The following is a 134,053-nucleotide window of genomic DNA, read 5'->3' on the forward strand; positions in this document are numbered from 1 at the left end:
CTGGCCCCTTAAAGCCCTGGGAGTGCCTGCCTGGGTTCCCCGATTTCCAGAGCTCTGCCTTGGGGATTCCCAAGCAGGGGAATCTCCTGGTGTATATTGCTCTGCTCAGCCCCAAGTCATGGTACATCTCTGCCAACAAGGAGACCTGGGGTTTCCCTGCTTGCAGAGGCACAAACAGAGAGTCCAGCAGGGGACACATCTCTGCAAACAGAGAAAGCCCATGTTTCCCTACTCACATAGGTGCAGCCAGGCATTCAGACTGAGGTCACATCTCTGCAAGCAGGGAACCCCATTTCCCCAGGCATAATGAAGATTATACCAAGTGTTTTTCTGTCATTTGTTCAGATATTAAGCTATATGTTATTCCTAAAAGCCTAATTAAAGTTTAAGATGTAGTAAGGCCTTGTATGAAGTAAGGACTAGTAAATTTAGCAAACCCTTGAAGTAGTAAAGCCCTGTGGTGTAGTTAAAATTAACCTTATCAAAAGAATGCAAGGTTTGTATTGCTATTGGTCAGTCTAAGGACAGCTGAAGTAAAAAGAATCTGAGTGGCTGTAAGTTATCAGCACAGCTCTGAAGTTATAAATTGGCTGGCACATCTGAAAATCATTCAAAAGGAAGATACAGCACTGTGAAAGGGACTACATAGCTTTTGACCTGGATCAGTGGTCCCATGGATCTCAAAGAGCCCAAAGACTAAATACCAGAGTCCTTCCCGGTACCCCTTGGACAGCACTGATCAGGGACATCTGACTTCACTGAGCTTTGGGGAAAGAAAAACTTGTCATACCTCAGGCATCAGAGGGGACTGCTGATAAGTTGCCGACATGAATTATTATTGTCCGTCATTATCTGTCTTAGTATACTATGCACAGTCATGTTTTTGTTAAGTCAATAAACCTTTCTTGCCTTTCTACCCTTGACCATATTCTCAATCCTGAACCCTCCACAGGTGGCTAGGACACGCTGCACTGCTGGGGTTCCCCTGTTTGCAGAAATATGCCCCACCTTTCATCCCACAGGATCAGGTCCCTGCCACTACCGGGAGCAGCAGAGTTTTGACCCTGCTGAATAATGAGCATCTGTTCCACTCAATGAGGCAAATCACCTGTGCCAGGATGCATCCCAACATCTGTTTACAGCCCATGAAAGCACACAGGGGCATTATAGCATGGGAGACTATAAAGGGTGGGGAAGTTCCTATCCTCTGCATGCAGCATTGAAGACGTCTTAAATTAAATTTCCACCCAAAACTCACACTTCATAAACATTTGGGCTGGAAGGATCCCCGGAGGATCATCGAGTCCAGCCCCCTGCCTCATGGTCAGGAAGTCAGCAAGGATCATAGGATCCCAGCAAGATAAGCATCCAAATGTGTCTTGGAGACATTCAGAGTGGGTGCTTAAACTGCCCTGGTGGCAATCTGTACAGACCTTGGAGGCTAGGACAGTAAAGAAGTTCTTCCTTATGTCCAGTCTGAATCAGTTGCGGCAGAGTTTGTGACCATTCGATCTTGTCATCCCTTGGGGCGCTCTGGTGAACAAATGTTCCCCTAGATCTTGATGAGCACCCCTGATAAACTTATATCCACCAGATCACCCCTGAGCCTGCACTTTTCTAGGCTGAAGAGTCTCATGGTGTGGCAGCTGAAAAGTATGTCTGTGTAATAGAAGTGCTTGCTGAAGGCTCTATAAAGATTAAACCAAGTATTTTTCTGTATTTGTTTAGATATTAAGCTATAAATTGTTGCTAAAAGCCTCATGATAGTTTAAAATGTAGTGAGGCCTTTTATAATGTAAGGCCTAGTAAATTTAGCAAAACCTAAAAGTAGTAATGCCCTGTGGCACAGTTAAAATTACCTTATCAAAGGAATGCAAGGCTTGTACTGCTATTGGTCAATCTAAGGACAATTGAAGAAAAAGAAATCTAAGTGGTCATACATTATCAGTGTCCTTCAGAAGCTATAAATTAGCTGAAATATTTGGACACCATTCAGAAGAAAGATGCAGCTCTGTGAAAAGGATTAGTTAGCTGTTGCCTGGATCAGTGGGCCCATGGACCTCAAGGAACCCAAAAACTGCATTCCAGGGTCCCTCCCATCACCCCTCAGACAGCATTGTTCGGGGACGCCTGAACTCGCTGAACTTTTTGGAAAGAGAAGCTTGCTGTGTTTCGGGCATCAGAAGGACTGCCGATAAGTTGTCAGCGTGAATTGCTTTTGTCTGTCATTATTTGTCTTGTTACTATGCATAGTTGTGTTTTTGTTAAGTCAATAAATCTTTCTTACCTTTCTACCCCCAAGCACACTCTCAGTTTAAACCCTCCACAGGCACCTGGAACACATGGGTCTCAGCCTCTCATCATAAGATGTGTTTTCCTGACCTCTGGTCATGTGTGTGGCTCTTCTCTGCACTCTCTCAAGCTTCTCCACGTCCTTTTTTGAATTGTGGAGCCTAAAACTGGATGCAGTACTCCAGCTGCAGCCTCACCAAGGCTGAGTACAATGAGAGAATGATGTCCCAGGATTTGCTTCAGAAGCATCTATGGATGCAAGCCAGCGTTTTCTTACTTTACTAGCTGCAGCATCACATTGAAGTCCCATGTTCATCTTGTGGTCAATCATGACCCCCAAGTCCCCTTCATCTGTAACGCTAACCAGCATAGCACTGCCAAGCCTATAAGCATGGTGCAGGTTTTTCCTCCCAAGGTGGAGAGCCTTGCATTTTTTGGTGTTGAACACCATCAGGTTCTCATCCACCCATTTCATGAGCCTGTCAAGATCTACCTGGATCACCCTCCTGTCCTCAGGTGTTGATGCTTTACCCCAGAATTTGGTGTCATAGGCAAATTTGGCCATTTCTGACACCAATGTCCACATCATTGATGAAGATGTTAAACAGTATAGGCTCTTACGACAGAGCCTTGAGGGCCCCCACTGGTGACCACACACCAAGAGGATTGGCTTCTATCAACCACCACCCTCTGGGTCCTACCATGGAGCCAATTCCCCAAACAGCAGATCATGGTGAGGTCAAGGCCACAGTTAGCCAGTTTTGCCAAGAGGTGATCATGGGATACCAGATCAAAGGCTTTTTTGAAGTCAAGATATACGACATCAATTTCTTCCCACTTGTCCAGATGATAGGTCAGCTGGTCATAAAAGGAAATGAGATTGGTCAAGACCTACCCACAACAAACCCATGCTGGGTATCCCTCAGTATATTGCCACCAGATAGTCTGTTAAGAATGGCCTCTTTGATAATATTTTCCAAGACCTTCCCCAGGATAGAGCTCAGGCTGATGGTTCTGTAGTTTGCCGGATCCACTTTCCTCCCTTCCTGGAAGATAGGTACCACATTGGCCTTCGTCCAACATTTGGGCACTTCAGAATGCCAAGAGCTCTCAAAGATCTGTGCCAGGGGCTGGGGTATGATGCTCACCAGCTCCCTGAGTACCCTTGGGTATAAACCTTCAGGAATAGCTGACTGAAGGTATCCAGCCTGTCAAGGTTTTCCTTCACGAGGTCAACTTCAATGGAAGGTAAGGAATTTCCCTCACCTGGGCCTCCCTGACCCACAGTGGGCAGGGGCGTCTCATGGGACTGGTGAAAAACTGACGCAAAGTACCCATTTAGCAAGTTTGTTTTTTCCTGGGCATCGGTTGTCAGTTTAGACATGTAGAAGGCTAATGAAACTAAGATTGTAGCAGGTCAATCTGTGCCAGAGGACACCATGGAACAAGCCATCAAGATGGAAGTAGAAAGCGGGGGGGCAAAAAGTCAATAATTTAACTTGAGAGAGAAAAGGATGTAGAGCACTACAGTTAGAGACATAGCCCAAAGTGAACAGGGCCTTAAATGCCAGGTTGGGAATCTGAATCAGATATTCAAGGGGTATCTGACTAGGAGGTTGTATACTGTGGTTGATGAACTTTCAGTGGCAGGTTTTTGCCTTGACTATAGGGAGGTGGCACGAGATTTAGAGAAGCTGGACAGGAAAGCATATCACTTGGATGAAGACTATAGTGCATTTTGCCCATTCAGGCAGAAAGAACAGACTTCTACTCTGCCATGTGAGGAAAAACAGTAGGATTTGGACATAACCTTGAGGCGAAGAAGGCAAAACAGCATCATCTGATACCCTGAACCCAAATAAAGGAAGAGATGTGGATGTTGTCCACAACCAAAGAGAATGAGGAAATCACTGAAGACGAGAAAAATCAGCTCTGTGTTAGCCATGCTGTTCTGACACCGGAGGTAGGATAGGCTCTCTCAAGAGTCCCACATGAACAGACACACTTCACTTGGGGCCGCAGGATTCACCCACCTGCTGCCTAAGTCCCCAGACAGAGGCAGCATTTCAGACATGCCTGTCAGGGGCCCTAACAGGCAGCTCAACCTGGGCCAGGCCTGCCTGGGGATCTCCAGGGCAGCACTGACCCAGCAAATGGTCTACATGACCACTGCCTGGGCCTCCTGATTGACTGCTGGGGAGAGCAGATCCCCATGCAGTTCCTCCCATGGCAGGTGCCCACTGGTCTTCTCCGTTCTTCTCAAGCTCTGCTGTGCTGATCCACTCTGATCCCTTACCCCAGCTCTCCAACTCCTGACCCTGCTCAGCTCTGTTCCTGGATGCTGGTTTTCTTGGATATGTCAACTCGGCCTCTGACTCTTGATTTAACCTAACTTTGGCTCTGACCTCCTGGCGTACCCTGGCTTCAACTGTCTCCCAGCTCACCCTGCCTCAGCCTAGGTTTCTAACGCCTGAAACTTCACTTGGTGATTTGGACTCTGCCCCTGGATTTCATTTTGGACCTGGTACCTTGGTCCCCGATTCCTGTGCTTTGTCTCCTGCCCTTTCCCAGAGGCCTAACTATTAAGCCAGACCACCCATGACCCATTCCTGACAATGCCTCCTATTCTGCACTTCCTGCTGGCCAGCCCTCCGGTCCCCCCACAGTATCAGCTGTTGTGAATCCTGAACCCAAGAGGTGTAATTCTCACCATTCAAGGCATAGAGATCTAGCGCACCTGCAAGCCTGAAAGCTGTCAGGGCATAACTGATGCAATTTTTTTCACTTAAATGGACACTGTGAGCTGCAAGTGAAATGTGCACAGCGGCAACCTAAACAAGTGCTGTAGGCAAAACCGAATGTAGACAGATGTAGAATGTAGGAGAACAAGAAGAGAGAAGTAAAACAAGCCCCAGGATAGTTTAGTCATGAAGAAGCAAGGTCAGAAGAAACATGCCAAGGGTGACAGGTGGATGAGGAGGAAAAAACATGCATAAGAGGCTAACTGGTGAGGATTTATATTGTGACCATATAGGGGATACACAGAAGAGGGCTCTAAAGGGATATAAAAGTCTAAGGCAACAACTTAAGCTTGGGGAGCTGTCACCAAGCCAGAGAAGACCACGCTGGACAAAACTGCAACCCTGGGTGACATGATGACACCCAATCAGCTGAGTCACCATGCCCTGTTTGGAAAGCCTGCATAGGGACACCTTTACACACTGTTTGGGATTCTGTTTGAGCAGTGGTATTGCTTGTGGGTCCAATCATCTTGGATCTGAGACTGGAATGGGATCATTGCTCATTTCATTCCATTCACACTGCCCCTCAGTCAAAATTAAGTGAAACACACCCAGCTCAAGTGTTCCGATTTTTCTCCTGGGAACATATTCAAGAAGGTTATAAGTGAGATCATACACAGCACTAACTCAACAAGGTCCCTTTCGGAGCAAGGACCATCTGCTCCACATCTGGAACCATGGAGCTAAATTTCCAAAGGATGTTCAGTGCTTTCAAAATCTGGGTAATTATTTTTAGATGCCTAAATATGGACCTTGGGATCTAAGCCCAGGATGGATAGCTCAGAAACCGTTATCCCGTGCTCAGAAAGACACCAAGAATTGTTGGGAGATTCACAGTTATGGGTCCAACAAAGCATCATCTATTAAACCGGACTTATAAGCTGATCCCTGAGAGAGGCAAAAACTGGTTCTTAGGTCAGAAATAGGGGATCCCGCTGCCCCCAACAGGGGAAGCCACAGTATCCATGGCATCATGGGGAGATTTCCAATAGTCATGAGACTAAGAACATTACATGTAAACTGGCATCCAGACATTGGTGACATCTGGAAACACTGCTCCCAGTCAAACATGAAATCTACTTGTCTTCAACCCATTTACATTTAGAAAATGCCATTTCAACATAAACTGTGGTACAAAGACCACATTTCTCCTCTGGACTTGACTAGCATCTACTACTGCACCAACTGAGAATGGCTACAAAGAAGCAAGCAGTAATAATAGCCTCAAAGCCCATTCCAGTGCAAAGGGAGGGAGGGAGGGGAGTGTGGCTGGCTCTGCCTGGTTGCACTCATCCGCCGATACCCCGGCCATCAGGTTCCTTCATGTTTAGATCAGAGGGGGGGGTTTCATATCTAACCTCAATTTGCATAGTTCACGCTCAAGTGACATCCCCCGTGCTGCTTAGAGCTGGTTTAAAACCTCCTGCATTACTCGTTACATCCTACTGATCAGCTTTGGACCTGTCACGCGTACCAAGATGATCTCGCAGGCTCCAATCCTCTGGCTATTCCTGCTCTGCATCCACGGTAAGGGCCACACCAAGGGGGACCTGGATTCATTGTCAGGGAAGTTCCCTCTCAGAAAGAAGGTAAAAATCTAGAGCCTCTGACTGCCAAATCCTTACTATTTCCAAGAGGGCTCCACTAACCTCGGGCTGCCTGTGTCTCTACTGGAGAGGACAGGTATTTGGGCCTGACACCAAGCCCACAGAGGTGGATGGGAGTCCATTGAGTGCAGTGGATTTTCAGAAATTCCCTGAATGAACACATGGGTGCCTTAAGCTGAAAATGTCAGGTGAAACTTCCCACAGAGCTTTTTATAAAAGAGTGCAGAACAATGCATCCGTGTAACTATATCCTGTTTTTCCCTTCAGGTCCAAGTAGGGACCATGTGATGACCCAGACTCCAGAGTCCCTGGCTGTGTCCCCTGGAGACACCGTCACCATCAAGTGCAAATGCAGCTCCCGCCTTACTTACTTGGGCAGAGAAGAATTAGCCTGGTACCAGCAGAAACCTGGGCAAGCTCCTAAACTCATCCTCACTTTTGCTTCCATGCGGCAACCTGGAGTCCCGGCCCAGTTCAGGGGCAGTGGGTCTGGAATGGATTTCACTCTCACCGTCAGCAGCGTAGAAGCTGAAGATGCCGGAGATTATTACTGTCAGCAGCAGTATGATACCTCTCTCACAGTAATACAAGCCAGTACAAAAACATCCCAGCACTCTTCAGACCAGCACTCAGGTGCCTCCTTAACAGTCATCTTCATAGTACATCTGCTGCACAGAGGGTGTATCTACATGAGATGTTTATTAACATCTCCCACATCTGCTTCCTCTGTGTGTGTGTGTACACATGCACACATGTGTATATATGTATATGCCTTGGCTGCCCGCTGAAGTTTGTCACCAAGATGACAAAGTTGGTCACTGGCTGTGCTGGACTCTTCCTGGGGGCATGGGCCCCCGGATCTGCATCTGGTATGACAGTAGGCTGCCACTGCTGGATGGGTCCAGTGCAAGCTCCCAAGTCTGCAGCCCAAGCCGAGTGCTGGGAAGAACCCAGTGCTGGCGTTGGCCCCAGCCGGCAGTGGTAGCCTGCTGTCATACCGTGAACAGATCCAGGAGACCTTGCCCCCCAGGAGGGCTGCAGGGCAGTGCCAGACTCCTTCTTGGGGTCATGGGCCCCTGGATCTGTGTGCAAGTTGACACCAGGCTGCCACTGCCTGCTAGAACTAGTGCCAGCGCCAGGAAACCTGGTGCTGCTGCTGGACCCAAACTTCCCTCTGCACTCTTCAGAGCAGCATGGCAGGTACTTCCTTAACAGCCACCTTTGTAGTATATCTGCTACACAGAGGGTGCATCTACATGAGATGTTTACTAATATCTCCCACATCTGCTTCCTCTGTGTGTGTGTGTACACTCATGCACACGTGTGTATATATGTATATGCTGAGAATCCTGCACGACAATATGACTGCCACCACCCTGAGTGGGAGATCTGAAACCAATGCCTTCCACATTCAGACCAGGGTCAAACAAGGTTGCATGATCACCCCAACCCTGTTCACCATCTACCTAACCATCATCTTCGACCTCATCCGAGATCATCTGCCATCTGGCTTCAGTATCCAGTATCAACTGGATGGGAAGCTTTTCAATCTTGGGCGCTTATGGGCAAAAATGAAACACAACACCAAGGACATCCACAACCTTCAGTTTGCAAACGATTGCTGTGTGATGGCTCACTTCTCACAGGATGTGCAAGCGACCCTAGATCTTTTCAACGCTTTGTATAAGAGACTTGGCCTGTCCTTGAACGTCACCAAGATGAAGGTTCTCCACCAACCCGCCACAGGCCAGCTGACCATCCCTCATGCTATGTGCATAGACAGGGAGGCTCTGGGGTATGAGAAGTACTTTCCATATCTCAGCAGCTGCCTCTCTCAATGGGCTATGATAGATGAAGAAGTCCACCACCCAGCCAACTGCACCAGTGCCACCTTCTTCAAGTTACAATGTGTCTTCAAAAATAGAGACCTTCAGAAGTCAACAAAGGTCTTGGTTTATAAGGCTGTCATGCTGACCACCCTCCTGTACTGCAGTGAAACCTGGACCGTCTACCAATGCCATGTTAAGACCCTTGAGAGCTTTCTCCAGCAGTGCTTGCGTCGAATCCTGAGGATCAAATGTGACCGCCGGACCAGCGTAAGTGTCCTCTGTGAAGCTGTGTACACCAGCATTAAAGCCTTGCTCTTGAGAAATCAACTCCGATGGATGGGCCAATGCATTCAGATGTCTGGGAACCACCCCCTCACCAGATTCTCTTCTCCCAGCTTTCCTTTGGCCAACGTTCGAAGGGCAGCCAAAGGAAATGGTACAAAGACACACTCAAAGTCACCCTCCAGCACAGAGGCATCAACTCCTATGGCTGGGAGGAGCAAGCTGCTGCCCGTTCAGCATGGCACCACCTGGTCCACCAAGGCACATGCACTTCGAAGCCCAATGACTCGATACCGAGGTGGAACAGCGGAAGCAGAGGAAAGAGAAAAACCAACATAGGGCTGCGAATCCCACTCCCTCATGCAACAACATGCCCCCATTGCTGAAGAACGTATGCATCCAGAACCAGGCTCCTCAGTCACCTAGTGACCCATCAAGCCTGATGGATGTCATCCTCGAATTCAAGGGACTGCTGACAATGACACACATACACATGGGCTCTGGCTTTCCTCCTTGCCTTGCCTTCTGATTCCTGCTCAGTCTGCTGCTCTGCTTTCTCCTCCCTGCCCTCTCTTGCTTAACTCCTTGTTCCCTCCCTGAATTGCTGTATGCAACACATTCAGGGTGCCTATCGGCCTTGTCATACACTCGCCACAGTTTGGCCACCCCCAAATGTGGATGCAGTCAGAGAAGGCAAATGCAGTAAAAGTTACAGCTTCTGTTACATAAATACATATGAACATACATACACATAAATATATACGCACACACATATAAACACACACAAACACAGATATATAATTTTAGACTGAGCACCATGATTTCTCTTCCAGCATTTCTTTTAACTGACTTTGCACTCAGAATTGCAGGTGCTGCAGGGTTGATTCCTGACATGCTGCTATAAAGTTCATTCTAATTACTTGTATCATATAAATGGGCCAAACATATTTCAAAGACACTGAGCTAAGAGGCTTTACATACATATGGCTGACTTCTCTTTCTCTGCAGCACTGAATAATTATGGAGACTCAATTTTCCTCTCTGGGCTTATTGATCAGCACTGGACAGCTCAGAAACATCAGAAAAATCTCATTGGCTCAGGAATCAGAACTCGTGGTAGAGGTGATTTCTTATTAGACCAACTAGATGTTTGCAAAAAAAAAAATCTTTATTTGCAAGCTTTTGGGCACGGGCACCCTTCTTGCTTGCAAATAATGATTTTTTTCTTTTGCAAACATCTAGTTGGTCTAATAAAAGATATCACCTCTGCCACAAGTCCTGATTTCTTTTGCTTCTATACCAAAATGACTACAACCTGGATCATTGGCTCAGTTCACTCGACTCAGTGCTCTGGATCCAGGGTATAAGTAAACAAGTAGGGGCCACAAGATAAACCTCTCCCCCTCCCTTGAGTGCCACTCCAATCTCCTTCCCCTGTTTTATCTGCTCTGCTTTTTTCCCTGCCCAATCTGCTTCCTGCCCTATCTGCACTGTGCTCCCTGCTCCCCCCTCCCATCTGCTGCATGTCACATACAGAGGCTGCCTGCGCACTTGTGGCATACAGGTAACAGATTGGCCACCCCTGAATTAAACTAAGGGAAGATGGGATGCAGCAAGTTATAGCTGCCACTGATAGTTTGAAAAACCTAGAAGAACAGTGGAGTAAAGGCCAAGCATGGCTTTAGGAGTGATGCAAACCTTGGAGCTCTCTACTTCAATGCAACATTAGTTCAGAGACTTGTGGGGCTGAGAAAAGTATGAATTTAGATCAGAACAAAATCCCTGCCTAAATCTCTGTGTTAGCACCACAGAAATAAAAAGAGGAAGGCACTGAAGGCCTGATCTAAAAAAAACTCACTGACCCTCATTAAAAAGAGTCTCATTCACTTCAGGGAACATGGGATGTGGCCTTAATCTGGATGGATGGGTGGAGGGAATATCATGGGTGAATAGTTTGCTCAACAAAAGTGTAGTTTGGGTTGGTCCTCAGCTGCTTTTTCATTCAGGCTGGATTTTCTGAACAGCTTTGTCCAACAGAGAAAGGAAAACAAAAGGGAAGTGTAAAACCCATGAGCAGGGCTGGTCCTGCCTCCTCCTACTCCGCACCCTAGGACAAGGCACTCTCTGGGGACACGGATGCTCTTGGCTGAAAGCCCTCGTCTGCTGCAGGGGACTTGAACCTGCACCTCTCACAACAGGCGTGCCACAATTTAGCCCTAACCCCCATCTAAGTGGCCCTCCAATCCATTTCCCCTCCTGGATGTGTTGCTATGCTTTCTCTGTCCTGCCCTGCTTCCTGGCCAATCTGCTGCTCTGCTTTCTGTTTCCCACCTGATCTGTGACCTTGCTTTCTGCTCTCTGTCCTATCTGCCACTTTGCTGGTTGTCCCCTCCCCAATCTGTCACATGCCACACACAGGGGCTGACCGTGGTACTTGTGGCACCCATGCCATAGGCTGGCCACCCCTGCTCTGTAGGGTGGTCTGTTTGGGTGCCTCTAAAACGATCTTTCTAATGCTGCTCCTGTTTGTAGAAAATATTTAAGCCATCAGTACAGCTGCCTTGTGGCAAATATAGGTTCAAATCCCCTGGAGCAAAGGGCGCCATAATTTCATAGCTGTTTGGAGCTGAAAAGGACCTTACCGATCATCAGGTCCAGCTCCCCTTGCACCTGGACAGGAAAAACTTCTGGGATCAAATGACCCCAGCAAGGTGGCCATCAAAACCAGCTGCGCTCTCACGAAGGCCAAGTACAGTGGGAGGATGACATCCTTAGCCTTGCTCAAGATGCAGTGGTAGATGCATGCTGGTGTTCGATAAGCTCTGCCAGCTAATCATCATCCTTCACTCTCCCACGTGCCCCAAACACTGATGTGTGGGATACAAGGGGGATATGGCTGTCAGCTCCTCCCTTCCTTCTGCTCACAGTGCCTAGTCCTAGCCCTGAACATCCATTTCTTCTGTTACAAAGTCCTAAAGTGAAATCTGTGGTACAATACTTGACGATTTAACCGGGACAGAGAGTTAAGCTAAGCGCAAAAAAATCAGTGTTTTGTATCAAAACTTAGTTTTCTTGTTGACGCTTAATTTCAGGAGCCAAAGGAAAAGGAATAAAAACCAAGTGGTTTTGCAGCCTGAAACTTGGTAAGAGTAAATCAGGCTTTTCCCTAATATGCTGAAGGCTTCAACACTGTCCAGACAGAAAAACAGACCTCTTCTAGCCACTCTGTTTCAAAAAGAAAGAAGTGCTGACACTGTTGTGGTGAGGAGAAATCTAATATAACACTGACACCAACCAGCCCCAGAGCAAAAACCGTCAGCTGCGAACCGTTACTCTGTCAGCCCTGGCACGTGCCCTGTGAGCCCATCCCCAGGGACTGAACTGGCCGCCTTCACGGGGCTCTCTCCCCATTGCCCATGACACGGCTCAGCAACGAATGTTCATCTCTAACCCAGATTTGCATAGTTCACAGTCACGGAGATCTCCTTGCTCCTGTCAGCTCTTATAAATGCTTCGGTTCAGTACTTCTGGGTGTCCAGACTGTGGACTAAACTCCTTCCAGTGGAGGTGCAATCACCTACCCTGGAGATCTTCAAAAGGAGACCGGACAATCTCCTCGCTGGGGTCACTTGACCCCAGCTGTCTTCCTGTCTAGTGCAGGGGGACTGGACCCGATGATCTTCAAAGTCCCTTCCAAAGTCCCTTTATAGCTACAACAGCAGGTATCGATCAGGCATATTAATGAATAAACCCCCACATTTTAATTAACACATCACTTTACCATGCCTGTTAGACTAGGTACATGTTTGAAGAGTTGGTTATTCTTAGTGTTAGTGTCACACCAGATGATAATGAACTTTGACACTGGCCAAGAGAGGGCGGCCTGTATTTAATTAACTGGAGCATTGGCAATTCTGTCCTGGGGTGTTATGCAGCTCTCACTTCAACAATGTTAATGAGTAAACAGAGATCGGACTTGAGTCTAGAGACTGTAATGTGCATTATTTAAATCTCTCCATAGAAAATACCCATTACGATGACAAATTCCTCATTGACATAATTTATTCATTTTTTCTTCCCTGGGCACTGGGGGATCACAATGGCTTCATTTTACTCTTTGCGCTCAGCACTGGACAGCCCATATGCTGGGGAATATTATTGGCACCACTATCATCGTGTATTGCTCACAGGGACAGAGCCATAAGGAAATGGGCCGACACTGCACAGTTCACTTTCTGAACAGTCATTTCCTCTGTGGAGCTGTTACACTCCATGTGTCGTGCCCTTCCTCGCACACTCACTTGGAGAGTCAGAGATCTCCCCTCATCCCACTATGCGCCAGTCAACAGTACAGTGAGCAGGTGCCCCAGATGGGTAACATGGTGGAGAAGTCTCTAGTACACTAATAAGGGAGTTTTTTGGGCAACTAGAGAAGGGTTGGTCTCTCTGTTCCTGTAACTGTATGCCCTGCATCTCAGATTTGATCTTACTACCTGCTCCACTCTGATTGTCTGAGTGGCTCCGGAAAATGCTGGCTCAGCCTTTTGGGGCCATGTGGTCAGGAATGGACAGGATTTTAGGTTCGCAACATGAATTACAAACTCCCTCCAGACAAGATGGGGAAGGTGGGATTCAGGAGATTCCCATGGAGAGAGGGCAGGACTGAAGGCATGCAGGAGTTACTGGGAACAATCCCGTGGCCTGAGTTATGCAGGACGTGAGGTTAGATGATCATAAGTGTCCCTTCTCATCTTAAAATCTCTGAATCCATGGGCATGGACTCATCAAGTGACTGCAAAATAAAACCAGGCAGCATGCCACTTCCCGTGTTACCCTGTGGTACACCCCACGAGCACACTCTTCCCCTGCAGAGCAAGAATGTCGGCCAGCTCCGCTTTCATTAATAGCACCTCCACGGGTATTCATGGGTCCAAACCCTCTCTGTTCTTCACACTGACCTTTGCTTCAGTGAAACAGCTGCTTTCTCTGCCTAGTAGGAGTGCCAGCATAAGAGACCTCCAGGTCAACAAGAAACTTGAGTTTGGAAGCCCTCGAACTTGTCAGCCCACAAGCCTGTTCTCTCCTCATGTCCAGATTTCCAGTGGGAGGTGGTGGTGACTGTACTCACGCCGGGACCTTGGCACTGGACCCTAAAGCCTTGTCTGCTCTCAATTATACCAGTGTCAACTCCATTGTGGTACAAGCCTGGAGCAGCACAGAGCAGGACCTGACCCTTCACCTGGACATAGGACAACATACTTGCTGTGAAGTACTGGGTGAAAAAAAAGCAATGCTAGCACCTTACAAGATGGCCTGAGGCACAAACAGCTGCGGGTTTGCCCCAAGACAGCGGCACATAAGATACAACCATGATACCCATGTGACAGCTGTCTCCCTCTCCTGCACTCCTCACAAAACCAAGATCAGCTGCGTGCCCCTGCGGGTAGTCCCACACGCCTTGCTGGGAGTCGCTGGGGTGCTGCGGAGACAACCAAATCCCCGGAGGAGCTCCTGAACTCGCACGCGGAGTCCATTTGTTGCACTGGAGCCCCAGCCTGGGCCGAGACAGTCCGTCTAGGGTGGATGCAGTGTTGCCTCTCCCAGTCAGTGGGAGGTGCTGCACACCGTTACAGTCAGGGCCAGTGACAGTGATAGGTATTAACTCGTCTTTACCTATTTGTTCACCTCTGCTTCCCTTGGATGGGCACAGGGAGGTGGTTCATTCAGCCTAAAGGGAGACACAGGTCTTTCCTCTGCTGGCTCTGCTAAGTCTGAGCACACAAGGCAAAGGACACATAAGTTTCCACTACTTACATTGAGTCCTCGATAGTTCAGGGTCGTTTTTCAGGCCCCTTCTCTGCAGGAGGGAAGTTGCACACTCTTAACCAGGGCTACTACATTGTCCAGATCACTAAACATACCCCCACCTCCTATACAGCATCCAGAGACTGTGTTTGGGCCATGTGCATGCACCAGCACCGAGACTGCTCTCACGTGAGCCTGGGAACTGGCTCTTGCTTTACTACAGGGGAAGGCAAAAATCCCACAACAATCCTGACTGGAGGAATCATGCTTTCTGACCCCGTGTGCACGAACACCAGCCAGGCACATACAAGGACTCTCAGGACCATGCTGAACACCAGCACACACGCACGAGCCTCAAAAGGTCATTTCCTCCAATCCCCTGGCTCAGGACATGATCATTCCTGTCTACATCATCTCATCCAAGTGTTTATCCAACCTGCTCTTAAAACCTGCCCAGGATGGAGATGCTACAACCCCTGTAGGCACACTGTTCCAGTACTTAACCACCCGCAGCGTGGTGAAGTTGTTCCTAATCCCCAACCTCAATTTCCATTAGTGCAAATTAGAAGTGTTACTTCTCATCCTGCATTCAAGAGGAGGGAGAAAGTTCGTTGCTTTTGACATTTCCTTTCACACAAACAGCTTCTTTCACTCCATCTCAACAAGGTCGATGGAAGGAGGAATCTTTTTTCCAGGCAACATCATCAGTACAAAAATCCTTCCTCCTTCCAGCCACATTACAGGACATTAAGTCATAGGAGGCAGCCAGGAACTCAGATCTACAAAGCACTGACTGTTATATCCTGTCGAGTGGAGATGCAGCTCTGCTGGAGAAGCTGTACAAGGACAGCTTGGGATTTCTTTTCATGTATCCCTGGTGGGGTGGGCAGGCTGGGCCTGAGAGGACTTAGCTGGGCCAGTGTATCCTGGTAAGCAGTACCTCCCATTTTCAAAACAGGAAAAAGGAAATCTATTTGAATTCCATGCTGAATTCATACGTGCTGAAATACATTTTGACAGCTCAGTTTTCTACTTCATTTACACACACGTTACTTGCAAATATGATTTTACTCACTACAGTTTAGTGCAGGGGTGGGCAAAATACAGCCTGCCAGGCCATGGTATCTGGCCTGGCTGGCTGTATTTTGCCCACCCCAGGCCTATCTAATGTGGCTGGAAAATGTACTAGCAGGCCAAAGTTTGGGATCTTGCTCTTTTCTTTATGTTGCACAACATTTCTAAGATGAGGAGTGATAAAAAAGGAGCAAGAAGAGAGGGAGTCACTTCCCCTATGGCTCCCCTAACACAGGGAGATCACAGCAGTGACAGTGTGTCCAGCAGGACTTCTCCAATATGGATTACACAAGTTGGCACCCAAACAAGTGCTAGTTCACAACCCTCTTCCCACCCACTTGTGACAAATACCAGCTCAGCAGGAACTGAAGGAGCTCCATGAACCGGCTGTGTCTGCCCCTTCAACACCACGTGCCTTTCACAGTTTATTTTTAGACCAGTTGCAAATCATCTCTGAGCCAAATTTGCATGTTTTACACCCAGTCAACGCCCTCCTGATGCTCGGAGCCAGTATAAGTGCTGCAGGGCACTTGGCCCAGACTGGTGATCAGTGCAGGCTAAGCACACGTACCAAGATGGTCTCACTGGCTCCTCTGCTCTGCCTCGTGGTGCTCTGGGTCCAGGGTAAGCAGCAAACTGGGAGCTTCATTATAGCAAAATCATCCTATTTTCAGAAATGAGCAGTCCTAGGAATTGGATTTATCAGGTGCTTAAAAATGCTCAGAGAAATGCACTCCCTTTGGATAGATGGAGAGTTACAGAGACAAAAGACTTACTTAATCCCTATGACCAGCATCCAAAGCCCACTGGAGTGAACAGAAGTTTTTCCGTGGATGTCCATGGGCTGAGGCTGTAACTGTAGATGAGCAATGAAGAAAGGACTAGAAGGGAAGAAGCACTTCCGGCTGCTCGTTAGTGTCTCAGCCAGGAGACCAACTCACTCAGTTCTGTAAGGAGGCACACAAGGAACATTGCTTAAGCTTCCCTGTTGCCTAGTCGGGTTACTTAGCCCAATGGAGACACTATGATAATTCAACTTTTGTTTTTACATCTAGGTTCCTCTGGGGAGATTGTGCTGACTCAGACCCCAGAGTCCCTGGCAGTGTCTCCAGGAGATCGAGTGACCATCAAGTGCAAAGCCAGCTCCAGCCTTACTTCTACTACTGGTAGCTATCAGCTCTTAGCCTGGTACCAGCAGAAACCTGGACAAGCTACAAAGCTCCTCATCTATGATGCTGTCAACCGGCAGTCGGGAGCCCCAGCCCGGTTCAGCGGCAGTGGCTCTGACACTGATTTCACTCTCACGATCAGCAGTGTTGAAGCTGAAGATGCTGCAGATTATTACTGTCACCAGTACCACAGCTCACCTCACACAGTGATACAAACCCATACAAAAACCTCCCCAGGCTGCCCAGCCCAGCACCACAGCTGCTTCCTGAAGAGACACGTGATCGGCACAACTGCTCCACTCAATGCCAGCTCAGGGGTTTCCCCAGGACATCACTGTCTGAGCCACAGGTACTGTCACATTGCCCCTGTGGCCCAGCCTGCAGGACAGACCAGCCCAGCAGCACAGTCCCGGGGAGTTTGCTCCCAAGTCTTAGAGATTTCACCCCACCTGAACTAGGGGCTCATTTCTTCTTCCAGTGGAACATTTATTTTCTTCCTGAACACCAAGCAATCCCTTTTCCTCCCCATGCCACAAACACTGTGGCAGGCAGGGCCAGCCAGGGGCTTCACAGGCAGCGCTGCTGCAGGAAGGCCTGGCTCTGGGATGGCTGCAGAGGCTGCAAAAAAAGTCCATGATGCTCTCATCACCCAACATAGCAGATGCAGTGAGTGCCACTAACAGGATGACGTGGAGCCATACGTGGCATTTCTCTGATACATACAAGAAGGAATAGGAGCATGGACCCTTTGGAGGAGGGGAAGGGTCAGAAGATGTGTATTGTCTATTCTCGAAGTGGCTGTGGTAGGAGTTGCTTTATCTGAGTTCCCCTTTTCCACTTCATGGGGGTGGTCTCTGCATCTCTTACCGTGCAATGAGTTTCCTCCAGCAGGCTAACTGCCATATATCATGGTCTGGAACTTGTGCTTGGCATGAATCTGCAAACACAATCAAAGAATGTCACTGGTCGCTAGTCCTATTACTGATTATTATATTCATGTGTTGAAGAAATGTATATGATTGTAAAGGCACACATCTAGCTGGCAAATGGAAAGTCAAGGGGTATTATTGCATCATTGTCCTTCTTTGATTATATCCAGTTTGCATCTCAGACTTTAGGTGGGACGTCTTTATGAATCAGGATCCAGTATTCGCGTTAGTCTCCCTACAGACTCAGATGCAAAGCCGGTTCCAGCACGGATTACTTAGATAGATGATTACCGAAATCTAGATCTGCTCAAAACCTGCTATTAACTGGGCTTTTAACCAGGCCAAGAGCAGTAGATCTGGAAGTGATTTCATCTCACAGTCAACAGCATGAAGGCTGAGTTTGTAGGAGATGAGTATTGCAAGTAGCATGATAGCTTCCTGAGACAGACCTGGACTAAATCCCCCTGTGCTGATCAATCCAATGTAAAAATGATTTCCTACCTAAAGTCACCTTTTCAAGCCAACTGCTGCCCTTGCTTTGGGACCCAGTACTGGTCAGCTTTTCAGCCCTCTGCTGGAGGCAGCCATCTCCCCGTGCTCCCACTGCTTCCTCTCAGATGAAGAGGAGCCACTTCCAAGCCCAGGCATATCTGTTAGCAACATCACACAGATGGGCTCTCTCCTGCTGCATGAGCAATGGGGACATTTTCAGTGTCCACATGTTCAGCTCCAAGACCTGTACTCTGGCCACTAGTCATGGATTATTTCATTACAACTAACGGTCAGGAATTCAGATCTACAAAGCATCAACATTGTATTAATAACAAGAAACCGGAGGGGAGACAAAGACTGCTGGAGAACCTTTACCAGGATAACTTTGAGCTTGACTTTTAGTGGGCAGGACGACATTAGAATAGCCCTGTAGATCCCCAGCTGTGGGCATCCCATACTTACAGTGAGATTTTGGGGATTGCCCATTTCTGGTACATTTCTTATACAGTAGTATACTTGGGAACTATTCTTATTATTTGTGACTCCTTCCCTCAGAAGCTTTAGAATAATTCTCTGCTGAGCTACCTTCCACTTTTACATTTAGGGAATCAAAGCATCCAGCACTCCTATAGGTATCCACAGAAAAAACAAACCACTCTAAAAAAAAAAAGATCATTTATGTTTTTGCCTTCAGAAGCATCCTGTGAACAGATCCTAAGTGGCCATAACGAGTAAAACTTATCCTCATGGAAAGCCAAAAATTAAGAATATTGTTGGAGAAGGTACTTAGTCAGCTCTCAGGAAATTCGGAGTTCAGGGTCTCACGGCACCAGGACTTAGCACAAGAATGAAAGAGGAGCAGGAGGTACAAAGGTGACCTGCAGCTGCAGCTCCCCAGCCACAGGGAGAGCAAAGCAGTGACATCAGGTTGAGAGATGCCATTATAATCTGAATGCAAGTATTGGTACCCAACAAATCACCAACTGAGCACACTTTTCTAGCCCACTCTGGTAAAGCTAGCTTTTAAACTTCTTATTTAATATGACAGCTCCCAGGGATCTGCTTCAGGGCTTCCCGTGTCTGCACCCAGGCAGGTCTGGGATCTAGGCTACACTCATGCCAAGAAATCAGAGGGTGGGAATATCAATACTGCTGGGAAACCTTTCCAGTAACAAGGGGGATTCATTTTTACTTATTCCAGGCAAAGGTGGGCAAGGCAAAGGCTAAAAGAGCCATGTAAACCAACTGCAGTGTAAGTTAGATGTGAACCAGAACACTCTGGGGGGATTGTAAGAGAATAGCAATGTAAATTATAACTTACATTACATGGTAATTTTTATGTGCCACTTTCCCTAAGGGCTAAAGGGTATTACCAGCTGATCTGTTAATTAGCTCCAAAAAGCCCTAAGTGGACACTGTCCTGTCTGCCCTACACAGACACCTCTCAGCATTAGCTAGCGTAACACATGCTGGCTACAGTCCGTGCTGGGGGAGAGGGGTCAGGCAGGTCTCTGCCAGAGCTCCAGCCAGGGAGCAGAGGGGTGCGACAGCCCTGCCCTGGAGCAGACAGTCCTGCCCAGAACTGCAAAGCTTCTTGGATCACTCCAACACTTTTTTTTTTAATGTCTGTCCCTAGCTTAAACGACTAACTGAAAACAGGGAAATGAAGGGGACATTTGAAGAATAGGAATTATATAAACAGGAACGAGGTAATGCTTATAAAGAATAAATCCCCTGGAATTTCTCTCTCATGCACACACACACACATACACACCCATTCACCGTTGACTTCTTTACCCATTCAGACTCAAATGGAAAGACTACCTGGGCTCAGACTCCATGCTGGATGGAGCACAGGTGTGGAGTCTGAGTCCAGATAGTCTTTTTAGAAGGACAGAGGCACCCAGCATGACAGAGGTGTACCAGTATACCAACTGGCACAAAAACGTGTTTGTGCTGTTCAGTCTGGTGTCACAGGTGTTTTGTGAACAGACTTCTGAGTCGCAACAAAGCTTGTTCTGTGTCCCCCTCCACGGCCTTCGTCTTAGGTTTTCTTTCCATCACAATAAAGAAGTAAAGTCTGGTGACATGATGCTGGCCATGATCGCAGCCAAGGTCCAATAAGAAGGGAAATAAGTGCAGCTGTAGAGAGAGTAATGACTCCGTTTTTAATTAAGCATGTTATCACACCTCATTTAACTCCAGCCATTAGCCAAGGGCATGTCTGAACACACTGTAGCTGGTTCTGGGTAAGTTTATGGGTGGACAATCACATGCAAACAGCCGATAGCATGAACTTCTGTGTTATGGCCAAGAGATGGCAGCCCATAACTCACAATCTGGACCCCCTCTCATTCTAGAAAATTAATGCAACAATAAGCAAAACCCCAGACTCACAGGGCTGAAAGGGACCTCAACAGGTCCCCTGCTCAGGACAGGAGCATCCATACCTAAATCCGATCACTCAAGTGTCTAACTTCGTCTTAAAAGCTCCTGAGGATGGAGAGGCCCTATCATCTCTAGATAGCCTTTTCCAGCACCTACCTGCCCTCATACTGAGAAAGTTCTTCCCAAGATCCAATTTCAAACCCCCTTGTTGCATTTTAGAGAACCACTGGGAACAAACTTTGCAAAAGAACAGAAATAAGTTGGTGTTAGGGAAAATAGTCTCTTTCTAGGATACAAGTGACAAACACTGGGTTGATTTAGCGTTCACTTCAACCAGTGTTAGCCCATGGTGTAAAACTGGTGCAATTCAGATGCCCAGTGACCTCAACAGAAATGGCTGCAGTCTTGCCATTCAGAAATTAGTTTTTGTTTCAGAGCAGTGAGATGAGAGGACTGATGCGCTCCCAATTGTGTGACTATTTTTTCCTGCTGTACTAAGTAATAGGTGCAGGCTGGTATTATGTCCCCAAGCTGCCTTGGACAGCACTGCAGCCCTCAGATGCTTCAAGGCAAGCTCACTGGCTCCGCTCACCTGGCTGTTTGCGCTTTGAATCCAGGGTAAAAATAAACCAAGAGAGAACTAGATGTAGTGAAAGGGAAGGCAGCTATTTTAAAAAAAAAACAACGTCTCTCACAAGGAGATAAAGCAGGAAATAAGACCACCTGGAGACTCCGCACTTTTCCCTATAACCCAACGGCTCTCAGTGACCCTGCTATGAGCACTGAGAGGTCCCAGTCTAGTTCCACTGGCACAAATCTGTGGTTACTAAGAGCAGAAACTGGCCCTTTGCCTCGACTAAAAAACCTGTTTCTGGTGGCAAAATGACCCCACACAGACATCCATGCCCCTTGTCACATCACAAATACCCAAAACCTGTGGCTGCAACAATGGCAATGCCTGCCCAGGTTCCCCCATTTGCAGAGCTCTGCCTTGGGGATTCCCAAGCGGGGGAATCTCCTGGTGTATATTGCTCTGCTCAGCCCCAACTCACAATACATCTCTGCCAACAAGGAGACCTGAGGTTTCCCTGCTTGCAGAGTCACAGAGTCCAACTGGGGGCACATCTCTGCAAACAGAGAAAACCCAGTTTCCCCAGACACACCACTGCACTGCTTGGGCTCCCCCATTTGCAGAAGCATGCTCCACATTTCATCCCATAGGATCCAATCCCTCCCACTACCGGCTCTTGACACTGCAGGATGGTGAGAATCTGTTCCACTCGCTAGAAGCAAATTGGCTATGCTAGGACACATCCCAACATGTTTACAGCCCATGAGAGCACATACGGGGGCATTATGGCATGGGAAACGATGCAGAGTGGGGAAGTTCCTATCCTCTGCATGCAGCATTGAAGATGTGAGTTTTGGGGAAAGATTTACATGAAGACAAGAGGAAAGCTAAAGAAACTGAGAATGTGGCAAGTCACTCTGTGTCAGGAAACACCATGGAAAAGCCATCAAGATGGAAGTAGAAAGGGGAAAATAAAGTCAAGATACTTTAACTGGAGAGGGAAAAGGATTTCAAGCATGCCATCACTTAAACAATATTAAGTATAGCACACCCAGGTGAGGTTTTCCTAGATTTTTTCCCTGTGAACACATACTAAGAGGTTGGTGAAGACCATTGGCTCCATGCTTCCAGATGTGGAGCAGAATTTCCACAGGATCCTCAGTGCTTTCAAAATCAATATCTGTTTTTATTATAATTATTTTAGATGCCTAAATATGGACTTTGGAGTTTAACCCCAGGCTGCAAAATTTAGAAAGCATTACCCCATGCCCAGGAAAAGACCGAGAATTGTTAGGAGATTCACAGTTATGGCTCCAACAAAGCATCCTCTATTAAACAGGGCTTCTAAGCTGATTCTTGAGGGAGACAAAAATGCTTCTTAAGTCAAAGACATGGGCTCCTGCTGCCCCCAAAAGAGAAAGTCACAGTACTGATGGCAGGGAGATTTCCAGTGCTGTTGTGAGATTAGGCACATTGATTGGAACTAGTATCCAGGCACTGTGGATGACCTGGAACCACTAATCCCAGCCAAACCCAACATCTATGCATCTTCAACATGTTGACGGTTGGCAAATGTTATTTCAACATAAAACGCAAGACAAAGACCACATGCCTCTATGGGCTTGACTGGCATCTACTACAGCGGGGTCCTGATCTTCACTGCACCAACTGGGCATGCCTACAAACAAGCAAGCAGCAATAATAGCACCAAAGCCCATTTCAGTGCAAGGGGAGGGAGTGGGGGGAGCGTGGCTGGCTCTGTCTGGTTGCACTTCTCCTCTGATACCCTGGCCATCTGGCCCCTGCATGTTTAGATCAGAGGGGGGTTCTCATATCTAACCTCAATTTGCATACTCCATGCTCAAGTGACACCCCCCGCGCTGCTTAGAGCTGGTTTAAAACCTCCTGCATCTCTCGTCACAGCCTGCTGACCAGCTTTGGACCTGTCACACGTACCAAGATGATCTCACAGGCTCCACTCCTCTGGCTATTCCTGCTCTGCATCCACGGTAAGAAGCACACCAAGAGGGACCTGCATTAATTGTCAGGAAAGCTTCCTCTCAGAAAGAAGCTATAGGCCTAGAGCCCCTGCCTGCCAAAACCCCAGGCTGCCTGTGCCTCCACTGGAGAGACAGACCTCCTTTCAGGTTTTTGGGTCTGATGCCAAGCCCATAGAGATGGGTGGGAATTTAGAAATTCCCTGAACAGTCGCACCGCTGCCTACATTAGAAGAGCCAGGTGAATGTACCCAGACCGCTTTTTATGAAGACAAGTATTGCTTGGTTTAACAAAGTGCATAGAAAAATGCAACAGTATAAATACCCTGTTTTTACCTTCAGGCTCAAGTGGGGACCGTGTGATGACTCAGACTCCAGAAGCCTTGGCCGTGTCTCCTGGTGACACAGTCACCATCAAATGCAAATGTAGCTCCAGTCTTACCTATTCGGGCAGAGAATACTTATCCTGGTACCAGCAGAAACCTGGACAAGCTCCTAAGCTCCTTGTCTATGATGGTGTCACCCGGAAACCCGGAGTCCCAGCCCGGTTCAGTGGCACTGGGACTGGCACTGATTTCACTCTCACTGTCAGCAGCATTGAAGCCACAGATGCTGGAGATTATTACTGTCAGCAGTATTACAACTTCCCTCTCACGGTGGTACAACCCAGTACAAAAACCTCCCTGTGCTCTTCAGACCAGCATTGCAGGTGTTTCCTTAACAGTCACCTTCACGGTACATCTGCTACACAGAGGGGCATATTTTCTTCCTTGATCAAATGACTGCACAACATCAGCCTCTAAATATGACCCTTAGCAGATAGCTCATCCACTCTCCCTTTCAGCAACAGAGAAGAAGATGGTTGGTGCAGTCAGCGACAGCACTGTGATTATGAGGATCAGACCAGCAAGACCCAAGTTCATCCTTTTAAGTTCATTTCCCCTTTTTGCCAGGCAAATGACCCTTAACCTTCTCTTTGATACGCTCAGTAAATTGAGCTTTCCCTGTATGGCATGCTCTCCAATCTAGCAACCATTTTCCTGGCTACGTCCTGAGCCCTCTGTAATTTTGTGACCGCCTTCCCAAATTGTAGACATCAAAACTGCATATGCAGTTTTCCAGTAGCCGTCACTCCAGCATCAAACAAATGGAGGGGTCTTCTCTACCTTACTCCAACTCAAGCTTCCCCCTTTATACAGTCAAGGAGCATGGTAGCCCTATAAGCCAGAGTCAAAACCAGAGTTTACTGTTAAGTCTTTAACCACCAGTCCTGCAGAAGGATACCCTTACATACATGCTGGGCTTCTTCTTGAGCAGTGGTATTGCTTGTGCGTTCAGTCAATTTGGATTTGAGACTGGAATGGGATCGCTGATTGTTTCATTCCATTCATGCCACCCCTTACTCAAAATTAAGTACAACACACCCAGCTGAGGCTTTCCAGTTTTGCTCCTGGCAACACATACTAGGAGGCTGTGAGAACATACACAGCACTGCTTCAACGAGATTTCTTTCTGAGCAAGGACCATCTGCTCCACATCTGGATGCACAGAGCTAAATTTCCATAGGATGCTCCGTGCTTTCAAAATCAGGGTAATTATTTTTAGATGACTAAATATGGACCTCGGGGGTCTAACCCCAGGCTGGAAAGCTCAGAAACCATTACCACATGCTCAGGAGAAGACCAAGCATTGTCAGGAGATTCACAGTTATGGGTCCAACAAAGCATCATCTATTAAACAGGGTTTCTAAGCTGATGCCCGAGAGAGGCAAAAACTGGTTCTTAGGTCAGACACTGGGGCTCCTGCTGCCCCAACAGGGGAAGTCACAGTACTGATGGCATCAGAGGGAGATTTCCAGTACTATCATGAGACTAAGAACATTACATTTAAACCGGCACCCAGGCGTTGGTGATCACCTGAGAACACTGCTCCCAGTCAAACCTGAAATCTATTCATATTCAACCCATTTACATTTGGGAAATGCCATTTCAACATAAAATGAGGTCCAAAGACCACATGCTCCTATGGGCTTGACTGACATCTACCACAATGGGGTCCCGATCCTCACTGCACCAACTGGGCATGACTACAAAGAAGCAAGCAGTAATAATAGCACCAAAGCCCATTCCAGTGCAAAGGGAGGGAGGGAGGGGAGTGTGGCTGGCTCTGCCTGGTTGCACTTGTCCTCTGATACCCCAGCCGTCAGGTCCCTTCCTATATGGATCAGAGGGGGGGTTCTCATATCAAACCCAAATTTGCATATGTCATGCTCAGGTGACGTCCCCCGTGCTGCCTAGAGCTGGTTTAAAGCCTCCCGCATCTCTCGTTATAGCCTGCCGATCAGCCTTGGACCTGTTACACGTACCAAGATGATATCGCAGGCTCCACTCCTCTGGCTATTCCTGCTCTGCATCCACGGTAAGGGCCACACCAAGGGGGACCTGGATTCATTAACAGCAAAGTTCCCTCTCAGAAAGAAGTGAGAGGTCTAGAGCCTCTGCCTGCAAAATCCTTGCTCTTCCCAAGAGGGCTCCACTAACCTCAGGCTGCCTGCGTCTCCACTGGAGAGAGACAGGCCTTCTTTCAGGTATTTGGGCCTGACGGCAAGCCCATGGAGGTGGATGGGAGTCCACTGAGTGCAGTGGATTTTCAGAAATTCCCTGAATGAATTCATGGGTGCCTTGAGCTGAAAATGTCAGGTCAAAATTCCCACAGAGCTTTTCATAAAAGAGTACAGAACAATGCATCCGTGTAACTATCTGTTCTTCCCTTCAGGCTCAAGTGGAGACCGGGTGATGAGCCTGGAGACACCGCCACCATCAAGTGCAAATGCAGCTCCAGCCTCACATCTGCAGGAAAGGAGTTCCTAGCCTGGTACCAGCAGAAACCTGGGCAAGCTCCTAAACTCATCATCACTTTTGCTTCCACGCGGCAACCTGGAGTCCCGGCCCGGTTCAGCGGCAGTGGGTCTGGAACGGATTTCACTCTCACCATCAGCAGGGTAGAAGCTGAAGACGCCGGAGATTATTACTGTCAGCAGCAGTATGGTGCCCCTCTCACAGTGATACAAACCAGTGCAAAAACCTTCCGGCACTCTTCAGACCGGCACGGCAGGTGCTTTCTTCATAACCACCTTCATAGTCCCTCTGCTACACAGAGGGCATGTCTACATGAGATGATTGCTGCCGAGATTCCTTACTAGCTCCACATTAAAGTCTCCACATCTACATATGTGGTGCTACTAGGCTGCAGTAAACTCATAAACACCAGCATAGGTTGTTTTTTGTAAATACAAGTACCATCCTGCAGTGCTGTTATTTACTGCACAGCAATGCATGTGTAGATGCTTACGTGGCTGGCTGGGGCACAAAATTGCTTCAATGTGGGGGCTGCCTGCCAGCTAGCCCCACACTGGAGCACCCTCATGCCCCATCCAGCCCTTCCATAGCACATTGAGATGGATAAGAGCAGCCCTAGACTGGCAAGCTGACCCCTGCCCCCTAGCCCACTGCCAGCCACAGTTGCTCTGACTCAGCCCAAAGTGCTGCAGTCCTCGGCACATGTGTAAACACAGTGCCCGGGAGCAATTAACTCCAGTGCAATATGCACCAGAGTGTATGCTTTGCATTAATTGCACATGTAGATTCACCCAGAAGGGTACTTTTTTCTTTGATGAAATGACTTTACTCCTTCAACTTCCTAAAGCGACTCTTGCCAGCTGCCTCATCCATTGTGACCATCAGCACCAATCTATGTATCCAGAGGCAGCATTGTGATGCTGGGGAACAGACCAGATAAACCCAAATAAACCCTTTTATGCCAGTTAAACCTCCCTTATCTGTTCTTCTAAAGAATTAAATAAATTGAGCTCTGTAAGTCTTTCCACATATGCCTCTTTTTCCAACCCTGTGATTATATTCATGGCTCTTCCCTGAGCTCTCCTCAGTTCTGCAACCTCTTTCTTGAATTCTGGACACCGGGTCTGTATGTGAAGGATTCAGGCGGCAATCATACCAGTGCTATACACAGGGGTTATCTCATATCCCTACCCCACTCAGTAGCCACAGTTATACAACAGTATATTAGCCCTGTAGGCCAAAGGGTCAAAACTGGAACTTACAATTAGCTATTTATTTGCCTGGTCTCATCCATTACCCATCACGATTATCCTCAGACTCTTTAAGCATCTGCCTCGTTTCATGCTATGCCCCTCATTCTTGTCTTGCTCGTGCTCAGCCTCGCACAGGAGCTAGACTAATGACCAGGATGGGACATCTGATAAAGAGTAGTTACCATTCCCCCATGGGTTAGTTGCAGACTTTGGGGTAATGACTTAATATTTTCATTCATGGCAGATTTGGGTTTGTTTGTTTTTTTACAGGGACCACTCAAGTCCAGTAAGGACAGTACTGGCATCCAAGCAATAACAGAAGGGAAAACACTTACACACTCACTTTCACCCAAGACACTCATCAAAATGAGGAAGATTACAAAAATCGGACAGCTTAACATTTATTTGCATCTTTCTGAATGTATTTTGGGATCAGTTTGCATCTTTCACACCAACTGACATCTTTCACTTCTGCAACAACAAGCATCGAGCTGCTCAGATGCACCAAGAAGACCTCATCATCTGCTCATATGTGCCAAAAGGATCTCTTACCTGTTCAGCTGCTCTGCCTTTTAGTGCTCTGGATCCAGGATAAAGAACAAACCAAGATGGCAGTGGCTTGATTTAAAGTCAAATAATGTTCTAGGATTACATTTAAAAAATATAAATTAATATAGTATCATTACAAACAGTCCACAGAGTATGACACTAACTTCCCTGCATGCTTCTGATATTTCAAAAGCAGTTAGGTTCTGATCCAATAAAAGATCGATTTAGTACGCTGGCCTTATGATCAAAACACTGTTAGCCCCACTGACTTCACTGGGAATAATTGCAGCCTTGCCATTCAGAAACGTGTCCTTCAGTATCTCAGATTATTAAGACAAGAGGCTTAGTGCGCTCACAACTGATTTATCTTTTCCTGCTGCGCTTAGTTATAGGCTGGCATTTTATTCCTCATACTTCACTGATCACCAAGGGACAGCTCAGATGCAGCAGGTCAAATCTCATAGGTGTAGCTCATCTGGCTGTTAATGCTCGAGTCCAGGGTAAAACTTAAATGAGAACTGAATGCATTAAAAGGGATGTCTACTATTTAAAAACTCCTCCACTGAGATATAGCAAAAATCAAAACCACTTGGGGAACTCAGCACTTCTCACTGAAGTCCAGCCTGCTCCAAGTCATACTGCTGTGAGTGTAGAGCAGGAGCACCCAGACATGTTGCCCTGTGGGTCAGATGGGCAGTGCCAGGTCCATCCGCAGGCCAGATCCAACTAGCGGACCCAGTCTGGCCCAGGGTCCAGGCATGGCAGAGGGAGCAATCCAGTGCAGGGAGTGGGTGTAGCCATGGCCTGATCCAGCTACTTAGCAGTGGCCCAGGTCCCAATCCAGTTGCATAGCAATGACCCAGGCATGATCCATCCCCATGGCAGCAACCTGGGCCGGATCCAACCACACAGGGCTTAGAAATTTAGTGGAGGGAAACAATGGCAGTACTAGTTGCTACCACTCCCCACTGCCACATTTCGCAACCTGTGGGTAGCCCTGAGGGCCAGATTTGGCCTGTGGGCCAGGGGTTGAGCAGAGAGTTCCCTTATAGTCATACTGGCACAAATTTAGAGTCACTGAGGGCAGAAACCAGCCCAACTAAAAAGGGTATTTTCTTTGAATGACTGAAAATAAACACACAGAAAGTCTCCACTCGGTTGAAAGAAAGAGCTCATGCCACATGTTGCAAGGAGAAAACTGGTGCAAGACTGACAGTAGCCAGCACCCAACACGTACAATGAACTGAAGACATTTATTCCCAGTCACCTTTGACAAGTGCCATTTGAGCCCAATGCAAGGAAGATGCTGGAGTTGAACTTGCCTTCTTCACTGGGCTCCTCCCCTGTTGTGGACACATGTACCGATGAGAAATGAATTTCCATCTCTAACCCAGATTTGCATGTTTTACATTCAAGTGGCATTTCTCTGCTGCTCTCAGCCATTATAAATTTCTCATTTCATTCGCTCTGAGTGTGTTGACCACACTGAGCCAGTCAAGATGATTTCCCCAGCTCTGCTCCTCTGGCTGCTAGTGATCTGGATCCAGGGTAAAAAGTAAAATGAAAATGAACTGATTTTGGTGTCTTACATATAATCCCTGTGCTGTAACACCTAGGGGGCTACACAAGAATTAGAGCCAGCTGTCTTCTGGGCATTGAGAAATCATGATGGGGGGGATACGAGGCATTGCAATGGCAGCCGGGGACAGGGTGGAAAGTAGGGCTGTGTGAAATTTCAATGGATGTCTCATTTCCAAGCTGTTTTGATGTGTGCTGAGGTTGAAACAAAACAAAAAACTTCGAAGCAGCTTTGAAATGAAACAAAGGCCCTCGAAACATTTCAAGTTTCAAAGCCGGGCTTGCTGCAGGGAAACAGAGACTAAGGAGAGGGAGGGGGAAGGACTGCTCTGCTAGTGACATCTAGCTCCCCGTTGGATTCCTCAGCTCCCTGATCAGTCCCCCAGATTTCCTGGGAGGCGCGGACCCCTGATCTGCGCACCGAGAAGAACTGGGGAAGCCATCAGAGAGCTGAGGAATCGAGCAAGGGGCTGGGGGGAAGCTCAGGTCCCTGAACGTTCCCCCCGTTCCCAGCTGGATTCCCCAGCCCCGGGATCTGTCCCCCAGCTCTCTGATTGCTTCCCCAGCTCTTCCTGGGTGGTGTGGGCCCCCAGATGATGCGGGATGACAGCAGGCTGCCACCGCCAGCTGGGACCAGCACTGAGTGCAGCCCATGCCAAGTGCCGGGAAGACTAGTGCTGGCCCCAGTCAGCAGTGGCAGCCTGCTGTTATCCCGCACGCAGATCCAGGGGCCCGTGCCCCCCAGGAGGGCTGCAGGGCTGTGCCAGACTCCTCCCAGGGGACATGGATCCCGGGATCTGCACACAGGATGACACCAGGCTGCCTTTCTTGGCTGGAACCAGCCCTGGGCGCAGCCTGTGCCGAGTGCTGGAAAGCATGGTGCCGGCTCCAGCCAGCAGTAGCAGCATACTATTATCCCGCGCACAGGTCTGGGGGCGCATAGGTCTGGCACAGCCCCGCAGCCCTCCCGGGGGGCACAGGCCCCTGGATCTGCACATGGGATGGCAGCAGGCTGGGGCCAACACCTGTCACTCGGCACAGGCTGTGCCAGGCAGACTCGGGCGCTGGCACTGGACCCAGCCAACAGCAGCAGTCTGCTGCCATCCCACGTACAGATCCTGGGGCCCACACCCCCCAGAGGACTCCAGTTCAGATCCACAGTCCTTCACGTGCTGTTTTGCACAGCCCTAATGGAAAGGGAGGAGTAGGAAGAGGATTCTTATACCTAGATGTGAATTGGGATTGAGTTGCCCAGAAGGCTTGCTTCTCATGGCTTATAGGCAGGGCAGTGGTACCTGGGGTGGAGTTTTCAACTTTTGGGATGTAATTTGGGAAATCTAGTGTTGTTTCTTATAGGGTGGATGGGGTGAGCTGTTTAAATCTAGAGAGGCTGTTCATGAAAATGTAAGAAATGTTGTCAGGGGCAATCACTAGCTTCTGAGAAAATTAGATTTATTTCACCCATCAAAGTAAAAATGAATGACTGTAAGAAAGGCTGAGTGATAGAGAAAAGAGTTTAGGGATGAGAGCCTAACGTACAGTACTAGTACCATGCGGTAGGCTGCAATAACTGCCTAACAGTGTCAGTGGTATATTTAAGCAAGCCTGGTATGGTTACATACATACTGGCTACACATCACATTATTAATTATTTCTCATTCATGAATTCAGATGCCAGAGGGGACATTGTGCTGGCTCAGACTCCAGAGTCCATATTGGCATTTCTGGGGGACACTGTCACCATTCTCTGCAAAGCCAACTCCAGCCTTGTAGGATTTAAAAAGCACAACTGCTTAGCCTAGTACCAGCAGAAACCTGGGCAAGTGCCTAAGCCCCTTGTCTATTTTCTGGGTTCCTCCCTTGAATCCAGAGTCCTAGACTGACTCCGTGGCAGCGGGTCTGAAACTCATTTCACCCTCACAATTAGCAACATCGAAGCTGAAGGTGCTGGAGATTATTACTCTCAGCAGCACCTCGCCGTCCCTCTCACAGTGCTAGACCAGCAGAAAAACCTCCCTGAGCAGTTCAGGTCACAATAGCAAATATTTCCTAAACCATCCTCTTTTTTAACACAGTGCACCACACACTGCACTCATGATCTCTATCTGTGTACTTATATACAGGCATTTTCCTGAAAACATTTTCTTCCTTATGAAAATATCTAATTTGCCTACATTTCCTCCCGGCTAAAATGACTTCATTCCCTCTGGTTCTGACATGATTTTCCAGCTCCTTCACGAACTCTGCTTGTCACCATCAAAAGAAGAAGTGTTTAATGGCAGCATTGTCATGTTGAGGGACAGGCCCCATGGCCTCAGGGCTAAGGAAACCAGGGCAGGGAGGACTCTAGATCTTGAATTTGAACTCAGGAGGGAAGGAACAACTGCACTTTCTGACAGATCCGGGTCCTACATCGCTGCATCCTCTTCTGCCAGAGGACCTTCAGCAGCCCTGCAAGGCATGAAGGCGAGGCACAAAGGTAAAGGCTACATAACACTTTGGCGGTCAGAAAAAGGTGGTTTTCATATTTCTTCCTTAAGTTACTTGATTTAGATGATAAAGGAACTGGAAGCCTGAGCACTGGATTTCTATAAATCTTGATTTTAAAGTTATTGGGTACGATCTCCTGCCTAACACAGGAATCCGCAGCCCAATGAAGCTCGCCGCATAGAGGAATTTTCTCTGACCAGCAACGGAGAAATCTAGCACATGAGCACCTGGGCTTGAACGAGATGAGACAAGCAGGAATCACAGGACAGCAATGACAACCCACATGATGGGGGCACCTCCATGGCAGAGGAGTGGGGAAACGCCTTCTTTCTTTGTGGTGCCTGTATTTTTACGTTTGAGGAGTGGGATTGGTTCTATCAAACTGAACTTCAAGATGGAAAGTCGCGACTGAAGTGAAGTAAAGATCTTTTCATGGATGCTGGGGGAGTTGTACCTACTAGCCAGAGCCAGACTGCCTACATCCCTGCCTAACTCCTGGTACTCAGACTCACTAGTAACTGTGACCCTTAGATCTTGGGCTTCCCAGCCTTGTGTCCTTACCCCTTAACCCTAACCCCACCCCCATACCTGGGTTGGGCCTAAGACAAGACATGAGTAGGACCTTGTCCTAGTCAATGCATGCAAGGGCAATGCATGAACCGGCTTTGCAAGGAATCCTCCAAGGGACTCTCAAACCCGATGGCCCCCCAGCTCAACCCTGAACATGCAAACTAAATGTCAGCAAGGATTTCCAGTGCACTTCTGTCAATGCAATAAGCCACACCGACTTTCCATTCACCGCCTTGACTTGTGTCTTTAAACAAAATCATATGCTTTGCAAAGTTAGTCACATAATTTTAATTGAATCTGCAACAGTATGATCAAAGTGTCACTCGTTTGGTGTTAAGCACAAGCTATAGGACCACGACATGTGATCCTCTGAAGTCAGTGCTTATTGACCTTGATTCTTGCCCTTGACACAGCCACCAGCTGTTTCTGCACTGCCCAGTGCTGATCAGTTAATCGGGGATTGCAACACACCATTTACAGTGACTGAAATCACGGAGAGAGATTGCTCTGCCACAACTGTAAAGAGAATTTGCTTCCAGTCGATCAACTTCCACCAGGCCAAGATCCTGCAGTTCCCATCCTGTGTCTATGGGACCAATTAAACTGGCTTAAAGTGCAAGATCTTGTCTCCTGGAAGTAAGTGGGGTTAAACAAATATGAGAGAGAAGAATCAAAGTCACTCAATGTTATTTGTTTCCTGTAAAAGGAGAATAGCAAATACAGGAATCATCTTTCTGTTGTTTCACATGTGCAATGATTTTTTTTTTATTGTTGTATGACTGGCGTGGAAGTTCAGACGGCCCCATTCAACGGGCTAGTGCTGCCATCTGTTGACCTCTGTTTGAAAGCTCATCTTTATTAGCCAAAGTGCCCTACTATCTTCTTAAGAATCATTTTGGAAATGCAGTTTCTAGTCCAGAGAATCCCAGCTCTGCAGGGTTTGTTTATATCAGGAGTAAAGCTAAAATGCTGAGATCCTGAAATTTTATATGGGAGACAATTAAAAAGTTTCGACATGGAAACAGGTATACAGGTGGTAACCACGTGCTCTACAGGCAAAAGTAATCAGTAAAAGTAAAAAGCTCTAATTACTTTTGGACATGGAAACACCCTCATCAAAATGAAACCGAGTTCGAAGTCCAAGTAAAACCTAATGGCAAAGAGAAGAAAGTTGCAGCGAGGGAGAACATGCATGTACATGCATGCACACATGGGCACATGGGAAAAATTTGAAATGCAAAGAATAAATTTTTTACAGCGATACTTTTGTCAAATTCTGCATGTGGAACTGCTAATTTGTGAACCTAATATTTTTGAAAGGGGAGACTGGCATCAAAATCTTTTTAATCTGTTCTAGCTATAACCATAGGCTTAATGTGAAGGACAAGAGAGCATGCTATCCTCACAGGAGAAAGGCTAGGAAGTATTGTACGAGAGCCATTTGGCTAGACAACAAGCTTTCCAATGACTTGAGACTTAAAACAGAATCTTATCAAATATGAAAGTTTGGCCATGTTGTTAAGGATGGGTGTGGTACATGCATGCAGGGAGGAAAATCAAGAGGGCCAGGTCACAAAGTGAGTTACAGATCACAAGAAACACAGGGCAAAAAAAACAAAGCACTCTATATATACATTACAAGAAGGCAAGAAAATCTTAGGCCTCCTACTAAGGGAAATAAAGCAAAAAGATAGATAAAGCAGAAAAGGCTGACTCATTCAATGCCTTTTTTTAGTTGAAAGTAGTAGGTATCGAGGATGGAAGGAGAGAGACCTAGCCAGCGTGATGTTCTTCTCTGAAAAGGTGGCAGGTTTTGTGGGTGGGGGAGAGCAGTGGACATAATGTACCATCTCTCAACTTTAAAAAGTTTTCAACTCTCTCTCATGACATTTTCAACACTCCCCCATTGCCAGACTTCCAGACCTGTAGGGAGCCCCATGGGCCACATAGCGCAGCCCTGTGCACTGGATCAGATACGCAGGGCAGTACAGGGCTTGCTATCAGTGCACAGGAGACAATATGGAGCCCAACCCGGCATGCAGGTGCCAGGCAGCTGTGGCGCAGGGCCCAGTCCTGGTACCTGGACCAGCCCCATGCCACTCTCTGGCCCATGGGGCCAAAAAGTTGAGCACTACTGCTTTAGATCAAAACCATCTCAGACATTTGTATATCTGCTGCTTAGTATTCCTCAGGGATCATCCAGCAAAAAATGAAAAGATTTACTTAAAGCACAGGTTCCCAATCCAAAATCCATTTAAGTGAAAGGGAACAGGTTAGAAAGGAAGCAGCACTTTTGGCTGAACACTGGCACGTTCATCAAGCAATAAACTGTCATAGCCATGTCAAGAAGGGCATGGAAATAGTGATAAGACACAATATTGTTTCATTTGTGTGATAGTTAAATTAGACAGACGAACCCTGTTAATTTTCTTTACATAATCAAGTGCCACGGGGGATAATCTCTTGATTCAAAACTCCACAATCCTTGGCATTATCTCCAGGAGACACAGTTGCTGTTTGATGCAAAGCCTGTGCAAGCTTTCCTTATTTTGTCTATTATAGTGATAGCAGTGAGAAGTCAGAAAGGCTCCCTAACAGGCAACTGAGGGAGTTGAGAATTGGGAGATGCAGATACAAACTGGAATGAGTCAATCAACTCAGAACTTTTCATTAAAGCTAAATCTACTCTCAGTTATACAGGTAGAAATCTTCTCTGATGCCCTTGGACTCTAATCTGGAGAAATTTGGGGCAGAACATCCTTCACCTTTCCCATGAACTGTGCTGTTGTGCAACTCTGGAAAGAAAGACGCAATCCTAGCACATCTGCGCATGGCCTCCCACCAGCTCCTGCAGTCCTTAGAAAGCAAGGATCAGTTATGAAGCTCTTTCTAACTGCCTCAAACATCCGAGTCCTGCAGAGATGTTCTGGTCACACAAATGCAGGAGATCCAGCTGCTGTGCTGCTTCCACCCAAAGTGGGGCTTTAGTCTAAGTCACAGCCAGCCTGCATGGGAATGAATACACCACTTTTGTCAACAATGCCAACACGGTACGTGTTCATGAAGTTATTGCAGCCAGGCATGGTGCCACAGACCAGTATAAACTCCTCCTCTTTAGTTTATTATTCTCTGCTAATAATTTGTCCATTATTAGTCCCGTCATGAATATGACCCCTGCGCTTCACCTATTAACCTGATAGGTATTAATCCTGCATGCTGCTCACTCCATTTTAAGCCCTTTTCTCATTCAAGCGCAGGAGAAAATGCTGCCAGGGGAAAGTCTACTCCCCTGTAACACCAAGAACAGACCTGACTCATCTCCAGAAGTGGCTGCACCTGTGCTGTCCCAGGGGTGTCAATAAGGAGGCACAGGAATTCATAGCGAGACAGTCACAGCAATGGGCTTTGGAGCATTAAGGAGGCTACTTGGTTTTTTACTGCTGTTAGCTGAAGTCTGGCCCTGTTTGAATCTGCCCTTCAAAAAGCAACCCCAGGTCAGCATCCCTGCCAGAAACAAGTCACATCATGCTGAGGTGCCAGCATCACTGGACTACAAGAGTGCTGAACACATCTATGGATAAGCTTGTGAGACCGGCTTCCCCCAGGAAACCCTGACCAGTGGATCCCTGGGGCTATATTTGCCTATTTCCCCTTGCCCCCTTTCTGCACATTTATGAATGGGATACACATTTTCATCTCCAACCCAAATTGGCATATTTCTGCTCTGAGCATTGTGTTCTGCACGTCATTAATTACAGTCCATAAACTAGCACTGGACCAGTCAGACATATCAAGATGACCTCTTGGATTCAGTTCCTCTGGCTGTCATTGCTCCTGATACAGGTTAAGGGTAAAACTAGGAGGCTGACGACTTCAAAAAACAAAGTCTCAACCTGCATAATTTGATGGTCATCTCACACCCATTCCATCCATTTCCTTGATCGTTCACAGTAATGAAATTATTCTTATGAACAAATACTATTGTTCAGAAAGGCGACAACAAGTAATGAGTGGAAGCATGTGATGATTTAGTTGATAACAACTGAGATTCACTTTTATTTCCATTTTGTTCATAACTTCAAACACCAGAGGGGACATTGTGCAGCCCCAGACACCAGAATCCCCACGAGTGTCTCCACTAGACAGAGTAACCATCAAATGCAAAGCCAGTTCCAGTGTTACTCATAGTATTTACGATCGCTTATCCTGGCACCAACAGAAACCTGGACAAGCTCCTAAGCTCTTCATTCATCATGCTTCCAACCAGCAATAGGGAGTACCAACCCAGTTCAGTGGCAGAGAGCCTGGAATTGATTTTAATCTCACAATCAGCAGTGTTAAAGCTGAAGATGCTGAAAGGTATTATTGTCAACCAAGTTACAGTTTACTGCACAGAGTTATATAAACCAATACAAACCCCCCTATGTGCACCTGAGTGCAACAGAGCTTCCATAGAGTCATGACTGCAACTGTTAGGTATTTATTGCCAGTTTGCTGGTCTCAGCAATGAGGGGCTGAACAACAGGCAATCTCTCTGTGCTGGTATGCTTCTTCTGTTCCAAAATAAGTATAAAATTACAACATAAAAAAAAATTGCTCCTAGGGATATTTCCCTCTGCACAGGAGAGTTTAAATTGTCTCAGTTAGGGATCATTGTCTCCTGTATCAAAAGATTTTATATCCTGAACCCCAAATATAAATTTTCACTGGCTGATCTGCAAATTCTGGGAACATTCCAGGGTTATTCACTGACAAGAGGTCAGACAGATGCAAGAGAGCAAAGCGATCGACCTTGGATAACCAGGAATTCCTCCTTTGCTATAGAAAGGACACAACTTAAGGGCTTCAAGATGTAGGAAGCAGCAAGATACAGCAGTGAGGAGAGACACCATCTCCCCTCCCAGGTAGATCAGAAGTATGAAAAAAGGATTTGATCCTTTTTCCAGGAGGGCATAAGTAAGATCCAGTGAACCCTCACAACTGTTTCACATGATTGAACCAAAGACACATTTCCTATCTCATTGATCCAGGCCTTTCTTCAACCCTGTGACTTCACCAGCAAACACAGACAAGCTTCTTTGGGTGAATCTGGTATCTTTTAGGAGACCGGCTGAAATAGTTGGGAAAATTTTTCTTAGCAAGTTTTCAGGTTTAAAAATCCTTCATCAGGCTAAGGAAGTCTCTGCAGTTGGTGTGCGCTCTTTCTGGAGGAAGTGAATAGTAAAGAAGCCAGAGGCTGGTGTGCATGCAAGAAAAGCTGTCGGTGAAGATGTAAACTGAGGACTCAGTGGGTGAGAGACAGGCAGGGGGGCACAGAAGAGAAGGGTGACGAATGTAGCAGATAAATAGTGGAGAGGTACCTGGGGAGTCATTTGTCAGGCAGGTTATAATGCATCATACATCCACTGTTTATAATTTAGTCCATGATTTTTTGTATACGGTAGATTTATGAAGAGAAGTTCGTAGGCTCATCTGTGAAAAGTGTTTTGTAAAGTTCCCCTTGAAGATTAGAACCCAGAAACTGGAGAGAGAGTGGTTTTCTTGTGAGAAACGTGCTCCCACCGGTAACTGAGTATTCTTGTCTTTGATAGATTTCCAGTGTGCGTTCATTCTGGTGCGCAGTTCTTGTTTCGTCTGTCCTACATAACTTCTAATCAGGGCTTTTGGTGCATTGGATGAGATATTGCATTTCTGGAATGGTAAGCCAAAGAGCACCTCTAGCATCACCTCTCTTCCCTATCAAGGCACTGCTAGACCACAGTCAAGGCCCCTCTCCACCCAACTTTCTGCAAGCTACACAGATTGAATCACTGAAAGCAACCCAAAGGTACAGGGGAATCTATGGGCTTAAAAAAAAAAAGAAGAAGAACCAATGGGTGCCTGGTTAATACATCTTGAGGGCACCCAGAAAACTAAATGTCATCTCACCACCCACTCTGCCACTTACAACAGCCAAATGAAAGAGTCCACAGGATCCTAGGGGCTGGGCCCTTAGGGGACAGCGGAGAACGGTATCACCTCACCATCCACCGAATGAGTCTCTTCACGCTGTACTGAACCAACAGGCTTTTACATCCCTTGGTCTAGAGCTCAAGTCTGCTCTTACTGATGTACCTGCTTATTTCCATTCACAGATGTCTCCCTTTAACTCATACACGATTCAAGGGCAAGGGCACCATTTGGAAGAGCTGGTTGCTTCTTCCCTGTGTTTCCAGATATGTTCAGCAACCTGGAGCAGCTCTGCCTGCGATTTCCCCATCTGCAGGGCGATGTTTCTGAGCTATGCTGTCCCTGAGCAGCTTTTTTTGCCTTTCCCCATCAATTAGCAAAATTGGGCAGAGGAGGCCTGTTGCACTTCACACAAGGCCAAACCGCTCTGCTGTGCATGACCTCAGTGCAGTCACATCAGTCTGAAGTGGTGCTACTACGTTTGCTGTGGTGCTTCACTTTTGACTTCACCCTTGAGCTTCTCTGCCCAAATCCGGTGGGAGGATCTCTATTCTCCTTTAAGGGTGCTTCCCCTTTAAGGCACCTGCCTTCAGAGCACTTACTGGGGCTTCTGCCATCCCAGCCTCGGCCCCCTTTCCTTCCAGCCAAGCTCTCAGCCCAGGCCCATTGCCTCAGACCTTTGCACCCCGTGTGCAGCAGGTCTTATTCTGCAGAGTCCACCTGGCTCATGGCTGCCAGACCAGAGCTACTACCCAAACCTCTGGTCAAACTTGGATACAAAACACCAACCCTGCAAACAGATCTAGCTCAAATATAAATTCCTCCTTGGGCCCCAGTTTCCTCCAGCCCTCCCACTTAGGCAGGCTTGCTTCCCCCAGCCCACCAGGTACCTCACCTGGGCCGGCCACACTCCAAAGCGCAGGCTTTTCAAAGCAAAAATCCTGCCCCTTTAGCGAAGTCAGGCTGTCCCCTCCATGGCTCGAAGCTGGGCTTATATGCCCCCAAGCCCACCCGCCTCACTTCTGGAGGAAGTGAATAGTAAAGAAGCCAGAGGCTGGTGTGCATGCAAGAAAAGCTGTCGGTGAAGATGTAAACTGAGGATTCAGTGGGTGAGAGACCAGCAGCTCAATTTACACATGCAGCTCACGCCTGCTGCCCTTTGCCATCTGGCTCTCTGCGGTCTGTCCTCGCTATGTTCCCCTTTCCTAGTAGAAGTGGTAGGGGTCCTCTGCAGTCACTTGATCTCTCTTGTTCCTGTGAGCTCTCCGAGACAGAGACTATCCCCTCTGATCTCCATTAGCTCAGTGCGCTGCACAGCCGTTTCCTGGTCCCTCAGTCAGGTCTACCCACTGCTGCAATAACAATAGCAGCAGTGACCACCGCCACTCTTGATGGGGTTGCCCTTAAAAAAGCACTGAGGTGTGCAAGCAGTGATGCAGATATCCACTGTGCATTGTGCTGAACCAGACAGGACTGTGCATGTCTGGGTGACTATTTGCCTGTTAGACATATGCCCCCCCCCCATGTTACAGGGTACAGCTGTTCACCAGTTGCACACCAGTCAGACAGACCAAGATGATCTCTTGGGCTTACCGGGCTGCCAGTGCTCTGGATCCAGGATATGAAGAACTGAAAAGCTCTGGGTTGTCAATATTTTGAGTCCAAACTATCCCCAAAGAGTTGCCATTGCCTGAATATCTTTGTCACATGCTGACAGGCAGAGAGAAAAATGTGCTTAAAGCATCTGGGCCTCATTCAAAGCCCACTGAGGCTGTAAGGAGGCTTTCCAGTTGCTTTCACTGCCTTTGTATCAGCCCCAAACAAGGAATTGAAAAAGCTGCCTGGATCTGTCTGTTATCACAGCTGTCAGGTAATGAGAAGCAGCTGCTGAGAGGCACATGGGCTTACAGGTATAGGCACAACACCGCTTCGTTTCCATGACCACAACCCCTGTACAAGCACACATTTGTTCATTCGGATTCAGGAGACCCCACAGCATGGCACCCCAGCCCGGAGACTTGCAATGAAGGCGGCACCTGCCTGCAGTGAGCACTGGATCCAATGCCGCGCCACGCCACCCATCACCCGTCTCCCTGGAGAACATCTGTCCAAACTTCCCTGGACACTTTCTTTGAAAAAGCAGACAAGGCTCCAGAAAAACCTGCAGCCAAGACCCCTGAGAAGACCCCAGCCAAGAGCCCTTCAAAAAGTCCAGCCAAGTCACCAGAATCAGCTTCTTGCTGATGTGACCATGAATCAATATAATCTTCATCATGACCAGTCTCTGAAGCAGAGCCCTGTCCTGAACTCCTGTAATGATGTTACCTGTGGACAGGAAGCTCTGCCTCTTCTGGTTCATGTGAAGAAAACCGAGATGAATTTCCTCATATTACCAGTGGATGGCAACACACACACACACACTCACAAGTACATTCAGCCTATTTATTTTTTACTTATTAGATGTACACGCCACCCTTCCCATCAAAAGCTAAAGGCAGTTTTGTTAAGAGAAGAAAATTAGCTTATAAAGCAAGGCAAGAGAATAAGGGACAAAACAAGTGGAGCATTAAAATAAAATATGGAAAAACCACCCCTGCACTAAGGAATACCCCATGAATCAGTATAATCCCATTTTAGCTTTCGTGCTAAACACCTGCCCAAATCAGAAGGTCTTACAGCACTTTCAGAAGATGTCCTAGGCCACAAGGAAGGGGGGTCTCTCGCTGAGGAGCTGCTACAGAGAACAACCTCCCGTGCACGTTCACCAAGCAAACCTCAAGGTGCTTGCAGAAGATCGTTTGCAGATGACCTTTGGTTTCACGATGGGGCACAAGGCAGATGGCCACCCCTTCTCTGAGAAGGCATTACGATTCATACCCTGCTGTTTTAATAAAGTTATAAGTTAGCAAGTATGTTGTCTATATAAAGACAAGGTATTCTCCACAGAGCTTGCCTCTTGCAAGAGTTTTTCCACTGTGTGGAATGATCTATCAGCATCAGCCTAGGGCTTGGTAAGAAAATCAGGTGTAATGTCCTGACTCCCGTTCACACACACACACAGACACATGTACGCACATGCACACACACCAGTTAGGCCCCCTTACACCTATGCTTCCTTCCAGCACTTCGGTCATAGTCCAGGCTAATGGCAGTGGGCCTAGCCCTGATTTGACTCTCAGTACTCTCACTGATTTTAACTGATGCTGTTGGTAGGAAGCATCTAAAAACGCTGGGGTTTGTTGCTGTCAGCCAGGATTCATTCTCTTTAAGTGACACAGACTTTTTCTCCATTATTCCCTCAAGTTTCTCAAGGAAAACAGCTGCTATTTATGCATAATCACAGTGTCCGTGCCTCAGGGTCCAGTGCATGAGTCCATCCCTATCTCTCCAGCCCCAGCTGGGTTAACATGGGTCCATCCCACTTCCCCAGCTAAAAGGCATGTGCTAGCAATGCAATCACTAGAGATACTCCACTCCCACCATGCTCCTGTGTGGCTCCTGGGGCTAGAGCAACTTTTCTTTGCTTCCCAAAATAGATGCATTTGCTGCCCATACTAAAGGATGACTACCTGGGGTGTGAGCAGCTGAAACTGTGGACAGTGGTTCTCAGTACGGTGCCTGATCACCCCAGTTGAGAAAATTAGCACTGTTAGGGGTGCAAACACGAGTCACAAGAAAAACACAGAGATTTCAAATAGGAACCCATCATGGTAAAATCATTCTGCCCTGTCGTGGGCTTTTGGAGTCCTTTGCAACAGCAGAACTGCTCTATTATTTTTCTGTAGTCAAAAATGAAGTGCAAATTAAGAGCTGCAGAGATGTAGGTTGTAGTCGTGTTGGTCTAAGGACATAGGCAGACAAGGTTCCTTTGCTGAATCTGATATATTTTATTAGACCAACATAAGTAGTTGGCAAAAATTTCTTAAGCAAGCTTTCGGGTTCAAAAACCCTTCATCAGGCTGAGGAAGTTACAGCAGGTGGTGTGTGCTCTTCCTGGAGGGAATGAAAAGTAAAGAAGCCAGAGACTGGGCTGGTATGCATGCAAGACAGGCAGTCAGTGAAAATGTAGACTGAGGAGTCTGTGGGTGAGAGAGAGATAAAATAATTTCTTTAATTACAAGCTTTCTTGTAGGATTGTCTACTTGTTAAGCTAGTTCAGTTCAGCGTTCCAGGATTTACTATCAAGCCATTCACCATACACTGTTGTTGAGCAGATTTTCATCAAGCCAAAAATAACGTTCACTGCAAGAATCGTTTTTCTGTAACATTAAAAACAACGCAAAACTATTCACATATTAAGTCATGCGCATGCTCTATTACCTGGCTGAATCAGGGATGAAGTGAAGTCCTACAAATCAGATGCGTTGCCACCAGAGGGTGTTGCAAGCTTTCTGTTCAAGATTCTTGCTGAGCTTTGTCAGAGAAGTCAATGCTGGGCCAGCCACAGACAGGTCCAATCTTCAGCTTTAAACACTAGACTCACAGTGCACAAGCCCAGCTTTGCATGGCTACACCCAAGCAATACACGCCTGCTTTTCTGAACAGTTTTAATTCATACAATTTGTCCTTTTTACTATTTACATGTATTTGTTTTTATCTAGTTTAACCAGTATAAGTTAATCAAGTTGATTTCACTTGTTTCATGAATCAGGTTTCTAGAGCGGATGACCCGAAACAAGAGCAGGAGGGAGGAATAGCTACATGTAGAAATTAAAATGAAAAATTCCTCAGCTGTAATTTAATATATTGTAATGCCTCTCTGTGCATAAAGAAATTATGTAAATATTATACAAAAACGAACTAGAGACAGAGAGGACCAGCTGCCCAAATGACTCAAATGGACAATGCTTCACTAAATTGCCAGTTTGACCTCGGTTTAAGTAGTTAATAGTTTATTCCGACTAACACAAAAGCTTTAATAGAGTAGACCAAGGTGATTCAGTTTATGGAAACCATGTCAGTGCATGCAAAAAATTCGGTTACCATGAAGCCGTAGAGCTGTAATTCTATATACAGTAAAAGCTTTGTTATCTGGTACCCATGGGGAGCGGAGGGTCCCAGATAAAATATGCCGGTTAACTGAAAGGTGATATAGCTATAAAGCTAAATTTTAGGCATTTGTTTCTTGATAATAATAGAGTAGACTCTAGTAGCTGAAAACGATTCTTTTTTCTAGACTTACTGACACAGACTCTAGAAACCAATTCAGCATCGTTTGTTCCCTGGAGACTGAATTTAAATCAAGTGCTAAGGAAAGAAAAATGTTCAAAATCATAGATTTTGCATTTTGCACTAATTCTTTGCTTATGATAAACAAGCATGGATGTGTTGTAAATATTTTTATAATTGTGGTATTTTAAATAGATGCATTAATATTTACACAAACATAACTGGAATTTAAATCAAACCATTAAAAATCATAGTAATTTTTATCTATTGTTTCCCTGAATCCAGGTCTTGAGCATGGGAAAACAGAAAAGCTGAGTCCCTGGCATCACCTTGCTATGCACTAGTTAGCCCTTGCTGATCAGTGAACTATAACAAGTCAAATGGTCCATTTTCAATTCATTACATAATTCTGCATCGTTCATGATGCCTCATTTGGATATAAATATGTAAAAAAACAGCGTGGGTTTTGGATGTACTGTTTTAAAATAAACAGCAGGTTATGTTGCTCTATGGAAGAATAAGTGTCAATGCTATAATCTTCAGCGATCGTCACGGTCAGTACTGTGTAGAGCATAAAGTATTAGACTATTCAGATCTCCCTCTGGTGGCAATAAGGAAGCTTTGCACAGCTTCTTGTTCTAAAATCTACTGAGGCTTGAAATACTGGACATCAATAACTAAGTAGAATTTAGGGAAATTAATAACAACAAGAAGTCAGGACAGTGTTATCTATATTAATTGAAAAAAGTCCTAACCCTAAAACACGCTAAATGTACGTGCATTATCAAGACTGGACATTCCTTATACAACAAATTTCCAAACTGAGCCAAAGCCACTTAAAATACCTAAACTCCTGCACTCCTAAAACAAAACTTCAAGAATCTCAAGAGAACATCTGTATAAGCATAAGGTAGGCGATTTCTGTATTTAACTGTTGTGCAGTTGTGGCAAGCAGAAGAGTTTGGGTCTTTTCACTGATTCATTGTTCACAGCTCTATGATAATGGCTGCCTTTGTTAATGCTGCATGTGTGTGTAAAGTATTTTCAATACCTCTTTGCAAATAACAGATAAAATATGCCAATACCCACCGATAACTGTGCAAGGTTCCAACCTTCCGGGTTTTTCTGTATAAGAAGCTGTGAAGTACTCTGGTCATCACTAGAGGGAGGCAGACTACAACTTATTCTGATTATGGTATCCATATAAACTGTAGCTGATGATAGATTAGGTACATTATTCTACAAACTACCGCAGGGTGCCCTGATTGCCACAAGAGGGACCCATAAGAATGCTGTACAATGGATGCACAGCGTATATTCTGTGTGCATGGTGAGGACTGTGGGTGGCACTGATAGGAAATAGCCAGTAGGGCTATGCAGAGCAGGTCATATTCAATTTGGCAGCCATGTCGAATATTAAACCGGGTCCCGCTTTGATTTGCCGTCCGCTTCGAGTGGAGGCGGGTCCGCTTCGAGTCGAGGTCGAAGCTCAGTTGAATATTGGAGCTGCTTCAACTTCCCCAGAGGCTGTAATGGGGAAAGTTGAAGCAGGCTATAACTTTGGCATTTCGTCTGATCTTGATGAAGCTTGCAAGAATGGTAGCTCCCACAACGCCTGCCAACGTTCAACAAAATAGGTGCAGGGGGGTTGGAGAAACAGCACCTCAAATTCTTGAGAGAAAACCTCCTCTGACTTCTGTGTGGAAAGCCACAGGGAGCTCAGAACTGCAGGAACCCACCAAGCCTGCCAACTTTCCCGGTGCTAGGTGCAGGGGTTTGGGGGAAACTGCGCCGTAGGCTGCTGACAGACAAAACTGGTGACACAGATGGAGTGAGGAGGGCGGCGTTCGCTCCATCTGCGCCTGGCACTTGGGGACCCCGGCAGCGGGAGGCTCACCTTGAGCAACACCAGCTGCTCCCCCAAACCAGGACCCAGGCAGGTGCGGTGGGTGTCACAACATCCGCAGATGTGCTGAACACCCTCTCGCTTGGCACACTGGTCCGTGGACAGGACAGGTATTCCCGGGCAACTGTGCCCAGATCCGGCCACATCGGGCTGCGGGGTGCCCAGCAGGCCAAGGGGTCGCAGGCCAGGGGCTCCGCAGGCTCGGCAAGATAGGCAGGCACCGCCGTGTGAGGGCTGTCTGCCTGACCCTGGGGTCTGGTGGGTCTGGACCCCCTAATGTTTGCCATGGCCTTAGCCCGTATTGGCAGCGCCTGTGGTGGAGGGGAAGACTGGCTCATGTACGGGGGGCTGGGTTCAGGCAGTGGATCCCCCTGTCCCGCTTCCCCCATCTCCACCACTCTGCCTCCGTCACTGTCTTCATAAGTACCTCCCTCCAGTGTCTCGCTGCCACATCTGGTGCCCTTCACCCTGGGGTCACAGATGGCGGCCAGCATATGCACTGTGTTGGACCCCAAGTGTTCAAGCCCTTTCCTAAGGCCTCCTTCAGCCGCCTCACCGGTGCCTGCACATCTGGTGACATCGGCCCCCAGGAGGCTCGCCATTTGGCTACAGAGCTCCTTCACTATGGGGACCACCTGGCTGAGGAAAGCATCAGCAGCACTGAGGGTCTCAGTGGCCTCGAGGAAGGGCTTGAGGACCAGCAAGATCTGGGAGATGGCATCCCACTCAGCTTGGGTCAGGGGGCTGCTGATCCCAATCTCCCCAAGCAAGGCCAGCTCATGGATGGCCTTCTGTCGCTCCCCCGGCCTCTCGAGCATCAGGTATGTGGAGTCCCACTGAGTCTCCGCGCCCTGGGTGATTCTGTGCTGCGGGACATTTAGCCTTGCTTGTTTGTCCCGCAGCATCTGGCCCCCCTTGATGCTCCAGTGGAGGTTGCCTGCCACCTTCCTGCATCTGGAAACGAGCCTGCTGGTGTGGCGCCATCACCGGCAGCCCTGTCCCCCTCCAAGGCATCCCTCATAATTGGATGTAAATTGTGTGCCACACAGCAAATACCAGCAAAGTTGGCATCACGGACTGCCTTGACCATATTGGCCCCATTGCCGGTGACCGTGAAGCCGCAGGTGAGCTCAGCCTGCCCGAGCCCAGCCACCCCTGCACCACGTGGTTCATGGCCCCCCTTATCTCTGCTGCTGTGTGGGACTCATCCATCACCTTGGCGTGAAGGAAAGCCCACTGACGGCCTGAATGGCCACACAAGTGCCCTATGCAGGAGAGGTACGCACCATCTCCACCCAGCTGCTCCAGATGTCTGAGGTGAAGTGTGCGGTCACCTGCAGACCTGCCTTGTGCAGCTCCTCCCTCAAGTGCCCCCTGCATGCTTCGTATAGGGAGGGCACCACTGTCCTGCTGAAGGTGGTGCGTGCGGGCACCTGGTAGGATGGAGCCAGCAGTGCCAGGAGCCGCCTGAACCCTGGCCGCTCCGCAAAGGTGAAGGGCTGGCCATCCAGAGCAAGCATCTCCCCAGTGGTCTGGGTGAGCTTGCTCGCATTTGCAACTGGTCCTTTTGCCCCCCATGTTGCAGGGTGCCCTGCCTCTGCTGTGGGGCGGGGGTGTGGAGTGAGCAGGGGCCGTTCCTGTAGCAAAGGGGTGGCACCTGCGGAGACAATTCAGCATCCCCGAGGTGGTCATGTGCTTTGTTCCCTTGCCCCGGCTGATTTTGGTTCGGCAGCGCACACAGATAGCAAACGCGGGATCATCTGCCAGCTCATAATGATCCCAGACCATGCTAGGACTAGGCCTTTCCCTCTGGCGTGCGGGTGCATCTGTGGGTGCTGCTGAACTCTCCCCTCTTCAGCAATCGGAGGCACAGCAAGAGAAAGAGCGGACTCAGCTGAGCCGCTTGCCTTCACCTGTACACAGGCACCTTCTGAAGTGCCTTCTGGGAAAGACCTCGTGGCTTGAAAGGAAAAAACCTGAGGGGTGTCGAGCACAAACTCGACTGATTCCCTCCCTTCCCCAGGACTTCCCTTGCCAGGGCACTGAGATCCAGGTCCAGCACCAGCTCTTCTCCTGGCGCGGGAAGCCTCAGCATCGGCAGTGCCACAGGGGTGGAGCGCGCTGCTGTGCTGGTTGCCGTTATGGTGGGAGCGGTTGTGGCTGCTGCGTCTGGACACGAGAGTCTCAGGCACAGGCAGTGGCTCTGGCGGCACCGCTGCTCCCCTCTCTTTACTGCTGGTAGCAGCCTCATCCCTTGTAGCGGGAGGAAAGAGGCTGCGTCTGAGTTCGGTGGAGGGAGAAACTGCAGCTCTCCCGCTTGCACCCCCCCTTGCTCCCCTTCGTGCAGGCTGGCCAGTGCGGCCACCTGCCTTTCCACCCTGCTTCATAATGTGCTCCTTCGAATGTAAACTGGAACCTCTACGTGTGCCGTGCGCCACGGGTTAGATTTCTGGGTGTTATGTAAAAGTGTTTGTGTGTGTAGATAATATATTGAGAAGCGTTGGTGTGGTGGGAAGAATGAGTGATGTATAAAAAAATATATATATAAACTAAATTCCTATATATAGAATAGATCCTAGGCTACTACTAACCCTATCCAATATAAGTGTAAACTAATATGAAAAGTAGTTATAAAATAAAAGCACCAAGTTCTCAGAAATCCCTGTTGCTAGCGTTGCAAGCAGGGAATCTGCTGAAGATCAGGGCTTCCAGCCGTCGTGGTCTGACGCAGAGGTGCTGGAGAGCACCAGCAGCTCAGAAACGGCCCCCACGGCAGAAAGCAGGCGAGCTGAAAAACTGCTGCCTTTTATGCATTTTCTCTGGCCCTCCCCCAGAGCACTGGGGTTGGACGGGACCTCCGAGAATGCTGACAGGTCACTGGCCAGCCACACATGTCAGTCATGAAAGCACTCCTTCCCCCCTCTCCCTCCCTCCCCTTACTTTCCTTTTTTTCCCCCCCCACAGGGAATCCAGTATAGGTAAGTCGAATATTCGACCCTTGTCAAATATTCAACTTGCACTGTTAATATTCAATTCACGCTGTTATTATTCGACTTCCAGCATTCAATTCGACACCTATTCGACCAGCTGCTATTCAACTCGACTTTCACTTTTCAAGGTCGAATATTTGTCAAATTGAATATTAAGTCGAAGCTTTGCACAGCCCTAATAGCCAGGTGTATCATTTTGATCCAATCTGTTCACACACCCCACCATGCACACACACACACACACACACACACACACACACAAAACCACACCCCCACCATAATATACAACAGTAGGACTTTATTTTTGAATTATTGTGCAATCCCCTCTCCATACACTATGCAAACACAAATCATGACAAACATTTTTAGTAATAAAACTAAAAAGTTTTATAGTAGGTGTTTGACTTGTGTATGATTTGATTGGATCTGTTCTATCGGCACAATCTCCAAGAAATTCTGTCATCTATCAAATTACATAAAGAAGAGACAAACAGAAGCTGCATTTCTCTCCCAGGCCACTACTGCAATCCGTTTTTCACTGCCTCCCCATCATCTGATTAAATGAAGGTGAACCATAAATCTACTGGAGGAAATGGAAACGAAAATCTATGAAAATCACTCCATGATTTAAATGTGCAGTTGCCTGTTGTGTACTGAAAGGGAGTTGGGTGACTATGAAAAGAATTAAATAGTAAAACTCTTTGAGCTTCTGATAGTCCTACAATATAAACCTCCTGCTATACACCAGCTTCTCCTGCCTTTCGTTGTTTCCACCAGAAGCTGAGATTGGGGCATCGTATTTCCGGTGCATAAGCAAGAACATCGCAGCCACCTACGTCACAACCGATGCTGCAGCCCCCAGGCCGGACTGACTCCTGGGCTGTGACAGCAGAACCCAGGTGTGGGGGGAGCAGAGCACAGTGCCATGAGTTGCCTGCCCCCCTCTCCGCTAGAGGGATCAGACCTTATCAGTGCAGCGCTGAAAGTGGTTGGGTGTGGACAGGAAGTGACCATTGTCCAGGAGATGCACAAAGACAATAAAGCGCCGGCCAGAGTTTCCAACTGTTGCCATCAGCAGACCCCTTGAGTGGAGAGACCAGTGCTGCTAGTCTGAAGGAACCAGGTGAGTCAAGTGTGTACCCAGGTACGTAGCCAAGTACATTACCTCTGCTGTGAGACAGCACACAAGCAGAAGCCATCCTCTCCAAAGCTTGAGATTAATGAGATTAGCTTGCCTCATTGAGGTTATTTTAAGTAACCAAGGTAGAAGAATGACCTCTACTATGAGAGGTAACATATAGTATCACGCTGCAGATGATCAGGCAGGCAGCAGTTACCCCTCTGAACGCACCACAAAGGCAGGTTGGAGTCAAAGACCCATGTGTCGCTCCTGTTGTGCAGCCAAGCCTGAAGGGCGAGCACAAGAGCCATAGGGAAACAGGTAGCTTACCTGCAATGCTGGTGCCATGATCATGAAGATCCACAGAACAGCCACGTTCTGCGGTCCAGGCAGTGTGCGCATGGCTGGCAGGAGTCCCACAGCCCGCCACACACACAAGGGCAGTGCTTGATTGCTCTGCTGGGCACCCTCGGGGCCCCTCAGGCATCCAGCTGTGGCTTCCTTCCTAATAGCCAGCTGGAAAGGAGAGGGAAGCCTGTGTACATGACTGTATGGGGGGGTGTCAGATGGCACTGCCGACTGACTCTATATGGGAAGCACAGCTTGTCCGTGTTGTATGTGGGGCTACCTGTCCCTGAGCAGGGACTGCTGCTGTGAAATAGTTCATATGAAATATGAAAATGCATATGTATTATACATATATGAAAGTGCACTGTTTGTACGTAAGGTCCTGACTGCATGTGCGTGAAATGGCACCCCTGTGGGTCACGGGCCGACTGTCCGGGAGGTGGCATAGACCCTGCGATGTGGCCTGGCCTGTGCGCGATGTGCTGGTTGCGCTGATGGACATGTCAGTGCGGGGGCACGGACTTGTGTACAAAAGGCTCGGTATATGTGAGGGAGTCAGCGGTGTGTGAGGGGCTGACTGCCTGAGCGGCAGGACAACGTGCGTGGGAGGAGACGGTGTACGAGAGGCTTGCTGTGTGTCCGGGGACACTGTAGAAAGGGCTCATTTTTGATCGGGGGAGACAGCCTGTGTGGAAGGAGCTGACTGTGTACAAAGCAACACTGCATGTACACTGCTTGTACAATTAAAGAGATGTTTTTGCAAAAATCTTCTTGGTCTAATAAAAGATACCATCTCTACTACAAGTCCTGATTGCTTGTACATGAGATGCTTAACATGTCTGAGGATTTATTGACTCCATGAGGTGGCCAGTAGCATAACTAGGGGTCAGTGGGAAGGGCACCAACCCCAGGTGCCAGCTCAGGACTGCAAGAATGGCAGCCACTGCCATTGCCAGTTCAGCCATTGCTGATCTGGTTTCTGCTGCCATTGCCACCAGGCTGACAACCACCACCCGTACTGACAAGCCTCTGGAGGTGACACTGGCCACATGTAATGGGTTGATTGTATTTGGGAGCCCATGTAGAGTCATAGATTGTAAGGGGCTGGAAGGGCCCTAGCAAGATCATCAGGTCCAGCCCCCCGCAAAAAACAACCTTCTAAGCACAGGCATATGCAACAAGGATGGGATTCAAACCCATGCATACAAAGCACAGTGGATTAGTAGTCCATCCGCTTAACTACCTTGTGAAAGACTACCAGCCAACAGAAAGACTTGAACTGGCAAGCTTCTAGCTACCAGCTCACAACTCAGGCCCTACAGGCACAGAAGATGCCATGCAATGCTGCCTGCATGGGAGGCGGAAATGCATGTGTGTGAGGGGCAGAGCCCGTGTGTGGTGGGATTGTTTTTGTAGGAGGTGCTGCCAGTCTGTAGGGAGGATTTCCTGGGCATAAACGGGGTTGGGTGGGGGCAGAGATTGTGAATCAAGGAGAGGTGGGGAGCTGTTTCAGTGAGAGATGCACAAGCAATATTTGTGGGAATAGAGGAAGACAGCTGTAGATATGTGAGTGGGGGAGCCTGTGCGTGTGAGAGAGAGAGAGGTAGACACATTTTTGTGGAGAAAATAAGGCCATGTGGAGATATGGGATCAGAAGTGGCGATAACTTGCATGGCGAAACAAAAGGGCCTGAGCCAGTGAGATTTTTGCAAAGTACTTAGCAGAGCATGTCTGTGTGGTATTTCTAAGCCCTGCAGGAGTATGAGATTTGGGAATGGGAAGCAGGAGAGTGCATGGAGCAAGGAAGAGTATACACAGGCTGCCTTTGCACCATTTTTCAGCATCCCTGCAGAAACTCCAGTACAGGTTTCCCTCGATTTATGTGGGTTCTTTATATGTGAATTCACTCTTATGCGATGAGCATATTTAGACCCATAATTCGTTATATGTGAGGTACACTCACTGTTATGCAATTAGCATAGAGGCACCTACCCGCCCCGCCGCCCAAGCAGGTGAGTCTGTGGTGAGGCAGGGAAAGGGCCATGGCCCCATTCACACCAGCCCCAGCTGCAGTGGCCCTCAGAGTGGCCGATGTCAGCTGTCTGCAGCCACTGGGATGCACTGTGCTCCACCTGTCCCCCCATGCCTGGGCACGGGCTGGGGTGAGTGTGGACAAGCAGAGCCCCAGGCAGTGCAAGGCACGGCACTCACCCCAGCCCTGGCTGCAGCAGCCCCAGGAACAGCCAACACCAGCTGCCTGCACCAGGGCACGGCGCAGCCCAGGAACAGAGGTGAGTGGGGACAGGCGGAGCACGATGCAGGCCAGCAGCCGCAGGCAGATGGCACTGGCTGCTCCCGAGGTTCCCTTTGCTTTGCTGCTTTGTGCAGCCCCAGGAGTGGCACCCCTTCCCCGCCCCTTCCCTAGTCCCAGCCTCCCTCCCTCCCTCCCTCACCGCCATGGGAACCTATCTCTATTTCTTACATTGTAAAGTGGATTCACTTCATGCGAATTTGATTTATGCGCTGTTATCTGGGAATGCATGTACAGCATAAATCAAGGAAAACCTGTACTAGCAATGGTGCATGCACTAGTGGATGTTAGTCTGGAAATAACTGATTATCTAATCTACATGCATTGGGGCATCAATGCAAAAAAAGCCTGAACTGATAGATTTGGTATTGTAGACAGTTGCAGAGTAAGAAAACAGAGGTGTGTTTGGCTAAAGGAGCAAGAAACTGACAGTACAGCTGAAGGAGAGAAAGGGCACAGCACAATGAGAAAGGAAGGAAAAAGAGGAAACAGTGACACTATTTAAAAAATAACATAAAGATGGAGGGAAACATAACCAAAGATTAAAAGAAAAGACGCAATGCAATGGCAGAGAAAAGGAACAAATATAAGCTTAAAAAGTTCTGAAAATATATCTTAGAGGTTTTTAGACAACCTAAGGGAGTGAGGAACCCAGACTCAATAAGCATTGGCACCTAACTCCCTCTAATGTCTTTGAAAATCACAGCCTAGGCACAGCAGCATGTCTGTCAAAAGGACCCATCGGAAGAGCGTTGGCCTCTTGCTCCATCAGTTCCTCATTTGCATTTTCCACGGTAACTTTTTCATGCTTGGACTATGTTTCTTCACTCACTGGTTTGCCACAATTCTCTGGAGGCTGGTGAAAATGTCAAGAATAGCCATCCCTAGAAATGACATTCCTGCCACGTCTGTTTTGGAAACTGTTATGTGATAACAACAGGTCAATGCGTTCCTCCACTTACCTGAAACAGGGAAATCATTGGTTCCACTAGAGGCATGGTGTACAGGGGGGGCCCAAAAGCCCTGGCCCCCCTCAGGAAGAGGGCTGTCACCTGAAATGCATAAAACTTTCCACATGTCCTTCATCATAGCCCCCTCCACCATGGCAAAAATAAAAATCAGTGCCTATGGGTCCCACTAATTGTCCTACAATATCATTACCTCGCTACATCCTTCTATGGTGATTTCAAATTATTTCTACTCTTTTGGCATTCGGGTCCTGATTTAGCAAGTTGCTTTTGAATGGGACTGACTTTATACATATGAGAAGCCAAGCAGGGTCAAATCCAGAGGGGGTGCAGTGCATCTGCACCCCTCTTTTGGACTTGACTGGACTGCTGGAGCTTCTGAGGGTCTTTAAAAGATCTCCCCTTCCATCCTGTGCTCACAAACATGTCTCCTCCCCTGCCTTTCCTCCATCCCCCATCTGCCATGGCTGCTTTCCCTGCTCTCCTGGGGATAGGGCAATCTTCAGAGCTGCTCCTGTCCATTCCAGCAGAGTGGGTTCAGCCGGGGCAGCAACAGTGGCAATGGCTTTCCTCATCTGCTCATGGGGGACCAAGCACTGTGGGGGAACCCACCCCTCCCTGTTGCTGCTGCCACTGTTCCCAGCTCAGCCCAGCCCCTGCACAGCTCTGCTGGAGCAAGCAGCTCTGAAGGTTTCCCCACCCCCAGGGGACAGTGGGGAAAGCAGCAGTGGCTGAAGAAGGAGAAGACAGAAGGGGAGAGGACATATCACCAAGGGAGGAGAAGATGGGGATGCCCACCAGCTTTGAAAACTTTAGCAAGTTCCCAAAGGCTTTTACAGTGCAGTCTGCCTGCACTGATGGGTTGGGAGCAGAAGACTGGGAGCAGGGTTGCAGCCATCCTTGCAGCACATGTGTCTGCTCCCACAACCTCCTTTGCCAAATCCTGGATCTGACCCTCGAGCCAGCTGTGTTACTTGGGTCCACCTACTTAAGGATTTTCTAAATTAGAGCCAGATCATATTACTTTAACCCCATGGCTCCCAACCTTTTTAGACTCAAGGCTCCCATTGGAAAATGTCAGTTTTTACCTTGCATTCATTTTTTGACTGCAGAAAATAATAGAGCAATTCTTCTTTTTCAAAGAACTCAGAAAGACCACAGCAGGTCAGAACATAGGATTCCTGTTTGAAGCCCACATTCAAGGGATACTAACACTAAGGATATTCCCCCCAGCAGAAGGTGAAAACCAACTATATTCCCTCCAGAGCTCAGTCTGTAGCACACGGTTTCCTGTAGGAAGGTCTGGTAGCTCCAGCTGCAGTCACTGAGTATCAGGGCTAATATATTCTCTAAACATTGTCACCCTCAACACGTAGAAATACAGCTTAGGGTGGAGCAAGCTGAGTTTGTCTATATTTATCTCTTGCCTTTAGCTATTGTCATTAGGTTCTTAAAATAAGCATAACATGAGGAAGAACATAAGAAGAGGAAGGCAGAGTTATCCTTAGGCACTGGCAAGTTACACTTGGTCTGGAGACACCTAGCATGCTGTGAGCGATGTCTCCCTTCCTGGCTGTGATGGAAATACAATCAGTGCTTATCTCTTTAGGGCACTGCATAACTTTTACCTGAGTCCTTGTTGGTTTTCAGCCTTGAGGAGAGGGTTTGAAGCATCCTGGTTATGACAGGAGGAAAGGTGGGCATATTTGGGTTGGAAGATAGTTACCTTTGGGCATGTCTACACAAGATGCTGCTGTACAAGTGGTTACTCTGAGTTTATTTAGTACTTGTATAATCAAGTATTAAATAAATGCACGGTAATTAGAGTTACTGTGTGGTAGTGCTGGCAAACTTCTTTTTAATGATGCTACTGCATAGTAATAACACAGTAATAACACAATAAAAACAGTAATAATAGTGTCCATGCTGTGACGTGCTACTGCGCAGTATTATTCTGCTACTGTGCAGTAAGCATCTCATGTAGACACAGCCTTTATGTTCTTTGTCCCCTTGAAAATTAGAAGTGCATCTAAAAAAGACCATACAGCTCATGAGACATATTAAACAATCAAGAGTATGACGGCAGTTTCTTGCTCAGAGACTGATGATGTACCAGCAGCACTGAAGCAGGCTGCATGGAGATCGTTGGTACAGGAAGCACCAGTGGTATTGATGTGATGGCTGGTGTTGAGTGCAATGAGGATACTATAACCGGCATAGTCCGAGCCCCTAACTCAAAGTCCTATTACACTATCTATCCTAGCTGCAGGTAAACAGTGCCTAACTTGGTAGCCTTTGGCCACTACTTTGCTAAACTTTGCTGCATCCATGTCCTGTGCACCACGAAAGCCTGACATCATCCCTTACCAAGACCCCAGGCTGAGTCCTTCGTTCTGGTCATGATTTCCATTCCTCCATTCTCGCTAGGGATTTCTAGGCCCTCTGTCTGTCCATGGTCTGATAGTGAAAATATCCAATACATTCCATTCTAAGTCAATGGCTTCTTTGTATGAAACATTTTCATAGATTTCATAGACATCAGGGCTGAAAGGGACCTCGGGAGATCATCGAGTCCAGCCCCCTGCCCAAAGGGCAGGAAGTCAGCGGGGGTCATAGGATCCCAGCAAGATAAGCATCCAATTTGCTCTTGAAGGTGTTCAATGTAGGTGCTTGAACCACCTCTGCTGGCAGACTGTTCCAGACCTTGGGGGCTTGGACAGTAAAGAAATTCTTCCTTATGTCCAGCCTGAAACGGTCTTGCAGGAGTTTGTGACCGTTCAACCTAGTCATCCCTTGGGGCGCTCTGGTGAACAAACGTTCCCCCAGATCCTGGTGGTCACCCCTGAGAAACTTATAGGTGGCCATCAGATCACCTCTGAGCCTATGCTTTTCCAGGCTAAAGAGTCCCATGTCTCTCAGCCTGTCATCGTAAGATCTGTTTTCCTGACCTCTGATCATGCGCGTGGCTCTCCTCTGGACTCTCTCAAGCTTCTCCACATCCTTTTTGAATTGTGGAGCCCAAAACTGGATGCAGTACTCCAGCTGCGGCCTCACCAAGGCCAAGTACAAGGGGAGAATGACGTCCTGGGATTTGCTCAAGAAGCATCTATGGATGCAAGCCAGCATTTTGGTTGCTTTATTAGCTGCAGCATCGCATTGCAGGCTCATGTTCATCTTGTGGTCAATGATGACCCCCAAGTCTCTTTCTTCTCTAGTGCTAGCCAGCGTACCACTGCCGAGCCTATAAGGATGCTGCAGGTTTTTCCTCCCAAGGTGGAGAACTTTGCATTTTTCGGTGTTAAACACCATCAGGTTCTCATCTGCCCATTTGCTGAGTTTGTCCAGGTCAGCCTGGATCAGCTGCCTATCTTCTGGCGTGGATGCTTTGCCCCAAAGTTTGGTGTCATCGGCGAACTTGGCCAGTCCACTCCTGACTCCAATGTCCACATCATTAATGAAGATGTTGAACAGTATGGGTCCAAGGACAGAGCCTTGAGGGACCCCACTGGTCACAGGGCACCACGATGAGTGACTGCCATCAATTACAACCCTCTGGGTCCGACCATGGAGCCAATTTCCCAGCCAGCGGATCATGGTGGAGCCAAGGCCACAACTGGGCAGTTTGGCCAAGAGGTGATCATGGGATACCAGATCAAAAGCTTTTTTGAAGTCAAGATATATGACATCAATCTCTTCTCCCTCGTCCAGGTGATAGGTCACCTGATCATAGAAGGAAATGAGATTGGTCAAACAAGACCTACCCGCAACAAACCCGTGCTGGCTATCCCTTAGGATGTTAGCCTGGGTCAGTCCCTCAAGGATGGCCTCCTTAATAAACTTTTCTAAGATCTTCCCCAGGATAGAAGTCAGGCTAATGGGCCTGTAGTTAGCCGGATCCACTCTCCTCCCTTTCTTGAAGATCGGCACCACATTGGCCTTCTTCCAGTCTTCGGGCACTACACCAGAGCGCCAGGAGTTTTCAAAGACCCGTGCCAGGGGCTGGGCTATGACGCTCGCCAGCTCCTTGAGTACCCTGGGGTGCAGATTGTCAGGGCCGGCTGACTTGAAGGTATCCAGCTTCTCAAGATGTTCCTTCACGAGGTCAGCATTTATGGAGGGTAGGGGATCCCCATCACCTGGATCTCCCTGTCCCATAGCAGGCATGGGCGTCCCATGGGACTGATGAAAGACTGACGCAAAGTACCTATTTAATAGGTTGGCTTTTTCCTGGGCGTCAGTTGTCAGTTGCCCCATCTGGTTTAGCAGGGGTCCAACATTGCCCTTGCTTTTCCTCCGGCTCCCCACATATCTGAAAAAGGACATTTTGTTGTCCTTGATGCTTGAAGCTAGTTGGAGTTCAGTTGCAGCCTTGGCTTTCCTGGTTTGCTCCCTGCAGGACCAGACCAGTGCAGAATAATCCTCCTTGGAGGTGAATCCTGTCCTCCATCCTTTGTAGGCTTTCCTTTTTAGCTGCAGGAGGTCCGCTAGGTCCCTGGAGAGCCAGGAGGGCTGCTGTGCCTTCTTGCTGCCTTTCCTCCGTGTTGGAATAGATTTAGCTTGTGCATTGAGGATTGCTTCCTTGAGAAGCAACCACTCTTCTTGAACTCCCATCTCCCTGGGGTCATGGTCCCTGAGGGCCTGACCGACAAGCCTCTTGAACTTGTCAAAGTTGGCTTGTCTGAAGTCAAGGACTTCTGTGCTGCTGACTGACTTGCCAGCTTTATGGCGGATGGTGAAGGTGATCAGCTCGTGGTCGCTGTCATCCAGCTTCCCATCGATCACTAGGTCGCTGATTAGGTCATTCCCCATAGCCAGTACCAGGTCAAGCAGCGCTTTGCCTCTCATTGGCCCATAGGCTTCTTGAGTCAGGTAGAGGTCATCCACGCACGAGAGAAAGCTTTGCGACTGCTCGGATTTAGCTGAGTGATCTTCCCACTCAGAGATGTCCGGGTAATTGAAGTCACCCATGACAACCAAGGTCCTGGAGCAAGCAGCCTCAGTCAGTTCCCAGGCGAACTCCTGGTCAAGCTCCGGACTTTGAGTGGGAGGTCTGTAGTAGACTCCTGTACCCTCCTGTACAGGGTATAGCCCTCTATACCCGTGGTCCAGTCATGGGTGGAGTCCCACCAGGTCAAAGCCACATCATTGGAAATGTCTCTACATGACATCTCTCCCTGCTGGACTTCGTTCTGATCTCACACCAGGTTCACCACGGTGAGACTCCAGTCATCCTGATGGAGTTATTCTCATAGTAGGCATAACATTAGGGAGAGCATGAGAAAGAACCTGAGAAGAAGGCATAGCAGAATTGTCATTAGGGACAAGCAAGTTAGACTCAAGAGATTTATAGCTCTGCAAAGGAGAGCAAAAGCAAAACCAGCCCCATTGTTCTTTCCCCACCTTGCATAATACTTTAGGTTAAATTAAAGCCAGCAAATTGCACAAAATCTGGGTCAGGTGCTCACTATTATGGCTACATTTTCTAGAGTTGGAGCTGAACCAAATATATACCCTGAACTTCGGAAAGTTTGGGCTTGGCTCTTAACTTGGCAGTTGGGCCCATCCCTAACAGCTTCAGAATTTATGTTTTCAAGGTAATACAGCCGATGGCTTCGGGTTCCACCTCTTGTAAATGAAACTGATGGGCAAGAGATCATGTAGGATGCCTCAACCCTAGCTTATCTACTTTCTAACCCTTTTTTGTTGCTGTGATTATGAAACCAAGGTCACTCAACCTAGCATTCAATTCTCAGTTTTGCACAATGGGAGGAAAAAAACATTTTTGTAAGGGAAGCAAGCCCCAGCTAGTGAACCAAACCTCCCTTCCCCTTCTGCTGTCAGGTTTTTGTACAGGGAGGTGATAGGAACTGATCGTTGTGGTGGACGTTCGGTGGAGGAACCAAGGTAGAAATTAAACGTAAGTATATCCTGATTTCTCTGTTTTCACGGTCTACTCTGCTTTTAAATCCGTATACGGGAACACTGAAATTTTCAAACAAAATGGAAGGAGTGTTGGACAATGTAAGTGAAAAATGTTGTGAAATGATTCCAAATGCAATAGAAAAGGGTGTGTGCGAGGAAAGCAGGACTTTGCATTTTATTTTGGACTGGAAAAACTACTCAGTAAAGATGAAAAATGGCCTGGTAAGGCCTTCAGCAGGTTTAAATGAGTATAGTCCTCTCCATTGTCAAATATTGAGGTGCCGATGCAGTTAACAAGTCTCTGGGCCAGTATTTCTGTGCAACACACACAGTAACGGACCTCATTTAGGGGAAGTGAGGTTTTTGTAAAATAGCCAGGTAGAAGGGAAGCACTGTGGTACAACTTCGGCAAGGGGACCCGGCTAGAGATCAAACGTAAGTACACTTTTTCACTGCTCTTCATTATTGTTTGCCACGTTTGTTCATTTTTGTGTTTGTTCTGTGTGTTATTGCAATTTATGTGATGGCCATGCTAAAAGAGTTCTTGGAGAAGGGTGATGTGAGTAAAATGTAGAATATAAACCAGTATGTAAGGGTAGAAACGCTGCTACCTCCTCGGGTGGATTTTTAGAGCTACCTTGTTATATCAGAGGTAAATGAATCCACCTAGCCAAGTGGGACTCACTTAGTTGCACAATAAATAAGTTTTTGAATGAGAGGAAGTTCATAGGCAACCACTGTGGGCCACTTTCGGCAAGGGGACCCGAGTGGAAATCAAACGTAAGTACCTTTCTTCCCTGCTCTTCATCCTTGCTTGTCGCATTTGTCCATTTTTGCAAGTTTTGTGTGTTTTGGTGGAATTGGTGGAATAATGGCAAAAGAATTACCGGAGAGGAGAAGAGTAAGGAAAGTGAAACGTGTAATATAAATCAATCTTCAAGGATAGAAAATACTGTCACCGCCTCGAGCAAAATTTGTAAAGCTAAATTGCTACATTTGAGGCAAATTAATCTACTTATCCAAGGGGGCTCATTTAGTTGCACAGAAAATAGGTTTCTGTATGAGAGGAAGTTCATAGGCAACCATTGTGGTACACTTTCAGCAAGGGGACCCGAGTGGAAATCAAACGTAAGTACCTTTCTTCCCTGCTTTTCATCCTTGCTTGTCGCGTTTGTCCATTTTTGCGAGTTTTGTGTGTTTTGGTGAAATAGGTGGAATAATGTCAAAAGAATTACTGGAGAGGAGAAGGGTAAGGAAAGTGAAACGTGTAATATAAATCAATCCTCAAGGATAGCTGTCACTTCCTAAAACAAAATTTGTAAAGCTAAATTGCTACATTTGAGGCAAATTAATCCAAGGGGGCTCATTTAGTTGCACAGAAAATAGGTTTCTGTAAGAGAGGAAGTTCATAGGCAACCACTGTGGTTCAGTTTCGGCAAGGGGACCAAGGTGGAGATAAAACGTAAGTGCATTTTTAAACTCTCTTCAGCTTCCCTCTATCAAATTTGTCCATTTCTGTGACTTTTTTCTGAGTTGGTACTTCTTGAAATGAGAGCGCTGAGAGGATGGCAGGCAATGTAGATACGTAAGGAATATACCTGTCCTCAGGAGTGGACGACTACCTCCACTGACCGCTATAGAATTTGGATTAAACTATTACATATTACATAAATGAGAGATCCCTTAGTTGTACAACAAAAAGGTTTCTGTATGAGAGGAAGTTCATAGGCAACCACTGTGACTCACTTTCGGCAAGGGGACCAAGGTGGAGATAAAACGTAAGTGCATTTTTTAACTGTCTTCGGCTTCTCTTTATCAAATTTGTCCATTTCCAAAATTATTTTGTGTGTGAGGACTGCATGAAATAGGAGCGCTAGCGGGATGGCAGACAGTGTAAGTGTGTACAAAGTATATCCACCTTCAGACGTGGAAAATACCGCCACTTCTCCGGCGAGAATTTGGATTAAACTATTATATTTGACATACAATATGTTTGAGCCCTTCTGTAGTTATACAGTAAAAAGGTTTCTGTTAAAGAGGAAAGTCATAGTTAGGCACTGTGGCTCACTTTCGGCAAAGGGACCAAGCTGGAAATAAAACGTAAGTGCATTTTATTTGCGGAAAATCCTCTCTCGCTTTGATTTTATCTAATTTAATGCACAGAATAGAAAAATGCTCTTCTTCCCTTTGTCCCTTTCTTTGCCCACCTGCCCCACTTCCAGTAACTAGTAGTAAAACTCTAACCTTTAATTGTGAGAAATAATAACTAACTGAAAATGTTTGTAGAAAAGGGTAATTTTATTAAAAAATGAGAATATGATGACTGAATTGTTGGTTAGTGAGAGTGTCAATCCTGGGTCTTCATCTGAGGACCCAGAACTGTTACTATTAGTAACAATTCAGTTCTTGCCTCTAATCTATACATTTTCAGTGAAAGACAAACCAACATTATTAACTAGGTCTTGATCTAGCACCAAATGAAGTCAATGGAAATACTTGCAATGAGTTCACAAGAATAGGATCAGTCCATACAGGATTATTTGTGTTTATTTCAGCATTTTACTAGTACATCCCATTAGGGGAAATTAGAAATTGCCTTTAAAATAATGTAAGTGGAGCACCAAGATGCCAAAGTGATTAGCATATTAAAAACTAATTTAATGGGCAAGACAGAACTTGATTGATAAAGTAGATTAGATGAGGTAGAAGCTATCAAATATCAAGTTTAAGAAAAGGAAAATACTAAAAACCTCCCTAATGAACAGACAAGCATTCATTTGAAAATAATAATTTTCCTGTAATAAACTAAGTTAAGTGTAAAACTCCATGACAAGCAGGCTATCAGGAGGAAAATGTAAGATACTCGGCAGTTAAAGTATGGCAGAGTCTGGCTGAATCTTCTTCATTTAGCAGCAAAACAGAGTAGACTGGAAATGCAATATACTTCATTGCATTTTGTCACAGGAGAAATCTGATATCTGCCCTAAAAATTCTGCTAACAAAAAAATGTGATGGGCTCATATATTTAAAACTTCGGCTTTATTGATTACCTTAGGCAAGACTTTTGCAGTTTTAATTGCAGTTAAAGCTGTACTTATTTTGAGCTGTTCTAGCGAACATTAAGAAAAAACAGTTCTCTCGTTACTTTGATAAAACTGGAGTAGGTGATAATCCAAAATGATTTTTTTTCTTTTAAAATGACTGCTTGCAAATGTTTGTAAATGCCCTTTAGTCCATATATTATTTTTAGCAGAAAATGTTTGCAAATCTGTTTTAGCTTCATATGTCGTATAGATGTGATAGCCTATTTTATATAGTGTATATATAAGACATATAGAGAAAATGCGATTCTCCTGTTTGACTGGTGTAAGTCACCGCACTTTACCTCTGACATTTATGGAGTTATATTAATGTGGCATTGGTTTAATGAAGAAAAGGTAATATATCTGCTAAATTAGGGGTCATACGTATTTTGTGTGTAAAAAGTTTTATTTCTGGTAGCGTAAGACATTTAAAAATATCTGAATGCTGAATGCTGATTCTGTGAGAATGTAGCACTTCAGACCGACGGCAGTTAGGCTGTATAGCAGAAGAGTAGGAGGATGAATTAAATAGTTTTATTCCAGGTTTCTTCAGCTCTTTACTGAGTTAGGACCCAAAGTTGCAAGATTTGTTCAGACAAAACTGCCTCCAAAATCAGTGGGGGTCTTGTCTAGATAAAGTCTTCAGGGCCAGGTCCTTACTCCCCAAGAGTCTCGGTATGGGTGCACTCAGCTAGGTTTCTTCCCATGGACTTCATTGTACCAAAATCCCAATTTGGCTCATGTAGTGATTACGTGGCATAAAGTGAGGTACAACAATACTCGAAGCAGCTAGACTAAGTGTGACCACGCTCTCAGTTGACATCTGTCCCTGATTGCAGACTGCTTCATTTTGCTATTTTTAAATAACAGGTTTCATGGCTTGATATGAGTGCTTCAACAGGAGAAAAGTTAATAAAATACTAAGGGTCTGAACCTGATTCTCCCCTCCCTTCCCCCAGCATAGTTTGGGAGTAACAGCCAAGATCACTGAATCCCACTGGTGAGGAGAGAGGAGGACTGGTCTCTAATTTTAAAAGCACCAAGCGCTTGCCTCTCCAATTGACTTCAGTTGGAGGGAAGCGTGCTCAGCACCCCTGGAAAGAGACTTTAAGGGATAGCACAGCTCAGGGGGCAGGCAGCATGTCTGGAGTGAAATCCTGTCCCAGTGACGTCAATGGCAAAACTCAGACCGACTTCAACGGGCCAAGATGTCACTCGTTGGTCACTAGAGTTCAATGAAGCGCTCAGTGGAAAGGGGCATTTGTGTTGCAATGTGCATGGCATCCGTTAGCACCCGTCTGGCAGTCTCAGGAGAGTGACTGGCAGTTGAATGTGAAGTACCGTCTTTCCTTCCTAAAGGCATCCTCTAGCTCAGAACAGAGAAACGGCTTGGGAGGAGATGGGGGGGGGGCTTGCACTGGTGTTGCTTTCTGAACTGTACCTTGTCCACGAATAAATGAAATGCCAGCACCCAGAGGTGTCCTGCTGGCATCTCGCAGTGGTGTCCTTTCCAGGCATTGCAGGACCCTTAAAGATAAGCGAGCTGGTACCTTTTACCAGGACTGGGTTCATCAGCTTCCTCTCATGCGGTGCCAACAAAATCACAGTGGAAATAAAGATGAGGCTGGATATTATGAGGCAGGTCCTCAGCTGTATAACATGATGCAGGCCAGGGAGCTAGGATGATTTATACTGCCTGAGGCTCTGGCCCTGTATTTACTTACAACAGAATTGATATATTGGGTGGTCTAAATTGATATATTTGGTGGTCTACATTGATTTTTGGGCGGTCTACAGAGGGTGACTGCCTCTGTAGCCTCTTGTGGGATCTCCCATTAACTTGCTCCATCTTTGGGCAGGTCTCTTCATCTTTCTGTGCCTTTGTATCCCCTTATCGAAAATGGAAATAAATAGGGGCATTTTGAAGGTGAATTAGTTGATGGACTGCACCTGTCTGGTCTCAGTGACTCATCAGGGAACTAATCTTATAAACAGATCACGAAGGATTTGACCTCTTGTGTGAAGTGCGGCAGGCACAGCACTACAGCCTATTCACGCATGGGCCGTCATCACTAATACCACACTATGTACTTCCCTTTTCTACAGGCAGAGAAAATGCTCAGCCTTCGGTATCCGTCTTTCCTCCGTCAACTGAGCAGCTTTCAGGGGGATCTGCCACCATTGTGTGCCTGGTCACTGGCTTCTATCCAAGTGCTGCGACCATCACCTGGAAGATAGACGGCAGCACCACTAGTGATCAAGTCCTCACCAGTGGGAAGCAACAGGATAGTACTGACAACACGTACAGCATGAGCAGCACCCTGACACGCACAGCCTCCGAATACAAGGCGCACGAAGTCTACACCTGTGAGGTGAAACACGAAACCTCGTCGTCACCTGTTGTGAAGAGTTTCAAGAGGTCCGAGTGTTCGCAGTAGGAGGACAGCAGGGGAGGGTCCCTGTTTCCTTCTGGCAGTCTTTCTTATGATTTCTTTATGAAACTATCCTTCTTTTCCATTTGTTTCCATCCCAGTATATGATGATGGAGATCTTCATGACCTCCCACCCTGCCTCGCCCCTTGCTAATTATACCATATAACTGGGCCACCCTGCCTCCTCTCGCCCTATAGCCTAATACTGTTTCCTGCTCTTATCATGTGTCAAGTATGAAAAATTCATAAATAAATGGTACGAGTGAAAAGGCATCTGTTTTCTCACTGTGTTTTTAATGTGATGATCAAAATAAAGTGAATTCAGGTGAAGTACATGAACTGAGTGTCATGCAGTTTACTATGGGGAGCTGGGCTAGGGGTACAGGATGAGTCACTGGCCTCCACTGAAGGGACACTAATATCCCATGGCACTTTTCAGACAACAGTTGTGGGGAGGAGGATCTTTGCCTAACATGTTCCCCATCCCCCAGTTCGCAGTCTGTTCTGCAGCCTTTTCCCCATGTTGACAGTCCCACTGACAATACTGGACCGGTTCACATGTGTGGGGGACTGCAGGACTGGTCTGGATCCAGCAGAATACAAGAAGCTGTGGGATATTATTATTCAGACCACTGCGTCAGAGTACCCTGGGTGTCGAGCAGTTTTTGGCCATATGCTGTCAGATCTGACAGCTTGTTCTTATGCTACATACAAAGGGTCTGATTTCAACTTCACTCACACCAGGATACAACCTGAGCAAATCCACCAGTCAGGGGGACTTGTGGGTCTCTCAGCATCTGTGAAAATCAAGTCCTTTTATTCAGCAGAGGCTTAAATGTGGATTTAGTCATCTTAGTGCAACGTGCTGCATTTAAAAATGCTGTCTGTGCTGTGGTTTCTAAGGAAAAATCAATGTAACATGAGTTCAGTGAAAAATATAACCTCATTATTATGAAACGTATAAGGGGTTAACCCCTCTTGGTGAAAAAAAAAAAGTTATTATTTTCTAATAATAATAAAAATTAATCCGAGGGTTGAAGGCCTTCTACCGCATGCAGTGACTCATACCTAAAGATTAAAGGCATCCAACGACCTTGTGCTGGCTGCCTGTATGGGAGTGAATGTTACCCACTGAAAGCTTTGATGCCTGCTCTACAGGATCAGCTGTAGAACCAGACGCTATGTTCCCCATCTGTCCACAGCTATTTGAAAAACAACTCTAGATCCTGCCTTTTTTACTCTGACTTTCTGATATTATCCATGGATTTAACATTAAAGACTGCTTCCTGGTGTTTTAAACAGGTCAGGTTCCATCAAGTCCGGGTTTCTGAAAGGCGCTTCAGGTATTCAAACCCCGTGTTGTTCAGTGGAAGTTGCTCATGCTCCTAACTCCCTGCAGTGAAAAATGCAGCTTTGCTGCTAAAGCAAGGCACTAGGAATCAATATACTGAAAGCACTAGTGCTGCACTCCCTAGCCTCATGCAGACACAAAGGAAAAACATGTGCAATAAATTTGGGTGCATCCATGTCTAAATTCCTGTCTTGAGACCATGGGGGCCTCATTTCTCTAAGGTGCTGAGCTGACTAACTCTGACTCCACTGGGAGCTAAAGATGCCTCGTAGTGGTGATCCCATCATTAAGGCACCTAAACTGAGTGCCTATGGTACAAATATTGGCCTTAATCTGTCTGGGTGTCTGGGTGGGTCTATATGAGATGCTTATTGCACAGAAGACTAATTCTACTGTGCATTAGCGAGGCGGGCAAAGCCTGTGTTAATGTGTTAATGCGCAGCAGATTTAGTGTAATGCACAGTAGCATGACAAAAAACCTGTTCATCTGCCCCAGTGCACAGTAGCACCAATTACAGTGCATTAAGTTAGGACCTGTCATTAAACTTAATGCACCATAATTACAGCACATTAATAAACATGTCAACATGCCCTCTGTTCCTCAATTTCCCCCTCAGTGGGCACGTCTACATGTGCATTAATGTGCCATAATTACAGTGCATTAAGTTGAGTACAGGTAACTTAATGTGCAGTAATTGATGCTGCTGCACATTAGTGCCGGCACGAGTCTTTTAAGTGATGCTAATTAGCACCGCTTTCACCGTGACACACTAATGCATGGTAGAATTAGCCTACTGTGCTTTTAGCACCTTGTGTAGATGCTCCCTGTAAAAAGAAAATTATAATCCCTATGTCTTTCATACAGGGACAAGTATCTTGAGCCTTAATTGATTAAGGCCAGATTCTGATCTGCCGTCCCCTTATTCACACACTAAATAGCACCACACTTCACAAGTAGGCACACTGAAATTTTTGAGGCTACCACAGAGCAAGGTGAACTTCTTTATGAGAAAGGGACCTTGGCTTTAATGCTTCAAAAGCCCTTTGAAGTCCTTGGCCTCTGGTGCTACATGGGCACATATTCAAACCCTATAGGCATCACCCTCTCTCCTCCAGATGATGAGAGGCATTGGCTTTCTTCCATAGCATGGGGATGATCCTTTTCCTATGATCTTCTGGGTGTATAATACCTAATTACTTCTCTGTTCCAGTGCAGGATGTTGGCCATACCCTCATCTCTCCTGCTTATACCTGTGGCTCTTAGTGTTTCAAGTATTGTTGCTTGTGGTTGTGAGTGGAGATTTAAAGGTGTGTTTAAGGGATTCCTTAGGTCAGTGATTCTCACCCAGGGCACAGCTGGATCCTTTAAAAGGTGTCACAAGGTGCAAGAAAATAACCAGGGTGTGAGGAGATAAGCAGATAAGATTTGCCCTTGCCTGGCCAGTCTCCCACCCCCACTGCCCAGCCCCTCTGCCAAGAGATAAGCATTGTAATGTAGAACTTAGTTTTTGAAACTGGGTGCCGCTCAATTCACAAAAGGCATGGAGGGGTGCTGCAAGCCCAGTGAGGGGTGCCTCAAGTGCAAAAAGATTGAGTACTTCTGTCTCAGGTGAGCGACTGGCTGTGAATGCCAGCGGCTGGACTCAAAGGCCCAGGAGGCTCCTGCCAGTCCTATATCCCTAACTCTGAACGACAGCAACAGACCACAGTTTTCCCCATTAACAAGCTTTGAGCACTTGAGGATATTATAGTGCAGCTTTGTCAGTTCTTGCAAAGGCCAGAATCTCCCATGTCCCCTGGTATCCCAGGGGTTTTCATTTAGGACGGTATTAGGGGTAAGAATTACACCCGTGCAGTATGTTCCATGTTTGGGTGGCACTGCAGCTCCTATTTTGCTGGCTACCATGAAATGTAAGTGCTGAGTAAACTACTGCTGCCCTCTGCCCACTGCACGTTTCACTTGGTATGAGCAGGCAAGGGAATCTCTGGAGAGAGGGTCATGGGGCTCCATAGAAAGCTTTGCAAAACAGGTTGTACCTATCCTTGAAAAATACTTTATTTGGGTGATAAGCAGAAAACTCTACAGACTTCAGGTGGTGATAATTAGGTCATGATCTCCTCTACCTCCCATCGGAGCAAGAGAAGAGCTCAAGGGATGTCACCAAACCAACAGAGAAGTCCTGAGGATCCCAAGCATCCCTGGAGGCCTTATGTATTCCTGACTACCTGGCTGGTTTAAGGCAAGCTAGAGTCCTACACCTAGCAAAAATATACTCCTTATACCAGCACCCTCTTATAGGGCCATTGCACCCACACTTAAGGAGACTTCATGGTCATAATGGTGGGCTGGAGCTGAGATATTATTATGTGATTTCCAGAACCAGGATCTGAGGCCAAGCACTAATATCCAACCCTGCCAATATTTGCAAATTCATGCCTCTGTTCACATCAGGGCTCCTTACCCATAGCTAGCTTGTACGAACCCATCTTCCAAAGGACCTGCAGGTACAGAGGCGGAACATGATGAATTTAGTGGAGTAATTCCTCTGGATTTCCATGTAAAATAAAATAGCAAATGATCTCCCTTACCTATAATGCTTTTTTATCAAGGACAACAGCCTGTAACATGCTTCATTGGTTCACCTCTGCAAAACAGATTTGCAATATATTGGGCTGTAATCAGTGATGTGCAAAGAAACAAACAGCTGTGGGTATTTGTAGTGTTGCCTACTGGTAAGAACAGGAGGATACCAGTTAGGACTCCCTGCCCAAAGTCTCAGAGCAAGCTGGGACAGAGTGAGCTATAGGACTCATTTCTCTAAATCCCAGAATCCATGTTCTCACAACCATTGCTCATTTGGGATTTATACTTATTAAGGCAAAAGTCCTATTGACTTCAGTGATGCAGGATCAGAGCATCAAGCCAAACCATTATTATTTTAGCCATTGCATCAACCAAGGAAAATTAAGGTCACTCCTTCCCAAATCAAACCCAAGCATCAGGCACTAGGATGTGATCTGCGGAGCGATCACAAAGTGCTGGTCCTTTGCAGCCACTAGAGAGGACTTGAAGGCTGTCCTCAGGGACAATCATAAAGGTTGGATGGTGTCTGTGGGAGGCCAGGTTACAACCTGCATGATGGCTGTGGGTGTCTCTCCCTCGCACTACACAATCAAAAGCCCTCTTGTTCCTCCAATGTGCAGAACGAGTACAGCAATCTGTTTAGGTGCTCCTCACTGTTGCAATCCCATCCTTTCTCTGTGGGGTCTTTGGATCACTAGCACCACATAATCGTGGATTCCAGTCCCAGCCTCCTAAAACGAGCCCTGTCCTGTTGATGGCTAGCAGAATAGAGGAGTTACAGAAACTCTTCTGCACAGCCATTCCACCCATACCCTTCCCTCAGTGACACTGCACAGCGTGGAGGTCTTTACATAGGTATAAAAACGTAAGGGGTGTTTGTACACATGCTCTGGGAGGTGGGGGGCATGGAACGAGCTTTAGTTAAAGCACCCCCACCACCATTTTTTAGCACAGGGATGCTGACACTTGTAATGCCGGAGTCTACTAGAGTGTGATAATTACCACGCTCCAGCAGACTCGATTAATTGAATCTGCTCTGGCGCAGTGTAATTACAGCACATCAGAGCAGCTTCAATGTTCGTGTGTAGGTGCCCAAGAAGTTCCAGACCGGATCAGACCAAAGGTCCATTTATCCCAGCACCCTGCCTCTCTCAGCGGTGGGCCTAGGCCTGTGTTTCTCTGGGCACAACAGATAGACCTCTCTCTCACAGTAGCAAAGAGTGGTTATGAAGGGCAAGGATATTTATGCAGAGCCTGCCCTGGTTGATCTATCCCCTGCTCCCTCCCCCTACAGCTTCCACCATTCGAAGCCTAAAAAGTCCTAATTTTGAGATTGTCCCACTATTACATATGATCATGTTTACTACCCACTGCTAGAGCTATCCTGCATGAATTTATCCAATCCTGTCTTGAACTGGATTAAATCAGCACAGCATCTTGTGGCAATGAGTTCCACAAGATAATCACATGTTGTGTGGAAAAAACCACTTCCTTCTGGTTGTTTCATTCCCTGGATAAGTAAATGAAACAGTGGCAGGTGCATGAAAGGTGAGATTAGACACAAAATAAAAGCCATCTCCAATTATGAATCCAGGAGATATGCTGATTTGTCATGGATCTGTTTATTAAGATATGCCCATGCTTAGGCATCATGGATGAGATCCTTCTCCACTGTGGTCTTAAGAGCTCTGCCATTAACATAAATGGGGTTAGCATTGTACCTCACTGATTCCCCTGATCCCAGGGAGAAAATCACAAGGTATAAATCACATTCACTTTTATTCTGCTCAGAGGGTAGTCAAAGATTTGTTTTGCTTAAAATGAGAGTACAAGTGCAAAGTCCTGCACTTAGGATGGAATAATTGTATGCACAAATACAGACTGAGGAATGACTGGCTAGGCTTCAGTACTGAATGTGGATGGTACAGCGAGCTACATGAACCAAAAGTGCTGCAAAAAAGCCAGCAGCATCCTGGGTTTAATTCAGGGAAATCCTGACTTCTGCCCAAAAGCCTGTACTATGCATTTTAGTATGTATAATGCCACAAAGGCAACCTGCCACAACCTGTATAATGCAACAGGTTGTATAATGCAGGTTGTATAATGCAAAGGCAACCTATATAATGCCACAAAGGCAACCTGCCACAAAGACAAGCTCTTTAAATAAACTATGTTTAAATTAAAGTAAAAACTAAATCCAATCTAAAGCATCGGGGGGAAGAGAGAATTAGATTTCAGTAATGATCACAGAGTCGTTGAAGCAACACAAGATTGTATCAACAGGAATGCAGATGAAGGGAAGTGCTTCATTTGGGGATTTTGAATGGGGTGTACCAACGATCCTGCTGGGACTTAAAGCCAAATCTTCTTGGTTAGAAGGTCTTGCCCCTCTGCTCAGGGTCAGATCAATCGCCTAATTTGGGGTCAGGAAAGAATTTTACTCCATGGTCAGCTGGGAGTGGACTGTGGGGGTTTTGTCTGCCTCTGTAGTGGAGGATAGAGTATTAATATACTCTGAAAGTGTATATTAATAACCTTTTACAGAAGCAGATTGAAAGATTGAAAAGATTATATATAGATTGCAAGGAGTCCAGCAGAGGACCACAAAAATGGTTAATTTTCAGGGGCTGGAGGGAACACGACTAGGAGCAGTGGCTTCAAACTGTATCAGAGGCAATGTAGGTTGGAAATTGGGAAGAACTTCCCGGTGGCTCTTCTGGGTGGTGAAGAATTGGAATCGACGGCCTGGAGAGACTGCAGAATCTCCATCATGGGAAATTTTCAAGAATAAGTTAGACAGATACTCGGCTGGGATAGCATAGCCCAGGGGTCAGCAACATTTTTGGGCAGAGTGCCAAAAACACCCACAACCTCGATTTGTAGGATGTTGGTGTGCCAGGGGCAGAAAGCAGGGTAGCTGCGAGGGGCCCAATCCTTGTTGTGCCAACACAGCCCTGGCCCTGAAGTGCACTTGCCAAGTAAAATGTCTTTGTGTGCCATGCTCTGGTACCTGTGCCAGGGGTTGCCTACCCCTGGTGTAGTCATTGATAGTCATGCCTCATGCGGTCCCCTCCAGCCCTACTCTCCTATGACCCTAAGAGCATAAACAATGCATGCTTCCATAGACTCCTGTGGATGAGACATAGTGGAAGTCTGCACAAGCCCAAAGCCAGATAAATCATTTGAACTTCAGTGGTGTCAGGTGGGGATCTATAGCACGGAACCTAACCAGAGGCTGAATAAAAGTAGCCCTTTTACAATTTCCATATGCATTTCCAAAGGGAACTCCTGTGGCACACAATATAGACTTTTAGAATATAGCAACAAGTGTGTTTCCTTTCACTACCTCTAACTAGCTACATGGCTGACATTTACCCTTGAAAAATCACCAGATTTGATCTGAAATGACATGCTGAAGAGAGATGTTCAGTGAATGTTGGTGCTAGTAAGAAATGCTGGGTTGAACGTTATGAAAAAATGCATTTCTCCAGAAAGCTACTCAGAAGTCAGCAATAACAATACTTTGCAAAGATCCTCACATTGGGGGTCCACATGACTTGTTAATAAGGCTGTAGATGAGGAATCAAAAGATGCATCTCTGTCTTTCAGGGTCCAGGTGCCCCCTTTCTCTGTTCCAGTTTCCTTATCTCTAAAGTGAGGATAATAATACTGATCTTGCTCTCAAAAGCACTGGCTAGATCTGATGTTGAAACGTGTTATATGACCTTCATCCAGAGCATGCAGAGGTGAATGGATGTTGTTCAGTCAACTTGAGTGAGCTTTAGATATGACCTTATAAAAGTGAGTTATGATGATCTTGAGAACTGCCAACACTCAGCACCCCTACTTCTCCTTTTCTTTCTCTCTGTCTTCTTTCAAGAAACTTTTGTGACTGTCCTTACCATGCTAGGATGTTGACCCTCAACCCCCTTGCTTTACCTGGCCCAAGTTAAGATGTATTCGATGGTTCAGGTATTGTGTCCAGTAGATGCATGAGAGTGTTCTTCCCAAAGTTTTTAGGAATAGCTTAGACAAATGCTCGCTTAGGATGGTAGATATAGGGCTGACCCTGCCTTGGGCAAGGGGGTGGACTAAATGACTTCCTGAGGCCCCTTCCAGCCCTGCTTTTTATGATTCTGTGCTTCTATAACTACAAGTCAAAAAACCACCCAGTGTCATGATAACTAGAGAGAGAAAAAGTCATTGTCATCCTGGTAAATAAACATGAATATCTCCACTACAAACAGAAGTTATTTGTCGAAACAGGAAGTATTTGATCCAGGAGCCTGCATTGCTCTTGCTAAATGTAAACCAATATAAATTCCTGCTGGAAAAGCAGCTATGTTCCACTGAACTGCTGAATAATAAAGTCTCTCTCTCCCAAGTAATGTCTTAATAACTTCTGTAAAGCTGGCCAAATTAAAGGGTCTTGTGGGGTGGGGAGTAGTTAGTTAGTTAGTTAATTGGTTAATTAATTAGTTTTTTGGGTTTTTTATTGTTGTTGAAGAATATTCAATCAGAAAGTTGGGGCATAAATAACCATTAGCCCAATGAATGCAATTCCTCCTTTTCAGTGTCTGAATGCAACGATAACCAGAGTCCAAGACCCGCCCCCCCCCAAAAGTCATGGGCATTACTTGACCAACCAAAATATTCCAAATGAGATACCTCAAATAAGCTCCTAAGTCCTTACTTAGGCACCTCAATAAAAGCAGCCTGATTTTCAGAGGTAACGAGCACCCCAAGCCTCTTCAAAAGGCAATGAGAGTTGAAGTTGTTTCAAATGTCCTCTTCAAACCTTCCCCTTCTTAATTTGTATTCATATGCCTCAGTCCCATTGTCATCCGTACACATCCCAAGTTCACTAGATGGCCTTCATGTGGATTTGTATCCCATTATTAAGTAATCCTCCTTAATCACACCATTTAACCAACAGGCTGTCAGGATCCTTCAGCAATAGCTTAGAGAAAATAAAAGAAAAAAATAAGAAAAAGGCTCACTCTTTAAATCAAAGGGAGACAAAATCATGATGGGGTCAGAGTCCTTTCCAATGAGGAGTCTAAAGGGACTTTTTTTCTGCTGAGTTGCAAACTCGTCTCAGGAGTTTTGTTTAGAGCACATAAGTAGGTTAGTCTTTTCCACAAGAAATTTTAAGCTGGACAATAATCGAAGAGTAAAATCTACCAGCTTGTGGAATACACACTGTCTATAAAAAGCCGGACAAACTTGGAGTGGGCAAAACTTTAAATGCACCTGGGGGAAAAGCACTGGGAAATACCTTACAGGGTCAGAGGAATAGGAACAATATCCTGATAAAACTTTCCAACTCCAGTTTCTATGGGTCAAACTCAGATAGCTTTTTTCACATCGCATCACTGATGAAATGGGACCACTTACAGAGTAATGCAAAAACTTACTGTAAATGTATCAGAATCTGGCCCAGTGGTGATTAAATGGGAAACATAGTTCTAAAAAGCCAGGCATAAGAAAGGCCGTGATGAAACACCATTTGCAGAAATAGAGATATTTAAAACCTACATGTTCACCCCCGGAAAATGAACGATACATTTGTGGCACTTCAGATGTGCCCATATGGCCTGCCACAAGGCCAGATCTATTTTTACAGGAACTCAAAGTTAAGTGAGTAGTATAACAAGGTGGGTGTTATCCAACCAGATAAATAAAATAGGAAGGTTTTAGGGTAGTATTCAATAAGATTTCCATTATAATACGTGGCCAAATGCTGCTGGCACCTTCCAGCTGTATGGTACTGAGAGTAAAGAAACCTTTTTTCTAACGTGTTTTCTAACTGATGGCACTTTCTGTTGTTGAATGTTTCATGCTGACTTGTTTTAAAAGCTATAAAAAGCAACTAGCACTTTAAAGGGAGAGCCCCATTGACCAAGATAGTTATTGCCTGGGCAACAGTATCAGTCCATGCTCCATTTTTGAGGAACTGAAACCAGAACCTGCCCTGCACCTGCAGGCGTCTCAAGTAGCAAACACGTCTGCTACACTAGTCTCCAGTAATAGTTTCCATCTGGGCAGGGTGAAAGACTGCAGCTGAACTACTGAGATTCAGCTTCCTGGCATTGCTAGTTTAATGCAGACGTGGCAATCGGCCTTGGAAACCAAGCCCCAGAGCTCAGTAAACCAGGGAGGCTAAAGTTCAGTCTTTACAATATCTGTATTAATACTTTATAACCTAAGCGGAAAGGATGGGACAGGGGATGGACTGGAAATTGCTCCAACTGCACCTGAGTATAAATGCACGAGGTGAAATCTTGGCCCCACTCAAGTCAATGGCAAAGCATCAACTTGAGCAGGGCCAAGATTTCACTGGGCCCAGAATTCAGCCATCCTTCAATGTGGGGGGGAGATTGGGCCAGACAAAGCTGAAAGATGCTTGAACTGATCAGTAATCACTCTCAGACAACCAAGACTCAGAGGGACTTATTGAATTAAAAACACCGATTTATATTCAGATTACAAAAACAAACCTTAGAAGGTGAATAATAAACTCTGTGCTACAAGATTGTCCCCAGAGTCTCACAGCTACCCAAGAGATATAGCTAAAGTAGGGCAAGGTTGACTAGTCTTACCACATGACAATGAAAACAATACAACATTGAAAAACAATACATTTTACCCTCAAATAGTAGCATGGCTTCCTTAAACACAAGTATTATGAGCTAAATTCTGCTTTCATTAGTGCCATGCAGCTTTTTTAACTATATTTCCAAATCACTTACTGGCTGTAACTACAACGTGAATGATGCTCTGCCTTGTTACATCTATTTACAAGTGCTAATAGTTTGTTAAAGAGGAAACCCAAAAGTGTTCCCTCCAGATCAAGGAGGGGATTTGAGGAGTGGCTGGTCAATAATGAAACATGTTATCCGCTCCCCCAACCTGAAAAATAAAAGGGCATTTATCTGCTTAAACTCCACAGACACACAACAGAGTTGGGGGTTTATGCAATAAAAGACCTTGTACCCACACAGAAGCTCTTTACAAAAACAATAGATAATTGTTTCCCAGTTCTTCCCCTAGTATCATCCTTAAGCCCCAAATTGAAGGCAATAGTGCTTCTGTCATTCCATTATATATATATATTTGTGTGTGTGTGTGTGTCTGCCAGTGCCAGGCAGTGTAATCCATCCCTTACTCCCTTTCAAGAGCCAGGTTGGAAAATGTAGCTCAAGTACCAATCGATAGCCCATGGTAAGGGAAGGAAACAGAGACTGCAATGCCTACAGCACCCAATGTCTTTGCAAACACTATGGACAAATACAGATTACCGTTGTCATGTGAGAAAGGGAAGATAGCACTCTAACCCTGGCACAAATCCAAAGAAACTCCATTGGTTTCAGTTGAGTTACTTGGAAATTATAGTCTGGAGTCTGAGTTCACTGCTGGAACCATTGGGAGGTGAATGGAAAGAAATTAGCCTTTGTTCTGCTTGATTCATCCATTGAAGATCCCAGTTTAGCCTCTGAGGCTATGCCTCAACAGAAAATGAATGGGGTGGTTGCAGCATGGGTTGACAAATCCACAGTAGCTGTAATCTAGCTGGTGAAGAAGCCCTACCATGGATTATAGTACAGGCCAGCATCAAGTCAGGGTCACTGGTGAGCTTGTACAACCCACAGTATAAGCTGTATGCCATGTTTTCATTGATGTTATGAGGAGAAACAGTATGAACTGTGGCCCGAGGAAAAATCCACAGGAAACCTAAAACTGTTAAAGAGTTCCACAGAGCAGTCCCCTCCAGGTCATTATAGAGGAGGGTATCTGAGGAGTGGTTGGTCAATAATGAAACACATTAGCTCTGATATCCTGAAAAAAAAATGGGCATTTATCTGCTTAAACTCCACAAACCCACAACAGGGTTGGGGGTTTACGCAATAAAAGACCTTGTACCCACACAGAAGCTCTTTACAACACTTGGTTCCAGCAATTTAGTGGCATAGTCCTAACAGAAATGCATTGTCAGCTACCCCCTGCCCAAGACAGCCCCCCAGAGGGAATTTCTACAGCAGAGAGGTGAGAGGAGGAATTAATGCAGGTGAAGGCCGAAGCAGCTGACTCCCACATTTTGCATGAACAGCTCCACACAAGGGCCTAGCATGGGAGTTAAACTGTCCCTCATGTTGATGGTCATGATTAAATTATGTGGTTGCCTACAATCCAGTCTATGAAATAGTAATAAGACTTATTTCTTCTTTCTAGATGAACACCTCAAAGCTCTTTACAACTGAGTATGCCTCACAACACTCCGGTGAAAGACACTCATGGGTATAACAATAGACAGATGGACCCACAGGTTCAGGCTAAGTTGCCACCTTGGCTGCCTATAATTACTCAAAGAACTTTGCCTGCCTTTAGTTAGGCATCTATCTAAATCCATATAGTCAAAAGTTTCAGTTTCTAGTTACTCCCAGCTCAGCACCTCTGCAAATCAGCCCCCTTATTCAGATCCTTTCATATATCTTTAGGTGCCTTAGGGTAATCACACACATTTGGAAACATTGGCCCAGATAACTTGTGTAGGGTCATGTAGCAAGCCAATGGTGTAGCTGTAAGTGGAACTCCAAAATGTGAGTTGCTGGCTAGGTAATCCTGACCCCATGCTGTAAGTAGAGTAGCTGAGTTAGTGCTTAGCCATTAAAGTGACTCAGTGCTTTAAAAGGATGAATACAGACAGAAAACATGTATCAAAACACACCAGAATGGAATGACCCTTAGCAAAACATTCAGTGAAGATCTCAAAAACATGATCATATTAAAGGGACGTATTGCTTGAGTTCTCAAGCAAGAAGGAAGAGGAGCTTTCAGGAACTGTCATGACCCCACGGTATAGCTGTGATGCACACATGTGAATTGGAGATAAGACTGCAAGTGATTTGGGGGTCAAATGTAAGTGGATCTTTTAGCAAAGAGATCAGTTCAAAGACTTTGATACAACACATACAATAAAGAATTAGACAAAATATGCTGACGCTATCCTAGAGCACTATCATGTGGTTCCCAAAGTAATGCTGTGAAAATTGGCTTATCTACAGAACAAGTCTGGGTAACACCAGTTTCTGCACAGTTACGTACCACTCTGTTTCAGCCATGATCTGAGGGAGTCATCTCTTAGATGTCCTCCATGCCCTCTCTGGTGGCTTACTTTGCGCCATTTGCAGCAATTGAGTTAATTGTGCAAAGCCCTATCTACTACCATAGATTAAGCTGAGACCACCAAATCATTTCACCCAACAGCCGTGACAACTCTTGGTCATTACTAACTTTTTTACATTTTTGAGGCTCAGTGAGAGGCAATGCGTCCACTATTGACATGCTAAGCAGAAAAGCACTATTAAGATGGCAGCACACTGCGAGAAGAAGCTGTGTTTTATACCTTGCTTAGAAATGACAGTTTCACAAGACTTCACCTTTAATAATATCACTACTTTGCAAAAAGATCACAATGGACTGCATAATGTCTATAAGCTTGGACGATGGACTGCATAAAGCCTATAAACTTTAGACAGAAAAGGGGATTCTGGATTTTGAATAGGAATCTTCCCACCAGCTACAGATAAAAAGGCAAATTTTTAATACATCCGATTTCAATAAATCCTATTAGTTCTATTATCTCAGTTGTAACAATATCTGGAGTCAACTACCAAAGGAAGTGAGGGATTTGCCCTCTCCTGATGTCTTCCAATCAAAATGGCAAGACATGCTTTAGTCAAGCACAAATTACTGCATTACACTTTGTACAAGAATTAACCAGATGGGATTCTTTAGTCTGTCAAACAGAAGACCCAACTACATGATCAAATGTTCTGCTCTGACCTTCAGAAACCTTAAGTTAGTAAAATCATATGAGGTATCCACCACCAGTATAACTCCGAGCAGAATCAGACCCTCCTCATATACTGCCTTTCTAAACTAATTGCTCAGCAATTGTAACTGCAGCCTGAACGCTTTCTCTGACGTGGCTTAGCAGCATAACCACCAAACCTGCTGAATGTAGGGCTTAACCCAAACCCGTTAAAGTAAACTGGCATCTGCCAGTCATTTTATCCCCTGTACTGCGTGTACAATGAAGTCTTAATAATGAACAAACATAACAGGGAGGGGGAAATATAAATACGATATGAAGGCATTGTAACTGCTTCAGTTTTACACATTAAAAATGATCACATACTAACAGACCAGCAGTAAGCAAAACCAAGTCACTGTTGCCACAGATGAGCTTGTTTTACTAGACTTAATTTCATATCATGAGTACCATTCCTTTTCATAGATTTCATAGACATCAGGGCTGGAAGGGACCTCGGGAGATCATCGAGTCCAGCCCCCTGCCCAAAGGGCAGGAAGTCAGCTGGGGTCATAGGATCCCAGCAAGATAAGCATCTTTTGGGGAACATAAAATCAAGACAATTTTGGACACCTGCTTATCTTGCAAACAAAATGAAGCAGATAAGCTATAAGCTTTAAGACTACTTAAATCCTTGTCTTATGTGTGATATAGTAGTGTTCGAAACAGTTTGACTGCTCTTCAGTCGTTCTGCAGATCTAGAAAATAGATTGTGGTTTTGCATTCATTTTGAGATTTAGAACCAACGTATTTTGATTTTAGATCAACTATCCTCTATGTCCATCAATGCATATCCCTTTAAAAGTGCTTCTTCTTAAGTTTCAGCCTTCTCAACTGTATTCATATTTTGTGTACCCCTAATAAAACCAATGGTTATTCATCCAGAAAGAATTTCTCCCATTCTTTTCAGACTTTTTTTAATGAGACCACTAAAGTGTGGCACTTACTGTAAAAAGTAATGAGAAAATTCAGTTTTATACAGTATCTCTCAATATTTTAGCTACAGTATGCTTAAAAATGAAAAGAGAATTAAAAATAGAGTTTCCGAGAAGGAAATTGGAAGATTTACAGTGAACATCTTCTACCAAAAAAGAACTTTGAATTAATATGATTTCTTTCCTACTTGGTGGCTGCTTATGCTGACGTGTACGATGTAGATATATCAGAGTTACCGCATACATCAGTAATTCTGAGGGTGAATAATTGAAAGAGAAATGTTACTCTGTCAATTTAAAAACATCCAACTTTATTCAGTGCTGTAAAGAATTAGATAGTTTAAGAATTAGTTATAAAGAAAATAACAGCAACAAAAAATTTCCATTCATAATGATTAAAAGCAGGACAGACTAATTTCACACAGAAGTGAGATTGGGAGAAAGGAGCAACTAATCCACTTGAAAACTGGACTGTTTAATCTATAGAAATACATAGAAGGGCTTCTCAAATTAATTTGTTACAGCTAAACATATTCAGTCAGGGCTGAAACGTACTGATTACTATTACTTCTGATTTGTATTGATTATTGCTTAGACAGAGCCAGTGTGAAAAGGAAATCAGCTATGTGCTCTTAAAATTTAAGCTTTGAAAATGATTGGGAAGAATTAAAGTTTCGCTTTTGGTTTATATTCTTTAAGGGCTCCCTTATGGGCTTGGTCGAGGTGATTGGAACCAGTTTGAATGATGTTGTTGTAAGCAGAAAAGATCGTAGCTAATCCTTGTTTAGCTATTTGCTATTAGAAGAACATATTTTAGCATTGGGAGGTTCCCACAAAGTCACGTTTTAAATTCAGGGCAATGTTTACAAAGGACACAATTCAGATATTGTGACAGTGTACTCAGCAAATTCATTCTAAAGAGGACTGAATATTTTTTAGCAGAATTTAACCCCAAAATGCACTTTGCGCTTATATGGTGACTAACCAGATTCCTGGTATAGATGTGAAAAGCTAAATCTGGGCGTTAAAGTATGGGGCATTTAGATAGCTAAAATTATTTTAGCTGCATTCAAAGCTGTTTCGTACAATCACAATGAAGTGCTGACCACTGTCCTCAGGACCCTTGAAGCTGTCTCCTGCTAGAAGCAACCAAAATTACTAGTCACTCTTCTCTTGCTCCAAGATTTCCATTTTATGTCCTGAATCCTGTAACTAAGATGCAGAATCACCAGCTGTAAAAGTTTGCAATTGACAAGATTTGTGTGAAAACAACAGTTTAAAAACGTATCTAACATTATTGCAAAGAAAATATTTTATAATATATTTTATATTCTTTTTAATAAAAAGTAATAACCTAATCTGACTCATAGTAAAAGCTGCCCAAGGAGTCACTGGTTGGCACGATGCTTAGTTTATTACATTGACTTTGGCATACTGAAAATGTTGATGCATGGTGGTAAGCGTAATTAAGGAAGTTTACTGTGTAGCTGCAAACATACAAAGAAAATGCAACTGAAGTGTAAGCACATTAAATCTTTTCTAATTATTTCACATTGTAGCTGAAGTTACACAGACTGGTCCAAAAAAAAAAAACCCAACAGGGACTTTACATGAATTTAGAATTTATTACAAGTTCACGACCTGAGATAACACATGTGGGATACGAGAGGTCTGTAAGAAGTTACCAGTGAAATGTTATCATCAAGCAGTGCCTGTTTATGAACAGATCCGATCTTGCTGGATTGAAAGACCAAATCCAAAGTCCACTGGAGTTAATAGGAAGACTCCCATTCACTTCAGTGGTCCTTGATTCAGGCCTTAGGGAAGATTTATGAAAGATGCTGTAGTTTTATGCACAAAATAGTGGCAAGTTATTTTTAATCTCTGTTAAAGAAAAGAATGTACATTAAACATAAGTACTTGGCAGGGGCTCTCAATTTATTATCTTGTATCTGCATATGCCAAATGAACTGTTCAATCACCAGATTCCAGATATCGTGTTGTGCAACACAAATCGTTTTATTCAACGTCCAAATGCAGATTCTTCTTTCATTCTACAGGGCACACGTCGATTCCCTTTGCACAGATACAGCATGTGAAGCAGGAAAGCACAGAAGCCCTAGAGGAATTCAGCAGCATGATGCTAGAAATATGAAAACAATTGCCTTGAAAATGAAGATTTGATTTCATTTCTCTCAAAATCACTTACAATTTTGAAATGTTAGCTCCTGTGCAGACTTCTTTACATGCTGGGGTTAATACTTTCTCTGGAGCACCCGGCAAAAATCTGGAATAACATTACTGATTTCACTACCAATTGCCTTTGGGGGTCAATACTGCAGTTCCTTTACCTTTACCAAGATTTACTGAGAAGAATTTAACCATTGATATGACTCTGATCCTACTCCTGTTAAAGTCACTGGAAAGACTTACATAGCCCCACATTGGAGTTGGATCAGACCTCACATTTTCAATAACACCAACTGAAGATAATTCTCTGAGGCAAGGACGTTTTTTCAGCAAGTGGCTAAGTTGTTCTGATTTGCTTCTAATCGTTTCGGTGAATGAAATGATATGATGTGCCAGCTAAATATAATCACTGCAGTCTGTTTGGTTATTTTCTTTCTTTTTATGCCAATTTTTTCAAAGGCACTCTGAGATAATAAAAATGAACTCTAAAATTGAAATACTACATAAGATATAGTGAAATACATTTCAACATACATGCTTTGGCTTACTAGGTTGCTGCTTTATTTTATCAAGATTTTTGCTCTGTTTTAATTCAGTCAAATGTTGCAACTAATGTTGATCGGATTCATTTATGTCTTTGGTTAAGGCTAATTCATTGCACTTCACTGAATTTTATTTATTTTACAGGAACAGGTGTTTTACTTTATTTTTCTCGATTGCTAATCTGAGTATCGCTATTGACCTTTCTTGTATTGTTTGTATTTACTCCGAAGCAACGTTAATTTGTGATTTGATGCTAATTATACAGCTGTCACTTGTTATGTTGTGCACAAGATTAAAAAAAGTTACCCAGAGTTTATGTGCAGGAGGAGGGTTATACTTGCTCACTGTGGTAAACATCAGGTAATAAGGACCTACTGGACCAGAAAATCCTGAATCATACTATATGCGCCATGTTAGAAAATCCCAAATATATCTGTTATGTATCTATTATATACATCCATTCCTTGCTTCATTATTTGGACTGACATTTTGCAATTCTTTTCAATCCCCTCTTTCTTCTAAGAATGTGTTCAGAGTGTTTTATGCTTTAATGGAGTAGCCTGGAAGAGAAACAGCAGCTCCATTTCTCAAGGAGGTTTGAAGAAGACTGACAGACAACAGCAAATCCTACATCCCAAGCTGACCATGCTGTTCAAATCAGGATTTGACTTCCAGAATGAAAAGTGATAAGCCAGAAGTCCAAAAAGACTGGAGAAGTTAATTGTGGAAGATGTTATTTGGTGGTTAAAGATGAACCCTCCTTAGATACAGAAGTTACACTATTTATAGGGAATGTTCTTACTTGCAGTGTAACTCTCATGTGTTTAGTAACAGAGAATAATTACCTTTTAAGATGAGCCCTGCAGCTAGAGCCTACACAGGAGTTGGGGACTGACCTCTTGAAATCAGCTAGACAGATCCTTGTAGGCATCAAAAACTGATTCATCTTTGCTGCGTTCAGGTCGGCATAGCTAACTCTCGCCCTTCTCTAAAACGCGGCAAAACAGCACTTTCGGCTACCACAAAAACTGGGTCATGGTACTGAAAAGAGTTAACAACTTAGTAATGCGGAGGGAGATGGAAAAAACCAGTTCTTCCCAGGTGCTGGTTTTGATTTCACACATGCATCAATTTTGGGTAACGCCACACACACGTCGAAGTGCTAGCTGCTTCCTCCTCTTTCCCCTTAGAGATGGAGCCAAGAAGCAGTGGGGGAGCAGGAAGCTAGGACAAGGTTCATAGAGGGATCGAGGGTGAAGACTCAAGTTAAGGACTCCCACTCTTCAACAGGGGAAGGTAAGGGCTGCGTGGGCAGACTTGAGTGGCCAAGATACACTATTCTGGAGCACCCCCTGATGGCCTCTGTGAAAACAGGCAGTGATTGAAAGGGACCTGTTGATGGACAGGACATGACAAAGTTTTGGCTCCACTGGCACAAAACTGGAACAATTCCACCCAAGTCGGAGGATCTGCTTGCTCTATATTCCCATTCAGGTGACAGGACTGAGGCTGCTGCTTCCCCTCCCTGAGGGAAGGAGTGTGGGCTAGTGAACAAAATAAAGAGGAGTGGGAAGGAATTTAGCAAGATCTGACTGATCCCACCTGAAAACACACCACCGCATCCTCCCTTCAAGTCACTTCAAACAGATGCAAGTTGTAGAAGATACCATCTAAAGCAGAGATGTCCAACATCCAGCCTGCAGGCCAGGTCCAGCTTGTGAAGCCATTCCCTCCAGCCTGCTGGCCTCCTGGCAGGCCAGGAAATTTTGGAGCAGGACTAGTGGAGGGGCTCGCTGAACACGGTCATTGGTAGCAGGGTCTGTGCCATGACTGCGTGCCCTACTGCTGCCAACCGAGCCACAGCCACAGCCATTTGCCCTGACACCACTTGCCCTATGGATGTGGCCTGCAAAGGGCCCCGTGGTCCAGATCCAGCCTAGGGCTTGAGTTGAATTTGACACCCCTGATCTAAAACCATCAACTATATCCAGGGCAGGCAAGTTTTCAGGTCAGTATTAGATCTTCTGCCAGCTGAGATGCTGTGAAAACCCTTTGGAACAAAGCTCTTGTCACTTATATTGCAAGCCAAGCTCGCACAGCATCTTCCTGCCGGGACAGTTTATCCAGATTTCACTCCAGCATTGACAGCAGTTTTCAGCTGTGCTGCCGCTAGCAAAGTGCATGTCCAAACAGTGGTAATACTGCATAGTGCTACGCAAGAGGCCACCCTGAGCTGCTATGCTTATGCCATCACTCCCCAGCCACCTGCCCCCTTGGGGAGAAGGATGTGCTCTATGTGGAAGTCCAAGCCCCTGCAGCACAGGAGGCTGCCTGGCGTTGCAACTCTGCGGCAGCAAGCTTCATCCACCAAGGAAGGACGCTCAGTCACACACATCAGTTTTAGCAGCTCTTGAACATTACTTTGCGAGTTGCACTTGGATGGGGCCTAGAAAGCAGTGCTAGCCTTGTCACGGTGGGAGAGCTGATGGCCAAGACAAGTTGTGCTAGGTTCCCAAGTTCAACTAAAGCTGTTGCTTTGTCTGGGACACTTATACAGCCCCCATAATTGTACTGTCCCAACACCCTGCACTTGCTAATGTATTTATCCTCACACTTCAGTAAGGCTGGGAAGAACCGTCAACTCCAGCTCCCCTGGCAGGCTGTACCAGAGCTATGGACCACAGAAGTCTGGGCTGCTCTAGAACTAGATGGGTGAACTTGAAGGACACCAGGAAAGAAACTTTTAGGCTGCTTGTACATGTGATGAAAATTGTACGTGAGCTCTTGGGGATTTAAATGATTCTGCATCATCATAAACTAATCCCCATCCCAATGTAGTTTAGTTTGCGATGACACAACTCGGATCAGTGCAGCCATTAATCACTCACGTGTACAGGTTAATTCACTGAATGCCATGTGGTGAACCCCTTTGTCCATCAGGTGTCACTACAATTTTTGTGTAGTGAGCCCCCTTGTCCCTCCAATGTCAATACAATTTGCACGTATTTCTGGGTAATGAATGTTTTAAGACACCAGCGGGGAGCCCTGGTAAACCCCACTGACTGGCGCCTAAACTTGCACCACTCGCAGAGCATAGCTCTTGCATGCCCTGCAAAAATCCTCAGACTTTGCCCAGCAACCCTGGTGAGGAACCCCTGCTCCCATCCAGCCTGCACCTCTAAAAATCCCTTTTCAGCCTGCTGCAGGATAATTGTCTCCCTAATGCCATTAATTTGCTCACCAGCTTTATGTAAACTTAACAAGCGAAGTACTGTGAGCCCGCATGACCATTAAGCACGCCCACTTTAGAATAGCGAGTGACTTCTGCCAGCATTCGTTCCCTCGTGGGCTATGTCTGAACTGCTGAGCAGTGTCCTGCTGGGAGCAGTGTCTTGACAAACAGGTTGCTGGGTAGCCTGCCATGCCCCAACTGGGAGCCTGGGGGTGCCCAGGGCAAATGGTGGCTGTGGCACACTCAGTTCAGGGCTCATTGGGTAGCCTGCTACTGTGCCATGCCATACACAGGGCCAAAAGACCTAGCAGAGCTAATAAGATGTCCAGAACAAGTATGCCCATAAGAAGCAAATTTGGTATTGGTGCAGAGCCCCCCTTCCTGCCTTGACCCTGCCTGGCACCAACATATCCAAAGTCCAAACTTCATCCAGCAACAACAGGGTGGCAGGGGGGTGAACTTCCCTTGGCCCTGTCACCTCAAGACTTATAAATTGAGCTAATAGCTCCGCGGGCTACCCCTTATTGATCTGAGATGTCTGGTGGTGGGAGAATGAAGCAGACCAGGGCATGTAGGTCTAGGCCCAGTTGGACCTTTGCAGAAACAAAGAGCTTGGAGAGGGTGCTTGGGGATCCTGAGGTCACACACCAGTTTGCCTGCAGCCAACTGGCACATCTACCTTGATGTTGCCAAGAGAATGGGTGATCAGGGGCACAAAAGGACGGCGGTCCAGTGTCACGTCAAGGCAAGGATGCTGCGGACTGCTTTCTGCAGGGATGTCGCCAGAGCACAGTGGCAGGGCACCCCACTGCATGACGTGGCCCATTACAGACACTTCCAGCTGCAAATGAAGATACTGGATCGCCATGAATGCACAGGCACAGAGAGGTCTCCAGGGCATCCTCACCTGCTGAGACATCGCCAGCCACTGCTGTGACTCACGGGGGCTCCGGCGGAGAAAGCAGCAGCAGGGTCCTAGTCGTCTCACCTGCTGCTTCTGAGGAGGAGGCTAGCCCGTGGAGCTCAACCTCCACACCTGGTATGTGAGACCCCAGCGACCCTTTAAGACACCTGTCACCTGAACCGGCAGCTGCGATTAGGCTGGGCTGTGAGGTGAAGAGGGGGTGGGGGCGGCATAGGGCAGAGTTTTAAAGACCGTGGGAGTTAGTGAGCCGTGCAGGGAGGTACAGGGCAGAGAGGCGCATCGGTGGCCAAAGCAGATGGGCACTTGTTTGCAGCCACTCAGGGCCTGCTACTACCTGCAGCCAGGCACCCTTTTTCGGTCATTTTGGGCCAACCACTTCTTATCTGCTCACAAGATTCACTGATGGAATAATGGGAGCTGTTCAAAAAGAGCGTGGCAGCCTCACACCCACCTTTCTTCCACGGCCCTTGTTGGATTGGAGGAGCTTGCTGGGGTGATACCTCATGGCAGGTCTAGTCATTGTACCACTAAGCGCTATTATCTGCAGCCCTGGGCAGATCATGGGTTTCCGGGGTCATCGGACTCCAGAGGGTTTTACAGGAGGGGTGGTTACAGGAACCCGAGCTGCTTGGGAACGTAAGCAGCATAGCTGTTATAATGCTAATGACCCTATTCAAAAGCCCTCTGTAGTAAACCCGCTTAGTGCAAGCAGGTTGTGCTCTGAGCAAAAATGTTTTCTGCATAACAAGCTGGTCTCACTGACTCCTGAGGGAATCTGCAAGGAGAACCAGATGTGTTGGAAGAGCTGGAGGTGTCCAACGGGAGAATGGAGGCACTCAGAGATACTCTACTGAGCGCAATGCAGGCTATGATGGGACTTCTACAGAGGTGCCAATGCAAGGTAGCAGCTTCTCATGCCTTGCTACACCAGTCAATGGGCCGTGAGCTGGAGTCCGATAACTGAGAGCAAGCCGTGGATCTCAAGGATGATAGGGTTTTGTGGATCAACCTACAGAGCAACAATCGCAAGGCCTGGGGCCACAAGAGCAGCTCTGACTGGTGGGAGCGCATCGCACTGTCGACTTGGGAGGATCAACAGTGGTTTGAGAGCTTCCACATGAGCAGGAACACATTTGTGCACATAGTCTTACTGCTGCCATTGCACACTGAACACCAGGACACTATTATACATCACCCCATCACACCAAAGAAGAGGGTGTGCCACAGCCATCATGCAGCTGGCCACCCCCACTAGCCTCCGCTTCATCGGGAACCAGTTCGGCATGGCTCCCTTCACAGCCAGGGTGGAGATATGTGAAGCATGCTAGCTGCTGCAGGACATTGTGGCAAACAGCGTCATCCGACCCCATGTTCCCAGGGAAGTTGTTGAAGGCTTCAAAGCCATGGGGTTCCCTAACCACGTAAATGCATTGGACAGCACACGCATCCGGGTCCTATCCCCATGTCAGGGGAGCCAGTCGTTCACCAACAGGGTTTTGCCTTGGTGATCCTCCAGGCAAAGCTGATCACTGAGGATGGTTCCCTAACCTTTATACAGGCTAGGCAGGCATGATGCACATCTTTTGAAACTCACCACTGCCTAGTATGATGGAAAAAGGACAATACGTGCCCCGGGTCACTGATGCAGTGATTCGGGGTGTTGCCGTGCCTCCACTTATCATCGCGGACACAGCTTACCCCCTTCTGCCTGGCTCATGAAGATATATGGAGGACAAGTTACTGACTGGATGACTATTGCATGAGCCTTTAACTATCTGAAAACATAGTGGAGGTCACTGAACTACAGGCTCGAGGTGGGGCCAGAAATCATTATGGCATTCATCATGGCAGCCTGTGTGGTCCACAATATTTGCAAGACCAGGAAGGAGGTATTCAGCAAGTCCTGATCTGATGAAAAGTGGGAGGCAGCAAGCAAAGACCTGGACAGGCAGGGCATGTTGCCCCCTATGACTAGCATGCAAAGGCTGGTCAGGGAGCCATTGTGCAAAACTGCCTGGCCGCACACGTTCTGGTTGCTGCGGATGGACAGGGTGCTCCGTAGGCCACCAGTCAATCAGCACCGAACGCTAGACCATTCAGCAGTTATTGTTGGATGCTTCTATAAATAAAATTAAAAATATTGTTGCAACACTTCTGTCCGTCTGATAAGCACGTTATCTTTATTGGGAGGGGGAGGCAGGCAGGCTGCGGTGATGGGAGGGACCAGGGAGCCGGAGAGGGCTGAAGTCTACAGGTTTTCCTTTGATCTGTGTATATGGGGGGTGAAATGTGGCAAAGACATTAAAATGCATTACCTACCATCGGTCACATTAACTCAATGCCCAATATGCATGTGAAGAAATAAGAAATTAATTGGGTGCCAATTCATGCACATTATTATAAATGCTCAGAGAATTTCAGCACCCTGTTGGGAGAGGGAGGAAGTGATAATGAAGCCGCTTTCTACTCCCAGGTGGGCAGGGAGGGTTTGTCTAGTCATAAGGCCAGGGTCTCTTCTTAGCCGAGGAGGAGCCTGGATGGTTGATATGCGGATTTGAATTTGGTGGGTAAAGCATGGGGGACAGCCTGAGGAAACCAGCACCTGGCGGGCTATGGGGACACAAACCCAGAGATGTGGCAAACAGTGTCTGGAGAGGGAAGGGAAACAATGAATGACATTAAGACCCCCAACAGTGGAGTCACACACAAAAAGGTTTACTTGAAGACATAGAAATAAGAAAATAAAAAATAAGACATTAAGAAAAAAAAAAAGATAGGAATGAAAAGAAGAAAATAAGAATAAAAAATTTTTTAAATACTTGTGCAAAAAACATTATTTTTCATTAAATAATGCGTGTAAAAGTATGTATAAAAATTAATTAGATTAATGAAACTAATGAAATAACACTTAAGTAAATCAATTAAATTAAACATGGAGGATGCATCTACTGTGTGGACTGGAGAAGAATTACAGGTTCAATTCCCATAACAATGACAATTAAAAGATGACCATTGTCACACCCGGCTGTGAAGGGCTGAGCTCTTCATTCCAGACCCAGGCCTTTGGGGAAGCAGCTTGATGGCAGAGGAGCAATGACAGCTTCCACTTACCACAATGGTTTTGAGTTTTGTGTTTTGGAAAATAAGGCCTAAAAGTGGGTTTAAGGATCTGGCAGACAACAAAGCCCATACAGTAGCCTTAATACATACCACTGAGAATCTCAGTGCAGGAAAGTGCTGCATATTTACAGCAAACCATTACACAAGCCCACCTAACTATAAAAATATGAGTATGTATGAATATGAAGGCTTGTTATTGCCTCCTTTGATTAGAGTCCATCACATGATTAAGTACAAAGACTCAGGATAACATTTGTTATTTTGGGAAAGTAGCCATTTGATTTAAAGCTAGCCAAACTCCAAAGAAAGTAGCAATTTTCTTCCCCACCCAAAGACCTCACTTTAGAAAGCAGAATGCCTTTATGCTCCTTCAACATAGCATTTTAAATTTTAAAAAAACCCAAATAAAGAGCCCAAAACCTCAGGCCTCTTCTATGCCAATATATTATCTTACAAACTGTTCCTATAGAATCAGGCCTGTGGGAATCAATAATATTCCACTGTCATCACTTTATTGGAAACACTATCATAGGCCAGTTTTTTCAGTACAAAACCGCATTACTATTTTTGAAGAGGCAGGATGGGTGCGCAGGCTTATGGTGACTAAAATAGCTCCTTTCTGCAAAAAGGAAACTCCATCTTACTGACATACGCCATTTTTAGGCGCGCACACAGTTTCAGTTTCACAGATTTTACATGTGAGTGGCTAAGCAAACAGGTGGGCTCCAACACTTAGTTAAATTTCAACATACTTGATTTTTTTTTCCACCCCCCCCAATGTCAAAAATGAAGTAGTGGATTGAGCCCGGGTGACACTGGCAGCATGAAGTCTCACTTAAAGTCCTTCAAACTATGCAAACAAAGGAAGATTGTCAGCTGATGCATACTGTCATAGTCCTAGTGAAGTTGATTTATCCCAGCTGAGGACTTAGCTTGCTATTTATTTTTTTAAAAATGACTTCGAAAGGCAAAAATTCCTGGCATTAGAGTTCTTTATTTCAGATCATATAACAAACCAAGTGATGGCATTGTTGACACAGCACCATGCAAAGACATGGAATACAATATATTAAATGAGTACCTTGTTCGCCTGCTACATTTGCATTCAGTTCAGGCAGGAAGACTCAGTTTTCCACTGCGTTCTGCTCTAAACTTCCCTGAATCAACAGCTGTGAAGCCCGATTTATTGCCTTCATTCCTGACCAAGTGGATTTGCCACTACTGCAAGACACGCTGCTAATTTTTCAAATGCTTCCATAAAAACTGGGTTAAGGCTCCCAGCTTTGCCCTTGTTCACACTGATGTCCATCTGATGCAACTCCATTGATTCAAACAGACCTCCACTAATGGAAGCTACATGGATTGGCAGGAGTGTAACACAGCAGACTTTGGCCCAGAGGAACAAAGTCACCTCTGTGCAGAGGATCAGACACAGGTTCATGTACCACATGTCCCAGCATTAAGGGACACATTGACCGTGGCCTCCCTCTGCCCAGGGGTGATTGTCACACACGGAAAATAACTAGGCAGTCCATACAATTAAAACCCAGGATATAAAAAATAAAAAGGCATAAAACACAGAACCAAACAGGTTCCAAATAAGGCATCAGCAGATCCAAACTGGCTATGCTCGTATTATGTGCCTCATTCTTCATTCTTCTCCCTGGCAAACAACAGAAGACAGACTTGTGGTCACCTCACTCTAACCCCAACACCATAAGAGCAACCAGATGGGTTCAAGTTCCATAAAAAAAGTGTCCTTTTTGGTAAACGTTTCTCAAAAATAAATACAAAAGTGTTAAAGCAATTTTGGTTCAAATTATTTTTTTTAAAAAAGAACATTCCTGTAAAGTAAAAATATATAGATATATAGAAATAGAATATATTTGTTTAAAAAAAAAAAAAAAGAGAGAGAGAGAGAAGAGAGAAAGACATTCAGTATCATATCAGTGGATTCGGTTGACATTCAAGCCATCCTCTTCTGTCACGACGGTCACTCGTTAAGGCAAAATCTCAGATTGGCATTGATGACAGCAGCCGAGAATTGGCCAAAGGCAAAGGGGAGAGCGTGGCTGACCGGTGTCAGTGGCTCGGTCTCTCACGCATGCGGACAGAGCCATCCTCCATTCCAAAGTAAACTGCTTCCGCCATGTTGATGAACAGGCCCGTTTCCACCACGCCTGGGAATGGAGAAATCACAGGCAAGTTAGTGATCTCCTGGTCTAACCCCGTATGCTCTAGTCCTTTCGTGTTAGGTACTGAACCATTATTCATTAACACGGCACGCAAAGTCTACCATCCTCATGATGCTAAGCTTCCCGGCTACAGGCAAGACTTCTGTCCTTAAATTACTGGGCATAAGCCAACCTAAATTTGAATGGGAATAGAAGGGGGTAATCTACTTCCCTTGAGGCAGGCTATGCCATTCACTCATAGAAAATGAGGGTTGGAAGGGACCCCAGGAGTTCATCTACTCCACACCCCTGCTCAAAGCAGGACCAACTCCAACTACATTATCCCAACTAAAGCTTTGTCCAGCTGGGAATTGAAAACCTCCAAGAATGCAGCTTCCCCCACCTCTCTGGGTAACCTGTCCCAGGACTGACTAATCTCCTAGTGAGAAAATTCTTCTTAATATCTAACCTAAACTTCCCTTGCTGCAACTTGAGAGCGTTGCTCCTTGCTCTGCCATCACTGAAAACAGTTCAGCTCCATCCTTTTCTGAACCCTACTTCAGGTACTTGGAGGCTGCTATTTAGTCTCCTCAGTCTCCTCTTCTCTAGACTAAATAAACCCAGTTCCCTCGGAAGTCATGTGCCCCAGCCCCTGAAACCATTTTTGTGATCCTCCGCTGGACTCTCTCCAATTCGTCCACATCTTTTCTATAGTGAGGGCCCAAAACTGAACACAGCTCTGTAGATGTGGCCTCAGTGGTGCTGAATAGATTCAAACGGTTCTTGCACCCTGTCCTGGACCAGAGGCTACTAGGTAGTAACACCGCTCCAAAGCAGGCCGCTGACGCCATGTGGAAGGACAGTCCTGTCTTACAGGCGCAGCTGACTGCACAACACAGTCACCCGTCCAGCACTTGTCACCGTAAAGCCCCGTTTTCAGTTGCTTGTGACCTTGCCAAACAAACATTTGGGCATAAATGTTCCATGCTGGCTTTCTGCCTCCTCTAAGATTTTCTGGGGAAAATGAGCCAAAATGCTTTAGTCATTTTCAAGAATGAAGGTAGGGCAATATACCTTATTTTACCAACTTTGAAAACATGCTGGCCACCTTTCCTTGAACATCACTAGCATCCCCATGCTTCAGAGCACAGGCCTGAAACCAGGCACCTAGGAATTTGAATGTAAGGGGATGCACCTTTGCCAGCTATGTGAACCCAGGCCAAAATCTGACCAAAGCTCTGAGACCTTGAGGAAAGAAACCTGCTGTTCACACATAGTTCACAGAGACTTGCTGGAGTTCAGCAGCTAAACCCTTAGAAGACTCCAGTCTTACTAAGGCAGCTTGAACCTCACAACCCCAAAGCATGCATCATCCGCACAGGGCAAGCAAGATGCTTTCAGCCCCAGCCTACAAGGACTCAGATGGACTTTTCCAGTACAGGCTGCCGCTCTGGGATGGGATGGGACTGAGATCAGGGGCTGGTCTCTGAGGTGCTCTCTGGGATCATCTGCTGACAACTGGGTAGTGAAGAAGAAGCAGCTGTTTGATTCAAATGCAGAGGGGATGACAAATCAGATCTACAATATTGTAGAGGGAGGCCAGGAAAGTAGAAGTCTGGAAGGGGAAAACGGATTTATTGGGTAGGACTGGGTGCTAGAAGGGACAGGAAGGTGTCAGTGGCGGACTGGGTGAGGGGACGAGATGAGGAGCAAGGGGCAGTGGACCAGTGACTGGCTGGGCAGAGATCAGGACATGGATCTGGAGCAGGCCTGGGCACAGCACTGGATTAGAAACCTGGGGAAAGAGCTAGTGGGAATGGAGAAATGAAATGAGATGACAGACTGAGGAATGAAGGAGAGAAATGGGACTGGGCTGGGCAAGACTGGAAAGGCCAGAAGCTGGAACTGGAAATTTAAAGGGAGAAGAATGGAACTAAGTGGGTAAGGAGACAGGGACCACATCAGCAGCCTGGAGTGTGGAGCTTCAACGTGACAAAATAGGGACAGCAGAACTGGAACAAGGGGCCAGGTAGGGGTTGAGGCGAGATCAAAACAGGGGCAGGTTGGAAGGGATGGGGACAAGAGTCCATGCCCAGGAAAGCGCACTCCACTCTAGGGCACAGAAAGCAACCCAGCATCCCAGTCTCATGGGTCCTATGCTCTCAGCCACCACCTGCATAGCCAGCTGGGGAAGCGTCTCCTTCCCCTCAGTGCTGCTCCACTGTCACTGGATACACCGTCACTCGCTCCAGGAGCTCAAGGGGCTCTATGTAACAGGTTTAAAGGGTCTAACCCCACGATTATCAGCCTGGAGTCTTGCAACAGAGCCTGGTTTTCTCAGCTGGTGTTTAGGTAACTAAGTAAATAAAATGTTCTTAAAACACCGGGGAAACATCATGCTCAAAATGCCTGTGCAAGCTCCATTACACCTCCTTGTGCAGTTGAGCTGTGATTTAATCTTTAGTCACATGAGCAGACGCCATCCTTTCTTCAGGATCCCCAGCTCATTCAGTGCAGAGGACAGGTGCACTGAAGATGACTGGAAGAGGTCTTGACTTGTCTCCCAAACCGCAGCTTTATTTGCTCCAGGCTTTGGAAGATGTGTAGAGAATAAGGCAGAGATTGCAGAAAGGATGGACTTCCTTCACCATGCAGCCTATGTCATTCCGGACAATCAGGATCTCCCCCCAGTGTCTGCTGTAAGTGTCCTATGCAGTGCAAGTCCAGACCCTTAAGCCAAACCTTTCCTGTCACATGCTCTCCATTTCCTGGCTGCCTGACTTGGTACCCTGGGGCCTGAACTACAGAAGTGCCCAGGCATCCATAGCTACAACATCCCAAGTACTACAATGGCCAAGTACTCAGGTTTTCATAAGCCCATATTGGGCACTTAATATTCCTGACTTGGGTCTCTCACTATTTCTATTGTTGAAAAACATAGGAGGTCCAATCCACAGACTAGGATTTCAGCATGCTAGGTGCTTAGCATCTGTGTCCACGTCACCACCTATAATGGGGAAGTTCCCACACTTTTCAGGGGGGAAGAGGGTGAAAACAAACCCACTGGTAAAGTGCTGGAATACTGTAGCACAGAAGAGCCCAAAGAAATCATTCAGTCTTCAGAACAAGGTAATTGCCAGCAGTGAACAGGCCTTGGAGCCACTGAACAAAGGGAAAATAAAATACTGAATAGGTGCTCAACAGGTGAGCCCAATCCTGGGTACTAGGTGAGCCAAGGGGTGTGGTGGGAGAAAATATTACAGTAGTCCATCATCAGGGACTATATTCAAACGCATAAGCAGACATGAGCCAAAGCCAGCTTGTCCAACAGACTAAATTCTGGCCTTCCCTAGCTAAGCACTTAGTGTTGTACCCTCAGTAATGTTCTTTTAACAGGGGGGGAAGGGTATGAGCGTACTTGTTACAAAGGGATGCCTGAGGCCATCTGCAGTTGGCAAGGCTCTGCAATGCTGGAGTCCGGCTACAAGGTTCTCACCAGGCGCAGGGGCTACTTGCTGAGACCCCCCGCTGTCAGAAAGCCATATGCTCTAAAGCAGGCATCTGTACAATCAAACCCCAAGCTCATGCCTTACAGGACAAGTGGCACAAAAGGGCATAGGAAGAGAGGACAGGAGTAGCAGGAGTACTGTCAGTGAGAGCTCTTCATTATAAGGCTCACATCTTCATAACCTTGAAATTTTACCTCTCCTGCCCTCGCGGAACTATGGGTTTTTCTTGAGCAGGGCATATTTCTGAACAGAGAATAAAGGCATTGTGAGCATAAAGGGAGATGGATACCAAAGGATTCTCCCTGCCAGTCCTGAAACCACCTAGCCCCACCTGTGAAATACTACACACAGAATTAGGGGGGAACTTTTCTTCCTAGTTACTTTAGTTTTGTTTTAGCAGCATCACTTCCTGAGGCTCAAGACTGACATCTACCGGCTGCTGGAAGCAGGTGCAGAACGATATCCAGCTGTCCACGAGGCCTGAACAGGTCAAGATGGGTGAACTCCTGTGCCTGCTGAAGTTGATAATGATTAGGCTGCTGGTGTGTTGAGACTGACACCATCGCATCCATCAATTCAGTTTCTTTCTTCCTTTATACGCCCTCATCTATGGACCTATTGAATGTCTCTGGTCATAGATGTCAAACTCTGTGGGGCAAGGATGGTGTGTACAGTCAGTGTTCATACAGTGCTTGGGGCACTGGTCCATGTCTGGGCTCCTAGCCATCAGAGCCATACAAACGTACAATAACTGAAAGCACACGGAGTTTCACCATGGACTCCAACGGTGCCAGGTTTTTGCTTGTTACAGTTAATGGGATGCAATGGCAGAGAAGCGAAGGTCAGTAGCTAGATGTCCAGAGGTGCGAGCTCAAAGCTTTGCCCTGGGCTTGTGCCAAAGGCTGCCTCCAGTCAGCCCAGCTGTAAATGGTACCTCATTTGAATCAGAGGGTGAAGGCAACTGGGCATGATAGAAAAGGGCTTGCATTACCTTAAAGTCCAGAATGCTTCTGTCACCTCCTACCGTATCTCCACTAGAGGGCTCTGCCAAGCAGAACTATGCCTGCAAAATGAGCCCAAAGTGCATCTTGCCCACTGTTTATGATCTAGAAGCACTCCCTGCAGGAGTGCCAGTTGATAAGACTGGAAGATGTTCACTACTTTGCAAGTCTTGGGGTCCCAGGGGACATAATTCAAGATATCCTGGGCAGGAAAGGGAAGCAAGTCATAATGCGAGCCTTTATGCCAGGAAGAAGTTTAAGGGACAGGGAACTACTGGGGGAAATAGGAAGGTGGCAGAGTACAGAGGAGGCAGAGGGTGTTGGCTGAGCCCAGGCAGGGTGCGGGCAGGAAAGCAGAGCAAGCTGAGTAAATTAGAAAGGGCAGCAGCCCAGGTCATCAGGAGAGAGGACAAGAGCTTAATGAGAAGACAAAGGACACTGGGGGGATTCAAGGCAGGGAGGGAGAAAAAAAATAGATGGCTAGGGAGAGCCTGACTGGCAATTAACTTGAACGGGCCACAATTAATTTACAGATAATTGACTTGCTACACTGGACTGGGGGCGGATGGCCACCCCAAGGGAAACAGTACCACATTTCCTCTCTCATGCTTCACAGGTACTTGAAGCAGGACAATGGACTGGTACTTCTGTAGGATCCCAGGACAAAAAGGCTTTTTTCCCCCAGAAAAAAAGTTATGCTTGTTTACAGCCCAAGTTGGGCAACTCATGGGAGCCATTCACTCGAAATGAACAGTTCAAAGCATTACCAGTAAAGTAACAAAGGTCCCTGCACCAGTACAGGCTGAGGGCTGGCTGGGCAGCAGCTCTGCAGAAAAAGACCTGGGGGTGACAGTGTACAATAAAATGGATATCACTCAGCAGTGTGCCCTTGTTGCCAAGAAGGCTAACAGTAAAGTGGGCTGCACTGGTAGAAGCGCTGCTAGCAAACCAAGGAAAGTAATGATTATTCCCCTCTATTCAGCACTGATGAGACCACATCTGGACTACTGTGTTCAGTTTTGGGCCCCCACTACAAAAATGATATGGACAAATTGGAGAGAGTCCAGCAGAGGGTGACAAAAATGGTTTGGGGGCTGGGGGACATGACTTCTGAGGAAAGGCTAAGGGAACTGGGCTTATTTGGTCTGGAAAAGAGGAGACTGAGAGGGAACTTGATAGCAGTTTTCAACTCCCTGAAGGGGGGTGCGAAAGAGGATGGAGAGAGACTGCTCTTAGTGGTGGCAGGTGACAGAACAAGGAGCAATGGTCTCAAGTTGCAGCAAAGGAAGTTTAGGTTAGATATTAGGAAGAATTTTCTCACTAGGAGGGTAGTAAAACACTGGAACTGGTTACCCAGAGAGGTGGTGGAAGCTCCACTCTTGGAGGTTTTCAAAACCCAGCTAGACAAAGCTTTGGCTGGGATGATCTAGTTGGGGCTGGTCCTGCTTTGAGCAGGGGCTTGGATTAGATGCGACTTCCTGAGGTCCCTCCCAACCCTCATTTTCTATGGTTCTAGGAGTGTGCTCACAGCAAAACCAGAAGTCACCACACCCTGCTGTACCTATGACAGACTACACCACTGGGCCTCATTCAGTCTCAACTCTGAAGACAGAAGCAGGCTCATTAAAGTCAACAGGACAACTCACATGCATTAGCACCAGAGTTTTAGGGATGTCATACAGCAGAGAACTCAGTAAGGTGGCACAGGGGCCCACACTGGAACAACAACAATTATATATGGGAAAGGGAGGCAGTAAAAAGCTACTGGCCCCACTAGGGACAAGCCTGGAGTTCTACAACCTGAATTAGAGCAGAAATCAAATGATCTACTTCCCTCTTCTGATCTGAAGAGGACCATTACAAAGAAATAGCCTAATGATGAGCTTAGTTAGATTGCAAATGGGAGACTTACCTTTTTCTCTCACATACCACTTGCCCCTAAATAAGTCACACACCTTGTCTGGGCAAGGCAGAATGAAAAAAAAAAAAAAAAAAAAGATTTTTTCCAGAGTCGCAGCCAAACACCGACTTTTGGAGCAGTGGCAAGGCCTACTCCGCACCTGGCACACCCTGCCTTTCCTGCTTAGGTAAAACCTTGCTAACCCGCTGCTACTGAGCTGTCAGCTCTGATGCTGAACAGTGGACTCCGTCTTCTATAAAAGTAGTGTCAATGCTGCCGTTACAACTATATTCTAGGTACCAGGAATAAAAGTTCCCTTGGAAGCACGCTTGGGTACCTTCTGCCTTAAGCTGCTTTACACGGTCGCTGGGTCTAACTGCTGTATCTGACTTTCCATTTCAGTAGTACATGAAGCAATTCTGTACTTCGAAAGAGTTTCAGAATCAACTTTCAATTATTTGCTTACCACCTTGAACAAATGCACTATACAAATTTTTGAAACTGTGCTGCCGTTCAGTGGTGAATCTAGTTATTGCAGCTACTTCCATTAAGAAAGCAGCCATTCAATTCATGCAGACAAGTTTCTTCCTGGGACTTTTTGTTTTTCATCTGACAAAAAAGGTCACGCGGAAACTAGTGCATTCACCAGGGCCCTTGTTAGAGCTACACAAGAACAGAGAAAAAAAAGATCAAACAGTCCTGAATGTTTTTTTCTTCAATGTAATTGGCTGCCCAAAGCATCATCTTCCTCAAGTTCAACCATCACCTGATGTTGCAGCCCTGTTTCTAGCCTGTATATGCTCTTCTAAACTTAGGATGGGATTTCCCCAAGCATTAACTGGTGCAGCCTCCAGTATGGACACAATTACCCCAGCACAGCTTACTTGCTTACTGCGGAGCAGCTGCGCTGGAATAAGCACTGGTGCACTGATCAGCTCTTTGGTGGTGGTGAAGTTAAAAGCAGTAGAAGTAGAAGAGTTCAGATGAGCCCCTCTGATCCTTAATGAGACAGTCATCACAGGCAAGTCTGAAAATCTCACTCCTGTGTGTCCCACTCCTCTGTGTTTCCATCAAGTCTGGTCTACAGGGGTAGTAGAGTAGGAACTGCTGCTCTTAATGAGCTTACAAGGATTTATCTAAAAGCACTGCTCTGAATTTACACCACTGCAAATGAAAATTCACTCAGGCTTTAAGGCTCCAAGTCAGCAAGATGCCTGGACACTGGCCTGAGTGAATGTTGCTTAGTCCAAGCCCATCAGCCCAAACTACATTTGATCTTAGCCAAAAGGACACATGGCTAGTCTCACTGCAATCACATTCTTAAAGTTTGGCATGTGCCTCTGTTCCTTGCAAAACTAGGGCATAAGGACCAAGATAAAGATGCTTATCTTGCTGGGATCCTATGACCCCAGCTGACTTCCTGCCCTTTGGGCAGGGGGCTGGACTCGATCTCCCGAGGTCCCTTCCAGCCCTAATGTCTATGAAATCTATGAATGAACAGAAAGCTCTAGCCTCAACAGGTCCTTTTGCTGCTTCACTAGAAGTGACCAAATAAAACCCCCGTGTAGATGAAGTTATAGCAGGACATCTTATTCTAGTTGAGAAAGCAAAGTTAGCTGTTCCATTGCAAGTGAACTGGGGTTCAAAGCACCTTAAGTTTCAAAATACAGGACACACACACAACCCAGCTACCCAAAATAGATAGTTTGGTATAACTTTTCCAGTTGGAACCAGAAGCTCAGAAGGGCTTTTTTAAACCAGAGAGACTACCTGGAATCATTTTGATAGCTGTGTTCACATCCTTCCACTTGTGGACCACGTCAAACTTCCAGTCCAGTATGAAATTCCCATTGTCTGTCACTACAGGGCCCTAGGGAAAAGGTTGCATTAGTTAGGGTTACCGTACATCCAGGTTTTCCTGGACAAGTCCTCTTTTTTGGCCCCTCCTGCTGCATTGGGGCAGGTTTTTTAAATGCATGTCAAATTTCTGGGATTTCTTCTCCCGGTCCATTTTCAGCATGGCCACCCTTACATAGAACTACAGTTCCCAGAATACCTAGCACAGTACATGCATGATCAGGAGCTCAGTTCCTGATATTGCTTTGCTCCTCCCGTAGGAGCAGGGGGAGGGTGATCAGAGGCAGCAGGGAGAACAGAGTGAGGGGCACCGGCGGGGGGGACAGGGTATTGCTGTTTGGGAATAAGGTGCAATGGCAGGGCTGGGGTCAGTAGGTCAGGAGTGAGGGGCAGCAGCAGGGCTGGGGGGGCTGTGAGGGGCAACAAAATGGGCAGGGGTAGGGCATCAGCATTTTCAAGAAGAGGAGGAAGGATCCAGGCAACTATAGGCCAGTCAGTCTCACCTCCATCCTTGACAAAGTCTTTGAAAAGATTATTAAGGCTCATATATGTGAGAGCCCAGCAGGAAAAATTATGCTGAGGGGAAACGAGCGCAGGTTCGTAGCAGGTAGATCATGCCCGACTAATCTAGTCTCTTTTTATGACCAGGTTACAAAAACACCTGGACACAGGAGTAGGGGTTGATATCATTTACTTAGACTTCAGTAATGCCTTTGATACGGTATCCCACCCCATACTGGTAAACAAGCTAAGAGGCAGTGACTTGGATGATTACACAGTCCAGGGGGTGGCAAATTGGCTAGAGGGTCATACCCAGAGAGTGGTAGTGGATGGGTAGGTATCGACCTGGAAGGGCGTGGGTAGTGGGGTCCTGCAGGGCTCGGTCCTTGGACCAATAGTCTTCAATGTCTTCATCAGTGACTTGGACAAGGACGTGAAGTGTACTTTGTCCAAGTTTGCAGATGACACAAAACTGCGGGGAGAAGTGGACACACTGGAGGGCAGGGAACAACTACAGGCAGACCTGGACAGGTTGGACAAATGGGCAGAAAACAATAGAATGCAATTTAACAAGGAGAAATGTAAAGTGCTGCACCTAGGGAGGAAAAATGTGCAGCACACCTCCTGCCTAGGAAATGACTTGCTTGGTAGCACAGAAGCAGAAAGGGATCTCAGAGTCCTAGTGGACTCCAAGATGAACATGAGTCGTCAGTATGATGAAGTCAACAGAAAAGCTAACTGCACTTTATCGTGCATCAGCAGATGCCTGACAAACAAAACCAAGGAGATGATACTTCCCCTCTATCGGGCACTGGTCAGGCCACAGTTGAAGTACTGCATCCAGTTTTGGGCACCACACTTCAAGAGGGATGTGGATAACCTAGAGAGGGTCCAGAGAAGGGCCACTCATATGGTTAAGGGCTTGCATGCCAAGCCCTACGAGGAGATACTAGGGCACCTGGACCTCTTCAGCCTCTGCAAGAGAAGTTTAAGAGGCGACCTTGTGGCTGCCTATAAATTCATCATGGGGGCAGAGAAGGGAATTGGTGAGGCTCTGCTCACCAAGGCACCCCTGGGAGTTATAACAAATAATGGCCATACGCTAGCAGAGATCAGATTTAGACTGGACATTAGGAGGAACTTCTTCACAGTTAGAGTGGCCAAATGCTGGAACGGGCTCCCAAGGGAGGTGGTGCTGTCCCCTACCCTGGGGGTCTTCAAGGGGAGGTTGGATGGGCATCTGGCTGGGGTCATCAGACCCCAGCATTCCTTCCTGCCCAGGGCAGGGGGTCCAACTCGATGATCTATTGAGGTCCCTTCTGACCCTAGCATCTATGAATCTATAAGCATGTCACTTGCTCCCCCACCATCATATTCCCTCTTTCCCCCCTTCACAGACATCTTCTTTTTTGGACCTGGAAATAAGGTAACCCTGCCATTAGTTAACCTTTCAGTGTCTTTTACATCCAGGTGTAAAGTGAGCTGCCCACACAGCTTTCCACTGAAAACAAAAACTTCCTGTGGGACATTAAAGTAAAGAAAGCAGCTATTATACAAATCTGTTCTTAAGCTGCTCATTATGCACAAGAATTATATTCAGTGTACAAAATGGCACATGAATCTAATACAATGTGCATGTGTATCTGCATTTGGTGCACTGTGCCTTCTACCCCTCAAAATCCGACTGGGAGGCAAGCAAGTAAATACACCTGGAAACTGAATCTGCTCCCACTAGACTTCTCTCTCAGCTTTTGTGGTGCAAAAGAAGCTGTTAATGCAGGGCTTTCAGTTAATACCCTGCACATCCTATACAGAGAGGGAAAGGCACAGCTGATTAATTATCCAATTTAAGTTTGACAAAGGGAGTCCCTTTGCATAGACTAAAACTTTTTGATCATCTTAAAGCTGATTTGGGCAGTGAATCAAAAAACCTCCCTCCCACCCAGCATGTAGCAATGCCAGTTTGCTGAAAAAATGCAAAGGGCTGCCCTCCAGGAAGGGCTGGATCCAGGATCCAAAGACTATCCCTGCCCCACTAAAGCCAAAGGACTTGCCCAGCACTCCCTCAGGCTCCGAGGAAGTCATCAAGTCCCTTCCTGGAGGGAAAGTTGGTGGGAGCTCTAGGATGCGAGACCCAAAGGCAACATGAGCATATCAGAGTTTGGACTGGGGTTTTGCTGGTTGCAAATGCATGGGCTGGGATATCGGATGCAGGCTGCAATAAGCTGGAAGCAGAGAAAGGCAGGGGAACAAGTGAGCATGGCCCCAAAGGGAACCATTCTTCCTGGGCATAGGTTGCTGGAGGAACAGCACAGGAGATTCAAAAGCAACCAAGACACCAGCTACTTGTTTCTACTGTATTTAGGGAAACAAACAAGGCTGCACCAAAAACACACCCAATTTTTATCCTCAACTCCTCATGAGAAGGGAAGTAATCCAAGAAGACCTTGAATTATGCCAACTGCTTTGGGACAAAGGGTGAAACAGAGCACTTTGTTAGGCAACACTTGCTCCTTTCAATCCTCAGTTATCACCTGAGGAGGTATGTCTACACTGTAGGGAAAAAAGCCTGTTAACCCAAGTCATTCAACTCAGGTTATAACACAGCAGCAGCAAGAAGAAGCCAGTCTGGATTTTGATTGGTGTTAGCAGCTCAAATTCAAATCCAGGGAAGCCTGGGGTTGAACCTGAACTGCTGACTCCAGTCAAGAACAGGTCTTTGGTTTCACCTTTCTTGTCCGGTATAGACATACCCTAATTCTGACAAAATGCCTGAGAAAATAGGGGTAAGTATTTAATTGATAAGGCAGTTAGGTCACAAAGAAGATAAAATATTTTCTTAGGATTGAACAGTTGATTCACTACCACAGTCAGCATGGAAACACAAGAGGTTCTGGCTCCCAGCCACTTGGAAAAAGAGATTATATACAGCAGGAAGCCATGGCAGTGAAGTCCTCCCCAAGTTCCTAAAACTGAAGGGATGAAAATGAGTCTAGTATTCCCAGAGTACTGCTCTCCCTCAGATTGCTACCGATTCTGAGAAAGCTACAGTGTGCACCTGTTACAGAGAAAAGCTGCGAAACTCCTTATGGATAAGAGTCCTATAGACCTGAATATTTACTTTTATTGATGTCTTGCAAGGATACCTGAATATTAAATGAAAAATCTAGCATTCAGCATGTTTTGTGAAGAGTGGTATGAAAATCTAACCATGGGTCCATATGCAAAGGGAAGTCGTACAGTAAAATCTGTATCAGACCATTTCTAAAAAGAGTTATTGTATTATATGGAAATGACCATCTGTATTGCAGGAAAATTTGGCTATACCAAGACTCTGGATGGTCTGAAAAAAGTAACTATAAAGCACTGGGTGAGTCTTTCAAGAACAGCTCTGGATAAGGGTTTTGCAGTGTTATGTTACTGTTAGAGATATTCAGCATGAAGTTTAGACAACTGAAAACTGTCTGAACATTGTGGTAGATAGAATATCTGAGCAAAAAAAAAAAAAAGGTTGATTGTAACAAAATGCTTCACACTCCTTCTCAATACACTGCTTTGAAATAACGGTGAGAAGTCACTGGTTTCCAGAGACACAGATTGTGAAGATTACTTCCCCAAGCCATGTTTCTCACAGATACTGGAGATAAACAAGACCTTACTGTGCCTAGGAAGGATGGTGAACCCAAACACGCCTAGAATAGGGCACGAATCCACACGTAGGCATATGCGTGTTCACATACACCCCCATCCACCAGCCCCCATAGAAAAGAAGAAGCCACCTTTTGGCATCTTAAGCACTATGATCATAAGGGACTGCACCTGATGACCCAAGAGGTCCCTTCCAGCCCTATGCTCCTGTTTCACCACACCCAGAACAAACTCACTGCTGAGAGAGCAGCTGGATAGAGACTTTTGTCTATACTTACTGCTTTGCTAACTGCCATCCTCAGCTCAGCAACACCACCAAACTTCTTTTCCAGGGCCCTGGTGACTGGCACATAGGCCATTGGGATGACTTCGATGGGGATTCCCTTCTTCCACCGCTCTCCAAGGTTCTTGGAATCTTTTCTAGGTGGAGACAGTTGGACACAGGATTAGTCCATCACCATATATTTAATGTCAGACTGGGTTTCACTACACATTAACACAGTAAGGCAGCTCCTCTCGGAGAAATTCATGCTGGCAGGGCCAGCTCAGTTAAGTCCTCAGAAAGCCACCAGTTTGAAATACTTGGGCAAAAATCTCTCTCCTTAATTTTCAAGGGTCCTACAGATTTAAGCAGAAGAGGGCAATTAACCCAACAGAAAGGTAATAACTAGCCACGTCAGAAAAAAGGGCACATCAGCCATCTACGTGAACTTGCAAAGACATGGGGGATGGTGAATTTTGAGGTGAGAGTGCTGCATAATTTGGGGGTTCTGGAGTTTTGCAATTAAAACCCAAGCCAAATTCAACTCACAATGTCACTGAGTCAAGGGGCAACCTCCCAATGACCACAGAAGCAGAACCATGAGACTACTCAACGAACAGGCTCACTGAATTTGACTATGGCTGAACTTGACCCTCTGTCTCCACCTTGTAGGGATAAAATCCAGCACATTTCACCTGTAGTCTGCAATAACAATGAAGCATTTGGCATAGCCTGCAACAATCTTCTCCTGTGTCAGACAGCCTCTGAAAGCAAAGTGAGAAAACAAACACATTAAATTGGACCTTGTCATGGCTGGATGGCTGAAATAAAAAAAAACAGCTCCCCAGAATACGAGACAAGATGAGTTAAGCTCCTTGATCCAATGCAAATTCAAGTGCTTCTGAAAATTAGCAGACCAACAGCCCCGTACCATGAGGTTGGGGGGAGGGAGGCTCATAGCTCATTTCCAACATAGGAGACAGTCTCTGTCAATTCATGCAGGGGCAAAGACACCACAGACAGACGACTGTCCTTCCTCATTCTGTAGGTAGTCTGACCAGGTGTAGGGTAAGAAACAATACTGGAATAGGACAGAGGAACCTTCATGGCTAAACCTGCCACAAGGGAGGACCTGGACTGGGAATTTTCAGGCCAGCTTGCAGAGGCACTTAAGGCAAGGGTTGTTATGGGTGATTTAAATTACCCGGACATCCTCTGGGAGGAACAGTCAGCCAGGTCGGACCGTTCCAGGAGGTTCCTGGCCGAGATACAGGACCTCCACTTAATTCAGGGGGTGCAGAGTTCACCAGAGGCAATGAATGCCCTGTTGGACCTGGTCCTGGCCACAAGCAACAACCTCGTAAGGGGCTTCCAGGTTCTTGACCACCTGGGTGATAGCGATCATCGCTTGCTGGAATTCACCATCCAGCACAGGCTGTCAAGGGCCTGCAGCAAGGCGGTAGCCCTAGACTTCAAGAGGGCCAACTTCAACAAGTTGAGATTAGTAGGAGGGGCGCTGGGGTTCTCAACAGCAGGGAAACTCTTTGAGAAGATCATCAAGGAGAACATCTGCAATGGGCAACCAGCACGGTTTCATTAGGGGCAGGTCATGTCAGACCAACCTGATTGCCTTTTATGATCAGGTCACAAAAGCATTGGATGCAGGTGTCGCCGTGGATGTAGTCTTTCTAGACTTCAGCCAGGCCTTTGACACCGTCTCCCACCCCATCCTCATTAAAAAACTAGGCAACTGTGGCACTAATGCCTACATAGTCAGATGGATAGCAGATTGGCTCAAGGGTTGTTCTCAAGAGTCATATTCAACCTGGGGGGAAGTTGGCAGTGGAGTCCCCCAGGGCTCGGTCCTTGGGCCCGTGCTGTTCAATTTCTTTATCAGTGATTTGGACAACGGGGTGAAAAGCAACCTGCTTAAATTTGCTGATGATATCAAAATTTCGGGTGAGGTGAGCATGCTAGTAGGGAAGGAAAGACTGCAGCAAGACCTGGATAGGTTACAGGGGTGGGCTAACAAAAACAGGATGCGTTTCAAGTGCAGGGTGCTGCACTTAGGCAGTAGTAACCAGCAGCACACTTATAAGATGCAAAACTCCCTTCTTGGGAGCACGGAGGCAGAAAGGGATCTTGGAGTCATTACTGACTCCAAGACGAACATGGGCTGACAATGTGAGGTCACAGTTGGCAGGGCTAACCGGACCTTGTCGTGCATTCACAGACGCATCTCAAGCAGGGCCAAGGAGGTGATCCTCCCCCTCTGTGAAAGCACTGGTCAGGCCGCAGCTGGAGTACTGTGTCCAGTTCTGGGCACCACACTTCAGCAGAGATGTGGACAACATGGAGAAGGTCCAGAGGAGGCCACCCACATGATCTGGGGACAACAGGGCAGACCCTACAATGAGAGACTGTGGGACCTGAACCTGTTCAGCCTTCACAAGAGAAGGCTGAGGGGGGATCTGGTGACCATCTATAAACTCACTAGGGGGGACCAGAAGGGTTTGGGAGAGACCTTGTTTCCCCTAGTGCCCCCTAGCATAGCAAGGAATAACAGCCACAAGTTGTTGGAAAGGAGGTTTAGATTAGGCATCCATAAGAACTACTTCCCGGTCAGGGTGGCTAGGAGCTGGAACCAACTTCCAAGAGAAGTGGTGCTGGCTCCTACCCTGGGGGTCTTTAAGAAGAGGCTTGATGCCTACCTGGCTGGAGTCATTTGAGCCCAGTTTTTCTCCCGCCCAGGCAGGGGGTCAGACTTGAAGATCTACAAGGTCCCTTCAGACCCACTTCTATGATAACAGGGCCTATGAGCCTGAGACCCTGCACAAGCAGGGAATTCACAGTGAACTTATTCCCAATGGCCCTGCACTGAGTGAGAAATCCACACTAACTGCAAGGAAGTCACGACTCATAGCAATTGCTGCCAGTATTGCTGGCCACCAGCCCTACTCCTTGTCCCACTTTCTGCTTCCACCTTGTCTATTTTGATTCTCAGCTCCCTGGGCAGGAACCTAATTTTCACACAGGCCCTTGCACAGCAGGCCATAGTTTCAATTTAAGCCACTCAAGGCAACCACACCAGACCCCTTTCCAGTATAAAAATTGTATTTCTTGAAGCTGCTGGATTTCATTATTGCTCTGCCCACATACTGGATGGCTTTGCTTACCCACCACCTTTGATAAGATTGAGGTCAGAGTCCACTTCATCAGCTCCGTCGATGGCAACATCAAGCTGTGAGAAGAGAGAATGTGGCTTGAAAACTTTGGGGAATAAATCGGACCTTCTCAAGAGCTGGCACAAAGCAGGCACCTGCTGTTTGTGCAGCTGTGCAGGGAGTCACAGAGCACATACCGGCTATGAGGTCCTTGCATCTTGCCATATGGGAAGGGTCCAACTGTGACAGGTGGTCAGACACTACATGGAGCCCACACAGCACCCCACATGCCAGTGTCTTCATAACCCAAACTCACACACCCATTGCTGCTTTCCAGATGTTTAGGCAGTGCTCTGAGAACTGGCTTTGAGAACAACAGTGCAACTGAATACAAGGTGGCTTGATACAAGCATCTGGGTATGTAATTACACAGACACACACCCACAGAAAACCCACGGGCCATCTCGAAGTCCATCTGTAATCTCTTCCACTCCCAAACAGACCACCTCGAGCATCTAATCCTCTTCAATCTGAACACTGGTCAGGCTGGGTCAGCACCTGAGGGGAAGTCTCCAAGGGGAAATAATCCAGGGACCACCACAGAAAAGGGGTGGCAACTCTGCAACTGGCATTTTTCCTTCCTGCTCAGAACTGCACCAATGGCACAGCCTCAGGGCAGAGGGTTTTGTGGTGGACGATGTATCAGGATTTGGAGACGGGCCACTGAAACTCCTACCTGCCACTGAAGAGCCCTCACAGGATGAGCTGCTAATCCGAAATCCTGGCCAAAGTCCTGCATGGAGCATCACCTTTATATAAGGCCAACACTTGGGAAACTGGGGGGAAGGAACAGCCTGGCTGGACTCAGCCAGTGCACGCTTCCTGCCACTGAGACAGCCAAGCCTGCTCCCAGACTGCACACCTCCACCTACTCCATCTGTCTGTGCTCAAGGGCCATCAGATGGGGCATGGTTCAGAGATGCGAGCAAACTAGGATTAAGGAAAACCCATCTCTTTGTATTGGGCCTGCAATCACAGCACAAGCTCTTGTCCCCATGGGACAAAGGAGAGTGCTTTGTCCCAATATACCATCCTGGCCCTACATACACCAAAACATTGTCACTGGAGGCCAATCAGATAGAGATGAGATCTCATTTCCAGTTCCCTTACCTCCGGGTGTCTGTCCAGGTCACTTAGGGTTAAACCACTCTGCAGGATCAACTGCCGTGCCTAGACAGTGAAGACATAACAAGTGCTGTTTACTTCCATATGCATGCTCTCTCCTAGGACCTGCACCAAGGGCACAGATCAGCTTTGTGCTGTTGTTCTTCCAACTCCAGAGAATTCCCTCTCCCCATTGTGAGCTTCCCAAAGCACACACTGTCCTGAAGCAGGAGCAGCACAGCAAGGACATGCCTTTCCTAGGCAGAGCTGCAGTGTTCCCACCACTACTCTGAATTCAAGTGGTCCTGTCTATAGAGAAACTGTGTTTGGAGTCCTGGGTCCTACTCTTGACTGCACAACCATAGTTCCCACTGGCTTTCAGGGGAAAAGGGCAGATGGGAGGGTCTCTTGCTTCTCCAAGGTCAAGGGAAGAAACTGAGCTCCTAGGCTCCATCCTGGCATCTTCCACCAACTAGCCATGCTACCCTGGACAAGTCACATACCCGCTTGGCTTCACTCAGCCCTTCTTGGTAACAGGAGGGTAGTGATAGCCACCCCACACAAATGCTGATGAGCTTAACAGTTAGGAAGTATCTTTTGTTATCACATGGAAATTTTCCCTTTTAGCACAGAAACTGCAAAGGATAAAACAAAAGGTTCTTTGACACGCATTAAAAAGCTCTCTAGATTTTGTTATTCCCTGCATTGGGGTCCCTATCCACCCTCTGATAATGGTTTCTTGCCCCCTCTAAAACATTGAGTCTGTTATTGTCTTTAAGTGGATCTCAAACTTTTTAGACTCCAGACACCCATCCATAACTTTTTTTGAATTTAGCAGCCCCCCAGTTCAAAAACCCAATTTCACACATTTTTTTACTATAATAAATAATTGAGCAAGTCTTCCATTGCAAAGGACTCAGAACAACTACAACAGGTCAGAATATTTTTTAAGCCACGGACTCCTGTTAAAATCTCTATGTTTACTCTTGTGAATCACACGTAGGTGTTTACGCACCTAACAGTGCAAATATGACAAATGACAGAACAAGGAGCAATGGCTTCAAGTTGCAGCAAAGGAAATTTAGGTCGGATATTAAGAAAAACTCTCTCACTTGGAGGGTGGGGAAGCACTGGAACAGGTTTCATAGTTTCATAGTAGCTAGGGTCAGAAGGGACCTGAACAGATCATCTAGCCTGACCCCCTGCCACAAATGAATGCTAGGTTCACAAGACCCCAGGAAGGTGATCAAACAAACTCCTCGTGAATCTACCCAAGGTAGGGGTGAGGACCACCACTTCCCTTGGAAGTTGGTTCCAGATTTTGGCCACCCTAACTGTAAAAAATTGCCTTCTGATCACTAACGTAAACTTATTCTCTCTCCATCAGCTTATTACCATTGTTCCTCATCACTCCAGGTGGTGCTGGGGAAAAAAGGGCTGTATCTATTTGCTGATGATCTCCCCTGATGGGTTTGTAGGCAGCCACCAGGTCCCCCCTCAGCCTCCTCTTGCTGAGGCTGAACAGGTTTGGGTCCCTCAGTCTCTCCTTGTAGGGCCTGTCCTGCTGCCCTCTCACCAAGCCGGTGGCCCTCCTCTGGACCCTCTCCAGGCTGGCCACATCCTTTTGAAGCGCGGCGCCCAGTACTGGACACAGTACTCCAACTGCAGCCTGACCAGTGTCAGAGAGGGGGAGGATCACCTCTCTGGACCTGCTTGAGATGCATCTGTGGATGCATGACAAGGTATGGCTGGCCTTGCTTGCTACGGTCTGGCATTGGCGGCTCATGTTCATCTTGGAGTCAAGATCCCTTTCTACCTCTATGCTTTCAAGAAGGGAGCCCCCCAGCCTGTACGTATGCTGTGGTTTCCTTCTCCCAAGGTGCAGGACCCTGAATTTGTCTACGTTGAACCCCATCCTGTTCTCATCTGCCCACTTTTGTAGTCTGTCTAAATCTATTTGCAGCCTCTCTCCCCCTTCAAGTGTGCCCACCTTGCCCCACATCTTAGTGACATCAGCAAACTTAGACAGCGTGCTTTCCACCCCCTCATCCAAGTCGCTGATGAAGATGTTGAACAGTGCGGGCCCGAGGACCTGGATAAGTGGTGGAATCTCCATCCTTGGAGGTTTTTAAGGCCCAGCTCAACAAAGTCCTAGCTGGAATGAGCTAGTTGGGGTGGTCCTGCTTTGAGCAGGGGAGGGTTGGACTAGATGACCTCCTAAGGTCCCTTCCAACTCTAATTTTCTATGAAAAATTGTGCATCGCCCTTAAAAGGATCCCACAATACCCCACAATGCTGCAGCTGAGAATCACTGCCCTAAGTAACTTGCATTACCCAAAACAAATTCACTCTTATTGTTAACTCTGTTCAAGTCAAAAGTTCCTGCACCACTTTTGGGAATGCTATAAAACCAGGGTGTGACACTACAAAATAATCTGGTCCTTGATTTACAAGCTGCTGCTGACAAGTTAGGTCCCTGATTATTTTCTCTTGTGCTGTAGTTGTGAAAAGGCTGGTTCACGTGCAGTGAGAGGTGACTCAAATCATTTCTAGGGCAGTGGTGTTTTCTTTTCCATTCCATTCTAGATCAGACCTGGGCAGGCTTTGAGTCAGCACAGAGCCATTTAAGTCAATGGAGTGACATTAGTTCCCATCAGCTGATTATTTGCCATGCAGGCAGGTCTCCATTGCTACAGCGCTGTACTCCCGATGATGAGATGGGGAAGCTGTTTCAAACAAGTGGGTCTGTAGACTCAATAAACAAATGCATGACTAAGAGGAAAAGCAGCTGTAACCACATGGCACTTGCTCAAATCTAGAGGATCAGAATGAAAAGACTTTCCCTGCAGGTACCAAAAGAAGCTTCCTGATGTGCCACAAAACCAGACGAAACTACCCAACAGCTGCAGTCTCACCGCTGGCCTGGCTCTGCAGCTGTTTAATTAGGTGGAAGCCCAGAGCAGCTCTCAGTAGATGGAGACCTGCAGATTGTTGCCAGGAAACAGTCCAGTTGCTAAGTTATAAGCTCTCAGTGGATACCTAGATGGATCAACACACACATACACACCTCTAGAGCAAAGCGGCAGATACATTCAGCCCAGTCTCTGTCTTGTTCCAACAAGTGTTAACTCCAACAGGTGTTAACAGCTGTTACGTGACTTAAACTGGTGTTGGAGAAAGGGAGTGAAATGGGCCCACTGACACCGACTCCTTTGCCAAGGACCTCAAACAGTCCTTTATAATGTGCGAAGTGGGAAGGAGGTGCTGCTGTCAGATCTGGAGCCTAACGCTCACTTTGCACAGGTGTACAGGACAGAGAAACTTGCTAGACAGCAGAGTATCTTTTCACTTGCCTCTAGAAAGTTTCAAACCACAGACCTAATGCGAGATTTGACATCCACCTCGTCACCAACCCAAAATGTAGGTGAGTCAGCACGCTGTCCGCTCTACTGAGCAGAATACATCCAGCTCCTAATAATCAAAAGGTGATAATTCTCTAAAAGATAAGTTTTGCTCTATCTATGCAGCCATATACTCTTCTGCTTTACCTCTCTTCTGCGAGTTACCCCCCCACCTCCCATGCAATATGGCTGGAGTCGGACATCATCCTGAAGCAATCTTTTTTAGGAACAGGTGCAGAGGGATTGGGGAGGAGGACAACTGGAGGGAGATGGAAGAGGGAAGAAGGGCAGGCAGGAAGCAGTTGCATCCCTTCCTTTTTCTTCATTTCTTCACTCAAGCCATCTTCTTCCGTTTGACTTCTAGTCAGGAAACAGAAGTACAAGCTCTGTATTTATAAATAAAACTTTAACACTTACACTTAACGTTTAGAGGCCTCAGTTGAGAGGCAAAGGGTGGGGAAAGAGGCACAGAGGGGTGACATGACTTGCCCCAGGTCACCCAGCAGTTCAGTGGCAGAGCTGGGCACCAAACCCAAGTCTCCAGACACTAATGCCAGAACCTTTCCCCAGATCTTTTTAATACTACAAATGTATCACCTGCCATGTGGATCCAGTGCAAAAGAAAAGCCCATGTTAGGAGACAAAGCCTCTTACTTCAAAACACTCTGCCAAGCTGCAGGACTGAACTAAGCGAACCAGCTTCTGTTCAAGTGGAACAAGGAATTACTTTGTTCCAGGTCAACCCCATGTCAGGAGGCCAGCTAATAAATGCAACCTGTAATTCTCTTTATTTAAAGCAGTTGCACAGTCCAGTTGTTCCCTTGAACATACTCGGCACTAAATTACAGTACAAATGTTTGATGTGGCTCATGACTAGGGAAGAGAAGACCGAGAACAGCAGAGGGAGAAACACGTTTCTTGCGATTGTGAGGGACCCTTGCTCCTTGCGAACAGAAAGCCAAGATTTCATCATTGTAACTTCCAAGGTTAAACACAAACCACAACCTCTCAAAGCTATGCTTCAGACCCAGAAGCTGCAGAAAGTTCCACGCAATCATTTTAAATAAACTGTCACTGCTGAGAAATAGTATGACTGATGCCAGGAACCTTTTACCTGTTTTTTTCTCCGTTAATTCACAGACAGGGAAGACAAATATCAAGGGTAGCATTTTAAGAAAAATTGCAATCATTGTCAATTTAAAAATAAAACAATGCCAGCCTGATTTTTTGCAACACACTTGCATTCTCTGTCACACCCAATATTTTTTCAATTTGTTCTTACCTTCTGCATTTAGCAGCAACTGCAAATCACCAATTTCTCTATATGTTGTCATTATTCATAATACAGCAGCTAGATTGTACCCCCACTGTGCCAAACACTGAATAAAAGCCTAGCCAGATCGTCTCTGCCCCCCAGAAGCAAACAAAATGTACAGGTAGGCACAGGGTAGGATGACAGGCAGCAAGGGATGCAGTAACTTGTTAGCAGCTACAGAGCAGATCAATGGCAGAACCAGCAATAAAAATACAGATCTCCTTATTCCCAGCCCACCAGCCTATCCACAAGGCCACGCACGTTCTGCTGACAGCCCGTGCCTTTCCTGAACCAGAGATATGCCTGATAACACAAAGGAGATGGAGGGGAAGCGCTATGCCCATTCTACACTGTATTTCTTTTTCACTGGCAAGGAAACCAAGGCACAGAGAGCAACAACAACTACAACTAGCTCTGTGCTGTTGCAGCAAATTTCTCTTCGCTCTGAAACACCAAGCTCAGTTATGCAGCTGGCCAGAAGTATATTCCCTGTAGACAACTGCACAGCAAAAGAAAGATTAAGCCGATTTCTCCTGAGGAATTCCATGTACCAGCCAACTACATGCACTCCTCTTTCTTCCTGAAAGCATTTGATCTGGCCTGGGCTTGTGCAGGACAACTGTTACAGCATCTAGGGCTCCAGAGCCTGCTACAATCAATAAGGACCTGACCTAGAGGAAAGGTTCCCAATGCAACAATATTTTCAGTACTTCTGTGCAACACAGCTGAACAGATCTGTCTTGCTCTTCCACCCAGGGACATACTGGTTGCCAAATTTGGGGATCAGGTTGGTACAGACTGCGTGGGTGTGTCGGTTACTGCAGGGACAGACTGCCTGCCTCCATAGCATAGGGCATGGTCCTTTTTCTAGGATCTTCTGAACACATATCAACTATTTCCCTGCTGTTGCAGTGGTGAGGCATTTGCAATGACCTTGTCTCCCTGACTTTACCTGGGGCATGTTATAGAGCAAGGGTGACAAAAATACAGCCCGTGAAACCACACCATTCAGACCCCAGCGCTGGCCTGGTCTCGAGCTGATGCACACATGGTGAGCGCGAGACCAGCTCTTTCCACTGGGCCAAGGACATGAGCCTCATGCGGTGCCTGCTCCAGGACCTGCCCTGCACACAGCAGCCACGTGGGCCAGTTCAGGATGGTCTACAACATGCTGAATCCAATGTCCACTCTGGGACACGAGCTACACAGTACCCACTCCAGCCAGTCTAGGGCAGGCGATGTGCAGTGCAGTCCTATACCCCACATGCCAGATCCAGCACCTGCTCTGGCCAGTCCAGGACTGTGCTGCATATGGTGCCCACTCTAGCCAGTCTGCAACCTCTGTTACAGGCAGCACTTGCAAGGAGTTGGGAAGGGGGAAGTCCATGGGCCCAATCTAGCCTGTAGACTGATCCCATGCCACACATCTGACCCATGGGTAGTGTTTTGGGGAGTGGGGAGTGATTGTTCGTCTGGTGATTTGGGGGGTCCTTTGGTTCATGACTGCCTGTGAACATGGGGCAGAACACAGGGGCCTTTCCTGCTGTGTTCCCATCTACGTGGCAACCCTTGAATTACAAATTTTTGAAACTTAAAACATAAACCTCCCCAAAGCTGCACAGGTTTCTACTGTGAATAGAGATTTGTGACAATAAACACCACTCCACCTGTACATCATGGTTAGCCATTCACATGATCACCTGCCAAAGCTGTGCTTTATTCATGAGCCAAGACACAGGATCAGCTGATTCAGAAAATGCCCTGGTACCACCTCCCACCTAACTGGCGATGCGGGAGTCTTATCTGCTGCAAAGGGAGAAAGTGCTTTTACCTGAAAGGATGTAGGGACACAAATAACATTCAGGTTTTCTTGTTGAACTCTTTCAGCTGTAGGAAGAAGCAGACACATCAGGCTTCTCAACAAACTTTCACAATCAAGGAAAAGATTTCATTTTAAGAAACACTAACTCAAGACCAGCCTGACAATTACCTGCAAAGGAATAAGCCAGGCACCAATTGCTTCCAAGTGCCAGCCACCCTGTGCTGGGTACCCCACAGCTTTTATTGACAATATCTAAACACTGTCTCAGCTAATGACCCATCTCATCCCAGAGCAGTAAAATAGCAAGAGCTATGTCCTGTCAGCAAAGAACAACTCATCACTGGAGGAATGAAACCCCATGTCAGACCAATTCTGCTGCCCTCCTTGTCAATAGAGGAGCTGTTGGCAAGTAATAGCAGCTGATTAGTTTGTCACTTCAGGGCACCCTAGTCATATATAATAAAAACATTTAAATCCATGGCAAGGAATAGTTAATGGAACAAAATCCTGCATTGCCTTTATGAGATAGGAAATGTTCCACTCCTCTGGTTAACTTCAAAAAATTAGCCGTCTATTATTAAGATAATTAATTGCTTGATAATATTTTGCCCATAATTCAAGTGTAGGCAAATCCAATGGTCCAACTGAGTGAGGGCAGTTCACTGCTACCTTACGGAACCAGGGAGGGAATTGGCATTTCAAGATCACCAGCAAGATTTTCTGGTGGCAAAAGTCACGAGGCCTGGAGGCTTTCATCCTACTGTTACAGTCATTCAGCAAAGCACTGCGCTGTGGGCCCCAGTGCTCAGACAGAAGGTGGGAAGGTACATGCAAACAGGAAAATCAATAACCCTTTATTTGTGGATCAGTGACCTAGATTATATCTGAATTGGAGTAATCTGTCTTCAGCAAAAAAAGCGGGAAGCAGAGCTTCCAGTTCTGAAAACATTTTGCAGGTAAAACATTCAAATACATAAACCATATGCCCTGGAGCCAACTAAGTGCAAACAAAGCCCAGGGTGTGTGCAACCAACAGCACTGCAAGTCATCAGGGCACATGCGAGATCTCAAAGCAGGACTGGACTGATGTAATATCCTAAACGCCCCACGTTGAATAGAGGGAGCCCTCTACAAACAACTCTCTTTAGCCAACAGTCCTAGTTCCCAACTGCGAATCGTTCTGCTTTGTATCAGAAGACAGTTAAGCAGAACTGATTGTCCAGGGTCTCCATAAAAGCAGCACTTGGCTGAAAACTTTGTTTGCATGTCCTTCCTTCAAGAACACTTGGATCTGGACTCAGCTCAGTAGTGGCAGATGATAGGACAAGAAGCAATGGTCTCAAGTTGCAGCAGAAGAAGTTTAGGTTGGATATTAGGAAAAACTCTCTCACTAGGAGGGTGGCGAAGCACTGGAACGGCCTGCCTAGACAGAGTTGGTGGAGGTTTTCAAGACCCAGCTAGATAAAGCCTCGGCTGGGATGATCTAGCTGGGGTGATCTAGCTGGGGCTGGTCTTGCTTTGAGCAGGGGGCTGGACTAGATGTGACCTCCTGAGATCCCTTCCAGCCCTCATTTTCTATCATTCTGTGATACAGCACTGGGCCAACACATGGCACTTTCTGGGAAAAACCTTGTCCTAATTGACACCTGATGCAATCTGTGTAACTGCAGAGTATATAAATTACCAGATGGCTTGTTTCAAATACTTAAAGTACTGATAAGAGTTACCTCATTAGGCCACTCCATATCATTAGTAAGAAGCTGAGGAGCATCAACATTGCCCAAATGGGTAAAGCTGAAGCAGAAAAGCTAAGGGAGTAATTCAAAGCCACACACAGTGACAGAGCTAGACGTAAACTTTGGGAGGTTTGAACTCCAAACTTGGGCACAGGTTAATTGATCACACCGCCTGGCTGCATGGGCAGGACAGGTGATACACTCATGCTTAACCATAATTAACAAAGCACCAGGTCAAGTAACATGTCAGCTTAATACCTTGTGATTGATCTTACTAGAGACCAAAATAAAAGGCCAGTTTTCCACCTTCAGCTTCAAGACACCAGCCGGCCTCAAACACAAGAAAGCAGTTTGTTGAGAAGGCAGCAAGTAATTAACCTTGTCCAAATCTGGGTTTCATTACCAAGGGCTGCCAGACAAAAGGATATTACTAATGCTACAGCAAGTGAAGGTTCGTACCATACCTAGTCGATGCACAGCATGAACAATGGTCGAGCCACTCCCAATTCCAAGGACTTGATTGTTCTGGAGATGAGGAAAAAAACAGAAGAATGTTTTTATAACACCCGGCCTGTCACCAAAAGCAAAGAACATATACACAGGAACCTGATTCAGCAATGCAACTGGACTGCTTATTTCAGGTACAGAAAGAAAAATACTGCTCCTATGGGCATTTGAGGTATGGCCTGCTTTGCCATTCTAAGTATCTTACCATATTGCAAGGGGCTGGTGCTAATTATATCTCGCTAAGGTCTGGTTTTCAAAGGTACTGAGCACATAAAGCTACCATTGGTTTCAAATGGACTTTCAGGCATCCACACTTCTAAGTAATCATCAGCCCCACCGCCTCCAAGAGAAATCAGAAGCATCCTACTTAGGCCACTTCAGAACACAGCTAATGCTTGAACTAGGTATGAAATGGTGAGCTCTGAACATAGGATTTGTCTTGTGCCAGAGGCTTATCACAGCACAGACTACAGTAGGGTTGAGGATGTCTATTCCTACAACACTTGTGGGAACTCCAAGTTCATGCAGGCTTGCTCTTAAACCAGGGGTGTACAAAATGCAACCCAGGGACCGGATGCGGTCCACCAGGCCATTCTATCTGGCCCACGGGGCCCCTAAAAAATTCAGGGAATTAATATTACTCTGCCTGTCATGCAGCCCTCAATGGCTTGCCGAAACTCAGTAAGCGGCCCTCTGCCCAAAATAATTGCTCACCCCAGTCTTAAACAGTCCACTGTTCAACACTGAGTTTTTCTAAAGCATCTCTTTCTAAAACCAGCAACTCAGTTTACTGGTGAGTACAGTTCACTGCTTCCTTGGAAAACTCAAACGGAGGCATCTTTTCCCTCACCCCCACTGCAGAAACACTGCAGGTCTTCCAGATGCCCATTATTTTGCAGGAGAATCAGTGTCTATGTACAGGAGGAGGTTCAAACAAGCACCCCATGAAGCCACATGGTAAAGCACCACTTCCACAAACAATATTGTTAGTGAACAGCACTGTAGCAGTAACTCTGTTATCCAAAGCAAGAACTGCATGAGCACTCCCTGGAAGATAACAGCAAATCAAAAGGAAAGCCTGCTGGCTCTGTAGAAAATACAGTGCACCCTGGGCCCTTCTCATGCACTTAAAATGCAGTTCAGTCTTGCATCACAGATTGTCAGAGCCATGTTTAAACTGTTCCAAAGCCCTGCCCTTTCAAGGGTGGGAGCCTGCTCAGGACAATGATCAACACACAGTGTGCTATCCACACTGTGGTTGGGCACACGTGTATGTATGTTAACAAGCTAGAAGGAAGGAAGGAAGGATTTAGTGCATGTTAACTGCTCCACAGTAACTAGTTCATGTGTCTACTCTATTCCTAAGCAAGTCAAAGCTAAGCTGCAGGAATTCAGTAGCTGTTTCACATGCTCTCTCTATCCCATGGTAAGTAAAACTATAAACCAGGACACTATACCCCTAAATTAAACAACTGACACATGGCAAGTCTCTCCCCCATGTCAGTACAATATCATTTGTTGCTTGATCCAGACTTTCAATGCAGAAACGTATTAATTAAATGTGCAGCGAACTGCTATGTCACAACCAGGACCCACAATGCTGTATTCTTTGCAGTGTAGAGACACTTTACTAGGTAGCTAAACTTGATCAGAATTCACTTTGGCTCATGCATACACCTGTGCATTTTGTACATAAGCAAATTCCTTGGTGAAAATACAAGGCTTAAATTCACTTAAGAAGCAAAGCATTACCAAAAAAAAAAAAAAATCACAAGACAATAAAGTTTAATCTTGGCCTTACAGGTTCACTCCTGGCATATAATTCTACGTACATGCATTATTTAATGTAATAGCAAGGTTCTTTGCTGTTAAATGGTGCATCAAGCTGCCCTGCTGTGCCCAACGATCCAACCAAAGCTGGCAGGGACTGCGTGAAGCTGCCTTCAGTCCGCTCTTTTCCAGGCAGAACAACACAGACCCTGGTTGGGAAAGCAGAGGGGACAGCAGGGCACACCCCCAAAGAGTTAAAAGTTTAACTTGTCAGTAATGCCAGTAAGGAAGTTTTTGTTAAACTTTCTGAACATGGCATAAGACTGGGACCTGCCAACTTTACCTCAGGGCCCCCCTTCCCCACTGAGACCCACCTCGGGAGAAGCCCAGGTCAGTGGATCATGCCTGTATATTTATTCCCTGTGGTCCCAGGGACGGCACAGCAAAATGAACAGAGCCATGTGTGTTGGCTCCGCTTGCAAAGTGAGACAACAAAGCCACAAGCCTCCAAACAGAGGACAAGGTTTAAAAGTCAGAAAGAAGAACAAATAGACAAAAGGAGACACAGGGAGAGACTTTTTTTTACCTCAGATGTTATCTCCACATTTGGTAACAGATTGCTACAGAGAAAAAGGTCTTGCATCCCCCCCCCCGCCACCATACAAGGCTGAAGGGAGCCGCAACAATTCAGGCAAGAAGGCCTGTTTAGATGTGATCTAGATTAGGACCAAGTCTTCCCCATTGAAGAAGTGTCCGACAGTGAGAAAACTAGCATGCGTTACCCAGCTCCATGTAAAATCCCAGTGCAGACAAGGCTGAAGCATTTAATTGAGGGCATGGACAAGCACACCAATAGCAGTCACGCTGGGGTCAGGCCAGACAGGCCTGCAGCTTTCCCAGGGGACAGCTGACGCAGCAGGTAGGTGTTATCGCGCCACACACCTAGAAAGCAGGGGAGCGGGTCCCAATTATCAGGCAGTATCGGGTAAAATTATCCTGGGATGGACATGGACAAAGCTGACAGTGGTGAAACTTCTAGGCATGTTCATATTAGCACAAGTGGGTCCCAAACTCAAGCTGGGACCTCCAGGTACTGGCAGGGTGAAAAAAAAAATAATAAGCAAGCATGAGAAGAGAGGACAAAGGGTGCGGATGAGTTTGGGGAGTCTTCTGGCTGCTCATCTAACATCCCCGGACTAGCAGCTAACACATCTAGAAACACACAATACTGAGCTGAAAGAAGAATTAGAGACGATTTCCCCCGACACCAGCGCCTGCGTAGCGGTCAGCTGAACCCATTTACTTACTGATGCTTGTGAAGCAACAAATGTTACACGACGCTACGGCCTGTCCGCAGACCCAGCCAGGCTCTGAACTTTCCCCCGACGCGAGGGAAGACAGCGAATATCCCCGACACCGCAGGCACCTTCTGACTGGGTAGGCTTCCCCCCTGCCCAGGCCCAAGCTGAAGCAATGCACTGTGCCAGAAGGATGCACACTTGGCCAGGGGTCACCTGAGCCGCAGGCCAGCACCGAGCCCTCCGGCCAAACCCCGGGACCTCCAGGGCGAGCACCGAGCCCCCCACGGCCAGTCCCGGGACCTCCAGGGCGAGCACCGAGCCCCCCACGGCCAGTCCCGGGACCTCCAGGGCGAGCACCGAGCCCCCCACGGCCAGTCCCGGGACCTCCAGGAGGGCGCGGGGACCCCCCGGGCGGGCGCGGGACGCAGGTTCGAGTCCCCCGGGGTCGCTCACCTGCACGTGCCCGTCCACGGCCGCGCGGGCCGCCTGCCTCTTGGCCGCCTCGGCCATGCCGGCGGGCAGGGCGGCTCCCCGGGCCGCCAGCGTCCTGCAGAGGCTGGCGATCCACGCCCCGGGCCGCATGCCGGAGCCCGCCCGCCTGCCCGGCTGCGCGCCGAGCCCGGTGGGAGTTGTAGTGCAGCCGGCGGCGGGGACTACAGCTCCCGCCATGCAGCGCGGCTGCTCGGGCACGGGCGTCCTTCCGGCGTTGTCCCCACCGGGTGCGGTCAGGAAACGGAGCCTGCTTTGGGGGTGCAGCCGTGGCCCTTGGGGTGAACCTGATCTCTTTTATTCGACTAACTTAAAACAGTTGGAAAACACATTTTCGGAGCGAGTTTTCCCGGTTTAGAAAACGCTGCAGGTGGCTGGGGGGGTGCGCGCCTCGTCGCCAGGAGCCAGCTTCCCGCGGCCCAAAACCGCAGGTGCCACCACGGCCCCGCCACCCCCACGACCACACTGCCCGCCGCGGCGGAGCCACCAGCACCCTAGGGCTGCAGGACAGAAGTGTGCTCATCTCTCGCACCCCATGCACCAAATGCCCCCATGGGAAAGGGGTGGACTTGGTAGCTGCGTTGGTCTGAGACAAAAAGACATACAAAAAACTAGAATTTTCCAAAACGATACCATTTCATTAGACCAACTGGAAAATGGATCATTTTTGAGGCATTTAATTGATGCAAAACCCCAAGTCGTTCTCAGAAAGTTTTAACTAACTCCTGGGTTTGCTGCCAACACTTCACCAGAATGGCTCACCTCCAAATAAACACTTGAGTTTTGATGACCCAGTTCTCACTCTTTCACTAATGTCTTACAGGGAGCAATACAAAGCAAAGAAGATTTATTTGCAGGCTTCTCTGCATATTTTTCCACCGGACAATAGTTTTTTCAGCAAGTGCAATCATTTTGAGCCAATACAATACTGTAATTTCATATTTAAGACCTGGCAGTGCAGCTGGTGCTTGCCCGCCAGACATGGGCAAGGGCATGTGGATGTACCTGGCAGGACAGGGTCCATGTGGGGCATGGCTGGGAGCTGCAGTGCCTTGCCCCAGGGGGTTTCCCTCTCCCAGTGGGGATGAAGCCCTTTCTTGGCAGGGTAGAAGCCACTGAATGTCAAGGGCATGGCATAGCCCAGGTTGCGTCTGCAGCCATACAGCTGAATGCAAGCAAACCTCAGGGGCATCTGAACCCCAAGCCTTTGGGCTGGGGCCTGCACGTAGGATGCCTGCTGAATGATTTGGAAACATTTGAAGCCCCAGATGGGGTGCAGGATGTTTGCCGGTAGCCAGGCCACATACGGTTCTTGAATGACTCATGGATTTGGAATTGATTTTGCCGATTTAGCTTGGAACATGAAATTTTTTCCTTTAAAAAGAAAAAAAAAGCATGGTATAGGAGGATGGCTAGGGGTGAAGTCATCTCCTCACCTTTGCAGGAAGTGCGGGCAAGCCTGGCTCTGACACCCAACAGGATTCACATGGCTCCGGCTGGCAGACGCCAGGTGCTGCTGCTCACCTGTCACCAGATGCCAAGGACAGGCCATAATGCACAACTGCAGTGCCTCTTACTGACTCCTGCCCAGCTCTGGAAAGGATGGAAATGCCTCTGTACTCAATCACCCCTTGTGCCAAATTCCCCCATGGTTTCTGCAGCCAGCTCAAAGCACGTCTCCGTTCTATACCCCACTGCCAGCTTCACGATCTCTCTACCCAACAGGTCCCCCCCCTTGTCTCCATTTGTGCCTTTTGTGCTGTCCCCCCTCACCCTTTTACTACTGGGGAGTGACAGCCTCACCCTCTGTGACTTCTGAAAAGTCTTGTCTGCTTCCAGCAGTTCTCCAAATCTCAGCCCTGTGTAACCATTAACTCATGCAGAAGTAGGGCTGGAGGGGACCTCAGGAGGTCATCTAGTCCAGCCCCCTGCTCAAGGTAAGACCATCCCAGCCAACGACTGCTTTTAAATACTTCCAAGGATGGATATTCCACGCTCTCTAGGGAGATGCTTAACCACCCTCATAGAAACTTCTTAATGTCCAATCTGAACTTCCGCTGTTGCAAGACAGTTTTCCTTGGTTTTCCTTTTTTCTTTTTTTTTCTTTTTTTTGGAAAAGGAAAAGGAAGATTTATTTGATCCCTGGAACAAGTTCCAGCCCAGCTGGGCCATTCACACTCCTGCTTCTCATGTCTCACAATCGGGCAATGGCTCCTCCAGACAGGAGGAGACCAGACAGGTAAAGGACCTGGACAGAAATGCATGTTCTGCTTAATCAGCAGGGGAATGTGGCTTAGGAGCTAGGGCACAATGCCACCTAGTCTGGACTCATGGGTCCTGTTTCCATTGTTCCTTGTCCCATTTCTTGTGGCTACAGAGAATAGCCTTTCTGCTTCTTTACAACCACCATTCAGGTACTTGGAGACTATCAGGTCCTCTCTCAGTCTTCTCTCCTCCAGACTAAATAAGCCTAGTTCTTTCAGCCTCTTCTCTGCTGATCCTCTCATCCAATTTTCTCCAGAGCTGGCTATGTGCTCAGGTGTTCCCATTCACCTCAAGGGAAATCCCCCATTTTAGCTGCAAGAGAGCCAGTGTCTCACACAGGCATGTTGGACTCTGAACAAGTACCTGATATTGTTTTAGGGCTGGAGTTACTTGCAACCCTTGATGTCTGACTCTGCTCATTGAAATGGGAGTGGTTGAATGCATGCAGTTCTAGTTTTTTAAGCCTGATTTCGCAAGCACCGGTCTAACTATAAGTATGTGCTTCAATCCTTTTCAATTCAGTTGGATGCACATGCTTACGTATTTTGTTGTATTAGGATTTTGATGCCAATTGGAAACTGATGGAGATAATGACCATGGGGTTTTATTCCTGCATCTGGTGCTGTTGGATTTGGCTTCAAGCATGTCTCTGAATGTGTGTGTTTCAGTGGACATCCACCAGTCATTGCAACACACATCTTCACTGACTTCCAGGGTAGGTTAGGGTTTGAATAGATGCAAGAGAGTCTCTTCTAGGTAGTGGTATATTTGAAGATGGGCGGGTGATCCAGGCTGACCTGGACAAGCTCAGCAAATGGGCAGACGAGAACCTCATGGTGTTTAACACCGAAAAATGCAAGGTTCTCCACCTTGGGAGGAAAAACCTGCAGCACCCTTATAGGCTCGGCAGTGCTACGTTGGTTAGCACTACAGAAGAAAGAGACTTGGGGGTCATCATTGACCACAAGAAGAACATGAGCCTGCAATGCGATGCTGTGGCTAGTAAAGTGACCAAAATGCTGGCGTGCATCCATAGATGCTTCTCGAGCAAATCCTGGGACGTCATTCTCCCCTTGTACTCGGCCTTGGTGAGGCCACAGCTGGAGTACTGCGTCCAGTTTTGGGCTCCACAATTCAAAAAGGATGTGGAGAAGCTTGAGAGAGTCCAGAGCAGAGCCACGCGCATGATCAGAGGTCAGGAAAACAGATCTTACAATGACAGGCTGAGAGCCATGGGACTCTTTAGCCTGGAAAAGCGCAGGCTCAGGGGTGATCTGATGGCCACCTATAAGTTTCTCAGGGGTGACCACCAGGATCTGGGGGAACGTCTGTTCACCAGAGCACCCCAAGGGATGTCGAGGTCGAACGGTCACAGACTCCTGCAAGACCGTTTCAGGCTGGACATAAGGAAGAATTTCTTTACTGTCCGAGCCCCCAAGGTCTGGAACAGTCTGCCAGCGGAGGTGGTTCAAGCACCTACATTGAACACCTTCAAGAGTAAATTGGATGCTTATCTTGCTGGGATCCTATGACCCCAGCTGACTTCCTGCCCTTTGGGCAGGGGGCTGGACTCGATGATCTCCCGAGGTCCCTTCCAGCCGTAATGTCTATGAAATCTATGAAAAACTATGAATACTATGTGAGGCCATAAGGTATTAATCTAGCTTTCTGGCCTCTTCTACCCCCTGCTTTTGTATGCCACCCAGGCCAGGTCTCATTTCAGAGGCAGGCTTAATATCACTGCTATTAAGCCCCTTGCTAATTACTGGTCTTACCCCTTTATTTTGTCATGCATCGCCTTTTTTTAAGGATAAAATCAAAGTATATATTTCATTAAGTTGACTTTCTCCCTGCTGCATAGCTGTTTTGCCTGCCATCCTCCAGCACAGGCACCTCACTGAGGTATTCCAGGATCATTTCACACTGAAGAGCCATGTTAATCAGCCCAGTGCTTCCAGCAATCCCTGAACTGGTGATGGTTTATTCACCACCGTGAGCTGCACCTCTTGTACTGAGGAGGAGTTTTAGCCCTGATTTTAATGGGGTCCTAGTATGAACCCTTTCTGTTTCAATAAAGGGTAAGACTACAGATCGTCTCTTAAATAAAAGCACTTTCTTGCAAATATTAGCCTGAGAATCAATTGCAGACCATAAGGAGTTGATTGCTTACATATGAGCTGTGATGCCCTAGTTTGTACAGCCAGCTCTCCCTAGGCAGCTGGGGAATTCAGGGTTCAACCTGCAGCAGTTTCTTCACCAGACTGCAGAGGAGCCTTGACACTTCAAGTCTTTTTATGCCCTGCATTAAACTGCATCAGTAGTTTTCCCACTATTTCCTTCCAGATAACACCTGCTCCCCCTTACCCAAGCTTCAAGTGTAACCCCCTAGCAGCTTTTAGCTCAGCCACTTTAAAATGGCACCTGTTCAATCCCAAACCCAGGACAGCATAACAAGTCACTTGTTGCATAGATTAAACCGCTAATGCTAAAATCAGTCAACCGAAGTAGGCTGCACAGTCCCAATGGCAAAGCATGACTTTACAGGAAGGAGCCAGCCTGCATGGGATGAAGCACAAGGGGACACGAAGCTGCTGGCTCGACAGCATTGTCGTGGGGATGAAATACAAAGCTCCCCAGGATGGGGGGGACAAAAGCATGGCACAGGCAAAGCGGGACAGAGTTGCCAGAGACTCTCATTAAACAGAAAAAGGAGCTAAGCCAAGACCTAGACATGAGACACCTTGCATGACCGAATTCAACACGAGAGACAGGAGAGCACAGCAAACAGGGGAATCATTGTGTTATGTCGGTGTAAATAAGGCTTTCCATAACCTCTGCTTTTGCACTGGAGAGGAAGAATGCATAGGCCTGAGACTGTGTAGGCCTTTAGCATGTGTGTCCAACTGAAGTCAAAAGGATGGAAGCAGATAGGGAGCTGGCATTTCAAGATAAGTGGCAAGTCAAAAGGATTGAAGCACATGTTTATAGTTAAACCGGTGTTTGCAAAATCAGGCTTAAAAAACTAGAACTGCATGCATTCGACCACTCAGGGTTTGTCCAGCACAGTGGGTCCTGATACATCTGGGATAAATAATAAGCATTCAAAAGTGTATGCAAGAAGAGAAAACACCTATGGCAGGGGGGCTAGATTCGATGATCTCATGAGGTCCCTTCTAGCCCCTTAAGTCTATGAAATCTCGGAAATATGCTGCAACTCTCCTCACCCTCTATCAAAACAGTAGGTTCTACAGTCTTCCTCTCTCCACTCTTAACTTTTTCAGTGCTGCTGAGATGGCTAGCATGCCCTCACCCCCTCCAGCATCTCTGCTGATCCTCTCATCCAATTTTCTCCAGAGCTGGCTATGTGCTCAGGTGTTCCCATTCACCTCAAGGGAAATCCCCCATTTTAGCTGCAAGAGAGCCAGTGTCTCACACAGGCATGTTGGACTCTGAACAAGTACCTGATATTGTTTTAGGGCTGGAGTTACTTGCAACCCTTGATGTCTGACTCTGCTCATTGAAATGGGAGTGGTTGAATGCATGCAGTTCTAGTTTTTTAAGCCTGATTTCACAAGCACCGGTCTAACTATAAGTATGTGCTTCAATCCTTTTCAATTCAGTTGGACGCACATGCTTACGTATTTTGTTGTATTAGGATTTTGATGCCAATTGGAAACTGATGGAGATAATGACCACGGGGTTTTATTCCTGCATCTGGTGCTGTTGGATTTGGCTTCAAGCATGTCTCTGAATGTGTGTGTTTCAGTGGACATCCACCAGTCATTGCAACACACATCTTCACTGACTTCCAGGGTAGGTTAGGGTTTGAATAGATGCAAGAGAGTCTCTTCTAGGTAGTGGTATATTTGTGGGGGAGGGAGGTGCAATAGGGGCAAATGCTCCAGGCGCTGACCTGGAGGGGTGGGGTTCAAGGAAAAGTGGTTGCTGCTGACATTAGCAAGGGTGAACTGAAAGTTGCTACTTCTGCTTTGCCCTGGGTGCCTGGTCACATCCCTTCACTGCTACGTCTAGGCTATTTTAGATTTTGATACTCACACGATCCCTGATGTAGCTGCTGCATAGCATCAACCCAAGAAAAGTTTTGGTCATTTAGAACTTTTTCCCCTTCTGAGTTCCAGCCACGGTCACTTATATTTGCAAGGAAGTAATTTTGTAAGAGCCTGGGTTGGGTGACTCTCACCATATGTCTACTTCCTTAGCATCCTCCAGAGTGCTGCTGAGAAACAAGCATGGCCCACATACTCCCACTCCACACACAAAGAACCATAGACGGCGAGTCGGAAGGGACCTTGTAGATCTTCAAGCCCGACCCCCCACCTGGGCGGGAGAAAAAGACTGGACTCAAATGAGTCCAGCCAGGTAGGCATCAAGCCTCTTCTTAAAGACCCCCAGGACAGGAGCCAGCACCACTTCCCTAGGAAGTTGGTTCCAGCTCCTAGCCGCCCTGACTGTGAAGTAGTTCTTGTGGATGTCTAATCTAAACCTCCTCTCCAACAATTTGTGTCCATTTTTCCTTGTCATGCCAGGGGGCACTCGGGGAAACAGTATCTCCCCTAAACCCTTCTGGTCCCCCCAGTGAGTTTATAGACAGTCACCAGGTCTCCGCTCAGCCTTCTCTTGTGAAGGCTGAACAGGTTCAGGTCCCGCAGTCTTTCAATGTAGGGTCTGCCCTGTAGTCCCCGGATCATGCGGGTGGCCCTCCCCTGGACCCTTTCAAAGTTGTCCACATCCCTTCTGAAATGGGGCGCACAGAACTGGACGCAGTACTCCAGCTGCGGCCTGACCAGCGTCGCACAGAGGGGGAGGATCACCTCCCTGACTCTACTTGAGATCCACCGGTGGATGCACGACAAGGTCCGGTTAGCCCTGCCAACCGTGACCTCGCATTGTCGGCCTGTGTTCATCTTGGAGTCAGTAATGACTCCAAGATCCCTTTCTGTCTCTGTGCTCTCAAGAAGCGAGTTTCCCATTCTATAAGTGTGCTGCTGGTTTCTACTGCCTAAGTGCAGCACCCTGCATTGAAACACATCTTGTTTATGTCAGCCCACTCCTGTAACTTATCCAGGTCTTGTTGCAGTCTTTCCCTCCCTGCTAGCATGCTCACCTCACCCCAAATTTTGGTATCATCAGTGAATTTAAACAGGTTGCATTTCACCCCATCGTCCAAATTGCTGATGAAGAAATTGAACAGCGCAGGCCCCAGGACCGAGCCCTGGGGGACTCCGCTGCCCACTTCCCCCCAGGTCAAATATGACCCGTCCACCACCACCCTCTGATCTGCAATCCATCTGACGGTGTAGGCATCAATCCCACAGTCGCCTAGTTTTTTAATGAGGATGGGGTGGGAGACGGTGTCAAAGACCTTGCTGAAGTCTAGAAAGACTACGTCAACGGCAACACCTGCATCCATTGCCTTTGTGACCTGATCATAAAAGGCAATCAGGTTGGTCTGACAAGACCTGCCCCTAATGAAACTGTGCTGGTTGCCCTTGAGCATCATGCCTGAAGCCGGCCCATCAACCTAGAAGTGAAACAGAAGCTGTCTGAGGTTGCCCCACTGCTGTTCTTGACATCTCCATCTCTGCCATGCAGAGGTAGATTAAGATTCATTGGGACCTGGGTGTCATGGCCTGCCCCCCGACCCATGCCCTGCCCTGCAGCCATGGGCTCCATCCCCGGCCTGTGCAGTCGGAGCAGGACACACTGCCCCCTAGGCCCAAGGCAGGAGCTGTAGCCGGACCTGTCCGCAGGTCCATGCTGGAGCCAGAGCCGGAGCCGGAGCCAGAACCCAGGGCTGGTCCCACAGGACCCTGCACAACATCACCCTGTGGCCAAGCAGCTCTGAGGGTGCGGAGCCACTGCCCTCCATGCACTGCCAGGGATGGCCCCTCACCTTGCTGTGGCTCAATCTGAGGCATCCAGCAAACGCACAGGATCACAGCCAGGCCAGGTTGGGACCTGGCTGCACTGGGGCCACCCCACTGCCGGCAGGTCCCAGCCACGCACTGAGCCCAGCTCTGCTCCTTGCCACTGCTCCAGCTGCTCCCACTGCTCTGGCGCAGTCGCTCCCCGCGCTCTGCCCAGTACCCAGCAGCCACAGCCCACCGTGTCACTCGTACCTAGTCTGGCCCAGCTGCCAGTTTCATCCATACCGAGCTGCCCCCCCTTCCTCTTGTGCCCACCTTCTGGGCCTGTTTGGCAGGGGCCCGTGGGGCCCAGTTGGCCCATGTGTTAGTGTGCCTATGCTGCCATGCTTTTGTGGTGACGGGCTGTCTCAGGATGGTCTGTCTCTTTTCTGGGTTTGGGTATGTGGAGTGTGAAAGGCTGGATGGGGTGTGCTTTTCTTGAGAACGCTGCAGAAGCGGCATAGATGTACCTCAGAGAGTACGTGTTCCCAGCATCTACTGAGCCACTTTGCTTTCACAAAATGGAAGGGTTTCAATTTACCCCGTGTACCCTCTTCCAGGTGCTGAAGGACCTGCTGGGAGAGGGAGAGTAAGTGTGCCCAGCATCTACCGAGCCGCTTTGCTTTCACAAAATGGAAGGGTTTCAACTTACCCCGTGTAGACAGTACTTCCTGTCTGTGTGCATTATCCCTAGTGAAATGCCATACTATGAGCAGAGTAGCCCAGGTGACGTGAGCTGTAAGAGTGGGTAAATTCTCCTTGGGAGCAGATGAGGGCTTTGAAGTCCTCAGCCCAGGAGCACGTGCTCCAAAGACCTACACCCTGCATTATAGAAAATGCCAGGTGGCTTCCAAGGCTGACTGATGCTGAGAAGGCAGTTCTCAGTCCGCAAACCAATACGTGTAGGGAAGTCCAAACTAGCCCTGTAAAAAGAAAGACACTTTCAGGAGGGAAGCAACCAAGAGTGCCAGCGGGTAAGGGAATCCTTAGCAAGCTCAGCTGGATTAGACATATGACAGGCTAGGGGACATAGCCAAACTGGTTAGCTAAGGGTTTGTCTAAAAAAGCTATAGCATTGTTAGCCTTGTATAATTCAAGTGGTGCAACTCCCCTACTGCAGTTATGGCAGCTCAAAAGTACTTTACAAACATAAAACTATTCCTATACAGAGAGGGGCATAATGATCCCAATCAAAGTCACCTTTATACTTGACTATGTCCTAACTAGGGCTTTTACCAGTATAGCCATTTTGGTGAAAAAACATGCCCCTGACCAAAATAGTTATAGTGGTATAACTTTTAAGTGTAGGCCAGGGCAAAGATTTAGTGTAGGGCTGCAGTTTATGTCTTTATTTGTACTGTGATGGTGTCAGTGATATAAGGCAGGACACCCTTGTGCAAAGTGCTGTATAAACACAGCTGAAAGGTGGCCTCTATGCTAAAAGACTTCAAGGAGTTTAAAATCCCATTTCTTGACCACCTGGCCATTGGGCACGAGTAAGGTTTAAAATCAGACTTCTGTCTGAATATTTTTTGCTTTCTCTTAGTATTACAAGTAACACTTCAGATTCCTTTAAATAAAAGAGATTAGAGAAAACAATATTTATTGTGTTTCTGTTCTACATGTTCACTTTGTGCATCTGAGAGCCTTTTGTGTGGTCAGGGTCACTGCATTCCTATGTGGCAATAAAGTGGGGTGCAGGAGCTGTAAGGGTGTCTGCACCTGCTCCAAGTCTCTCCCCCCTGTCCCCGGGGTAGGCAGACTGCCACAATAGCAACAGCTGGGGCTTTTTTAAATCTCTAAAACAGGTAAAAACCTCCAGCTCACCCTCTACTCTCCCTTACCCTCCATGCTTAGAGGTATGTCCCATCCCCTCCCCTCCACTCCCCAGCGTGCTGCTGCTTCTGCTGTCCCTCTTGCTGCTCCAGTCCCCTCCAGTTGGGCTGTGTGAGGAGCCAGACTCTGCCACACCACTGCACCCCCTCTGAACCCCCGCGGTGATTGTCACGTGTTAGATAATTATGTGCATCTTTCATTTAACAACTGATAAAAGGCAAGCATTGCACCTGAAAATACTTTTAACTCATGTTTGTATAGTTTCATAATTGGTAGGGTTGGAAGAGACCTGAGCAGATCATATAGTCCGACCCCCTCCTGTGATCAGGAAAGGATGCTGGGGTCAAACGACCCCGGGTAGGTGATTATCCAGCCTCCTTCTGAAAATCCTCAGAGTAGGAGCGAGTACCACTTCCCTTAGAAGTTGGTTCCAGATCCTAGTCGCCCTGACAGTGAAGTAGCGCCTCCTGATGTCTAGCCTGAATCTACTCTCAGTCAACTTATGGCCGTTATTCCTTGTTACTCCTGATAGTGCTCGGGGGAACAGGGACTGTCCCATTGCCTGCTGGTCCCCCTTGGCAAGTTTGTAGACAGCTACTAGATCCCCGCTCAGCCTTCTCTTGTGGAGACTAAACAGGTTCAGGTCCTGTAGCCTCTCCTCGTAGGCTCTGCCTTGCTGCCCCCAATCATGCGAGTGGCCTCCTCTGGACCCTCTCCATGTTGTCCACATCCCTCCTGAAGTGCACTGCCCAGTACTGGATGCAGTACTCCAACTGCGGCTTGACCAGTGTTGCATAGAGGGGGTGGATCACCTCCTTGGACCTGCTTGAGATGCATCTGTGGATGCATGACAAGGTACGGTTGGCCTTCCTGACCATGTCCCCACACTGCTGGCCCATGTTCATTTTGGCATCAGTGATGACTCCAAGATCCTTTTCTGCCTCTGTGTTGACGGAAGGGAGTTCCCCAGCCTGTAGGTATGCTGCTGGTTCTTCCTCCCCAGGTGCAGCACCTTGCACTTGTCGGTGTTGAATCCCATCCTGTTCTCATCCGCCCACCCCTGTAACTTGTCTAGGTCCAGTTGCAGCCTGTCCCTCTCCTCCAGCATACCCACTTCTCCCCACATTTTAGTGTCATCCGCGAATTTGAACAGGGTGCTTTTCACCCCTTTGTCTAAGTCACTGATGGAGACGTTGAGCAGTGCGGGCCCAAGAACAGAGCCCTGGGGGACTCCACTGCCCACATCCCTCCAGGTAGAAAAAGACCCATCCACCACCAGTCTCTGGGTACAGCTCTCCAGCCAATTTGCGACCCATCTGACCATGTAGGCATTGACGCCACAGTTGCCTAATTTCTTAATGAGAATGGGGTGAGAGACAGTGTCAAAGGCCTTTTAAATGGACTCATTCTCATGCTGTCCCTGTCTCTAAGCCTAATACCCTAGCCGTACACCAGTCTGGGTAATTACATTCTGTCCAATTAAATTTTTATGCTGCATTATCAGATTTAGAAACATATTCTTTGGATAACACCTTTTTCAGTTCCTGTCTGTTACATAGTATTTTGATCTATGGCACTGTATAAAAAATTACATGTCAGTGATAGTTGTGTGCAAAGTGATTCTTATATGTATAGTATGTCTGAGACCTTCTGGATGGGAAGCATTCATTAAATTAGCATCTTTTAGATTCACGTTCATTCTTGTCACCAGAAGGAATGAGATTTTCAAGTTTAATTACCGGCGATCATTTAATTTACACTTGTTGTAAGACAGAGAGGCCACAAGATGGCATGTTACCCTTCTCACTCCCCAGATTTATTAGCTATAAAAAGCAGGTTGCTCACTAAAGAGAGTTCATTAAACCTCATGAAGTCATGATGGATGGAAAATTCCTTTCAGGCAGAGCTCAGCTTCTTGCAAATACAAGTTATAGCCTGCAGGCTATAGCCAAATAAATGACTGGCCAGATATTAAGTTAATACTACCCTGGCAAACGTAGGTCTCATATAATTCATTCAGCTGCAAGTGAATGGGGAATCTGTATGACACAGCAGGAAGCTTTGGATTTTCTTGGCACAGTTCTGATGATGCATAATTTTGTGTCTTGTGTATTCTAAAAGTGGGGGTTTTAACAACTTGTCTATATCATTGTCAGAATTGTTATAACTCACTTGTCAGAAGAGAAAAGTAATAGATTTTAAATTACTGTTATTAATTATTATTCACATAACTGCAGTGCTTAGGAGATTTAATTCTAGAGCAGGGCCCCAGAGTGTTAAGTACTATACAAACACAGAACTAAATACGGACCGTGGCCAAATGAACTTACAATTTTCTTATAAAACAAGAAACCTAAGATGGACGCAGACAAATGGGGGAGAGTTGTAAGATTTTGTCACTGGGTCTGTTTTTGCCTATCCAAATGGATGTGAATAATCAGAACTGTTGAGCTGATTCTCAGAAACCGCTCCAGCAAAGGAATTAATCACAAACCACAATTGAAGGCTAAGTGACGAAGGGTGTTTGTGCTCAAAAGCTTGCAAAAAAAGATTTTTTTCCAACTATTTGAGTTGGCCTAATAAAAGATACCAGATTTACCCAAAGAACCTTATTTGGCTAAACTGGAGCTTGGGGTATACTCTGAAATGTGTTCCTTTTTGTTGCCCTCTGGCATTGATCTGTAAACAATGGCATGGCGGAGAAGAGATATTTGAACAGCACTAATACATAATGACGTTCACTTTGGACTCGATCATAGCACTGCACTCCTGCTAGAAAGATAAATTCAAACTCCCTCGTCCAACCCTGCAACATGCAGTAATGTTACTCCTAAATCCTTCCTGTGCAGTGCCTATCCAGCTTCCTCCTGCAAATCTCCAGTGAAGGAGATTCTACCACTACACTGGACAGTCTATTTCATTGTCTTACTCTTCTGTAGGTAAGGAAGTTTTTCCTGAGATCTAATACAAATCTGCTTTACTGCAATTTAAAGCCATAGCTTTAAATCTATTCTTCCT

General features: G+C 46.7%; 1 protein-coding gene and 1 long non-coding RNA gene across 2 annotated transcripts; one reads left to right on the plus strand and one right to left on the minus strand.

Annotated features, from left to right (window-relative positions):
- The first annotated feature begins 59,071 nt into the window (after positions 1–59,071).
- On the plus strand, positions 59,072–65,005 carry LOC149869961 (uncharacterized). The gene is made up of 2 exons (XR_016440658.1): positions 59,072–59,212; positions 64,407–65,005. It is a non-coding gene; the product is annotated as an uncharacterized LOC149869961 (long non-coding RNA).
- Positions 65,006–91,381: 26,376 nt separating this feature from the next.
- On the minus strand, positions 91,382–121,135 carry RPIA (ribose 5-phosphate isomerase A). Its single transcript, XM_090035317.1, has 9 exons — positions 120,972–121,135; positions 117,405–117,465; positions 115,214–115,269; positions 108,673–108,732; positions 107,515–107,579; positions 105,034–105,102; positions 104,355–104,496; positions 99,841–99,940; positions 91,382–91,666 (listed from the first exon to the last, which is right to left on the minus strand). Exons 1-9 carry the CDS (start codon positions 121,098–121,100, stop codon positions 91,569–91,571), a joined length of 780 nt encoding a protein of 259 aa, XP_089891443.1. The 5' UTR covers positions 121,101–121,135; the 3' UTR covers positions 91,382–91,568.
- Between the last annotated feature and the right edge of the window lie 12,918 nt (positions 121,136–134,053).

Source organism: Crocodylus siamensis, chromosome 2, assembly GCF_052110815.1.
Source record: "Crocodylus siamensis isolate JL-2025a chromosome 2, ASM5211081v1, whole genome shotgun sequence".
Lineage (NCBI taxonomy): Eukaryota > Metazoa > Chordata > Crocodylia > Crocodylidae > Crocodylus > Crocodylus siamensis.

What these genes read in the sequence shown, in the direction of transcription:
- RPIA (XM_090035317.1), bottom strand. Translation starts at nt 121,100, where the DNA reads ATGCGGCCCGGGGCGTGGATCGCCAGCCTCTGCAGGACGCTGGCGGCC. An exon ending in AATCTTATCAAAGGTGGTGG is followed by an intron (nt 105,103 to 107,514) that starts GTAAGCAAAGCC and finishes CTTTGCTTTCAG; the next exon opens with AGGCTGTCTGACACAGGAGA. An exon ending in AGCTATCAAAATGATTCCAG is followed by an intron (nt 91,667 to 99,840) that starts GTAGTCTCTCTG and finishes CTCCATTCCCAG; the next exon opens with GCGTGGTGGAAACGGGCCTG.